The sequence below is a fragment of the Ictidomys tridecemlineatus genome, chromosome 2, assembly GCF_052094955.1.
Source record: "Ictidomys tridecemlineatus isolate mIctTri1 chromosome 2, mIctTri1.hap1, whole genome shotgun sequence".
Lineage (NCBI taxonomy): Eukaryota > Metazoa > Chordata > Mammalia > Rodentia > Sciuridae > Ictidomys > Ictidomys tridecemlineatus.
The window spans coordinates 87,008,089-87,150,830 of NC_135478.1; the positions used below are offsets into that span (position 1 = coordinate 87,008,089).

Below are 142,742 nucleotides of genomic sequence, written 5' to 3' on the forward strand. Positions count from 1 at the left end.
TATGAAGTCCATGAATAAAAAAATGCTTTTTGTGTATTAAAGTCTTTTTTTTTCAAACACTTATTGAACATTTACTGTGTTGAATAACTTCCTGGGCATTTTCACAGATGTTATCTCACTTTAATTCACAATAGCCCTTTGAATCAGGTAGAATACCTCCTCTTAATAAAGGAGGAAGTCAAGTCTTGCATAAATTTAGGTTCCAAGCTGAGCTCTGCTGTGTGATCTGCGGAAGACTCCTAACCTCTCTGAACTCAAGAATATCAACAATCTGGCTTAGAAAGTTCCTCTCTGTTTCATAATTTTAAGTCTTACACTCAAGTGGACCAAGAAGCTAGAACGGATGCTATAATATTTCTAGCTTCAAAGAAGCCTAACATTTCATAACCAGAATCTGTCCTTGGCAGCTCTGGGGACTAACTAGAAAAGAACCTAACACAATTAACAGATCCTCGAAAAGGCAGAGTCTCTACCATACATGACAGGACCTTAATATATATTTGTTGAACAAATGAGCCAATGTGGACTTGGTGATTTCTACCCACATATTAACCTACATTTCCGTTTTCCACCACAATTTCTGCCTCAGGGCCTTTGCATAAATGATTTCCTCTGCCTGAAATGCTTCTCCTCCCAAATTCTTACCTGGATCATTGCTACTCCTCACTAGGGCTCAGCACAGAAGTCACCTCACCCAGACTGTGTTAGGGCCCTCGTCTTCCCTTGGATGGCCCTGGGCATACAGCACCCAGCAGTTCATTCAGACACTACAATTCATTGATAGTAGAGACCACTGCTCAAGGGCAGTTTGTCTCACTAAACCACAAGCCCCGGAGGACAGGGCCCCTATCACCCTGTTCATCTTTATGTTCCCAGTACCCACTACGTGCCCAGGCTAGAGCGAGCACCCCCTAAATATATTAAAGGAACATAATGATATCTGTGTGCCTCTTGACATCAACACAAGGATGAAACTTCACGGATCTGGGGGCACTCCACCCTCAATCCTACCCACACAGTGAGAAGATCCACTAGAACTACGGTGTGGAATCCAGAGAGGTCAACCAGCGAAGGTCGTGGATACGGTGTTCCTTGTGTGATCTATGAAACCTGCTGTGGACGTGTTTTTAATGATTTTTTTTTGACAGTGGCAAGACTCTGAGGAGTGTGGTGGGTGGTTCTCTTCTGCGCAGATGGAGCATCCTTCGTCCAAAAGTCTGAAATCCGAAAGCTCCCGAATCGGAATCTTTCTGAATACAGACCTACCACTACAAATGGAAAATTCTACACTAACCCCACCGACGACATGCAAGTGCCCTAAAACTACTGTGTACAATTAGTTGCGGATAAGTCATAAATAAAGCATAAATGAATGCCATGCTTAGGCTGGACTTGCTTCCCCCGAGGTAGCTCATTGTATATGGGCAGATACTTCAAAATTGAAAACTGAAAATAAAAGTTCCCAAATCTGGTCCCAAGCACTCTGAATAAGAAATAATCATCCTCTGTCTTCAGATGATTTTCTTCAGAAATCAAATAAGATTGACTGATTGTAGAGTTGGTAAAACTAGTTTGGAGGGACATTTCTTCCAAGGCAAACTTTTTTTAAAAAATTAAACCCATCAGAATTAAATACCTATTTAGAGTCGGGTCAGAACCTACCCAGTACAACTGTACTCATTCTGTCCCTTGGGGACAGAAAAGCCATTGACCTAGTTCTCCCTTGCATGTGAGAGAAGCTTGATTGTCATTTCTTTATAATTAATTCACTCTTCTCAGTAGTTCCTGGCCTAGGAAAGGTGACATTCTTATTGTCCCCTCTACCCAGTAGCAGAAAGAAGAGGGTGCTCCAAGTCCCTTGTACTTCCTTAAGCACATAGCATTTATTAGGCTTAATTGGCACACAAATATAAGGAACAAGTACTTATTCTCCCCTCCCTCCCTCAGCCACATAGAAAGATGAAATCGCGGAGACACTCACGTACAAACATACCCAAGCTCTCACGACCTGGGACATACTCAGTCTCACATATTACCCTGTTCTCTTTATTAGGGTCAGTTAAAAAAAAAAAAAAGTTTTTTTTTCTTCTTTTTTTCAAAATCGAGAAAGCAAAGATCATTCAGAAGAAAAAAAGGGGGAAAAATAAAAAAAACACAAACTTGATTTTTGAGTATCAATAAAATTAAAAGCTCTTGGTCAGCTCCCATGCTGGATTTCCTGTTATTACTTAATTAGAATTCCTATTTATAAATAAATAGTACCAGTAAAATATTACATCTGGGGACCCCTACAATAACGTCTTACTTACACACACATTTTTTTTTTAATACTGTTTTCTGCTGTCGATACACACAATTAATTGAGTGTCGGCCTTTGGTGCTGGTGCGGATTCTTTGGAGCTGAACGGTGAGCAGATGTGGCCTCTTGAGGACCTGAAGATTCTGCTTTGCATCCCATGGGTGGGCAGGATGCCTGGGGCTGGCTTTGTTTGTTTTAATCGCAAAGAATATTTATGTGGTTTTTTTTTTTTTTTCTTGTCGGCACAGAGCTTGCTCTCTGCTTATCAGAGTCCTGCCCGCAGGTCAACCAGGGCTTTTTTAAGTTTTTTTTTTTTTTTTCAAAGCAAGATTTCCGGACGGGGAAACCATAGGCCACTTTTTTAGCGACAGATGGCGGGAGAGACCCGGAGCTGGGGGTCGGTGGGGCGGAGATCGGCCTGATCCCAAGTCCATCTGTGCAAGTCAAAGGCAAAATTGGGCACCAGAGAGCTGGCAGAGGCAGAGACCAGCCGGGGACGTGGGGACCTTCTGGGAGACATCACGCGGCAGAGGTAGGTGCTTCTCTCAGACAGAAGAGGAAGGCCAAGGTTAAGTTTTAGGGCTGGTTTTTGCCCAGGGAATCCCGCAAGTGTCTATTTGGAATCTCCCTCCAATAAGGGACTGGGTCCCATTAAGAAAATCAGAAGAAAAAAAAATATATTATTATTTATTATATAACAAAGTCGACATTAACACCGAGACAGCGCGAGGTTCCCAAGATCCACCAGGATGAGACACTCACTGAGCAGGATGTTCTGGAACCTAAAAGAAGGCATCGGGAGACACGAGGGGGCCGAGGCGGCTGGTGAGGAGTGGGGAGTCCTTCGGGCAGTCGACGCCGTCTTCTCTTGGTTTTTGAAGTTTGGAATCAAAACGACAGAGTCAGATTTTTTTTTTTTTTGGATGGTGGTTGGTTTGCAAGCTATTGATCGGATCAGCGCCCGGGGGCCTCGAGTGTGCAGATGCAGAGTGGAAAACTCGTGGGAGGGTCCTCCTTGCGCCCATCTCTCTCCCTCGCCCCTCTCCTCTCTCTCAGCAAATGCCTGCGGCAGGGCCACCCGGCTTCAGCTGTTCTCGCTCCACTCTGGCACCATGCCGACCCCGTGCACGGAGTGGTAGTGCTGGGGGGACAGGGTCCTGGGCACCCCGTGAGAGTACAGGAACTCGGGGGGCTGCAGGCTGCCGGGGGACTGGAGGCCAGTCTGAGGCCCACACTGCCTGACCACAGGCTGGTGGGCCACGGAGGTCTGGTGCTGAAACATCCCCTCTCCGAGCTGCGGGGAGCCGTGGTTGGCCATGCCGGCCAGCCTGGGGACCAGGGGCCCCGAGGTGAAGTGAGCCGAGAAATGCTGGTAGGGGATTCTGTCCATGGGCTGCACCGTGGTGACCGTGCAGCTGCTGTAGGAGGGCATGCTGGGCCACGTGTTGCAGCTGATGTCCTCCAGGCTGGGCACGGGCTCGCTGGGCGGCGCGGAGCTGGCGTACATGCAGGCCTGTCGCTGGGCCGACTCTGTCCTGTAGGAGGCGCTCAGGCCCTGCTGCTGCGGGTAGCTGGGGCGGTAGAAGGGGTCCTCTTCGCTGGGGGGTGTCTCCATGTAGGGCTTCTTGTAGGGGTGGTCTGCAGTGGAGCATTCCTCATCTGCGGAGACAGGGGGACAGGGACCTGTGAGACAGGTGCCAGCGGCCCGACAGCCAGGAGCAGAGAGGGCCACTTGGCGACAGGACTGGAGAAGGTCAGCCCCAACCTCCGTTCTGAAGAGAAGAGGGAGCTGGCTGGTCCAGCCCTCGACTGTGATGCTCTAAGTGAGCAGCCTGGCCCTTCTCAGCTCCGTGTCTGCATCTGGAAGATGGAAAGGTACAAGCAGCTCTTCCTACGCAGGGGGTGGAGGGGACCCTTGGGAAAATGTGGGTTAGGCATTGGCGTGAGGAGATGTTCAGTACAGTGTCACTATCCTCTTCTCTGCTCCCCAGCCTGTCAACTCCACAAAGATGGGACATTGTCTGACTTCTCCATCACCATGCACCCAGACCCGCTCAGGAATAATGCCATCGACAGTATCAATGTAACAACAAGAACACATTCAGTGCCTGTTCTGCCTAAGGGTCCTCTAGGAGGTGACCCATTTAATCCTCCCAACAACCCGTGAGGTGCTTGCACTGTTAATCTTACTCTTTAGATGATGGAAAAGAAACAGAGGTTTAAAAACTTGCTCAGCGTCTCATATGGCTGATAAATGGTGCTAGACCCAAAGTAATCTGACTACCAAGTCCCTGGTCCCTGCTCCATGAAGAAGACATGCAGTCAATATTTGTGCAGTGGATGGATGGATGGATGGATGGATGGATGGATGGATGGATGGGTCAATAGACAGGTGGATAGATAGATAGACGGATGAATAGGTAGGTCATGGATAAAAGGATGTATGGACGTATGGATAGACAGAAGGATGAATGGATGGATGGATGGGTAGGTGGGTAGATGGATGGATGGATGGACAGACTGAGGGGTCAGTGGACAGATGGATGGGAGGATGAATAGATGGACATATGGATGGACACATGGATGGATGGATGGATGGATGAATGGATGGATGGATGGATGGATGGGCAGACTGAGGAATCAATGGACAGATGAATGGGTAGATGAATGGATAGACGTATGGATGGACAGATGGATGGATAGATGAGGAATGGATGAATGGATGGATAGGTGGTGGATAAATGGGTAGGTGGATGGATAGGTGGGTGGATGGATGGATGGACGGATGGACAGACTGAGGGATCACTGGACAGATGAATGGGTAGATGGATAGATGGGTAAGTGGGTGGATGGATGAATGGACAGATGGATGGATGGACAGATGGATGCATGTATGGACGGGCAGATGGCCCAATGGATGGTTGGATGAGGGGATGGATGGACTAATGGATAAAAGGATGGATACCTGATGAATTCCCTTTCCAGACACCCTCTGTAAGGAGGTCCCCAGTTAGTATTTGTTGAGTTGGTACAAGTTAAAGTGCTGCTGTGTCTTTACAAAATGGCTCTCTTCCCTTCTCTATGCACCAGTCCGTCCCTGGTATTAGATGGCAGGGATAGTTCTGTCTCTGAAAGAGGGTCTCCCCCAACCACTCCAGGCCATTGGCCCCTTTGGGAACTAACAGAAGCACTGGGCTAGCTGTGCCACTCCTGGGTGTCATCCTAAAGAATAGAAGCCAGCCTACTGTCACCACACAGGCCTGCCAACCACCAAGCAGCACCGTTCACAATGGCAAAGTTGCAGAACCAGCCTGGGTGTCCGCCCACAGATGACTAGATGAGAAACTGTGTTCTCCATACACGATGGAATTTGATTTAGCCACAAAGAAGAACGGCACTTGAGAGCATTACGTCAGACAAGCAAGCAGACCCAGAAAGTTAAGGACCATGTGTTTTCTCTCCTGTGTGGAAGTGAGAGGGAAGAAAAGGTGGTGGGGGGGTGTCTCCTGCAAATAGAGACCACAGGACAGAGGAAGGAGGCGGGAAGGGTCATTGATTATTATTATATATTGTGTGCGTACACAACAAATTCACAACTGTCCCACGGTCATGTGTCATTATAGTGTACCAATTTTAAAATATGCGAGGCCAGGCTGTCGCTGAGAAAAATACACTGAAATATGACAGTGAACGGGACACAGAGTTCTGCACACGACCTCAGGAGGTTCAAGGACCCCTTCCAGCCTCCAGGAGAAGGGGCCTCTGAAGGACTTGCCTCTGACCCTTGTACTTGGTGCCTGCCTGAGCCCAGCAGGGCGGCCACCCTCAGGAATGACACTTGTCATTGCTGAGGGAGCACCAGCAACCCTCACCTCACTGGGTGATCAGGAATGAATAAGAAGGAGCACGGGTTTCCCTGGTGGGCATCATCAAGGGCAGCTCTGGTCACTGGGTGCTGTGCCCATCAACCTCGCGGTAGAGCTATTCTCATATCCCCCCTCAACACATCAGCATCATTCCTGTTCCTCAGAGGCAGACACTGACGCTCAGAGAAGGGACCTGTCCAAGGTCAGCCAGCTGGGAAGGAGCAGAGGTCAGGTCCGACTTCCTCTGCCTGCACACCTTGCCTCCAGGTCACCCAGGCATGCGACAGATGTTTACTGAGCTCCTACCAAGTGCCAGGTCGGCTGCCAGGTTCTGGAGAGGGGAGATGCCATCCTGGTCAGGGGGCACATGCCCGCCTGGCCTCACTCATCCTCCTGGAGGAGCTGAGTGGGGAGGCCTGGCCCTCTGAGACTCCAAATGTCACTCACTGGACAGAAACTCCCTGGGCTTTGGACGGGTACATAAAACAGCCTCCAACCCCAGGTTGAGAAGCTCGGGCCTGGGTTCCACCGTACGCCTCCATTTGCAACGACCCCCCACGTGAGACCCACAGATAGGGTCGTGTGTACCCGCTGAATGACAAGCAGGTTTATTTTTTCAGCTAACGTCTTTCTGGAACACATCTGGGACCCATAGGGTGCCCAACAAATTGCACAAAATGAAAAGAAAAAAAAAAAAGAAAGAAAAATGTGGTCACTCTTCCAGGTGCTCTGGCGGTATGGTGCCAACCACCCAGATGTCTGAAGACATCCAGATGACATCCATCGCCTTTCAACCCGGTGTTCTTTTGGAGTCTCGAAGCCACCGAGGCACCCAGCTTGTTGGGGTCCTTGCTCCCGCCTGCCTTCTCTCCCCCCTTGCCCTCCTTCCTCCTCCACCCACCAGATCCATAAATTCTGCATGTTTTTCCATCGCTGCTGGGCCCGTAACCTTAGGTTTTTCTCACTAAGCCGGGGCGTTCCCCATTTCAATAATAGAAAGTGCAGCTGCAGGGTACCCTTGGCAAGAGAAAAAAAAAAAAAGAAAAAACAAGCCTAACTCACCATCTCGAGTTTCTGATCCTTTTCCAGATTTGTAACAAGTCAAAAGAAAAAAAAAAAAAACGGGGGCGGGGGGTGGGGGATGGGGATCATAAGCAAAAGGCCGGAACACATTTTGGAAAATCGTAAAATCATACATTCCAGTCTTTAATATCCCCGTGATCTGATGCAGGGCCCTAAGGAACACTGGGTTGGCTTCTTGATGAAAGCAGGTCCCGAGCACGCCCCCCATTCCTCTCCATCCTCATCAGAATTTACAGAAATTCCAAAGCCAGGGTCCAAACTTCAGGTCAGTGGTGATAAATGGGCAGAGTCTCTTGTGTTTATTTGGGTTATGATTTGGTGCCTCTCCTTCTATTGGCCAGATCCTGTTGGACTTCCAGGGCTGGGGACTCGGCTGTCACCAAGCCACCGAGTCTTCTGACGAGGTGAAGCTACTGCTGAGCTCCAGAAAATATATATTGTGTGGTCAGTTTTATGACAACTCTCCTGGCCCCAACTGACTCTCTTGGATAACAGGGAAGTTCTTTCTGGTTCTGACCATCCAGTACAGCATTTCATGGTGAAAAACCCAGTTCTTTGGATTTTTCTAGATGGTTTTGGTAGAGTAGCTTCAGTGATGAATCCAGAACACAGATTTTAAGGCACAGAACCATGGCTATGTGGTCATGGTTGAACCACTGGACCATTCCAATTTCAGTTCTTGACTGTAAATGGGATAATACCTGAGCTTCTTGTGAGGTTTAATTGAGATAATACTTGGGCTGTGCTGGGGTTGTGGCTCAGTGGTAGAGCACATGCCTAGCATGTGTGAGGCACTGGGTTCCATCCCCAGCACCACATTAAAATTAATAAACAAAATAAAGATATTGTGTGTCCATCTACAATTAAGAAAAATATTTAAAAAATTAATTGGGCTAATGTAGTTTCTGTTTTCCTTGCACAAGAAGTCAGCAGAGAGCGTTGAAATCTCTTGTGTGTTCAAATAACCAGTTTTGCACTTTTTTCCTCTTTTCCCTCTCAGAAGGCTGGACAGATGGTTCTCTGAAGGGCAGCCATTACCTGGAGGTATCTGGGCAGATTCCAGAGCTGAAGACTCACAAAGCTGCTTTTTAAATCACTAATCCCGTGGAGCGAATCTGGTCGCTGTGTCCAACTAGGGCATTCCCCTTCCTGATCGGGCTCATTCATTTGAAAGACCTTTGTCTGGCCCTCAGGGCACCTATAAGTCAAGACTTCTGGCTCACAAAACAGTGCTCTTCCTGACACGTGGGGGCTTTCTGTCTTCATGCATCTTAGCATGCTCTGCCAACGTGAAGAGCAGCAACCTTGAACCCTGACTGACGGGCAGGCGGTGGGTGAACGGATGGATGGATGGACAGGTGGATGGATGGACAGGTGGATGGATGAGTGGTCAGAGGAATGAATGAATGGATGGATGGATGGATGGACAGGTGGATGGATGAGTGGACAGAGGAATGAATGGATGGACAGGTAGATGGATGGGTGGATAGAGGAATAGATGGATGGATGGATGAATGGATGGATGGATGAATGGATGGATAGACAGGTGAATGGATGGGTAGATGGGTGGATGGATGGATGGACAGGTGGATGGATGGACAGGTAGATGGATGGGTGGTCAGAGGAATGAATGGATGGATGGATGGACAGGTGAATGGATGGGTAGATGGGTGGATGGATGGATGGATGGACAGGTGCATGGATGGATGGAAGAAGGAATTGTGTGTGTGTGTGTGTGTGTGTGTGTGTGTGTGTGTTCCCACGCTCTTAGCATTTGGGTTAAAATCGAAAGGACTAGAATGGAACTACAGGAAAATCCTCACTAATGATCCAAAGACTCAAGTTCAAATGTCACCTGGTCACCATCTGAAATCATTCAATTCATCTGTTGGCTTAGTAACTCTCTCCCCCAGTGAGAATACAAGTTTCCTGAGAGCAGGGGCCCTTTCTCCTGGCCCTTGGCTTATCGCAAGTACCCAGCGCCGTGCCCAGTCCATAGCAAGTGCTCAATAAATATTTGTCTGATGAATTTCTGCCCCAGATCTACCACTCATCAACCACATGACCCTAGAATCTAACCCTGGCTCTCATCCTCTGTTTGGCCCCTCTGGCTCCGAGGGTCCAGTGAAGGATTGGCTGTGGAAATGCTTTCTAAAACACACACCACTGGGAAAAGGGACCCTGCAAAACCTCTCCAATAGCCGGCTCCCCTCCCTCTCTCAATCCCTGGCTACCCTTGGAATACCCTCTTCTGTCATTTGCTGTGCCAAGATCTTCATTAGGGTCCTGTTGGGTTGCTAATGGGAAGGGGCCGAGGATCAGGGTGGGAGGGGGGAAGGACGAGGGCTCTCCCAGGCCCGGGTCCTGGATTTGTCTGAGTGGCATTGATAAAGGACCTTCCCAGCTTTTCTTTTTCTTTCTTTCTTTTTTTTTTTTGACTCAACCCACAGGGAGAGATAGTTTGGAGACAGCAGGGTCCACACACGAGGATGGCCTCTGGCCTGGCGGGCCCTTTGACATCTCCCTGGGCTGGGCTCCTGGGCTGGTTGGAGAGGAGACAGACAATGGGGGGAAGTCAGATAGCGGCCAGCGGGGGGCGGGGAGCCACCCATGGAGCTATCACTTAACGGGAATCCCAAACTGGAAGGAAACCTCGGCTGATTCCTTATCACGGGCCCATGTGGAAGCCGATGATGAATTGCTATTTGTTGTCTCCCGGGCAGGACAGACAGAGTTCATCTGGAATGTTCCCTGTCACCGGGAGCTCCCTCTTCGGGGGAGCGGTAGGTGAGAGGGCAGAGGTTCCTAGAGAGGTGACGGTCCCCTCCAGGGTGCACACCGGGCGCATTCCGAGTCCACAGGCCTAGGTAGGCATCGCAGGCTGGGCCCCTCACGAGCTGGGTGACTGGCGCAAGTTCTCTGAGCTCCAGATTCCAAATCTCCAAATCGGGGCAAAGGCGACAATCCTTCACCGCCTTATCTGCAGCCAGTCACCGAGGCCTGATCCCACCCACACCTCCAGCTTCTCCCACACCCTGCTCCGGGCCACCATCTCACGCCTCTGAGCCCGCCGCAGGTCCCTGGTATCAATTCTTGTCAATGAAAAGTGACTGCTTCCGAACGCCAAGAAAACCCTAGTCACGGCTCTCGAGGGTCACTCACCCGCCCACGGACAAGGGGAGCAGCTGAAGCCCCTGATTCAAATGACCGGTGACACTGGCACAGAGCCGGTCCCTGCCCTTCCTTTTTGACATTTACCACCACTTTCTCCAGAGTCGCAGATTTTTAGTCACTCCCCAGAGAGGGCAGGCTTCCTGCCCAAGGGGAGTACCTGGGGACACCCCCTCACCTGCTCCCAGCCCACTCCCTTTGGGGCTCACTCTCCGATCGCCCTCCCCGCATGACGCTCCAATCTGACATCCATTAGCACCCAGGGCATGTCCTTGAGAGCACCCGACAGCAGTTTTAATTCAACAATGACTTGCATAACGTTTAAGCCACATGTACCGGCGTGAACTCTGGGACAGGGCTCCCGTACAGTGGGTGCCTCCGCGATCCTCATCTTGCACGCAGGCCCAGAAAGGGGAAGCCACTTGCCCTCAGTCACACAGCTTCAAAGGGTCAGCTACTTGGATGATTTCTGCAAGGAACCAACTGGCCACGCGAAGCTTTTATCTGAGGCGCCTGCAAATACCCCAGGAAAATCAAATGCTCCCATAATCAAAGAGGGCTACGGTCCTTGCTTTCAAAGGCTCTCGCTCCACTCCCCGGGATGCCTTCATAAGGACACTGCTGTAAATATTGAATCTAAAATGGGCATTGGTTCTTTTTAACTTCTTCCTCCCCTTCCTCTGGACTGGCATTCATTTAATCGACAGAACTCCCTAATTCAAACCTGGTGAGCTTGAATCCGCACCGTGGGACCCAGTCCCAAAGCAGGCCTCGGGCGGAAGAGGAAATCTGGAGAGTGTCGAGGAGTGGGAAGAGAGACAGGAGGGAGCCGGGGCGAAGCACGCAGGCTCCAGATTTCAGTCCAGATCTGGGTTCGAATTCTGCCTTCAGGAACTGGCCGGCACATCTTCCCACCTTCCCGACCTGAGCCTCCGCTTCCCAGCTAATCCCAGCAAAGGCTTGTGTTCCTAGCGTTCAAAGTCTTGTCCTGGGATCAAGAGAGGACGCCCTTCAGGAAAACACAGACAGGACCTCCGTGCAGGTCCCAAGTTGTGGGGGACATTCCTAAGCCCTGTCCGGGCCTTGAGAGGCAGAGGCGTCTGCAGGCATCTGTTTCCAAGGCATCCAGTGGCCGACGTGCTGGAAGTTGAGCCAGGGGCTGCTGGGATGGTATTGTTCAGGCCTTCAAGATGCAAGGATGTGGGTGGACTCAGGCAAATTGGAAGTCAGGCCTCCCCCAGGTCAGTTCTCCAGACCCCCACTCAAGGATCAATGGCTGTTCTCCCCTCCTTCCAAATGCAAGACGGTGAATGTCAGAGAGCCTGGTGCATTCCTCACAGAAGCCCAGCTGCAGGGACAGACATCTTGCCAAAGCACCCATTTCTATCGGGGCTCATGGGTGAGCTTTTTTTTTTTTCTAAAAGCTCAGGCCCTGGTGGCTAGACTTCCAAAGTTGGCTACTGAGGCTCTTGCTAAGGACGAAGAGCAAAAGGGCTGCTACTCCCTGGGCCGACGGTGAGCCCACCCAAGACACGCAGGATTGTACGATGTCTTCATATGAAGCCGATCCCACAAGGCCTTCCACGGGCTCCAGCAGATGGTCTCTCTTTTTTTTTTTTTTTAAGAGAGATGCAGTTAAGTAGGTCCATATGCACACAAACTTCCAGATACCAAATGTGGGGTTCACCCCGATTGGTTCTGAAGACCACAGGTTGCAAGCCCTAGGGTACACTGTCCCGTGTATCCTTCCCTCACGCCGTCACCTCAGCGGGCCACCATCTCTTGGCTTCCTCCTGGGACTCAGTTTCTGGGGTGATTATCTGCCCTTAGTTCATCACGGTTACCATCTACAGGGTGCTCTGGGAGACTTATTCCTCCTTCACGAAGTGGGAAACTCAGGCTCAGGGAGGTTCAGACACCTTCCTGGAGTCACACAAGAAGCCAGAAGCAGAAGGGAGATTCGAAACCGCCTCTCTCTGGCCTGGCTGCCTGCACCTATCTGTGGCTCACACCGAGCCAATGTGTACGGAAGCCCAATGCAGCCACACTACCTAGGTCGGCCACTTTGATTCTGGCTCCCAAGAGATTTTCTTTGTTGGTGCTCATGGGTGAGCCCTTGTGGTCTCAGCTGACTCAGGGAGAAGCCATTACTTCTCATACGACAAAGAAAAACACAGAGGGCTTTAGACACCAGCTGAAGTCAGTTGTGGCTGTGTGTGTGTGAGAGAGAGAGAGAGAGAGTCCACCTGGGAGACACAGAGGAGACCTCCAGAACTTCTAGAAGGTTCCCCTGGGAGCACAGCTGGGAACCCATCCAAGGAACACCGGAAGCAACCTCTCTGCCCACCAGGGGGGAGGGCCACCCGAACCCCCGCTCGCTCCTGCAGACCACACCTCTTCAGCAGTTAGCAAGAATGGGCGGGTCTGGGGCCGCAAAAGGGTATCTGAAGCACAACCTAGGGTCCAGGACACAGCTTAGTGGCAGAGAAGGTCCTTATCATGCACGAGGCCCTGGATCACACCCCAGCACCAAACACATACACATACACACCCTAAAGGTTTTTGTTTTTTAAAAAAAAAAATGGATGTTGCAAAATACATGTACTCTAATGTCACCTGTGTTGGAAGTGTCCTTTGAAGACTATTTATCTGTGTGTGTGTGTGTGTGTGTGTGTGTGTGTGTGTGTGTGATGCATGTAAGCTTGAGTAAATGGATAAAATAGATCTGGACATTCCAAATATGTCTTCTTCAAGGAAAGGGCTAGAACAGAGAAACTCAGATCCAGGGAGCCTTTAGTTTTACTTGCATGATCTGAATTTCTGATCATCTCCATGTATTTGTGTGTTGCTTGTGCCTTTCTAATCAATCAATGTTAGCGTGCATGCCCCCACCCCCACCCAACCCCCAAAAGGAAGGAAGCGGCGGCAGGGGGCAAAGGTTGGGGAGCTTTGTGCTCACCTTTCCTCTTGGTGCAATGGTAAATTTGGCTGTGCTCCTGGGGCAGCGGGTACGGGTTGGGTGGGGGCAGAAGGTCCTGGGAGGGGCCAGAGATCCCATTCTCACACTGGTACTGGGACCCTAAGTTGGACGAGGTGGAGAGAGCTCGAGGTTCGCTGCTGAAGGGACTGTGGTTGGAGGCCACTTTCTGCCTCACGGTGCTCCTGGGAACCACGGGGTATTCTTTACTGAAAGAGAGAAGACGGGAAATAATGTTTATCAGTGCGTTGATACAGAGTCCCCTGCCAGCTAAGCCACAGAGTAAAGAATCCACCTGAAAAGTCATTGAGAAAATAAGCAAAAAGGGTCTCTCATGAGCAAAGCAGCCGAATTATGTTCGTGTGCATTGTATTCTGAAAAGCCACACCTGGGCACTAATTTTTCATGTCTTATACATTAGGCAAGTAAATTTGGGAGAAGTTCTCTATATATCAAAAAGGCCAATGGGCACCCCCAGGTTAAGAACCCCTTTTCACCATCAATAAGCACACAAAGCTTTTTGAAATATTTTCACCTAGTCTACCATCTCTGAACTCCCTAATTCAAGAGCCAGATGAACTGAGCAGTGGCCTACACTCCACCTCGAGGTGTCCACCTTTAAAATGGGACTGAGGTTTTTCTTTGCCCCGAGTGAGTTAAGAATGGTAGCAGACCACCTAGGATGGCCAGGTGTGACCTTAGGTTACTCTAATCTGGACACAGTCCCACTTGCATCTTAGGATTTCTTTTTGAGCTACTGTCCCTATGTCCCCTCTGGTGTGCCAAAGCTCTCCATGGCATCTGCAAAGTAGGGAAGATAAGCATCCCCGGCTCAAAGGGTGGTTGAAGCAAGAAATGAGCTGAGAGTGAAAAAGATTCAGAAGTGTCCACGGCATACAGGAGGAGCTGAGCAAGTGGTCACCTTTATCACGATCGCCCTTGTTTTAGGTGGAAAGAGGAGAGGGAGAGAGAAGAAAGAGAGAGAGAGTGAGGACGATGAGAAACAGCACGGGGTCCAGGATGAGATGGAGTCAGATCCAGGTGTCTTCTGAGTCACTCATGGACTGGGCACCCTGCGAGTCACAACCCCTCTCAGCAGCAGCGTCCACAGGAAGCTGAGTGTAATAAAAACCTAGTGACATTATATGTACAGTATCCTGCAAGGTACTCAAACCCGGCCCTCCATCTTCCCCCACCTCCAGCCTTCCAATCAGGCATGTCCCTAGGAAACTTCAATAAACATCCCCTCTGGGAAGGAAGAGGGGGTGCTAAGCAACACCAGGAGCCCTGTCGGGAATGAAGCAGATGGGGGATGGACTGGGGGAGGTGGGTTGTAGGAGAGGTGGGAGGAGGGGGCAGACAAAGGAGACACAGATTCTTCCTTCGCTTCTTTTCTAGTTGTTTTGAAATAGATCCTACTGTGTCCTATACCATCATACAAGTGTGTGTCAAATAAGTTTTTAAAAATTAAGTTAAAAGAAAATAGGGAACAAGCCCGTAATCCCAGCAGCTCAGGAGGCTGAGGCAGGAGGATTGTGAGTTCAAAACCAGCCTCAGCAGCTTACTGGGGCCCTAAGCAACTCAGCGAGACCCTGTCTCTAAATAAAATATTTAAAAAAAGGGCTGGGGATGTGGCTCAGTGGTTAAGCACCCCTGGATACAATCCCCAGTACCAAGAGGAAAAAAAAAAAAAGACAATGGAGAGAATCATCCAAGTGTGTAAAAAGAAAACATCCTTACCCCCCACATTCTCACACTCATAGGGACTGAGGTCTACTAGTATCTAGGCAGAGCATTTATAATGTGCATATATTCCTATGTAAACACTCAAAACACTCAAAAATATTTTCATAGCTGTATTTCAACATAATTGGCTTCCTTTGCAACCTGTGTGTTTTATTCTGTGCACTTAACTGCATCATCCTAAGAAGCCATCCCCAAGGCCCATGGCACTGAGCAGGTTAAGAAGTCTGCCCCAGGAATTCACCTCAGGAAATCCCAATCCTCAGTCAATCACCATGTTTGCCACGACCTCAAACCAGACATTATTCAACTAAAACATTTTTTTAAATTAATTTTTTGCTGGGCACAGTGGCACATGCCTGTCATCCCAGTGACTCAAGAGGCTGAGACAGGAGGATCACAAGTTTGAGGCCAGCCTCAGCAACTTGGCAGGACTCTTTCTTAAAATGAAAAATAAAAAGGACTGGGGCATAGCTTAGTGGCAGCCCTGGGTTCCATCTCCAGTACCAAATAATAAAAAAAAAAATCATTAAATCAACTTACATTCAAAGTTTAGACTTACTATAAGCAATTGATATCTGTGAAATTAAATTATGGGCTTATGGTACTTACAGTTCCTCTAATGCAATTATAACAAATGCTTCCTGTAATTGAAATTGAAGAGTACACTTGACATGGCCTTATGTGCAAAGACCTACACGGAAAACATTCCCTAGGGTGGTGTGCAGCCCATTTCATGCTGCAATCCTGTGAAGCTGGTCTCATTTCTGTCCTCGTATCATAGAGTCAAAAACCCAGGCCCAGGAAGATGAGACACTTTGTCCAAGGTCACAGAGCTAATGGCAGACACAACCAGCATTCCAACCCAATCACCCCTAAGAATTTCTCTATGGTCTCCTAATTACTTCTTTCAATATTTAAAGCTTAGCTCAGGGCTCCAGGCTCCCTGCTCCTGCCCCTGGGGGTTGTCACCATGCCCGCCCCGTGCCCGTGCCTTTGTTTGTCATGGGAAAGCTCAGAGCATCCAGGCGGGAACACGGGTGAGCCTTCCAAGTTTCCATGAGACAACAGGCTCCTCACGACGACACCCAGGGGTCTCCCAGCTGAGCTTCCCGGGGGGGCTTGTGCCATCACAGACCCAAAGTTGGAGCCATCCTGAGCGGCCACTCATCAGAATCCAGCCAGGGGGGCCAAGAGGCTAAAGGAATGAAATTAGCTTTCTAGCCCTGGCTTTGTGGTTTCAGTTACGTAATGGAAAAAGAAGAAGAAGAAGAAGAAGAAAAATTACCCTCATAATAAAACACTACAAAAGTTGTCAAATCTCGCGGGCAATTCTATTTGGGTGAGCTGAGGTCAAGCGCTGGGCTGTCAGGGCTCCAGGAGGAAGGAGGGAAATCTCTTTGGGTTTTTTATTTTTAATGAGGATGGTTATTTTTTTTTTAATTAAAGAAAATAACCCCGGGGGTGGGGGGGGGGAAACTATGTTGGCTGAGGGAATTTACAAGAGAATGTATCAATGGATTCCGTGGCATTCTCCAGTCCAATGCTGCCAAATGGCAAATCCCCTCGCTGAACAGCCAAACCCTGCTTTTGATTACGAACACTCCCAGAAGTGAGAGAGGAGGTCGCACAGCAACCACTTGCCCCTAGCAGCTTGCTCCCCTCTAAGGAGCTTGAAACATCATCCCGCCTGTCAATCAAGAGCATCTTTCTCAAATGCCTACAGTGCAGTTGTTCCAAGTTCACCTGGCAGATGTCAAAATGGCAGCCTGGAGTTGATGATAGAAGCAAAGGGAAGGAAATATCCCAAGGGACAGGAGTGAAGGGATTTTGGCCGGGTCCATCGATGGACAAGTCCAAGGGACCACATTAGTACCAGAACAGCGGAAACCTCTCAAGACCTTGGGATGCACCTCTACAGCTTCAGAGCATCGGCGCAGAAGCAAGCACACGGAGAATTAAATGGGGAGTCAAAAAGTCTTGGTGGGTCTGGGGACACAGGCAGCCCCAGGGACAGTTTCACGTCATTGTCACCACTGTCTCCTTCCTCCTCCTTCAGAAGCTTCGACTGCTGGACTTAAGTACTTTCCCTCATCTGATCCCGGAAAGAACCTCATTCCATGCATATGGTTAAGCTTACTTGAGAGAGAAGGAAATGCAAGCTCAGAGAGGTTCAGCAATCACACAGCTGAGGCAAGGGAAAGCAGAACGTCACCCAGATCAGTCTTGTTCCAAAGCTCCTGCCAACTCACTTACACTTGATAATAAAGTAATCCTGCTTGCACACACCAATTGTGTGCCAAACACAACCACCCTGCTGCACGAAGCCCTCCGTGATAAGGGAGCTGGAGACCGGCTACACCCGCTGGTTCCTTCTATGTGAGTGGAAACTTGGGTTCACCCGTGTCAAATCCCAGGCCCTCTGTGTGTCAACCAGCTGCACCCACATCCCACGGACCAGCGCTGATCCGGGTCCCCAGTCCCTTCCCTGGACTCTCCCTGGGTATCGACACTGCAGACCAGCCTCTCGCCCCCGCCCCTTCACATTCTGCTCCACGTGAGCGGGTGCCCTGAATGACGCCATTGTCGCCGGGTCTGGGTTGTAAAACGTTACAAGGGAAGATTGAAATCTTGGGCCAGCAGGCTCCCTCGGCCTGCGCGCTAACGAACACCCCCACCACCACCACCCCCCCAGCGCGGTCCTGCCGCCGCCTGAATGGCCTTTTCACGGGAGCAGGTGGCGGGGTGCTAGTAAGTTGGGGGTTTCTGTTTTGTTTTGCTTTTCCCAAAACTGCTGGCAGCGCGAGCCCGAGGACTGTGCAAGCCCTGTTCTCTGGAGCCTCCTCCACCCTGCGCTCTCCTGGGGGGGCTCCAATTAAAGGGGGCAAAGGGGGGCGGGTCCTGCAGCCCCTGAGAGCCTCCCTGATTTATTAACCGCTTCCTATGGGCTGCGGGGGTCACGAGTCCCATTGCACACGCGTGGACGCCTGGACACGGCAGGGACCCGGGAGAGCGCACCCCGGGGCTGGATTTAACCCCGTGCAATTAAAAATCAGCTCCTTCTTTCGCGCCTGCAAAGCGCCTCCCATTACTTCACCACCCCACGTCCAGCAGGCTGCGCAGAGCAGGGGACCCTCTGGCCGCCCCCTCTCAGAACCAGGCGGCACAGAGAGGGCGGATGGATTTCCCCAGTGTTGATTCCACCAGGCACATATTTTGTGAGGGTTGCCAAGAAACGCCAAGGCACCCCCTCTGCCACCACTTGTGACAACTTTGGGACCCTGTAGTTAGATCTCTAAATAACATCCATCAGGGTGGGAGTTTCAAGGTCACACTGGTCAGATGTGGCCACTGGCTGGATAGATTCTTTTTCTCTAAGCCTTAGTCTTCTGTCTGTAAAATGGGACTGGGGGCAGTGAGCTCGGAGGATTAGCACGGAAGGAAGGACACATTGGCTTTATCCACACCCGCTGGGAAATCCCATTGCACTATGTTCAGGCAGTGAGCGGCTCTTACCATTGGAGGACTTCAAATGTTCTAGAAAGACCCTCAAAGAGCAAACATGGTCAGCTTGTCAGGGGTTCATTTTCGCATCAACTATTCAAAGGGCCGTCTGCAATTTCAAAAATGATTTTTGCAAACACCACAACCGAGGCAGCTCTGAGATCCTGGGCGCGCGCGGGGGGGGGGGGGGGGGGGGGGGGGATGATCCTGGACCAAGCTGTTTGGATGGTCCATGACATCTCCCTTGGTCTCAGCGTCTCCATTCTCCATTTGCAGAATGGAGGAAACAAGCATCATCTCACACAACCAGGCGAGCCCCTGGGTTTAAAGCTGAATGGGAAACTGTAGACAGAAAAGGTCAATTGGAGCTATATATATATATATATTTTTTTTTTTTTAGCTGAATTTTTGATGAGTTGAGAGTAAGAGTTCATCCAATAGCCCTTGCCGGCTCTCTAGCTCCTCACAGAGCCGCTCAGTACTTTATAGAGTCTCTTTTTAACAGTTCTACCAAATTTAACTGTGTCTTCATTTTATTCCTTTTTTGTTATTTGTATAGTTTTGGAAGGATGGTCCGATGGTGGTGGACAGTGGTGGACAGGCACCTCTGGAAGCTAGATGGCTGGAAGAGGCTGGCCTAAGTGACCTTTCCCAAACTCCTTCTTGTATCCAAAAGGATTGTCTGAAGCCTTTCTTTGTTTTGGGGAGGGGGGGATCATGTGGGGGCCCCTTGGTCATGCTGAGAATGTCTGCTTCAAAAGGTGACCTTGGAAACAGCACCCAAACAGCACTTTGGACTGATGTCAAATGTTCTGGGGATTCCTGCAGAAATCCATCACCCCTCAAAAGAAAGGACCCTACAATGGAATGGATCTCTTGAAAAATAAAATGTTACCGTAAGGGTGTTGGCTGAGGGGGCCCGGGGGATGGGGGTCAGGATGCAGAGGGAGAATAGGGAAGGAAAAAGTGGGGAAATCTCTCCAGGAGATTATGTCTCAAATTTGGCTGCACAAGGCATTCACATAAGGAATTAAAAACACGGACACCCAAGTTTGCTCCCCAAAAGGTCTGAGGTCATTGTTCTGGGATGCAGCCTGGACACTACATTTTGAAATTCCCCAGGAGGAAGAAAAGTATGCACTTTGTATGACTCTGTGCATATGAAATTCGGTAACAGACAAAACTACCCCATAGCGAAGAAAGGTCAGAACATGCCCTGGGTGAGGAGGAGCAGCCCGGAGTGAACAGGAAGGGAACATTGTGGGGAGAAGGGAGGGGTCTATATTCTGGTTGCACCTTGGGTTTCACAAGGATGGACATTTGTCACAAAGTGATGAGTGAACTTAAGATTTCTGTGTGTGTCTCTTTGTGTCAACTTAACCTAAAATAATGAATCGTGAATAAAAGCCAGGTCCCACTACACACACACACACACACACACACACACACACACACTGCTAATGAGGCACATGCTGAAGTGTTTAGGGAGGAAATGTAATCATGTTTGCAACTCAGCTTGAAATGCATCAATAAAAATCAAAAGGATGGGCGGACAGATGGACAGAGGGATGAAGGGGTGAATGGATGGAGGGAGACATCCATATGTGACAGATAAATCTGTAGCAAAATGTTAATTGTAGAATCCAAGCAGTGTGTCTAATTTTTCCACGTTTGCTAGGTGTCTTAAATGTTTCAGAATAAAACATCAGAAAGCACTTGTTGAAAGGCAGCTTCCAACCTGTCCCCAGAGCCACTGACACGGCACCTCTAAGGGGAGATTGCAGAAATCTGCTTTCTAAAGAGCTCCCCAGGTAAGCGTGATGTCACCAAAAGTTTGAGAAATGTTTAGCATGCTCGAGGCCCTGGGATCAATCCCCAGCACTGCAAATAATAATAATAATAGAAAGTTAAAATGGGCAAGGACCTTCTCCAAAGAAGACATGCAAATAGTCAACATATATGAAAAAAAAAAAACTCAGCTTCACTGTTCATCAGGGAAATGCAGATCAAACCCTCAAGGAGATGTCACCTCACACCTGTTCAGATAGCTACTGTCAAAACAACGGAAGATAACGAGTGTTGGCAAGGATATGGGAAAAGGGAACCCTTGTGCACTGCTGGTGGGAATGTGAGCTTGGCATGGCCCTTATAAAAAACATCATGGAGATTCCTCAAAAATCTAAAAATAGAGCAACCATGTGACCAGTAATCTCTATGCTGGGTCTACATCCAGAGGAAATGAAATCAGCATGTTAAAGTGACTTCTCCACCTCCCACATTCATTGCAACACTGTTCACAATAGCCAAGAAGGGGAAACAACCTCGATGCCTATCATCAGATGAGTAGAGAAGGAAATCGAGGTATGCAGACAGGGTGGAATACTATATAGCCTTAAAAAAGAAAGAAATCCCCTCACTAAGACAGCATGAGCAAACAAACCAGAAAGATCCACATTGTAGGATCTCAGTCCCATGTGGAAATATAAAATAGCCCAACTCCAAGTCGAAGAGAGAAGGATGTTGGTTTCCAGGGGCTGGGGGGAAGAGGGAAATGGGGAGAAGGTGGTCTAGAGACACCAAGTTCCGACTGTGCAGAAGGAATACATTCCCGAGGTCTCCAGGACAGTGTGTGAATATAGTTAACCACACTGCCATATGCTTGAAATTTACTAGAGGGGTAGGGCCTAAGTGTTCCCACTACACACACACACACACACACACACACACACAAACTGCTAACTAGGTGAGTGATGAGGAGATAATTAGCTTGACTGTGGTGACTTTTTTCACAATGTGTCTGTTTATCAAAATATTAAGTCCTATACCTTAAATAAATACCATTTTGTTAATGATATCTCAATAAAGGTGGAAGATGTGGCTATGGGAGTGAGCGAGCCGTTCACAGCAGGGTCCCTGGGCAGGGGTGGGTGGGGAGGCGGTGGGGGGACCCTATTGCAGGTGGTGGCTATTCTGAGCATCCTTTCCCTGGACCCTCAACATGGTGGAATCCCTCGGACAAACCCCAGCTGTCCAAAGTCCCTTGCTTGGGGCTCGGCTTCTCTTGCCTTGCATAACCGCACACCTCCCTGAGCCGGGCGGCTCAGCACAATCGCAGCCACCGAGGGTGTAAATGGAGTCTCCAGAACTCAGCCCTGGAGATGGCTTTGCATGGGGGGGGCGGGCATCTGGGACTGCTCGTCAGCACAAGACTGACAACACTAGAGTGCAAAGCCCTGGATTGGAAAACTGATCGTTTGTGGTCAGAACCTGAAGATTTAGATGAAGAAGAAAAGGATCAAGGAGGGAGGGTCCTAGGGAAGGGCTTTTACCTTTGAGGGGGTCTCGGGCCCATGAATCCCTGGAAATTGTTTGAATTTTTTTTTCTATTTATATCTTGTGAACTTTTTAGAGGGTCTCTTGCTTTAACTGGATTTTCAAAAGGGGTCTCATATCCAGACCAGGAAGCCTCCCTAGAGGAACCAGAGGCGGGTGACAGGGCCCCACAGCGGTGAGAAAGGTCTGTTTCCAAGGTGGCCTTGTCTAGAGGCTGGACTGAGCAACAGGACACTGGTTTAGCTGAGAGGTTCTGGATGCCAGACTCCCCCATGACTCTCTGATTGGCTGGCTCAAAATCCAACAAGATAAGGGGGAGTCCTCAGGTACCCCGCTTTGAGAACTGCTCCCCCCAATGCATTGGCAGCTCAGGAAAATAATAAGGAGGTTCAGGTAGCTTTGTTCCTTCCATGAAAATCTGAGGCCATCCAAGTTCCCCAAAGGTGACATCACCTCAATCTCATTCCCCACTTCCTGGAATGCTCCAAAAATACAGGATGAGCATTCTAATCCCAAACCCCGCAAATGCTCCAAAATCTAGAATTTTTTTTTGGTCCTGGGGGTTGAACTCAGGGGTGCTCTATCACTGAGCTACATCCCCAGCTCAGCCCTTTTTCTTTTTTATTTTTTTAAATTTTGAGACAGGGTCTCACTCTGTGGCTCAAGCTGGCCTTAACATGCGATCCTCCTACCTCAGCCTCTCAAGTCCTCAGGATTATAGGCATGCACTACTTACTACCCCCACCTCTGCCTCAAAATCCAACATGCTGGCATGATTCCACAAATGGAAAATTCCACACCTGACCTCCTGTGACAGGCTGCAGTCAAAACAAGGTGCAGGGGCAGGGGGTGTGGCCCAGTGGCCTTGCATGTGCAAGGGCCCGGGGTTTCATCCCCAGCCCTGACACAATAAAGCTACCGGTGCACCCAAATACTGCCCAAACTCAGCACCAGGCTCTGTGGATGAGACGTGCATGGAACACAAATGAAAATCACATTGAGACTTGGCCTCATCCCCAAGATGGCTCATTATGCATAATCGGATATTCCAAAATCCATCAAAACCCCAAACCTGGAGCCCTGCTGGCCCTTGGCACTTCGGATAAGGGACGCTAAGCCGTGCTGCTTGGACTCCGTGTGAAGGCAGCGAGAAGGACCAAAGGGCAGCACTCTGGGTTTGGTTTGTCATTGTGAGGATCTAAGTGGCCCCTGGCATCATGAAAAGGGGACCCTGTCCACCCTGAAGAAGCCAAGCTCGCGTCCAGGCCCTGCATCTCCACCAGTTGTATGGCCTGCTTCAGGTTCTCAACACCTGACAGCAATTGGGAGTCCCTCTGGGCCACCTCGGCCCTGTGCTGCTGGCCCGGCTCATTCTTGGACAGTCCCCTCTAGACAGAGGAAGAATCCTCGTCCCTTGTCCCTCCTCCTTGAATACGGGTCACCTGAGTGAGCCATCCTCCATTAACAGAATGTACCTGGAGTGACGCAAAGTGGCTTTGGAAGTGAGGCCAGCAAAGGACATTCGGCTTCCGCCATCATGGAAGAAGCCTGCGCACCCTGGGTCCACGTGCTGGAGAAGCCACGTGCACCGGCTCTAGTTGCCAGCCGGCTGAGGTTCCCACAGAGGGCCAGCAGGGAATGTGAGCCCCAACAGGAGACCACGCGGGCTGGCCTTGGCCTTGTCCCCTCTCCAGCTCTGTGTCCACCAACGCCCAGCCCGCGAGCCCTGCCCAGCTGATCCACAGATCTGGAGCCCCTGGTCTCCTGGGGCTGCTGGCCCCTCACATGGCCGTGCTCAGCGCATATGTAAGGGGCACCATGGGGCCCACAGACTGCCACTTTAAGGTACCTGGGCAGCATCAGCCTGAACCTCTGTCCCTTTAGTAGGCTGCAGATGCACTGGAGGAAGCTGGGGGACCCCGAGGCCCTGCTTTGTCTGGCCTTGATCTGGCGTCACGCATGGAGAGCAGGACAGGATAGGCTTGAGGCCAGGGCCTCACAGTGGCCTGCTGGGTCTGGGTGCATTTGTCACTCAATGATTTGGATAAGAGTCCCTCAAAGACCCATATTATTAAAGGCTTGGTCCCCAGCCTGAGGCCCTATTAAGAGGAGGTGGGACCTTTAAAAGGAGGGGCCTAACAGGCAGAAGTTTGGTCGCTGGAAGGGTGTCCTTGAAGGGAACATGGGCCCCCCAGCCCTTTCCTCTCTCTGGGCTTCCCATGGGCCATGAGGTGAGCGGCCCCACCTTCTGCAGGCCCCAAGCATGGGTGTCGATGGATCATGGGCTGAAATCTCTAAAACCATGAGCCAAAATAAACTTTCTTCTTTTTAAGAGAGAATACCTCAGGTATTTGCTTACAGTAACGAGAAGCCGGGCTGCCCTGTCACAGTCTCCCCAGCTGGTTTCCGGAGGTCTCTGGAATCTGGGTCCTACTCGAGATCCCTAGACTCTTCTAGACCCCTGCCCATGCCTCCATGCCTCAGCCCCCTCTCAAAGCCTGGTCTCTCCATGAGGCTGGGCCTCCCCAGAGGCCTCCCATGGCCTCAACCCCGCCTCTTGGACTCCTCAGACTCATCCTAAGCAGCACATCTATGAAATCGCAATGCCACGTGCCCGAGCTCTGAGCACCATCTACCACCTCTTCTCTCGCCCATCTGGGGGCTGCAATCTGGGAAACACTGGTTTTCGGGTACAGAGGAGCCTTTCTGAAGAACCCTGGCGTGCATTTTATCATCGGTAGCCGGAGACGGGACGCTCAAATGGTTTTATTTTCTTCTCTGTGCCCGTCCACGGCCCTCCCGTTTTTATAATAAGCGGGGACCGGGCCTCTGTAACCAGAAACTGTAAATGAATGTTGGAAAATAACTAAGACATCATCTGCGTTTTCCAAACACAGAGAGTCGGGTGAGGAGAGAGAATGGGGCGGGTGCCCAGAGGCTGGCGAGCAAGGCCAAGAGCGAGTTCTGTGGAATAAGCGCGCTCGGCCTCCCAGACCCCACCTCTCGCCCGGCTTCCAATTGTTGGAAGAGAGGAAACTTCATCCCTCCTGCTTCTCTGCCCGAGCCAGCTGTCACCGGGTGTGTGGGGGACGGGAAACAGGATTACAAGATTAACAGTGCGCCTGCGGAGCCTGCCTGGCTGTTATCAGGGCTGACTCCAGAGAGCCACAGTGCCCACTTGTCACTACCTACGGCAACCTGGGGGTTGGGACTCGCGCCCAAAATAAATCCTGAACAAGGACAAAACCGACTGGGAGCTTCCCCCACAATCAGGTCGGTTTTCCTGAGTGTGTCCATCGCGCTTTCCAGAGACTTTCCCACGAGGGTCCCGTGAGAACCCTGGGAAGTGGAAGCTCCATCTATTCAGACCCATTTCACAGAAGAGGGCTCTGGGGCTCTGCCAGGTGACATCCGGCGTCACCTGCTGATAATCACGACCAGGTTGGACCCATGTCCGTCGGACTTTGAAGGCTTCCATTGGAGTCAATCTGCTTCCCTCCCTCGACTGCCCCAAGAATGTCACCAAAGAACTGAGTAGGAGATGACCTGATGGACTGGTCAGGGGTCAGCACAGCCCTTGGGTTCTGCCACGCTGCTCCTAACAAGGCCACAGAGACACAATGGGGCTCTTGGAGAGACTAAATCCAACATGTCACCCCTTCCCTCTGGTCCATGTGCATAGTCCCCACCCAGGGAGAAGGCCTGGTCCATCTGGGGAGTAGCCAGGACAGCCAAGCAGACCAACCTAGAGTCCCTGCCTGAATAGCCAAACAGCTGTGGTTCAAAGCCTGCTGCTCCGGATCTCGAACACTGCACCTGGCCCTCCTTTTGTGTCTGATATCTGTCCCAGCACCTTCCAAACTGCAGGGACCCGATCTGACACAGGGAAGCCACGTGGAGTCGGGAAGAGACACACGCGCCAGGCCGGGTGCCGCTCAGGGGTGCCACGCTTGCCTGGAGTGCACGAGGCCTGGGTTCCGTCCCCGGCCCCGCAGGAAAAAAGAAAAAAATGCTGCCCACACAATCTGCGGCCATAGGAGATTTCCCAGAGAAAGGAAGAGCCACGGGAGACCCAGGGAGAGTTGGGAGGTGGCCAGTGGGAGAGGTCAGAGAGACCTGGAGGCTAAACAGAAAGAAGACTCCAGGGTGGGAGCATTCCCTGCAGTGACCAAGACAGAGGGCAGGAGCCAAAGCCGGGGCCAGGCCTGGGGGGACGAGGGGGGCATCCAGGAGAAGCCTGAGCCTTACGCTGAGGGGCAGTAAGAGGTGGATGTCCCTTTGCGTGACTTGTGCTTTACAGAGATCCATCTGGTGGCTGCTTGGAGAAGCCCCCAGCGGGGACAGGACCACAGGCAGGTCCAAGGCAGCCGGGAGGGTGCCGGCTGGAATGAGTGGCCTGCCAGGAGAGAGGGAGGGATGCCGAGACCCCATAAGAAGGTAGAATCGGGGCCCGGTGGAGTTCGGTGGCACAGTGTGAGCCTAGCATGCACCAGGCCCCGGGGTCCACCCCTTCCCCGGAAAGAAGGAGCATCCGCAGGACATGGTGACTAGTTCTCCTGGAGAGGCGCCCACGACACCTTCAACCTGCTCCCCTGCTCTTGACCTCGTGGGAAGGAGGGAAGTCCCCCCACCACGGCCAGCTTGGTCAGGGCGGTGGGGCAGGGCGGCCCCTACCTGTGCAGCCCGGACCTTCACACGTAGCCCTGGGAGGACCTGGGCAGGACAGAGCTACTTCGGTGTCCCCTGAATTCTGAACACTGGAGGAGCAGCGTGACCCGTGGCGCTCCAAGGCACAGATAATCGGACCTCTCTCCGCTAAGATGGGATTCCTGTCCACACTGTTTCCACTGATCCTGGGACTAAATTAAACACCCATTTCAACATGTAGATGACTCAGGAAGTTGGCTATGGTAGCCACCAAAGGCACCTTAGGAGTCTACCGTGGGGAAGGAAGCCAGCCAGGAAGACAGGGACGTACAGGCGTGTGCTGTCCCCGGGCACCAGCTGAAGGTAATGTCCTTGAGTTTTTAGAAGCCTGCACAATCGGATCTGGTAAGCCTTCTGCCTAAAAATAATTCCCCAGAAGGCAGTTTTAAATCCAAAGCTAAAGCCACGGGCTTCCTCGTTTCTCTTCCCTCAGTCTCTGAAGGCATATGTCTGTCTCCCTGCCTGACTCTTCCTGTCACATCTTCCAAAAAGGAGAAGGAAAAAAATTCCCGAATGACTTCATTTTATTTTGAAACACTAAACCCACCAAAAGGGGGGAAGGAAGAAAAAAACAAGAAAAAAAAAAAGAAAAAAAACCCTCTTGGTCAAAACAGCTCAAGATGTGATTTCTGATTCTCTTGCCATATGGCAAGTTCGTCTGGAAGCCTCTCCCGAGCACAGAGAACATTGACGACATCCACCATGCCTGTTCCGTCTTTTCAAATCAGACCCCATCCCCACTCTGTGCATTCGCTCCAGACTCTTCTATTTGTCATATCAGCGGCTGCGACCACAGGATATGTAAAAATACCAAGCAATTTTTAGCACCAGCTTCCAATCCCCCAGCGCCCTGGACACCACATGGTGTCAAATTTTGTACTTCACCCCCAGGAAATCAAGTCATTAACTTCTCTCTCATTTACCGCGAGCCCATGCCAAAGAGAAAAGCCTTCCTCGGCTGTGACTTATGGGAACAAAAAGGGAAAGGGACTCGCTCGGGAGAGAGATTGCAGAGGGAAGTGATGCACAAAGCTCAGCTCCCCTGGTTCTTCTCCCGCCTGGGAGCATCACCCTCAGGTTGCTGATGGCCTCGGTCGCATGGGACAGTTATCAGAAAGGGGAACGAGTCTTTCCTCCCCATCTCTGGGTACCTGGTGCTCGTGGGCAGGGTGGCCATGGCACAAGAGCTGAGTGGCCCCCCCGGCTCTGCCAGGCACAGGTGGGGCACAGGGATCCGCTTTCCTACCTCTGCATCCTGGACATTCTGTGCAGCTCCATGTCGTCACTCCCCCGGAATCCTTTGGCGAAGGGATTGTTCTCGATCTTTAATTGGGTGATCTGAGGGAAGGAGGGAGAACGGGTGTTTTACACTTTATTGCCACAAGACTACCTCGGGACAGGAGCTCCTAACGGTGCCATGGAAACGTGGCCTCGGGCAACCCAAAGAAGCAAATTAAGCCAGTCCTGTCACCGGGACCCACCACTTCATTGGAGTGGAGGTTTTTGAAACATGTCCTCAGACTGCTTTTTGGGGAGAGAGGGTGTTGGGCTGGATTCAGTTTGCACATTAATTGGAGTCACATTCTGCCATCCTTACAGCCAGAGTCATGAGGGTGAGTGTGTGTGAGTGTGAGTGTGTGTGTGTGCGTGCATGCGTGCATGTGTCTAATCTGGGCACTTTGTATTTCCAGCACAGTGAAGGCCTCAACATTTGGTCCCCCTCCCCTGGCCCCCGAAGCCCCCGCCCTGGGAAGTCTTGCATGTTGGCACGGGGGGTTGTATATCCGGCGGTGTGGCAATCCCCCGTTTGGAGAAAACTTGTCTTGATGGTGAGTTTCCAACAATCAAGTCATTTCATGGTTTCACAGACTTCACTGGCCCAGGTGGGAAACAGTGGCCAATAAAATAAACACAGACACGTGTGCGGATCACATCTATGACAGCGACCACACAGCTCTGGGCCGAGGTGACTTCCCGAGCTCTGTCTGTCCTAATGATCTGCAGGATAGGGAGCTGAGCAACAGAAAGAGGGTCTTTCTGAATGTCTTGGCCTGGAACTTTAAACCATCAACGCGTATTAGGGGAGTGTGAATGTGCAGTAGCCCATCCAGGTGACAGAGTGCGTTTGCTAGAAGTAGTTCCTAAAAGTTACGTGCGAATTGATTTTTCTTTCTTTTTCAATTTTGTTTTTCAGAGCTGGGAATCGAACCCAGGGCCTTGCACATGCTAGGTAAGCGCTAACCAAGAACTACACCCCAGCCCAGAATTCTCATAGACAGTCACAGTATAGGCACCAGGACATCAAGACTCTAGCTTCAGTCCTGGGGTGGGGGACCCCGTCACGATCACTGTCATATCATAGATCACCTGTATACTGGTTTGCTTGATATTTATATTTAAATTGAACCCCTTTTTACTGAAATCTATTTTACCCAGAAATAGGATATCCTGGCGCACACCTGTTATCCCAGCGGCCCAGGAGGCTGAGGCAGGAGGATGGTGAGTTCAAAGCCAGCCTTGGCAACTTACCAAGGCACTAAGCAACTCAGTGAGACCCTGTCTCTGACAAACTAGAATCCCTTGCTATTCAATAAGGAGAAAGCCACTGTATCAAGATCTCTGTACTAGGACTCACAGAAAGTTCTACATCCAAACCCTGCCTTCCCCTGGTGGCAGGAAGAGATTAGGCGCTTCGGAAGACGTTTGGAACACCACACACCAACTTGTACTGAAGGAAGGGCTGTCTGTCTTCCTCCAAGAGAAGTCTAGAAAGATAACTGGGAAGGGAACTTTCTCCCCCTGACTTGGATCCTACTCGATTGCCCCTGCAAAACGCCTCCCCTTACCCCAGCAGTACATGGACTTCAAGAAACTCTGGGCCAGGAATCATTAATGAATGCACACTTCTAAATCGATCCCCTGAGCTGTTCCGATACATCCTGCCTCTAGAAGAAACAGCCTACATAGTTCCCTTCTAGCTCCAAGACTCTATAATGAACCTGAAATCACTGTCTGAGGGCTGCGGTGTAGCTCAGTGGTAGAGCTTTGGTCCAGCATTGCAGAAGCTCTGGGTTGCACCCCCCGCACTGCACACAACCAACCAAACAAACCGACTCACTGACTTGCTCTATGTATGATACCTGAATGCATAACAACAACAAAAAAATCTCACATTTTTAATATCTGACTCCAATAATCTGACATCCAGAAAAAAGAAAACTATGGTAAAAAAAAAATTTCAAAAGGTCAGCAATTGCCAGGGGTTGAGGCGGGGGGATGACGAGGCAGAACGCGGAGAATTTTTAGGGCAGTAAAGGTCCTCTGTGGAACCCGGCCATGGGGGGTACCTGTCACTATATGGTTTGTCCAGACCCATAGCACCCCGTGACAGATAGGAACGCTGAGGTCACAGCAGGTTTGGGGTGATAATGATGTGTCAATGTGGGGTCCTCCACGTAACAGACGGACCACTCTTGTGGGGGTGTTGACCGTGGGGAAGGCCAAGCACATGGGGGCGGGGGAGGTGCGTGGAAAATCTGTACTTTCTGGAACCACAAAGTGCTCTTTTACATCCATTTAAAAATATTTTGGAAGCCGGGAGTGCTGGCGCACACCTGTTATCCCAGCGGCTCAGGAGGCGGAGGCAGGAGGATCATGAGTTCAAAACCAGCCTCAGCAAATTAGCAAGGCGCTAAGCAACTCGGTGAGACCCTGTCTCTGAATAAAATACAAAATATGGCTGGGGATGGGGCTCCGTGGTCGGGTGTCCCTGAGTTCCATTAGAGGTACCCAAAAAGAAAAAAAAATATATTTTTGAAATCCATGTATAGACACACATCCATGTGTTTGCACACATGTGTCTACACATTCCCTTCCACCTTCTTTATTTATTTATTTTTTTTTTTTCTGGGAATTGAATCCCGCTTTGCCACTAAGCTACATTCTGGTCTTTTGATTGATTTTTTAATTTTGACACCGGGTCTCACTAAGATGCCCAGGCTGGTCTTGAACTTGTGATCCTCCTGCTCAGCCTCCTGAGTTTCTGGGATTATAGGCGTGTGCCACTGCACCTGGCTTCATTTTTTTTTTTTAAACTTGGCACATTCCTACAGATTTCTGATTTTGTCTTAACTCTTCACTGTGAGTTAAAAAAAAAAAAAAGAAAAACTCTACAAAAATCCTTTCACAAAAGAATCTTCAACATGTACACTCTTGGACAGCTCATTTTAGGAGTCTAAGATTCCATCACCTATGGGGCTTTCCTTCCCACTCAGATTTCATCACAATGAATTGCAACTCCATGAATAATAAATCATTTTTTAAACACTCGTAAAAATGAAATTAGATCATTTAAACAGGAAGATCTCAGTGGTGTATGAGGCTGAGGTAGGAGGATGGCAAGTTTGAGGCCAGCCTCAGCAAGTTAGCGAGGCCCTGAGTAACTGAGTGAGACCCTGTCTCCAAATCTAAAAGTTACAAGGGCTGGGGATGTAGCTCAGTGGGTACGTGCCCCTGGGTCAATTCCTAGTCCAAAGGAAGAGAGAGAGAGAGAGATGTGGGTGCGTGGGTGGGGAGGGAGAGAAGAGAAGAAAAAGGAGGAGGAGGGAATCCTTTCCCCAGGCCAACCCACCCCAGCCACAGAAGTTGATCCCTGCAAACGTTGAGGACAGGGAGGATGGGGACTCCAGGCTGCATAGTGTGGCCAACCCATAGTTACTGCCCCACCAAGAATTCAGAGCCAAAAGTTGCACAAGGGAAAAAAATGGGGGGGGTTTATTTTATCTGCAAAAGATTTTTGCTCCAATCCATTCCTTACACCCCAAACAAGGTCACTTACTCCCTGATTCTTATGCTTTATCACCACATCTTACGAGAAATAGCACAATTTGCTAAATAGAGACTTTTGGAGATGGAGTATAGGTACCCTTAGGACCTAAGAAATGCCTTTGAGAAACACTGACCGATGAGCTTGTCTGCCAATGAGAATACCTGTCTCCACATGTCCCCATCCACTTGAAGGACAACCGTGTCTGTAAAGTCCCCTTGTCAAGAGGCTGTGTGTGCTGGCTCAGGGGTACCCAAGCCCATCCACCTGGATGCTCCAATTCTGCCAAAAGTCTCCCCTGAAACTCCCTCGCATTTGCCATACAGAGGTGCTCCCTCCAAAATCAGCATAAAACCGGATATCCGGGGGAGGGCTGGCCGTGGGGGGAGGGGGAGGGCAAATATAAATACCAGCTCCAACTGGTGAGACAGAGGTTGTAAAAATTAATGAGAATAATTGTTGTGAATTCTTGCTTTTGAAAAAAAATAGGGGAGGAAAAAAAAAACTCATGAGAGCCAAAAATCTTAATTATGTCTCTCTATTAGGGGTTCATTTCCTGGTCCCAACCAGAAAGCTCGTACCTCATAAATACAGGCTGCGTACACAATGATTTAAGCAGGAGGAAAATGCTTTTTGATGGAAAAGTGAATTAATATTGGGGGATAGAGCCGCTGGCATACACAGCCATGGTCGCAAGAGCAGGGAAATGAAATGCCCACGTGACCTTTTTTTAACACCTAAATATTTCTGGGCATGGCTGCCGAAAACTGCAGTGAAAACCTTACAAAAACATGTTTCACAGGGTGAACGTCGCCGGGGAAGATTCGAGTGTTTAAATATCTTTCTCAAGCTGTCAACCATCTGGGGAAATAATTCCCAAATCCAGCTTGGGATCACAGCTGGGCTGAGGAAATATGTCTCGTCATTAGGAGCCCTTGTGGGCTCAGGCATGTGACTGCAGCCCAAGAAATGAGCTCTTGTCGCATGCTTACCCCCACCTGGTACCTGCGCCCACGTCCAGAAAGACCATCCCCAAAGCAAAGCACGGAGCTCTCAGACCAAACAAAAAGGGACTTGTATTTTCCCAAAGTGTCCTGGCAATTGAATCGAGTGGATTGCTTTTCTTGCCCTGATCCTTTCTCCAAAGCCAAATACAAGATGAAGGGTCCTTGAATTGACGACATGATCAGGGAATGAACCCAGGAAACCACAAAGAGGAACACTGGTAGTTCTTTTTCAACCACGGTAATAAGAACTTATTTAAAATCTCCCGTCTTCACGATTCTAAAATAGCCAGGGAGTGACACTGAGTAGGCTGAGTGTTCCAGAATGTTCGTTTGGAACAGAGTTGCCCCTCCTAACAGATCAGTGAAGTCTTCCACCAATGGCTGGATCACCAGGACGGGCATTTGGAGCTAACTGGATGCCAAGCCCTGCCCTGCACCTCTCCAGGTCTATCTCGGGTCACCGTCCTGATGATCCTACAGGGTTGATGTTCTTATTATCCCCATTTTACAGATAGGAAAAATGGATCAAGTCCATTGTCCAGAGTCGAATGGATGTGAATCCAAACAGTCCGCCGCCCCCAGAGTCTCCCTGGCAACCTACACGGCGTAAGAGCCCAGCTGGATTCCACCCATGGAGTCAGAATTCTCAATACCCGTTCCAGGTGGGACAATAAAGTAATGAGAACAAGTCCACAAATCATATGCAACCCCGGCCGCTTATTTAAATCACACGTCGTATATCCATAGGGGAAATGTTTGCAGGGTCTTGGACTCTACTAGAAATGTGTACAGCCGTGGACTTGCTCCTCACACAGCAAATAGATGCCTTTGAGACTCTAAGAGTTAGAAGGGAGGGAAAACCCAGTGAGCCTGGATGTCTCCTAGGAAATCCTGTATCTGCCTGCCAAAGAATATGTCAGGCTGGCTAGAAAGACCTCTATGTGCAGTTCAGCTGGGCTCTCTGATCCAGATAAACAACAACAACAAAAGAATTCCTGTATGCAAACCCGGATTGTGATCATCAAATGCACACGCATCTCAATGTACAGCTGAAGATGCCCATTTTAGACCTGTGAGCATTTAGACAGAAGAATGCACAAAATCCACACGTATGCACCCCCCTCCTCGGGCATCCATTCACGTGCACAGATCACTAAATATATACAGGGCAGAGAAGAAAATTTTGAAAAGAAACTTGGGAGGTATTGGATATTTTCATGAGTTCCACCGAAAAGTTTTACTGGCATGCAGGTATGTTAAGTGTGAAGTTGTATGTATGCTTCAAGGGGCTGGGGAGTAGCTTAGTGGAAGAATGGGTGCTTAGCTTTGTCTAAGGCCCTGAATTCAATCCCCAGCTCCGCCCCCCCCCCAAATACATAAATAAATGTGTACTTCAAATATTGCAAGTGATGTTATGATATAAATAATGCTGCAAACAGAGAAGAGCAGAGGGAGACCGTGATGGGACCTAAGATCATAACTATATAGAATCCAGAATCTTTCCCCCAAGGGCCCAAGGTCTGATGTGGTTTTTAGAAGATCACTTTCAAGTGTGCACTCCTTCCCCTATGAACCTGGCCTTTCTTCAGAGAGAGAGAGAGAATTGGAAAAAAAAAAAAAAAAAAAGTTCTGACATACTCCTGGACTCTGTGTCAGATCTGGGAGCCCCTGAGCATCTATGCATGTAGGTGAGGCTTCAGCTTCTTGATTGCTATTTCTCCTGTGACCACACTGGTTTGCCACAGCCTTAGAGGAGGCAGTTTTCAAGAAGCCAGATTCTAACTGGTCTGAAATATTTTCTGCTGCTCTCGGGAATTTGGACTTCACTGTTTCTCACCCTTGGCTGGAGGGTCAACAGGAGAGGACTCAGAAAAGTCTTCCTTCTCCTTTAAAAAAGCTGTGGCTTTTTTTTTTTCAAGGGAAGGAGGCTCTCCCCTAAGATCAGGAAGGAGCCATCCATCACAGCTGGGCCTGGTCACTGACAACCTGAATTTGGAGATTACCCAAAGCCTGTTCTAACAGCCCTGGCCTCGGTGGGGGGATTATCTGCCACCCAGCCTGCTCTGGAGTGACCTCGATGGGGTAACTGGAGGCTTTAGAGTGCTAACCCTCCCCTGGCCTCTCTTGCTAGGCTCCACAGCCTTTGCGGTTTCCAGGACAGGGGCTATGGGAGGGGGAGGGTCACAGCCATCCCCACATCCACCCAGGTAAGACGAGTGACCTGCCCTCACTCATCCCACAGGGACTGCCCCCCTCACCGTCCAACCTGGCCACCCTCACTTGAACTGCCTCTAAAGGGAGGACACTGACTCTAACAGAAGAGGTTCTTCCACGGAAAGTAGTGCCAGCCACCTTCCCCTCCATGCTAAAATGATGCCTTCTGGTGGCATTTGAGTGAGTGGCCATCTAAGTCACGACAAGCTCAGTCAAACAGGTGTGTGTGTGTGCATGACAGCTGCATCCAGCAGTAGGAACCACCCCACCCTTAGGCTGCAGTTCTGCCCTGCCCCGCACCTTGGGGTAGAAGTTGTGCAGGTGCACCCCGCACACTGGTAGAGAGCCTGCCTCAGAGCACAAAGTTGCAGCCAGGACCAGACTGCATATTCACGAAGCCAGCAGACAGTCCCAGGTGCTGCCTGCTGGGGGCGGGGCTCACCTTGTGATTCTGATAGGAAGTCACCGCAATAAATGCCGTCTCCGGGAAGACGTGGGTGCAGAACGCTGTATTTTTTGAACCGAATCCATTATTTTCATCTGCTTTCACGATGTGTAATCTGGGCTGGTATTTGTGCATGGAATTTAGGATAATCTAAAAATAATAAAGAGAATGAGATTGTAAGAAAATCAAAACTCCCTTTGTTTCCAGATAAATCCCTGCTCCCTCCCTCCCCCCCCCCCAATTAGCCTCCTTCCCTATAGGCTCTCTTGGAAAAATAGTCATTTTTTTCCCTTCTGTTTTGAAAAGGGGCCAATGATTTCATTAAAAAGAAACATTTCAAAAATGACAATTTCCAACTAAAAAAGCCAAGGTAATATTCCAGGAATCTACCCAAGGCACACACAGCAGTAAATCAGAATTCTTAATAAAGTTTGCTTAATAAATTAACTCTCTGCATAGGGCACTTCCCACACCCCCAACGGGAGCCTAGTGAGTCTGCTTTGGGGAGCAAATGAGTCTGGGGAAGGCTGGGCAGCAATTTGGGAATGACTAGGGTCAACAAACAAACAAACACCCACCCCCCAGGCCAGCCAAACCCTCTAGTCATGTAAAGGAAGACACGAAGCTTTTGCAAAACTGGAATGAAAATGAGACTTTTCCTGAGACTTGGACCTCAAATCTTGGCCCTTTGTGAAACAGGCAAACTAATGTCAATAAAGAGACTTTTAGGGGTGGGAAGTGCAGCCTGGCCTCTCAGGAGAGCCAGATATGGGCAGGAAGCACCCGGCAAACCACCCCATCAAAGCGCTGGGCGGGTTGCCCTGGAGACTCCCCTTCTCCAACTTTATCTCATCATCCACAACCAACGTCATCTCCAGGCTCGGAGCTGGTGCATCTGCTTGGGGGGGGGGGGTATGTGCTTTTTCTCTCTCCCTCCTGCCCACCTCCCCCATCTTAGGGTGCTTCCAGGGGAAGGTCTCCCTGCTTGGAGGACCTCCACTGGATGAACGTTCTTGCTGGAGCCAGGACTATTCACAAGCGATGAGCATCGCTTCTAATAAAACCGGGTTTGTTGTCCTGATGACGCCCGGATTTGGATGCTCCCGGACCATTAACACTAATATTTACCAAAACTATCCTGGTCCATGTCCACTGAATGGGCGAATCGCTGGCCTTTAACGGCCCCCAAATCTGGCCTGCTTTTTTCCCCAGGACCACAATCTGGAGCGACTGGGATTGTCTCAATGTCTTTGATTATTTGCATCGATGACCCTGGGGCAGGATTTTCGGACAAACCCGGGAGGCCCCGCAGCGCGGAGGGGGAGGGGCGGCCGCTCGCGGCCCTGCGCTGGCGACCCGGCCGGGGCTCTAATCTCCGGCCGCCGGGCCCGGCCGCCTCCCTGGCCGATAGCGACGCCGGCCGACCGGGGCAGCGTGGCGACAGAGAGACGCAGCGGCCCCCGCGGGCAGCCACAGCCCCCGGCCCGGCGCGGCCATCCTCCCGGCTTAGCCAAATTGCCTTGACGGCTGGGGACAGTGTGGAAACGTCAACGCCAGAGCGATCTAATGGCTCCTAATTTCATTAGGGAGGCTCTGGATTAAAAGTCCAGAGTTTAGGATAGAGCACCTCTCCCGCTTCCCCTGGGCTGCTCAGAGGGACCTGAACCCCCAAACTTGGGGCAGGGCTGTGCACCTTCCCCAGATGTCCACCCCAGAGCGACCCCAAAGGCACAGCAGAAAATCAGAGGGGAAAGTTAGGAGGTGGCCTGGGGTTGGGGGAGCCCTCACTTCCCAACATGATTCCATCCCCTCCCCCGACCAAACCCCCTGACTACCCAGCCAGGAGATGCACATGGGACCTTTACAAAATGGTCCCCCCTTCCTCAGAATCCCTTGAAATATAAAATGTCTGGAATCAGCAGAGCGACTCCTTACCCTGGGCCATCTCCCCACCCAGGAAAGACAGAGTTGATTTCTGCACTGGGTGCATCAGCAAGCAAGGCTCAACAGAAAGGAGGCTCTGCTGTTTGGCTGGACGCTTTCTGCACCCCTTGGAGCCCTCCCAGGGACATAGAAAGGGCAGGGGACTTTCTCCTCTCTGGCCAGCAGTTCAGCCTCTTCCCACCCCAGGGGCTGTGGCTGCCGCGGGGGGCCGCTGCATCTTTCTGGGGTGGGTTTGTGCTGAGTCCTAAGACCTGGCAGGAGGAGATTCCTCATCTGAACTTTCACTACTGTGCTCCCTCATGGCCAAATCATTCCCACCCCACGCCCTCCTTTCCCTAATCTGGAGACCACGTGTCCCTCAGTTGCTGTACTCTGGAGAGACAACCTGGTGGGACAAAGAGTCTCTATGGAGTTAGAGCTACCCTCAAAATCCCTGATCCCAAATGCAAGCTGTGTGACCTTGGACAAGTCACCTCCGCTCCCCGGTGCCTTTTGTCTTCCTCTCTAGGCTACAGTGAGGATCAAATGCCCCAGGGTGAAGGAGCCCATTATGAAATTGTCAAACAGGGACCTCCTCACTGAATTCCTAGACTGTTCTATCTAATTATTTCTATCATTAGAAATAATACAAAGAGATTTAGGGACATCCCCCCCAAAAAAAGAATGAGTGTTTTGTTCTTTGTTTTCTTTTGAGGAAGAAGGGGTGACACCCTGCTGAAAATCCCCTAAAAGCTACCTGCTGTCTGGGCAGGAGGTGGGAGGGGGTCGGCTGCACACTCAATATCCAGCATATGCTGTCAGGGAATTCACCAGGTCCCCCTCTTGGAACCAACCTAGACTCCTCTGATGGCTTCACTGGCCACCTGTAGAGAAGGGGCAGACCACCTCCCTCTCACCCAGGACATTTAAAAAATGAGGCAGAACCTGGAAGGGGACAGGGAAAATATATGCTCCCCTGTGAGGCCTCTCCTGTACTGGGTCCCTGCTGGGCCTCAGTGTCCATGTTGTTTGCATAACTGAAGGCCCTCACCTCTCGCTGCACCTAAGGCACAGGCTGACCCCGCAGGCCCCACTGTCCAGGCCTGGGATGAGCAGCCCCAAGACTCTGGACCCTCAATAAAGGCAGAAGATCGGGGGGGTTGGCGGCACAGATGCAGCCCCAGGCCAGGAGAACCGGGAGCCCAGGCTCCAGCCAACAGGAAAATACAGACCCAGGACCATCCCCCAGGAAGGACAGCTGAGGGTGGGCCCTCTGAGCAGAAGGGTGGTGGAGACAGAGGAGGAAGTGGTAACGAGGAAAAGAAAGCAAGGGGAAATCTGAATGAGGAGGTGAGAACTACAGGAGAAGTAAAGAGGAGGCGAGAGAGGGAGGAAAAAGAAGAAAATGAAAGACCAAAAGCCAGGTCAAAAAGGGACTTGGGAGGGGGGAAAATGGAGGAAAGAAATGGAGAATCGTGGACACGTGAAGCTGAGAAGAGCAAGCGGGGAGGCCGAGGACGGAGAGGGCCGGGGTACTTACGTGCCCAAAGGGGTCCAGGTGGTTGTTGGTGAGCTTGAGTTTCTGGAACGAGACGAGCTGTCGCATCCAATGCGCCCCTGTGGCTGGCGAGTCAGGGTGCACATAGAGGCGGCCAGGCATGGCAGGCTCTGCTTTGCCGGTCACAGACCTAAACCAAGGAGAGGCGTGACCTGGGGGCTGCGGTAGCAGAGGTACTGCACCAGGCAGGGGCTGACAAGCACTGGCCGGAGACATCTGGGATCATCCTGACCCTCCCGTCTCCTTTAGGCTCCCTGGCGCAGGCATCCAGGCCAATCCCCAGGACCGACTCTTTCTTCATCCACCTCAAAGTTCCCCTCACGCCAGGCGTGCCTGGGACCCTGTGGTGTCTCAGGGCACACAACCAGGCTGGTTCTGGAAGCCTGAATGTGCAAAAGAAATCTTGAAAACTCCTTAAGTGCTTTCAAAGAGGGCCTCCTCCTTTTGAAGCCCCTGCACTCCTGGCAGCCAGGGAGCAATCCACCCAAGGAATGGGCCTCTCCTCTCTTGCCTTTTTAAACTAAAATGCCACGGGCCGATTTTGTAATTTCATAAAAAAGCCATGTTCAAAGCAGGTAACTCATAAAAAATAACTGTAAATGGTTTATGCCCCCCAGAAATACATCCAGGGCTTGGTAACAATACTCTTTTTTAAAAAATCCAGAGCCCATGTGTGCAGCAATAGAGGGCCCTGTTTCCTCTGAGCCTCAGTTTTCTGGTCTATCAAATGGGAACTAATGGCTGCGGGGTGGGGGTGGGGGGTCTGCCGGCTGCAATAGAATAGTCATGTGCAAGCCTAGGAGCTAAAAAGTGGGAGCTAAAAAATGTTTATTCGTTCAAGGTGGGGGATTCCAATTCCCTCCCTGCCCTCCTCCTGTCCGGTGCCTACCATTTATTATCTGCAAACTTATATCTGTGGTCATCCGCAGGAACAATGTCCATGAGGAGGATATACTTCGTTTTGGGATTAAGCCCAGTCACCTTGACTTTATAACTGGGAAACATCCGCCTAGGAGAGAGAGGGGGAGGTGGGGAGAGGGAATTGATGTCAACATTCTGAGAAGCATGTCTGCAGATTTTAATGGAAAATGCAATTCCTTAAAACAAGTAAAACGGAGGAAAAACTGGCTCCACTCCACTCTCCCTGAGATCCATCCCGGGTTTCCCTTGAAGTTCTGGTGTGGGGAGGAGGAAAGCAAAGGGATGGGAAAGGAGGAGGCACCTGGGTACCTGTGGGGACCTGGGAGAAACAGCAACCAGAGGCTGCTTAGAGAGAAATGGTTTTAAAGAAAGCTTGAAAGGGACCCCTTTCAAATCCAACTAAATGCTCCTCTCAGAGCCAGCCACCTACTCTGGAGGAAAGGACTGGGGTCAAACCTAGCCCCCTTCTATCTGCCCAGGTGCTCTGGTCCATCTCTGCATGACTGCAGCGTCAATACACACGGAGGTGTGCGCCCTAGGGTCGCGCAGCCTGTGGGTGTGCATCTGCCCGGGGTCCTGGCTTTTGTTGTCCGCCCTCAGGGGCGGGGATTAGCGGTGGTTCCCAGTTTAACTCGGTGGGTGACCCCCACGGGGTCTTCAGCGGGAGTTCATTCTTAAACGCCACACTTCCCAAGGCGCCTGGGGCAGTCTACGTTCCTTGGCCCTCGGCAAAGAAATTCCAAATCTATCCAGATTTGGTTGCAGCAAGAGCTGGGGCCTGACCTGGGGTCGGTGGGCAGAAAGCCGATGCGCGCAGCAGCCTGGTGCCGGCTACTTCTGGGCGAGGGGCGCACTCCACGCTCCCATCCCGCCTCGTGAGTTGTACGCCCCGGGAAGCAAGGCTCCTCCCGGCTGAACTGGGGCGAAAGGACCAGATGCTGGACCTGGGCTGGCTCCGCGCTGGCGGGCAGGGTGAGCCGAGGCCTCTCCCTAAGCCTCGGTGTTTATCTGGCCGAGCAGCGCGCCTGGCTGGAGGCGGAGGCGCAGGAGACTTCGCAGGCCTTTTATAGTTACATCCTCGGCTCGGGCGAGGGGGGAAAGGATCCCAGCCCGGGCTTTCCTTCCCCGGCGGACTGGGAAGAGGACCTCAGTGCCCTGGTATAAACAGATCGCGCGCCTCCCAGTTCACTCCGGCCTTGGGCCGAGCGGAGGAGCCGACATTGTTTAATTTCAAATAATAATAAATGTCACGGTTGTCAGTTTATTGTGGGAGGCTTGGAGCAGGAGAACCGCGGCGTCTGCAGAATCGGCTGCACCCTCCGCCTTCGCACACCCCGGCGGCGTGGGCCTGCCGGCCTCCCTCGCTCCACGCGCGCGCTCTGCACAGACCCGAGGCCTTCTGCCCTTCCCGGCGTGGAGGACCCATCCAGCCGGGGGATGCTTGTGGCGGGGATGTCCTCAGGCCTGGGCAGGAGCCCTCTCACACAGGGAGGCACAGAGCTAGCGGGACGACTCTGCCGTCCCCTCCCCCATGAGTCTGGCTCTTCCAGCTCCAACTCCGCGAGCTTTGAAGGGGAACTCTGGGGCCAGTCTTGGCCAAGAGGCCGTGTTTATCGGTGTCTGCGTATAGAGCTCCACCGAGCCCCGATTCAGTTTCAAAGGCTTCGCCTGCGTTCTATAAACAATGGAAGAGGTAGCGAAGACATCCAACAATTCAGAGTTTGGCCATCGGGTGGGACGCTGGAACCACTCCAAGGTCAGGGAGGGTGGGGATGCGGGTGGGGGCGAGGGATCCAGTCCGAAACCTAGGAAACCCAAAGCCCTGCTCTGTTTTCCCTTTCTCTCTTCGTTCCATTCTTCCTCTTCTTTCTCTCACTACAAATCCGTCCAGAGAGCATGGCTTCCATGCTTTTTATTCTTCCTAAATATGAGCTGGAAGAAACACCCAGCTTCCAGAGTTGAGGGTTTGGGGTGTATCCCCATCCTTCTGAGGGCCAGTGGAAGGATTCTCAATGTGCCTCTTTAACCAGAATCGAGTCAAATATTTTATCCCCCCTCCCCCAGCTAATTCTTTCTCTAGACCCCAATCCTCTCTCCCTCTCCATTCTCTCCTGCTCCCCGGCCACATTTTTTCTTCTTCTTCTTTCCTCCCTCTGTGCCCCTGTGCTCCCTCCAGACCCTCAGCCAACTCACCTTCCAGCCTTCGTTATGATCATTTCTGTGCCCACTTCGTGAAATTTCAGCCACAGTTCTCTTTCGTGGAGAAACACCTTGATTCCTTCCATGCCCTGCAGGCATGAGAGAAAGATGGCAAGTGAGAAGCTTGGGTGGCAGTGGACATTTCTTCCCAAACTGCAAGAAGGCTTCTCCCACCGCCTTGGTGCCTGTGGACTCAGAGGGTGAAAAGTGCCTCAGTCAGCTGCAGAGTTGTCTGGGCTCTGGAGCACCCTACAGCCTCCGCCCAGGAATCCCTGTGCCGGTTCAGCTGTGAGGGGGCAACCAACGACTACTTGATTTTCCAGTGTCATACAGCCCCCCTAATGCCCTCAAAACAAAGTTTGAGAGTCATCGCCAATATTAGGGGGCTCCAGGACTGTGGGGAGGACCCACGGGCCAATTTCAATTCACTTCTAGCTGGGAAAACAGGGGGCCTCAATCTAGAAAACAATAAAACACCGAGGACATTCTTTGTAGACACCCATATGTCCACTCGCAAAACTTATGAATATGCAACTCATGTGCCTGTAAATGTTTACCCTCTATCATGGTAGAACATGAGGAATTTTAAGGAATTTTAAATATAAAAAATTTATTATGATTATATGATATGTTGCTACAGTCGAGAACATAAATTCTATCTACCTTCCCGGGCCCTCTGTTCACTTTCAGCAATTTGGAATATGGGGAACAGCTGAAACCGATGTTTTCACTTTCGACGAAAAGCTATTTTACAAAATCAACGCAAAAAAAATAGATATGAAGTCTTTCTTTAGAAATAATGGATAATTGTCTGAAAAGTGGATTTGCTTTTCTGGAAAAGAAAAAATTCTGAGCCCCGAGCCCTGGGTATACTTCCATCATCCCAGCAACTCAGGGTGGTGAGTTCCAGATCAACCTGGGCGATTTAGCAAGACCCTGTCCCAAAGTTTAAAAATAATAATAAATTAATTTAAAAGCCTGTGTAAGGCCCTGGGTTCAATCCCCAGTACCAAAATACTAAGGATGATGATGAGTCCAAGTTTCCTTAACGGTGCTTGCAGGCTGTGTAAATATTACGCCTGTTTTCCTGAAATAGGAAGACAAAAGAGAAAGTCTGGAAGGGCATCGAAATTTAACGAAGGCTGAAGCTATGTGTACGAATCTCTTCTGGTCAAGTCAACCGCTTTGCGGTCTGTGACATCTATTTTAAAACCGTCATCGGTCTTGTGGCCGCCTGGTGCACCCAGTGAGCCGAGGGTTAGGGCGCGGAGCGAAAGGCAGGGCTCCTCCCTCTGCTGGGGCCCAGCTTCAAGCCAGGCGAGCCCGAGACTTCCTGTGCCCTCTCGGGCCGGCCTCCTGCGCTCCCCTCGGCCTGCGAGGGCGCGCTAGCCCGCCAGGCCCCGACCGCAAGACAAATGGTGCGATGCGCGGGTCTAGGCAGCGGGGAAGGCTACGGGAGATCTAAAGAAGGGTCAAGCCATCGCTCATGCCGGCCTGAAGCAGCCGCTGACCCGGCTCTTAATAAGGCTCTCAGGGCCAATTCTACACCTAATGCAGCAGGCCAGGAATTCTCTGGGCTATTGTTTGCTGACCTCAAATAGCCGGATAATTGAGATTTCTCTAACAATTTAACTAGCTTTCAAAAATCCTCAGGCCATAAAGATAATCTCATCATAAAATGCATTGGAATAGACTGGTATTTGGGGAGACTGGGCAGAGAGCGGTGGGACTGAGTGGGAATAACAAGGAAAAGGGACCGTAATAAGTCTTAGGCTCCGCACCCCTCCCCTGCGCCGGCAGAAGGAATCCAGCAAACCAGCCGGACTCCAGTCGGCTTTGGTGTCTGCAAAGGGCCTTCAGGTGCAGGGTCTGCTTACCTGCTGGGTGAAGGCGGCCTGCGGAGACGACGGGGACTTGCTGGGAACCCCTAGTGTAGTCTCCGGTTTTGAATCGCAGGACAGGTCTTTGGAGTCAGGCTCCAAAGGCGTGTGCGCCAGGCCAAAGCCCTCGTCTGCGTCCGCCATGGTGTGCCCAGGGCCCTGTGCCCGTTCGAGGTTCTGCTCTGAGAGAGAGAGAGAGTTGGGGAGTGGAGAATACAGCTTCAGCGACAGGAGGGAGCAGTTTGACCCCGTTTCCAGCTACCAGCCCCTCGGTTCCCAGCTGAAGGAAACGGCAGAAAGTCCTATTATTATTATTACTATTACTTTCTGACCACGCACAATCTCTTGCGAAAGACCCGCGTCAGACCCGGAGGAGGAGAGGCCCCCATCTCCCCTGCGCAGGCTCTCCACGATAAGCGAGCTGCCCGTCAAATTTGTCTGAACTCCTGAAAGAGCCAATAAAGATAAGGGTCGGTATTTTTGGAAGCCATTGGGTACCAACCAAACACAAAACAAAACAAAAACTCAGTCTCCTTTTGAGAATTTCTTTTCTTTGTCAAACTGCAGGAGGCCATCGGATTTTTTTATTATTATTAAACCTCAAGAGAGGAATAGTTATCTTCAGCAAGCAGAATGCTTGCAATAACCCGCCTCTAGCAAAACCCCCAAACCGAGGAAGGATGTCCAAACTGAGAGACCAGGTTCAAAAGAGAATTCGTGTGCATCTTTATCAGCTACAGGCCCTAGGATGAAAAGTTCTCTAAGAAAAGGAAAAAAGTCATCCCTTAGCTCCAACCCTAAGCAAGACTTATTTTAAAAACTAAAACGTAGCCATACGGAAGGCTCCCGAAGGAAAGCGGCGGCTCTGCAGGTCGGAGAGAGAGGAGCACCCGGTGCCGGCGGCCAGCGCTCCGCGGCCGGCGTGGGGTGCGTGTTCTCCCGGCTTGCTCAGCTCTCCGCGCTGGAAATTTTTTCAAGCGTCCAGGCCGAGAGGAGCGTCTCCAAGCTGCAGCCTGGCCTGGCTCGCTGAAACGGCAGGCAGGACTGGCTCGGGGTTGGAGGGGACAAAATCGGTCCCGCATAAATCCTGGGCTCCAAGCGTTGAATGGGTCTCGCGTTCTGCCGCAGTGGGGAGAGCGGCCGGGGGTCGCAGGCGTAAGAGGATGGAACCCGCAAAATCGCAGCCACAAGGCCGTTGGAGCCGGGATGGGTCTGTCTGCTTCCAATCTCCTCCACATTTCCAAGGAGGGATTCCCACCACCGTCACCACCACCCTGCCTCGAAGCACAGCAAGATTTTGGGAAAGGAGTGCAAACGACGGTCCCCCGCAGCATAAGCTTAGGCAAGCGGTTGAATTTCCCTGGTCTGTAATGGCTCAGACCTAAACAAGGGACCGAGAAGGACAGCTTCTGAGGCCAGACCTCCAAGCAGCTTCCTTCCCCTCGGCCTTGGGGATTTGGGGGAAGCAGTCCTAGGAGCTCCGGCAGCCTGCTTACAACAAAAGAACGCAGGGCCGGCGCCCCCCACCCCCACGCTCCCATTCACTGCGGATCCCGGAGAGAATCCACCGCGCGCCCTTGCCAGGGTCCGGGGGAGCTCGGGGCTGGCGGAGACGAACAAGATGCGGTTTGACAGAACCAGGCCGCGCGTCCTGCAAGCCTCAACGCCTCTCCCCCAGCCGCGGCCGCCTCCCGGGCTGCACTCGCCCGGCATCTCCGGCCGCGCAAACCCTCTACGAGCCGGGCGCTGCAAGACGCAGGGAAGGCTGCAGTCCGCCATTCGCGTCTCTGCAAGCGGATTCCGCGCCAGCAGGCTCCCTCCCGAGTCTCCCGGGCCATCTGCGGGGACCATTACCTCGCTCGGCAGAGCCGGTGCGTTCACCACATTCCCTCCTGGCTCCTAGCAGGCAAGCCGGCGGCGAGGTGGGGGTGCAGGCATGGTGACTCCGAGGTTTACGCTGGGGACTGCTTGCCCAGCCTAGCGTCTACTGCTGCCTACAAAGGAGCACCCACCGCTGGAGTCTCGGCGGCGCCTGCCCACCTCCAACACACACCTCCTCGGTGTGCTATTGCTCTCCTAAACGGCTCCGACTTGTCAGGCGCCACAAGGGCTCCGAAAAATACAAAACAGCAGCTCTGGAGTGCCAGCAACCTTAGAACCTCAGCGCCGAGTCCTCCCTTGCACCCCCAGGGAGGGAAAGTTGGGAGACAAGAGAAAGCCGCGGGGAATTGTCCAAGTCCTTCTCTGAGCACCGCTTTCAGGGTTAAAGTTCCGGAATTTGAGGTAAGAGTCTCAGAGAGTCAGAGTCAGTCTCTCTCTCTCTCTCTCTCTCTCTCTCTCTCTCTCTCTCTCTCTCTCTCTCTCTCTCTCTCTCTCTCTCTCTCTCTCTCTCTCTCTCAGAAATACAAGCCAACTTTGCTGAGTTCAGTGACGTTGAATTGCCTTGATGCTAACAAAGTATTGAAATTGCCTATCCAACTAGCTCCCACCGCACACTGCCTGCCCCTTCTCTCTCTCTCTCTCTCTCTCTCCCTCGCCCCCCACCCTCCACCCTCCTCCACCACCTTTTCCACTTTTCCACTAGATTTCCCGAACATTCAAATCACAACAGGACTCTCAACCTCAGACCTGGCAATGGTCCCCTCCTCTTTGCCCCCTCCCCAACCTTCATCCATCTCGGTTGCTCTGGACCAGCAGTGGCTGCACAAGAAAAGAAAGAAAAGAAAAAAGCCTTCACAAATCCTGGTAAACCCAGCCCCGCTTCTATCCGGGAAGTACAGTAATTTCAGCGACTGGCCGTGCACAGGACTGAGTCTGAACACACCAGGAGTGTGCGCACATGCACACACACACACACACACACACACACACACACACACCATGGATGGGCCTCTGAAGCCTGCATCCTGTCTCCAGAGTTGGTCTCAGAGGGAGAACTGTGTGACCCCCACCTAGCTGGACAGGGCCAGGGTGGCTGCCCTGACATCTCTCCCCCTACCCCCACTCCTCACCTCCACTCTAAATGACTGTGGGTGAGGCAGAGTGAAGGTGCACTGGGATGGGGGCCAAGATCACAGATGCCAAGAAATCGCCATCAGTCCCCAGCCTCCATTCCCCGCCCCCCCCACTTCTGCCAGGGTCAGCAGGCTGCCCTGGCTGGACATGTACACAAGGCAGTGCCCGGTTTTATTAACATAATCAAGCCGTCATTGGAAACTGGCTGGGTCTGCATCTCCGTGCGCTCCTCTCCCTGCCCCTATCTGAAATGTAGTATTTTGAGGTTCATTTGAAGAGGCCAATAGAAGCGTAAACACAAGAGGTCTCCGTGTGAGCAGACCCAGATTGGGGCACCAAGTCTGGGTGCTTGGAAGAAATGTCAGCAGTTCCTCTGTTTTCCCATAGTGTGCCTTGTTCTTGTTTGGGGCTCTAATTAGGGGCTCAGGTCCAGAAAATCCAGATCTGGAGAGAAGGATGTAGGGAGCAGAAATGACTCAGAGACCAGCAGTAGTATGGCCCTCTGTGACTGCTCTGCCAATTTCCCAGGTCAGGTCACCACTGCAAAATTCCAAAGTGGACTGTCCAACCCTAGATGTGGGGCAACTTGGGAGTAAAGCAACTCTCCCCCTTCGGGGTTTGTTTTCAAATAGACCTTGGCTAAGGCAATTTGTTTATTTGTGCAAACACCTTCGCTCTCCCAGAATGTCAGCTCAGAGGCTAAGGAGGCAACCTCGGGCCAAGGGTGGACACCAGCGATGCTATCAGAATGAGCCTGAATTTCCACATCTCTGCTGGAAGGAAGGGGAAATCCAGAAAGATCTCTCCAATCCCTTTAAATTCGTAGAGATTTGCGGATGAAATTAATTCCCATAAATAATCTGTAGGCCCTTCCCAAGAGGGAAAAAAATCTGGACTCCCCCAAGTAATAGCCCAGCCAGATTCACTCCGTTCCTGGAGCTTAGCTATATGCTTGCTGCCCGCCACTGGGCAAAATCGGATTTTTAAACCTGGTGGTGGTGGGGGGGGGAATCCATTCTTGCCAGGTGACACACCGAGGCAAAATGCAAGAGGGTGCCTTCCTATCTTGCTCGGGAACAGCAGCAGAGCTGGGTGGGGGCACCCAACAAGACAGAAATGGGTTGGGAAGCAGAGATCCGCCAGCAGAGGAAATTAGGAGAGAAATCTATCCCCCCATCCCAAGTCGCCAGGTCCACACTCACCTCCAAAAATCCCACCTCTTCTTTCCAGAAAGCAGCAGGGACGCCTCCCTGAGGCAGGGGCTCAGGTGAAGAACTTTGAAAGCACCGGGAAAAAAGAAATCTTTTAAGGTCAGGCCTTCTTCTAGGTTCTGTCAAGAGGAACACGGCACCTCCTAGCTCGTAGTTGGTTTGTGGTCTCCGACAAATTAAATATTACTGTTTATTACCAGGCATACCCCAATAAAATAAAGAGGCAACCAGGCGATACGGACTATCTCACCAGCCGCTGCACCTATAGGACTCAGAGACGTCATGAGTCACGCAACCGGCCCGCGCACTGTCACGGTTGACTGGGGGGCAGCGGCGGGAGGTTAATTTCTCTCCATCTTCGTCTCTCAGTCCTGGATCTTTGCGGCCACCAGTCCCCGGACGCCTCGGGCCCCGGGGAATAAATAAAGAAATAAACAAATCCCGTGCTCTCTGGGGCAATGGGGGTGGTGACCATAAGACACGAATAGAGCCAAGATCGATTTTCTCAGAGACGGGGAGAGGAGGGGATAACAAAGTGGGCCGGGAGTCCGCCTCGGCACCCACTGGACAGAAATCGAGTTGTTTCGGGGAGAACTGAGGACTCTTGCAGGAGACAAGGGATTCTTAGTATTTAAAATGTACTTTTTTTTTTTTCCTTCCCAGAGGAAGAGCAGTTGTCAAATGAATGTCCAGGCGCCCCTCTAGCTGGTCGTGTTTGGTACCCGAGACCTGAGCGCCCAATTGCCGACCTGCAGGGCAGTCAGGACTGGGCTCTCACCAAGGGGGAACCAGACAGAGAAGTTCCCAGGCAGAAAGGGGTTCGCCCGCAATGTGGCGGGGAAAGGCCATTCTGCGAAAGCTCCTTTAACCAGGTCTGGGGATGCAATTTGTCCCGGCGTGGCCCGGCGGGGGCGGGGTGCGAGTGGGTGGTGGGGTGGGGGTGGGGTGGACAGGGGTGATTTCTGCAGAGAAAAAATAATCGAGGCCAGGTCCCGCGGAGGGACGAGACACCCTGTTTTGTTGTGTAATAACAATTATTTCTAATGTGAGCAATGGACCTCATGGCTAAGACGCGTGGATGTCCGCAAGCTTTTGCACGCAATTGGAAACTCTCTGCGTTGGGTTGCGAAACGCACCGCGTAGACGCCCCTGGCGGCGCCCAGCGAGGAGCTTAGGCCTGCCCGGCCGAGCCAGCGATCGCCAGGCCTTCCGCAAGGGTAAGTTCCCGCCCAGGGGCCCCGAGGGAGCCGGACGTCTGAATTTCGACTCGTCCTTAGCTTTGGGGCTCGATCCTGGGTTTTGTGCTCCCCCAACCCCTGGGGTTTTCGGAAGCGTGAGCTGGCTGCAGGCCCGGTCTACTCAGAATGGCAGCGGCTGCGAAATATGGAGGTCGCAGTCGGCAGAGCAGTGGCCCGGGCCAAGGTCAGGCCCTCGGGGAGAGTGGGCAGTGGCTTCTGCGGGCGCCAGGGCCGACCGGGCCGCAGACCTGGGCTGCTTCCAGCGAGCCCGATCCGCGGCCCTCCTCGCGGCCAGGCTGCAGTGGCTTCGCGGAGCTTCGCTTTCGTTTCCCAAATTAGTAACTTTCCCCCAATCCGAGGTCTGGTGTGTGTAACGTTTTCTCCCGGATCCCAAGAAGGGGACCCGAAAGCCTCAGCCCAAGCCCCATTCTGATGAGCTCCCAGTCGACCTCTGGGAAGAGATGGGCCAGAAGCTGAGGCCTAGGCCCCGCAGGGCCGGGAAGGGGAAGGCCACCTCCGGCGGGGAGCGAGCTTCCCTTTTATTTCGGACACAAACACCTGGATCAGTACGAAAAGGTCTCTCTCTCTACAATGCCAGCATCACAGCCCCGGAGCCCCCACCGCAGCGAGACCCAAGGAAAGGCTTCAAGGAGATTTTCGTCTCCTTCTTTCCTCCGCCACTTGAGCAGTGCACTCTCCCTCCATCCCGCCGCAACACACCGCCCTCCCCAGACCTGCCCCATCTTCCTTTCAGAAGTGTACTGTCTGCCCTCCTTTTTGCAAAAGTCCTGCCCTGATTTTAATACTGCATGGATGGGAAAGCCTATGATCCTATTTTTAAATTAAAAAAAAAAACACAGAGCGATTGCTATAGATCTTTTCCATTTTTTCCCTCCATTTTTAAGAAAGTCGCATTCAAAACTACCACATTGTTTTTCTTCCCCAAAGAAAATACGCTAAAGCATACAGTCCCTTCCCTTTCTGTCCCCATGGTGTCCCTGTCTCGGCCTCACAGGGGTCTCTAAAGTAGAAAGAAGTGCGTCGGGGACTGGGAAAATTATAACAATAGAAACGAGAACAAAACTCAACTTTGACCAACTCATTTTGCAAGGAAAGGGTCAGACTGAGGATGGGAAATTCTCTTTCCTCCGAAGGTCATTTCCCTCTCCCCTACTGAAATCTGGCTCTATTCTGTTTTTTCCAGGACCACAATCTCTTCCTTTCCAATATTTCATTCAGCTTTTACTTTCCTCCGTTTTGACCTGAAATTGGTGGGAAGAGTACCACTGACAGTTATTATTATATATTAACATGCAATATCCCCGTCCAATATTGCCACCAAGAAATATTGTTGCCGCTCTCCATATTTGTGTGCTTAAGAAATATTCCTCCCTGCTCCCCAAGTTGGGAGGGTTTCTCCTCCCTGCTAAGGTGTAACAAAATAAAAAATGGAAGCAGGAATTCATTGTAGAGACCCAGCTGAGAGAACACAAATGCTGGGGATTTGCACACTCTCCAAGAGCCAAGAATGCAGCGGTAAGTGGTGCTTGATAGTGATGGATCCCCTTGTTCTTGCCCCATTCAATTTGGGGGATCACCAGGGGAGAAGACTTAGGATCTAAGCTGAGAGAATCCAGAACATCTGTGGGCTGCAATGAGCCCCAAAACTCCCAACCATCTCTGCAGCCAGAACCCGCTAAAAGTCCTCTGGGTGGAGGTATCTTGTCTTCACCATGAGCAACCCCAAAAGTGTGGGAGAAAACACACTGAATTCCAAGGCTCTGAGTTTGTAAGATGGAGACTGAGGCTAATGCATCGTGTTCTGGGGTGCCGGCAGGGGGGCGGGGGTCTGTCTGGATACCTTCTCCCTCATCTGAAGGGTGGGATGGAAACTTGGGAGCCCACTGTTCTCTGGGGCTCTGGAAAGACAAATTTTCTTTGGCAAACGGAACAGTGTCGCGCTGTCGACACGGCAGACTATTTTTCTTGTTCCCTTACAGGGTGGGAGGAGGGGGGGAAAAGAAAGAAAGCAAGAAAGAAAGGGAAATTAAATCCACACGTGTTAAGCTTGCTCAAAGGGCTGGATTCAAAACCCGAGACGAAGCTTGATGCTCCAATGCTGGCCACCTACGGGCCTCTTCCCAGCCAGCCTGGCCCCAAAGAGCACAATGTCCCCACTGGAGAGAATTCGATCCCAAGTTTTCATAAAACACTGTATTTAAGGGGTGAAGGGGTGTGGATCCCTCTCTGAGTCCGTCCTGAAGAGATCCACAACTTATAGGGGACAAAGAAAACAAAGGAGACAGCAATCATGGAATAATCACCCCTTTAGGAAAGCTCAGCCTCATATCTCCCAACTCCACTCAGGGATTCGAAGGCACAGGCGTTGATTTCGAACATTCCCGAAAAGTCTGATTAGGTTTTAGGATTTGAGCCTACTCCGGTCAAGAGAACCCCAAACACTGCCTCATTGGCCCTGGCCTAGCCCGCCCAATCTGCACGGCTCATCTTGGTGGCCCTTGATGCTCTTTCTCTGGGAGAAATGTGCCAAACAGGAGGGTTCTGGCCGCGCTGCCAGAGGGGCAGAGGGGCGCTGACGCGCTAGAGAGGTGGAGACGGCCACCCTGGCTGGAGCTGCGAGTGAAAACTCTAGTAATGACCTCGAGGAGGTGAAGGGAGGTGGGTGGGGGTGCGGGTGACGAGGGCGGCCAAACCCCAAAGTGGAAGGATCCGTCACCGAAGGAATTGATCGGTCGAGACCTCTAATTTTTCTTCCCCATCAGCCCCTGCCTCCAGCGCCCCAGCTGGTCCTCTCTGGCTTCCTGGTGCCGGGTTTCTGGCCTTTGAGAGCATCCCGGATAGAAGGATCTGGAAGCGGGAACCCGAGAGGCCTCATTTCTCCCAAGTCCCACCCGGGAAACACTGGGGTGAAGCCCACAGGCTCGCCGCGGGGTGCAAGTGACCAAGGTTCCCGGTGGACAAGTTCCTGGTGATTGTTTCCGCAAGGGCACTGGGTTTCCTGGTCACCATGGCAACCCCGGAGTCACAACAATGGGACTGCGGAGCACAATCGCGCACTTCGCAGCGCGACCTGGGGCCTGAAGGCGCTTCCGCCGGCTGCTCTTGCCTTTCCGGAGCTGCAGCTTTGGTGGGTGCCACAAAACCGGCTTAAACTCATCTTTTTTTTCAGGAGGAGAGAAAATCCAAGCTTAGCGCCCCTGAGGTTCAGATCTTGAGCAAAAGCCGCCCTTGAGTTAAGAGTGATGACCTGGGGGACCGGCGCTGGGAGCTGGGATACCTTATTGGGAACCCGAGGCGGGGACCCTCAGCCAGGGACCTAGGACTTCAGGAGTCGCGGCGAGACTCTCTGCACCACCACCACCCTCTTGCTATGGACTCCCCATATCCTCCCAAGTCACTCTTAACGCTCCTTGGAGAAATTTAACTAGGAATGGTGTCAGCACGGCTTGCAGGATCTCAGGGAAATAGTAAATGCCACTCCTTTTCCTTTTGGAGAGAAGACTTTCCATTGTGGATGTAATAGAAATACATTAAAATAATATATTTGGTTGCATTCCTTCTCGAATCTACCAGGGAGGGAGGGGAAAGTGGCTTGCTTTCTTTTGTGAGGGGACAGAAGACAATACAGGCCAAATCTGCTGTGTCCCCTTTGGAGGCTGCGAGAACCAGGGTGCTGCCCAGCTCTGACTGGCCTGACTTGGCAGGGATTAAGGAAAAGGAAAAGCCGGGCAGAAGGGAGAAGGGACCCAGGGCCCAGGGCCCCCAGGCCATGGTGCCGGCAAAGTCCTTTGGCCAAGGAATGGGAGCATCGCCCCTGCCGGGTACCCCCAGCCTCATTCCATTCTGCTGTGGCCCCCTGCCTCTCAGAACTGATTGGAAAAGACATCTAATGTCACCCAAGCCCCCAGCTGGCTTGGTAGTGCCCCCAGCCCACTCTGTTCCATCCTGGAGGCAGCCTGCACAGGTCCTTGTCCCTAACCCAGGACCCCAGTCTTCTTTCTTCCCCAGCATTTCCCATTCGTGTTTCCAGAAGAATCCTGCTTTGTTTGCCCAAGGACATGGGATTCTGTAGGCTCCTGAATCTGTTAGACCTGGAGGGGCCATTGGAGTTCAGGTTTATAGCAGGCCAGCAAGAGCTGTTGGAGCACTGACCCCACTTGGTCATTTAGTTCTAAATAGCTCTGTGAGGAGGGGCTTCCACCCCCGCCCCCCAACTTCACTGGAGAGACTTCTGGGGCTCTTGCCACCCCTAGTCTGGTGGGATTTGAACCCAGGCCATCCGACTCTGGAGCTGGGGGCCCCTCCACAAGACAGGGCTCCTCTACTAGCCAAGAAAGGGAGCAGGGAGAGAGGTCTGTGGGTTGAGCGAGGGCAAAGGACACTTTTTTTCTCTTTGGTCCAAAGTGGAAGACAGTTGCTCCTTGTGTCCTGGGTGAAAGGTTCTGATCCCCTCGGTCTGAACCACTTCAATCCATGGCCACTGAGGCAGCAGAAGAACCCAGAAGAGGGCCGGGGGTGGGGGAGAGAGCCCAGGCTGGTGGCCATTTAACAGGATGAGATTTTAAAAATGGAAGATGTTCTCCTTTCCAAACCTTGGCATTCTGTCCCCAAGTCCTGGCCTAATATTCCTCCCAGCCTCTAAGCCAGTACACAGTGTCCCCAGGAAGGAGGGAGGGAGACAGGATGGGTGGCTGAGATGGAGAGCAGAGAGGAGAAAATGTACTTGACTTCATTTTTTTTTTTTTAAAGTAAATAATTAGGCTAAGGGAGGAAGACTTGCCCAAGGTCACACAGCCCCTACTGGAAATGCACCAGTTCTTCATGTTCTCCTGGGGTTCTTTTTGGAGCCTTTTTGCAGAGTCTGGAAGGCAACCAGAGATGCTTCCTAAGCACTTGCAGGAGCTGAGCTTTAGCCTGCTGCAGCCTGCTCGGGTGGCCCTGGGAGGCATGGAACTCTGTGGGGTGGGCCGCCTGGCCAAGCTGGTGCCCTTGGGGTGGAAAGGCTGCTCCTGGCTGGCCCTTCTCTCTGTGCTCTGCTGGCTTTCTGGAGCTGAGCTGCCTCAAGGCCCCAGTAGGGGGTCCCGGGAGAACCCCAGGCCTCCCTAGAGGGACCCATTACTGCTCATGCCAGTTCTAGAGCCTCCCTAGCCACGCCCTTGATTTCCCGGTTTTGCACCTACTTCCTGCTGAGGTTGTCCTGGCCAGAGGCTGCTCTGGCCGCAGAGCTGCTGAGTCAGGTTTGGAAGACCTTCTTTAGAAGACGGGGGGCTCTGAGTCCAATCCGGGGAGCAGCACCTCAGAGGGAGGTGCAGAGGTGCCCTGGCTCTCTGTGTCTCATCCTCCTTTGGTTCCTCCATTGGTGTCCTTTCCTGACCTGGGAGTGCTTCTTCCAGGGACAGTTGTTCCTCTGGGGCTGCCGCATCCCCCAAATCCGAGGCCACTCCCCAGGCCAGAAGGCAGATGCCAGGCTCAGTGTTTAGGGGGTGTCTCCTGGTTTCTCTCACTGTCCATCTCCTCACCACCAACAGCCCCCTCCCCCCAGGCCCAATATACCTGGCCCCTGGTTCCGAGTCCTTTGAACGCCCAGGACACAGGAGCCAGCACCCTGGGAGCAAGGCCCACCCTGCCTCACTCCTGCCCTTCCCGGGCTCTACCTGCAGCCTGGCCCCAGGTTCCATGCGCCCCTCGAGAGGGGTCCCTCCTGTAGGCATTCCATGTCGCTGAGTCTGACATGGTTCTTTGCCTATGACTGTGAGTCATTGGGGAAGGTCTTGATGTGCCCCTGTCCCTTGTGATGGCGTGTGTTGTGGGGCACCTTCTTCCACGAGAGGGGGCATTTCCATATGTATCTCCATGACTTTTTCCTGTGAACCTCCTTTTGTGAAAGTCCTGGTGAGCTCCCAGCATAAGGGCCCCGGGGGTGAGTCTGCGAGGGTCTGTGTCTTGGCGGCAGAGGCTGGGTGTGTGTGCAGAGGGCATTGTCCCAGAGGAGCACCTTCCACCCCACACGGGCCCTGGGCCCCTAACCTGGCACTAGGCTCCCCTCCAGGTTCATTAGCCCCTGGGTGCTTATTATTTCCTCCAGCAGCTCCATGCAGAGCCCTGGTGGCCAGGGCCTCTGGGCTGCCCCGCGGCTCTGGAGGCCAAGAGGCTGTCGGCAGGAGCCGGGCCACCAGAGTCTATATTTGGACACAGATTCCACAGCCACCTCCTGGGAACTGGGCGAAAGGTGCCTGGGAGTGGAGGGGACAGTGTTGTCAATGCAGCCCTGTTCTTGTCCCCTGGGGCTTGGGGAAAGCCCTCACTGCTGGCAGGTTGTAAGTATGGGGTGCAGGATCTAAAGAGCATTCCCACAGGCAGACACACAAGCTGGGGGTGTGGGTGGCACGAACAGGGTCACGGCCTCCTGCCTCAAACCAACACCGATACCCTGTTCGCACACACCTGCCCGCAACCCCTAGGCCGCCCCTTCACTCTGAAGCCTGGCCACATGCCCCTCCTGGGAGTTGGTTCCAAGAAATCGGATGCATCAGCCTGGTTGCCCCCAAGTGCTCACCCCAGGCAGCCTTTGACCTGGTCCCACAGGTGTGCGGACCTGGGAGCTCTGCAGAAGGTGTCTTCTCTGCTGCTCTCTGGATGCCAGGGCAAGAGTCACCTAGAGGAGCCTTTCCCAAGGCTGAGGAGTCCTTCCCCCGATGCTCCTCCCATCCCCAACCTGTCCTGGGTTGGAAGTGGCTGCAGCACTTCTGTCCTTGACCACCTCTTCCTGGGAGACAGACAGCAGTTTTACTGTTCAAAACAAGCACCGTGCCCTTCAGAGCATGGCACACACACACACCCAGGAAATGTTCAAATACGTTCACATGAGTGTGCTCATACATGCTACACATGTGAGTCACATGCACGTTCTTGTAACAAAGTCGCACACGGCCATACATACACGCCGTGGCCCGATCACAAATATGTGGCCACTGCTGTCATCATGAACGCCATAGAAAAATACTTCTTTTTTTTTTTTTTTTTAAAGAGAGAGTGAGAGAGAGGGGGGCACACACAGAGAGACAGAATTTTAACATTTATTTATTTTTTGTTAGTTCTCGGCGGACACAACATCTTTGTTGGTATGTGGTGCTGCTGAGGATCGAACCCGGGCCGCACGCATGCTAGGCGAGCGCGCTACCGCTTGAGCCACATCCCCAGCCCCCATAGAAAAATACTTCTTTAGCCACACGTGTGTGTGCACACACACACATGCACACTCCCAGGCCCCTCAGTACCCACACACACCCGCCAGTCCCATGCTCACAGACTCAGTCACCCATGGAGACACACAGTGATGACCATGCACAGCTACCCACATGCTCAGACCTGTGAGTATGCACATATCACTTGCCCACCCTCACACACTATCAGCCACACCGTGGGACACACTCTTCGCCGTCAGACACACACAGCACAACCAAGTCACACGCACACTCACGCATCGTGGTGTGTGCGACTGCTTGTGTGTGCTGTCCCAACAGCCACAGGGCCTCAGCCACGTACATGGATGTGTGCACAGGGTCACAATCCTGCTCACGACACGCTCCGCAGCCACGTGCCTGGCCTTTGGCATCACAGCCTGGAGCCCGCCTCTCTCACATGGCTCCACAGGGCTCCACGGGGCATTCCTGGCCCTTTCCCAGCCTGGCAGGAGTAACTGGGTGGGCAAATCGTGGGTCATTCCTGAGAGCATGGCGGGATCCCCTTCACTTGGCAGGCCCCACCTGGAGGAGCCTCCCAGCAGGAGGAGGCAGGAAGGAGGGGTGTGGGTCAGGCCAGGAAAAGCCCATCTCCAGCTGCTCCCTTAAGCCTCAGGCCAGCCCCTCCCAAGCCACCTGTCAATCCCCACAGAGGCCGGGAGCTTTGAGAGACTCCCGCCCCAGAGACTGGGAGCCACGCAGGCCCCTGATGATCACCCGTCCGCCCTTCACCCGTCCGCCCTTTATTTTAGAGATGAAAGATCTCACAATCTGAGGGAGTTGCTAAAGTTCTCCAGGCACCTCACCTTCTGTCCTCAGTGCCACAAACATTGCAGAGACTCTAATGGAGGACAGGAGCCCCAGCCTCACCACCAACACTGGCATCTCACCCTCTCACCCAGGCTCCAAGGACACCCGAGCCACCTCGCCACCTCGTATGGAGCACAAAAGGCACAGATAAGGTCCTATTCCTACTCACCACCCTGCAAAGTGCATCTGAAAAGTCAAAATAAAATCCCAACCCCCCAAGTCATTAAGGCCCTGCAGGTGCTGGCTCCTGCCAGTCCCACCCGCCTCCAACCCTGACCACTGCCTGCCTCTCCATTCCACCCACCTACTCCTTTGACCCTCATTTACACCAGCATTTATTCTGACCTCAGGGCCTTTGCATGTACCATTCCTTCTGTTCCCAGCTCTCCTCCAGGAGGCCAGCTTCACTCTCTACTCTCAAACACTGCCGGCCCCATCTCCCTACTTTATTTTCCTCATAGCACTGGTAGCCACTAGTAGAAATTCTTTTGCTCTGTTATTTGTTTGTTTCCTCATCCATAAAAGGGATCTAACAGTAATTGTCCCAAAGGGCTTTTGTGAGGATTAAGTGAATCACTCCATCCAGCAAAGGCCTGGAGCACCCAGCATCTGCTAAGCCAGATGCATTAGCTGTCGTTTTTTGTTACAGGGTTGTTTATTTATTTACTGTGCCTTTTACATAATCGACACTAGATAAATCGTGTTAAATCAAACATATGGTGGAGTCACAGGAGGACCCAAGGATGGGGGGGATGTACAAAACAGAGAGGAGGTATCAATAAAACGCACAGGACTGTAGGATCCTCCCCACTCCCTGCAATAAAAGCAAGAATGCAAGTCTGAATGGTGATAAGTTTAGAGGGGAAAATAAACCCCTGGTAGTGGAGCTGGGGTTTCCTGGCCCTTGTTCTAGAGCTGCCTCCCCTCTCCCTGCCCTAAGTGCCCGGGGTCCCTGTGCATCTCTCCCTGGTCCTCGGCCTCTGTTTTTGTGCACCCTTCTCTATCTTCCCAGGAGCCCGCAAAAGAAACCAGCAGATAAGTGAAAGTGGTATTTTTATAGGCTGATAACCCGCTGCTTATCTAGAAAGCACTGTCCCATCTCCCCAAGTGTCCCTAATTGGTCATTTGCCCAGTGCCCTCTCCACAAGGGTTACGGACATCCTGGGAAAGGTGACTCCCGCCGTCCCCCCTGGCCTCTTAGCTCTGCTCGGCTCCCCCTCTGCCCTTTCCCCTGGGGAGGGCTGCCCCGGGACTCTCCACCAGGAGTCGTGGAGTCGGGAGGGAGGTGAGAGGGGACGGGAGAGGAGTGGTGGCAAGCTGTGGCACTATTTAATGATGCCAACTGTATTAAATTCTATACTCTAGCAGCCTCTTAAATCCGTTTATGGCCCATACTGGACCCTGAGCTATAATAATAATAAAAGTAAAATAAAGGATTTATGCATCCAGGGTGCGCACCCGTCGCAGGCAAAAAAAGAAAGAACCCTTTCTAGCTGATGGTCCTGGCTCGTGTCCCACGCCCTGACCTCCTGGTTTCCCTGGGTGGACAGGAAGAAGAACCGGGTTCTTGCTGGGAGGGGAGATTTTAAAAACCAAGAGGGTCATTTTCTGGGCTGTACCGAAACACATTTCTTTTCTAAACTCGTCTCTCTACTACCAACTTCCTAATATCTGCAAGGAGTAGCTGGCCAAGGTTTCTGGGAAAAGAGAGGTAGTGGGAGAACAGAGGAGGAGGCCAGAAACACTCATGGCCTGGTCCAAAGGGCCCAGGCGGCCCTGGCCCCGGTGTTGGGGTGGGAGGAGAGGAGGGGAGCAGCTGCTCCTTCACAAGCTTGTTATCATGGGGCAGGGCCCTGCCTGGGCCCCTGCAGCTCTGTGGCCCTATCTCTGCTCAGCACTTAACAACCCAAGTTGTAACCACTGCCTCCCAGGCCGAGGTCCACCGGGAGACACCCCTTTCTGGGCAAGACTGTGTGATGGTGGTCTCCCAGCCCCAGACCAGCAAGAAATGCTCATCAAGTGAATGGCTGAAAGGCTGAGGGGGACGGAAGCTGGAAGTGGCCTTGGTGACTTGCTTTGCTAATAGGATGGTAACAAACTGGACACCTTGTGTCTCTGCCTGCCATCCCTCCGCCTTGCCCCGGTGGGCTGGCCTGTGAAGGAGGAGGAGGAGGAGGAGGAGGAGGAAGCCTGTGGCTGAGTCTACCCAGTCCAACCAAATCAACAAAGCCCCTTGGTCCACTGCAGCTGAGCCACAGCTGACCATAAACACCCCAACCCCGGCTGGCTCACCCATCCTGCTACCCACAGACTCTTAAGCATAAATAAATGCTTATTGCTGTAAGGCTGCGGGTGTTTGTCTCGGGGCATGATTGCAGCCATAGATGACCCATAGAGGGCCCTAAGCTGGGGACGAGCTCCACATTCTGGTTTTTGCTAAGGAAAGGAGTTTCAAGGTTTCGGTTGCAAAATTCCAGGCCCTGGATTTAATTTCAAGGGCTAATTATTAAAACGTCGGAAATAGGTTGGTGCTTCTGATTTCCACCTCTGGCTGCAGCTCCCTCTCATTATTCAGCGGGTATCCAATTAGCATATTCCATCCCCCAGCTACCATGATTGGTCCAACGGTAGGCATGTGTCCAAATTCTGTCCAATCAGAGGTTGCTGTAGGACTTTGGCCAAAAATACTGGGAAAAGAAGGTCTCTGTCTCTCTCTCTATTGGGTTTAGAATGTTAAGGATGAAAAACATTTTTTTTTTTGATACCAGCAGCTGAACTCAGGGCCACTTGACCACTGAGCCACCTCCCCAGTCCTATTCTAGATTTTATTTGGAGACAGAGTCTCACTGAATTGCTTGGGGCCTCGCTTTTGCCATGCCTGGCTTTGAACTCGTTATCCTCCTGCCTCAGCCTCCCGAGCCACTGGGATTAGAGGCGTGTGCCACTGTGCCCAGCAAGGATGGAAATCTTAGCACTACTGGTCATTATCTTGTTACCTCTGGTGACCAGGTGGCCTGACAGCCTTTGCTTTTTCATCTGCCAAAGGAAGGTAATAATTGTATCTCCTTATGGTTGTGAAGGTTCAAATGAGAAAATAAATGAAAAAGTATCAGGCAAGGGAGGTATAAATGTTGGCTATTGTAATAAACTTGGTACAACCATTGATCTAGATCAGTATCTGATATTGAACTTGCAACTACGTGTGTGTGTGCGTGTGTGTGTGTGTGTGTGTGTGTGTGTGTGAGAGAGAGAGAGAGAGAGAGAGAGATGCTTTCTGTTTTCCCCTGGGTGCTGGAAAACATGGCACATGCTTCCAGATGCACAGATAAAAGTCAAGTGGTCCTCTGAGCAGAGAGAGCTCTGACCCTAATCAGGTTTGCTCTCTGACTTCCTGAATAGGGGCAAGCTTGAAACAGGCCACCCCCAAGTCTCCTTGGACACCTGGTCACCAAAGCCGCCGACATCGCCACTGTAGGAGTGATTGCCTACAATGAGGGGCACCCTCAGGACCCTCGGGGCACCCCCTTGCCCTGCCAAGAGATATATCCCAGGGCTACATAATAGAGTGGTTTAAACAAGAGAAATGTATTGTCTCACACTTATGGGGGCCAAAGTCCAGAGTCTGGGCGTTGTCGGGGTTGGTTCCTACTGAGAGTTAGGACGAGCACCTGCTCCTCCTCTCCCCTCTCCCGGCGGGTGCTGGACTCCTTGGCATTCCTTGGTGCCTGGCTCCAGTCTCTGCCTCCATCTGGACAGGGCCTTCTCCCTGGGTGCCTGTCTGTGTCCACATTTTCCCTTTTTATAGGGGTACAAGTCATATTGGATTAGAGCCTATCCTAATGACTTCATTTCAGCTTAATTACCTCTATAAAGTCCTTATTTCCAAATGAGGTCACATTCTGAAATCCTCGGGGGAGTCGGGACTGCAGCAGATGAATTTGGGAGGAGACAAGATTCATCCCGTAACAAGGGGGTCCTTGCCGTCTGGGCTGGCCCCCGGAGCGTGTCCAGACACGTGGCACTTTGCCAGCATCCTGATCACTGAAATCCACAGCCACGGACCAGAGGGGCCTCACGGTGGCCATGCCTGGTTGTCAGGGCTTTTGAAACAGATGGTGGAAGAAAACCACCAGGGGTGGACGCTCCCACCTGGATCTTTCCCTCACGATGGACCCTACTCTTTCTGAGCGTGAGCCTCCTCCACTGTAATGCAGGCTGGATGGGAGAAGAAATGTGCTTAAAGTCCTGTGGCGGAAACGAGGGTCCCTAGCACGAAGTCACAAACAGTAGGGTGGCTTGCAGGGTCCAGAGATCTGGGTTCAAGTCCTGGCTGTGACAGCTAGCAGGTTCATCAGCTCTCTGAGCCTGGGTTTCCTTATATCTAAAATGAAGATAATTATAGGACTCTCATCTGTCAGGGAGATAGCTAAAGAACAGGAAGGCCTGCTTTGTGTCTGCCATCCTGAGTTTAAAGAGTAGAAAAACAGGGACACACTGTGGTGTGGTCCCCAGAGCTGAGGCTGGTTGAACTGGACCAGAGGTTCCTGCTGCAGAGAACTCGGGTCTCTGGGAAATTCAGCAGGGCAACCTGTCACCCCACGGCTCCTAAAGCAGTCACGTTGCCATGTGTTCGAAGAAACAAGGGACAAACACGATTTGACCCACATCCTAGGAGCGCTCGGCCATTTACCTGGAACAGCCTACATTCTGCTCAAAGAAGCCGTGGACTCAGCCCACACCAACCCCAGGACAACATCCTCTTCCCCCCGCCCCCCCCCCCCGGTTTATGCCAGAGCCTCATTTTCCACTCTCGCACCTCTAAAAAGAGAACCCAACAGCCCAAGATGCAGTGTGCCCTCGGGAGGTCAGTCCTGCTCAGAGCTGACCTACAGCTCCTCCTCCTCTGGATTAGGAAGGGAATTCAAAAACTGGCTTGAGCCCAAGAGGTGGGAATCTGAACACAGGCCTTTCACCTTGGTGTTGACCTTCGAGCTCCAAGTCATCATCATCTGTGTGGACCTGGGCCCAGCTGGGCCATCCCTGTCCCCAGTGCAGCTCAGCCTGTGCATCTCAGAAGTCGGGAGAGTTAGTTGCTGGGAGGGCGCGTGGTCCACTGGTGCCTCCGGGTCCCTTCCCGAGCCTCGTCTACATCTGACTGTAGCCACAGCACCGAAACAGCAGCAGCCTGATGGCTCTTGGTCTTCTGGGGGCTTGGGGAAGGAGTGGTGGCAAAGGGGGTCCCCAACACGAGAGTGCATGTAGAATGGAGTTTTGTGCAGACCTTGATTAGGCCATGGCTCAGCACAGAGCCAAGACAATCACCAAATTGTGGGTAAATTATGAAACCTCTCTGGTCCTGGTTTCCTCTTCTGCACAACAGTCATAACAGTACCTGCCTCCTAGGATTACTGAGAGGATTAAATAAGATGCTCACGGCTAACACTTAATGTATCCCGGACAGAAGGTCACCAGATGTGGTGAAATTGCTCTTCTTCTTTTATGTGGTCCATGTGTAGAATAAGAAAATTATACACACACACACACATACACACACACACACACCACAGAGTCTTCAGGACGTTTAAGGGGGAGAGAAGCCAATCCCAAATGGGTTGTGTCTCTGTCACTGCCAATTTATCAGAAAAGGCAAAATTGTGATTTTTCAGAAAACCTGCGCCCCCTGCCCCCCGTCCCCTGCCCCCTGTCCCCTGCCCTGGAGGAGAAGTCCAACTACTGAGCACCATGTAGAACCACATCAGGACTGGGGACTCACACCAAGGAGCCCATGGGACAGAACATGCCCAGCTTCAGTGCCCTGAGATCCTTTGACGTCCTCCTTTGGCTCTTGGCACTGACTCGATGCCCCACTGGTCCATGGTGAGAGCATCTTTTCCACACGTTTTGGGGACCAGCTGAAAGACATTCAGCAGATAGAGATCTGACCTATACCTGGAATTCATTTAAAATCAACCAAAATCAACCTCCAGGGCTACCAAGCAGTGGCTCATAATTTGGATAAATATTGACTGTCTACTGTATGCCGGACTTTTTTTTTTTTTCTAATGCTCAGAACTAAAGAGAAAGTCTGGGGCATGCTGGGCCCCGGCTCCCCACTGAGCCCCATCCCCAGTTCTCTGGAACTATTCTTGGTGCTGAAGTTACAGCATTGACCCAAGCAAACAAACACCTGGGCCCTCAAGAAGCTCATATTCTAGGGGCGAGGGGAGCAGCTCAGTGGTAGAGCCCTTGACTGGCAGGTCCTAGACGCTGCGTTCAACCCTCAGCATCACCCACGTGAAAATAGGAACCTCGTGCTGACCAACCACCAGCCAATGAGGCCTGCACAACTCTGCAACAACTGCACCATGCTCAGTTTTTCTCTGCAGATCTTTGTTTGCAAAGCAAAGACCCCAATCTGCCCTTATTGAGAACTGGAGACGCATGTCTACAAACACAGCTCAAGAGACAGAGCTGAACATAGACACTGTATCAGGCATTCAACTAGATGCTGAGCTTAACTCAAATCTAAACCTCACCACAGGCCTAGGAGATAGGTACTATAGTTACCGTCTGTTTACCAATAGGAACACTCAAAGCTCAGAGAATAAAAGAGATTTGCAAGATGCCATGGCACACGCCTATCATCCCAGTGGCTCGGGATGCTGAGGCAGGAGGATAGCAAGTTCGAAGCCAGCCTCAGCCAAGCAAGGCCCTAAGCAACTCAGTGAGATCCTGTCTCTAAATAAAGAACAAAATTGGGCTGGGGATGGGGCTCAGTGGTTGAGTGTCCCTGAGTTCAATCCTTGGTCCCCCCACGCCCCACTGGGGAAAAAAAAAACAGAATAAAAGAGACTCGATTCTTATTATATTTTTAAAAAACTCTACCACATTTGGAGTGGATAAATGTACCTCATGAATAAAACCTTGATTACCAGAATGATTAGAGGGCATGAAGCACCCCCAGGTAAGCTGGTATGGGGAGGTCTAGGAATGGTTACAGTGTAAACAGTCAGGTGACGGACAGCTGGTTTTGCTGCAGGAAGGCTGGGCGACAGAAATCCTTAAGCAGATCTATGGAATCACATCTTGCTAAAGATGACCTGAATGGGCCACGGTCTTGAGGTCACTCCAAAAGTGACATGACCTTGAAAACCCAGCAATCCTCAAGACTCGGCCAGCGAAGCCCAGAAACCATGGGCCTGAGAGCCCTGGAAACTGGGGAAGCCTCCTCCAAGGACCCATGGGACGCAGGGAGACCCGGGGCTGCAAGCCGTCCCATCTCAGGTGTCTGGTGACAAAGCTGTCACCTTTAAGGATTCTATATCTCCTCCACAAAAATGCACGTGGAAACATCACACGGACTCCAATAAGGGAACATTTTCCAAAACAACTGGTCTGGACTCTTCAAAAAAAATACCAAGGTCCAGAAACAGAAAAGAAGGGCTTCCAGATTAGAGGAGAAGAACACGTCAACGCAGCACAGCGCGTGATTCCGGATGGCCCGGTGGAGGCGGCCCGAGGCCAGCGAGCCTGTGGCTGGGCAGTGGATGGCCATGGGCTGTGAGCTGCATCCACAGGTCATTGATGTTCTGATTCGGGTCATTGAGCTGCGGTGACCTAAGGTAACATCTTTGGTCTTTGTAAATGCTTCCTGAGGTGTTTAGAGAAAATTTTAAAAGGAGTAACATCTTTACCTTTGACGGTTTGTAAAAAAAAATTATTTTTATATATGGAGAGGAGGGGGAGGGGCTCGGGTCTGATGATGGATCCAGCAGAGATGGTAATGGCCAAAGGATGAGGCGGCCTCCTCGGAGTCCTTTGATCCCAACACGCCTGAAACCAACATCCCCTTCCACTTCTCGGTTTCATGAGCCTATAAAATGCTCTCCTTCAATTTTTTTTTTCTCCTTTATGCTGGTTAGAGCTGTGTCTCTGTCGACGGAGTCAGTTGAGAGCCTCGAGAGCGTCGCCAGGTGCTGTCGTGTCCTGGTGAGTGACCCCTGGACAGCAGGCACTGTGTCAGGCAACAGGTGTGCAGAGGCCAGCAAGGCCCAGTCCCCTCGATCGTGTCTCCAGAGTCGAAGGAGGAGACGGACAGGCCAGCCAACCGCATCCATAGCTTTGGGGAAATAAAGTGCACAGAGAATGGAGGCGATATTATAGGATTCACCAAGCCTTATAAATAACCCAGTTGGTTTCTGGGTGGAAGGTGTGGGTGGGCACGGGGCAGCCGGATGGAGAGGTTAACGACATGTTCCAAGAAAGAGAGCAGCTGAGGACAGATTCCTAGATGCGTGTTCATTTCTCAGGCCTGATCAGCCCTTGGAAACACCTGTTAACGTTAATGGGCATCTTGCACCATGCACTCGGGCCCAGAGCTCTTTGGAACATTTTTAGTCACATTAAAATATGACGGCAGAGCTGGGGAGTTAGCTCAGTGGTAGAGCACTTACCTGAGGCCCTGGGTTCAATCCCTAGTCCCACGAGGAAGGAAGGAAGGAAGGGAGGGAGGGAGGGAGGGAGGTGAAGGGAAGGAGGGAAGGAAAGAAAGGAGGGGGGAGAGAGAGGAAGGGAGGCAGGAAAGGTTGGCATTATCACCCCCATTCACTGATGCTCAAAGCAGGTCAATAACTTGATACAATTAAACTGCAGCTAACTGTGAGCAGGGAGGCTCGAGAAAGTCTGATGAATACCTAACCCTACGTCCTTAGCCATAACGCTACCCATACTCAAGATGGTTTGATTTGGAACCAGACAAATTCCAGGAGACAGTGTTAGCCCTCACATATTCCTTAACGTGCATATAGACAGGTATATAAAGACTAACGAGCAAACTCACAGGCTTCCGACGAAGGCCAAGGGATGCTTAGGTTTGGAAAAGTGAACAATAAAGAAAACAGCATGACCAATGGTGCCTGGCTGTGGCCAAAATCACGGAGCAAGGTCACCGCAGACAGAGTTTCGAGAACCCATGACTTCTGCAATATGCTGACCCAGGCCAATGCAGTATGAAGCCACCACGGTCCATTCTTGGTCACCCCGACACCCACATGCAACTCCTCAAACTATTTTAACCACCAACTGAAGACAGTAACACGGTCATGGTTCTGCCCGGCGTGACACATACCACCACCAACAGTGACAGACACACGTCAACCTCTCCCCGCACCAGATGGCCGGCTCTTTGAATCGTGCCGGTTCTTGTAGCTGATTTATACAAATAGAAAACACCTATTTTGTCATCCACCTCCCCTTCAGTCCCCACCCCACCCACTACCACCTTTCCAGCCCCATTATTCCTGCACCACCGGCTTGGGGGACATGAACCACCCATGACACCATTAGGACTTGGCTTTGGGAGCAGGTTTGAACTGCGACTTGGGTTTCATTCTCCTCCCACCCCCCACCCGCATGTGTTCCATTGTCTCCCCGCCACCAACGGGAGCCAGCATCTTTCATCAGGCCCTCACCACGGATTCTGGGGCTTTATTAGCAAATGAAAATGGCCCAGGTCCAGCTGACATCAATGGGGTCTCTGCGAGGAGCAGGACCCCAGCGCTTCCTGTGGAGCCCAGCCTCAGACGATCTGGCTTGAAGAGAAGCCAGTTGGCTGAGCTCGAGCTACCAGAGAGCTATTTTTGACTTAAAAAGAAGCTGAATTTAGCTGATAACTGATTAAAGAAGTTTTAGACACAGCTCTCGTTGGGGTTTGAATATCTTGGCTGTGGAGGAGCCTAGACAAAGGAAAGACACCGAACTTGGTCAGGCACTAAGTGATTTTTGGAAAACAACTCATCGGACCCCAGCAAGCCACCAACTGTTTGCAAAACAAATGTCTGACTGCGTGGCCTCTGTTTTCCTCTTACCCCACCCTAGATCCGTTCATGTAGGGACAAAGCCTTCCTCTATTCCAAAGTAGGCAGAGCAAGGGATAAAATCCCATCAACACACTGATAGAGTCCGTTCCCTTCCTCTCCTAAAGTAAAACTAATTTCCAAAGTCAAGATGAAATTCTCTGAAATGTTTTGGGTACATGTGCAACACAGAAATCGTTACTGATGTCCAGCCAAATTTAAGGTATAAACAATAGCATCTTTATATCTACTTTAGGTCTTTTGTTTGTTAATTTCATTTGATTAATTTGTGTACTGATTGGTTTTTGGTGCCAGGGGGTAGAACTCAGGGACTTGTGCCGGCTAACAATGGACTCTACCCACTGAGCAACACCCCCAGCTCCTGGTCTTATCTTGTTTTTTTCCCCTGAAGTGCTGGGGATTGAACCCTGAGTGTCACACATGCTAAACAAAGTGCTGTTCCACTGAGCTACACCCCCCAGTGCTTTTTATTTTTATTTTTATTTCAAGATAAGGTCTTGCTAAGTTGTCACGGCTGGCCTCCAACTTCGATCCTCCAGCCTCAGCCTCCCAAGTAGCTGGGATTACAGGTGTGTGCCATGGCACCCAGGTTCATCTTATATTTTCAATAATTTATAAAGAACCAGTCCCCATCTAGGTTTCTTCCAAACAGCCCAATCTCACAAAGCAAAAGATAATTTTGTCTTGAGACCTCCAGCATGAGACATCAGGCAGCCTAAGGGGATCTCCTCAGCTGAGCCACAGGAGCCCAGGTCTATATTTCCAAACTTCACCTGTTTTGCCTCCTCTTTTGATTTGATATAAAAATTTAACTGAAGTTCCTGCTGCTGATTTTCAGGCCTAGGGAATGAGACAACAATGAAGAATTGTTCGATTCAGTCCTAAAGACCATTTTCTCAACTCTGGAGTTATTTTTTTTTTTTATATCCTTGATAAGAGGGTCTGGCTAATATTGCCACAGTAATATTCTCAGGATCACACAGCATGGCTACTAGTTATGGTATGTTTGCCACGTGGGATCTTTTCCTCTCTACCTCAACCCCGATGATCTGGTTCACATATTTCCAGGAGGTAAACTGAGGCTGACTTAAGGTGAAAGGTGTCCGAGATCACACACAAAAACTGAAGATTCTTGGGAAAGGTCAGTCGAGTGCATGCTCCAGGTCTCGGTAATTCTATGTTTGAGTCTCTGCTCAAAAGAGATTCCTGTGCACAGAATAATAACTGGCCTATATGAAGAAATTAGATGTTCTGTGTGTCATTATTAGTAGTGGTTGTTTTAAAAGGTCATAATCTAAGAAGCCATCATCAGAGAAACTTTTGGATTGATTGCTTATGGAGAAAAGGATAGTTTATAAAATATAAAGAAAATCAATTGCAGGTAATTTACCAATATCATGAGTGCTGTTTCCTCTAAAAAGGGATAGAGATAACGGATGGTATCAGAAAGAGGGAAACACACCCCCGTCTTGATCATATTCTGTTTCTGTTATTAAAAAAAGAAAAAAGATCTGAAGTGTGACCACATGTTAATATGTGTTTTTTTTCTGGGTGTGAGTACGTAGGTATTTGACATATTAATCTGTGTACTTTTCCATATTTAAACAATTTTTTTCCAAGTAGAAAGAAAAAAACCCACAAAGTTTGTTTATGTTGCTATGAGGAGCTCACTCACGGCATATTTGTGATCTCGCTGTTCTAAATTTTTTGGCTTCTTTCCTGGTACCAAGGAAGGATAGATTTTATGTGCTAATGGCCAAAAAAATAAAAGCATCATTGACCATCCAACTGTACAATGATTTTTTTTTTTTTTTGCAAGGAGCTATGAAGACATTTTTCTTAAAAACATTTCCAGGCAGGAGCTGAGCATTTGTGGCATGTCTCTAAGGTCCACAGACCTTCCACCACACCCGACTGTTCGCATCAGAGAGTGCACCATCACCCGGGAGGCCGTGAGAGAACACAGGGGAATCTCCTCTTCCTGTGGCCTCACAGATATTTTAAACATGGTAAAGATTTAATTTAAGGAAATCATGCTTGGACACACTTCTAAAATGGAGTGCCTATTTATCCAGAAGAATGCATTTCAAAAGCCAATAGATTATAGTTGGTGCAGAACCTTAAATTTGTAAATGGAATCCAACTTTTTAGCATGACCACAAACTTTTTCAACTTTAATGCAGATTTCCTGAGGTCTACCCACACACCAAGTGGCCAGGTCCTGGGGTCCAGGCATTTGTTCAAGTGCTAACATAACACACCATGCAAACACACACACACACACACACACACACACACACACATACGGTAACAGAAATTCCAGTTCTATGTTATAGAGTTCCACCTCTAATCTATCTGGTAGAAGGTAAGATTAGAGAATTTTAACATCTTTTCCCTTTTTCCAAGTATTTAGAGCTGTCAGATAAACCTGCTGATGGAACTTGGCTCTTCAGTGATTTTTCTAGCAATGGGTCTAAGATACTATCACCTACACAGCATCAGGGAGAATGAACCAGCTGCATAAAAGAGCTAGGGCATGACTCTCCTTTCCAATAATGTCAGCTAAGACTCCTTCAGTGTTTTCTCTGTGCCCGATAGAACCCTAGATGCTTTTGCATGTTTTGACCCATTTAACTGTGGTAGGTCATATCTAAGGCACATACCAGGATCATTCCCATTTGACAGATGAGAACAGCAAGGCAGAGATTTGGGGCACTTGCTCAAGGTCACAGAGTCAAAAGTCATGGACCAGTATGTGCATCCAGGAAGCCGGGCTCTTACCCACTAGGCCGTGGCTATAGATGGAGTCTGAGATCTGGAAAGTCAAAGAAGATGGAATTGACCATGGATAAGAGTCAGATCCAGAAAAATACACCTGAAAGGGGCCACACCTGAAACTGCCTTGGAAGGAGGAAACCGGAGGACTGGGGGAAGGGGTCGGGATGGAGATGGGTTTTCGGTGTACAGCTTCTCGAAAGAGAACTTGAAGCTGATATTTAGGATGCAGATGCGTGTACCAAACGAGTGCATGTTGTGGCCATTTGGACAAGGAGCCGTTCTATGTGTTCACAAGGCATCTGCTGACTTCGCGTGACTTAGTTCCACCGGCCAAAGAGACACGATTCCTGGAGCTTCCTGGGTGGTTGCTCTAGTAGCAGAGGAATGCATTTGAAGTTTGAAGGCTTCACCTGCAGAAGCAAAACCCCCAGATAAGAGGAAATTTGGTACCCGTCCCAGCATCTATGTTTAAGGACTCCCCACAGGAATCTTGGCCCTGCATCCAGATCCTAACCGAGAATTTTTCCAAAGCCAAATCCTCACACCCCATTAGCTTTCAGGGCTCAGTGTTGGCTCCTGGGATGAAGGCCCGCTAGAATTTATGCTGGAAAAGGGGACAGGACTAGGGACCTAATTGCTCCTGAAGTACTGAGGCCCAGTTTGGAATGGAGCCCTAGGCACGTAAAATTTCCTCCCCCAAACCATTCATTTAGTCCTTTCCATGGTGACAGGGTAACAGCATCTCGAATACCCTTTGGAGGTTCTCTACACACACACACACACACACACACACACACACACACACAGTTGCCTGCTATACAAACTGATATGCCCCTTGCTTTTAATTTTACCATCTCTTACATACAGCCTACAAATCCTCCGTATCTGTACGTGCAGAAAGCTCTCAATCTTTTCTACAGCTGCGTAATATTTCACTGCTCCCTTCCCCATCATTAGCGGAACCAGCTTCCCATAAATATCCATCAGGTCGTTTGCAAACTCAGGCTATTACAGCAGGGCTGCATGGAAGGTCCTCAGACACACGTCATTTTGCAAATGAACGGTCACATCTGTAGGATTAACACCTGGGATGAAAAGGTGCCATGTCAAAGGGTTTCACTCTCTGCATTTTGATAGCTATCCCACATTGTCACCCCACCGTAGGGCTGTGACCATTTATTCATTGGAGAATGACTGTTTCCCATGCCCCCCTCAGTGCTGTGTGTTAATGAAATATTTCCATCTGTACCTATTTTTTTTTTAAATCAGGTTCTAAGCTCCAAAAGAACTAGACCATCAATGGCTCAAAAACAGGGCTCAGTAGCTGGCTGGTCCAGAAAGCCAGACTTAAAGAGCGGGTGCTTTTAAAATGAGCTGCTACCAGGATTTCTTTCCTGAAGTCACTCGCCCCTGGGATTGCCCCCCAAGAGTGCCTGCTTCTCTCTGCCTCTGGAAGCACAGGTCCCCTCCACGAGGATGGGGTTCTGACTGATCTTGCCATGGCTCGGGCATGCCAGCATTTTCTCCCTGTCTGGTCTGAATTGCATGTTAGGCTTCGAGCCTGGGAGGAAATGACCTCTGATTAATAGGGAAGCTTGGGAAAGGTGGATAGGGGTGGAGGCTGCTCCTGAGGGCAAGGTGGTCAGATGTTAATATTCTCATCACTCAGGAAAAGGGGGCATGGGGGTGGGCTCCCTACCCTCTTGGTCAAACCAAAGACGCAGGACAGTTGGAAGATGGATGTTGGTGGCTCTGAGCAGCATATTATATTATGGGACATGAGGCTTTTCATTCCTGTGTATTTATGGGTTTATATTTACCTAATAAATATAACAATGGGTGAACAGCCGTTGAGAAGGGAGACCTGGATCCAAGGGGAGGGGAGAAAAGAAAAAGAAATCTGTCTTCCCAGTGAGCTCGGTGGTCGCAGAAGGACTTTAGTCATGGGTGGTTTGTTGGTCTTCTCAAAATTCTTGCTAACTCTTGGCAAGGTTTTCTCAGGAACAAAAATGGAAATCAAACACACAGCTGATACTTGAAGCTGATAATGCAGTGGGTGGGGGTGGAGGTGGGGGGACACTGATAACTGGACATTTCGCCCATTACAAATGGACCAATTCCTTGACCATGGAAAGTTTGGGCTCTTATTCATCTTTGAGCCCCCTCTTTCTCCCCAGTACATCCAGACTGGGGGAGAAAGATGCTAACCCAATACAGGGATGCTTGAAGTGGTTATCAGAGCTCTCTCCCCCCCCTTTCTGATTTTTGCCAGACCCAAACTCTCTCTTTCTTTCTTTCTTTCTTTTCTTGCATTTGCGGTAATCAGGAAAGTTCATGCTCAACTGCAGACCCTTCTCAGCCAAGAAGGGAAGAAATAATAATGGAGTGGAAAAGGGAAGGAGAAAAAAAGGGGGGTGGGTGGGATGTGAAATGGTGTAACTAAGGTAAGAAAAAGACACGGGGAAAGAAGGCAGACTTTTTAATGGTGGCAAATGTGCAGAAATGGGAAAGAAACAAAATTGGTAATAACTTGGGAAAGGAAGAAGCAAGTAGGGAGGGGGAGAAAGAAAAAAGGGAAAGAAGAAAGCAAGAGACCCCCCTCCCCCAAAAAAAGGTTAAATGATAAAAGAGACAGTTGAGAGGTTTCTGAACCATAAAGAAACCGTCTCCAATGTTTTCCAGCATGGCGCTTCTAACTTCTAACATCTTAAACAAGCTTCAGCTCTTGGCTACACACATAAAGGCATTTTCAATTAAACCTAATTAGCAAGTGGCCCGAGGTTGAGGCTTGGAGGTCGCTCAGCCTCCTCGTGAGGGAGGCCTGTAGGCTCAGTCTGCTTCTTTCTCTCTCACCTGGAGAGGCCACCCGGTTTGGAACGGAGCCCTAGGCCTAGTCGGGGGCCCAGCTTCCCAGCGCCCCGGCACCGGCACCGAGGCTGCCTAAGCTGGGGAAGGAGCGGCTAGCGCTCAGGACACTGCACAAGACTCCCCACGATCGACTTGGAAACCACCCCCCACACACACACACACACACAACCCGTCTTTCTCCAAAGGCTGGACTTGGGCCTTTTTATAACACAAATCTTTAATTTATACATTTTGATTCGGCCTGTGATTTTGCGCTCCGAGGTCCGATGCCATAAAATCCATGGGGCCAGGCAAAGGAACCCCCACCTCAGCCCCCTCAGGCCCAGCTCTCCCTGGAGTTCCCAACGCTGCTCCAAATAATCGCGTGGACCACAGCCAAGAATAACTAGAAAATAAACACAGCTCCCGGCCCTCGGGGCTGAGTCAGCCCAGCGCAGGCCGCTGTCCCTCCCAGCCCCACCTGGCTGCGCGTCCCGGGGGCGGCGCGGAGGTTACGCTGCAGCCTGGGCGCTGCCGGTAACCCCAGGATTGTTCCCGGAACGCTACTCAAAACCGGGTGGCCTTCTGGTCTTTGTTCCTCTTGCCTTTTCTAGCCCGAAAATTCTTGAGTTCTCGACCTTTATCAAAAACATCAACAAAAACAACAAAGCAAACACCCCAAACTCCAACAGCAACAACAAACAAACGCAAAGCAAAGAACATTTTCGCCGCTAAATTCGGGAACTTTCCAGGTCTGCGCGTGTGCGTTTGTGTCAAAATCTGTACAGCAGCGCAAAAGCCGCGCAAGTACCCTTAACGTGTGCGTGTGGAAAGAAGTATACACGTGCCAGCGAGCGTGCAAATAAATGTGCGCAAGCAAAGATGATTCTGTCTACAGATAATTATGCATAAGTCATCCGTGGCTCGGAACTTGCACACCACACGTGTAAATAATCATCGATTTGCAAGTAATTCCAGCCCACGTGCCGACGATTTAGGGTTCGCAAGTACTTCTGAGTGCATATAATTCTGTGGGCGAACTGTTGCATACGCAAGTGGTTTGGGGGGCGCGCCCGCGCTGCTACTGCTGCAAGCAATTGCATGAGTGTGTTGATTCGTTTAGAAAAGGCTGAATGAAGAGAGGAGTGCACGAGTCCTTCCGCATGGCTGGTCAGAGCGCGCGTCCGGGGAAGCAGCGCAGAAGCGAGCACACAGTCTTGCTTCCAACCATGCGGTTTCCTGGAGGGCTCGCCAGCTCCTCGCACTAAAGGGAAAGCAGAAGGTGAAGCGGCGGTGGCTTTCAGGCCCTCCCTTTCGCCTTCCCAGGCTTCTGACTCTGTGAGGTCCTCCGCGTTCTGGTTGCTGCGTAGGTTTGTAGGGCGCTGCGCTGAGTCACGAATTTCCCCAGGACGCACGATCTCCAGGGTGCCCTGCGGCCTCTCCGCGGCGGCTACCGAATCAGCCGGACCCTGCCAAAGTCTCCGGGTGCTGGGGAGCTTCCAAGAATTTCCCGATCGTTCAACGGACCTTGAGCAGCGGCACCGGAGAAAGCGAAAGCTCTTGCATTTTTCGGCCGGCGCTCCTCCTCGCTGAGAAACTCTTAATCCGCGACCGCCAGGGAAAAGGTGCGATCGCGAGACCATGTGTCCCCTACGGGCACTAAAATGGCGCAATGTGTCCCGGCCAAGGCAATCGGTCTCTCCCAGCGCGCACACGTGTGCCCAGAATTATAATACAATATAACACATCGTAATAGCGGGTATTATACCGCGTTTACCTTTCATTAGGATGTGGATGTTGGGCTAGGCTGTGCTTATGTGTTTGTTACGACGTGCTGCGATACTGTCTCTCTCCATCTCGCTACCTTGTGCCACGCACCTACTCGTTTCCCAACTACCCTTCAAGGCAGGACTCATTTCTCCCACTGGGCACTCAGGCACGGACACGGGAAGGCACTTGCCCAAGTTGCCCAGCGAGAGAGGGGAAGGGCTTGGATTGGAATCCACAGCCTGGGGACTGTGCTGGAGGGGACAAGCAGACCTCCACCCACACAATTCGGACAGGAAGCTATCCTATACCACACACCGCTGTTTCTGGACTCGCACGATAATATATATTTATTTTATTACATTCTCACCATCTGGCTGAGAGGAGAGGCGGCCAGCCAGCACTCCACAAACCGCTGGCTGAGAATTCAGTGCAGACAGGTCTCCAGCCCTAATGGAGGAGGACTGCCTCAAGCTTGGTTCATCCTTCCCCTGGCCGCTGCCCCCTGGGGTGGCTTCTCCTTATCACTAGATGCGAACTAGGTTCCGAAAGGTTAAACTGCTTGCCTAGTATCACTCAGCAAGTAAGGAAGGGGTTCCTATCTGCATTGACACACCCAAGTCCTTGTTTAGAAAATTATATTCCCAACCCCATCCAGAGTGTCACCCCATTTAATTAGATTTGGAAAGTCCTTGGAGGACCACTGCTGGTAACAGGTAATGGGGGCATCCTTAACCTTCGGAAGTTAGGAACATCCAAGAGATGCAATAAAAGCTCTGAATCTCCTCTCCAAGGGGGAGCAGGTTCATAAACACCGATTACAGTATTCAGACCTGGATCATGGTCCAGGCACCACATGCAACTTGGTGGGAGAGCCAGGCTTCCTCCCTGATAACCAAGCAAATAATGCACCCCTCACACCTCCTGACCTTCCCTTCTCCTTGTGTTCTAGAGGGGGAATAGTGTGGGTATGTGCTTGGACACAGCCACAGGATGCTTGTTTAATCACCTCTCCAATTGAAAAAAAAAAGGAAAAGAAAAGAAAGAAAAAGTCAAGGCTCAATGTGTCCCCAAGAACCGGGGAATAATAACCACCCACAATCCCCAAGGAGCTCCCAGGGAGGGGATTGGGGGTCTCAGACTCTTCCCTCCTTAGAGCAGAGGGCAATCCAGGTAGATGAAGCACAAAGAAAAGCAATTAAGATCCAACCCAGCAGGATTATCCAGATTCCCACCCCGGGTGATCATGAATTTTCCTTTCCAAATATCCAAGCTGTTGGGGAAACTTTGTGAACAAATTCACTGGACTTTGTTTTCATAGAACCAGTCTCTGTCTTTGAGCTCTGTCATAGGTGAAAAGATTTGGGAGAATCCCTCTTCCCTGTCCAGGCCCCTAAGGAACAAAAGGGTTAGAAATTGGTGCCTGTCAATGAAAATGGTATGGGCTGGAGGTGAGATCCAACAGGCTTTCCCTAAACTAAAAAAGTGGGCAAAACCATCCAAAACCCTGCCGACTCTGCGGCTGCCTGGCGACCCTGGCCTGGTTTGAAGAACACAGCTGCTAAGTGCTGGAAGGAAGTTTAAAACAAACATAGATTGTTTCCTTTCTGGCTCTTTGTTTCTTTTTCTTTCTTTCTTTTTTTTTTTTCTTTTCTTGTATTGCCTTTCAAGATAAAACTTGTACGTCTACATCAGAGGATGGAGATGAAAGAAAATGAGAAAATTATGTGAAAATTTTGGCCTAGCTTCCCCTCTTCCTAATACGCCAAACTGCCTGTTCAATTGGGGGAACGTTTAGAAATTCAGAGTCTGAAGACTTGGAGGGATAGCTTTAATTTCTATTTCTGTGTGTATATTGGGGGTGGGGGGCTGTGGGGGCACCTCCATTTGGGAAAACTGGTAGCTCCATTACAGGCCCTGAAAGTGACTTGAAACCCACAGAGCTCTTGGAAGATACCAAAGTGTCCACCATACCCTCATGGACTGGCCAACACCCTGTCCACCGCTCCGTGCCTGTCTCCATCCCAGCCTCAGGGAATTGGGAAATTTGACAACCGGGAAATCCCGAAGTACCTGGAAATTTTAGGAGAGAGTGGATCCTTTGGGGTCCTAGCTGGAGAACGTGCCAATGCAGTCTGAACAGTTGTCTTGTACAAGAGCACATTTGGGCTACATGGCAAGTGCAGAAAATTCTAGACCAGATAATTGGCCATTTCAACCGGGTAATGCAAGAGAGATATATATGAGGAGGCAATCAGCAACGAAGCTGCCAGTTCAAGCCACTGTGGAGGAATTAGTGTAGCTAAGCTTTTGTGTTTTGTTTTAAAATTCAAAATGCGCGGTTTGGGTTGGAATTTCCGCCAGGGCCACAGTCAGGAGGCGCTGAGAACGGCCCAGCGGTGGTCACTTGTCTGGGCCAAGCCCCCAGAGCTAATCCCTGGGAGCTCGGCGGGGCCCCTGCGCAGGGCCGCTCGGAGGGGAGGGTCGGGGAGAGCGCGCAGAGCCAACTTGCCCGCGTGCACCCAGAAATGATGACCTAAGTGACGCTGACGAACGCGGCCCCGCCGAATCGCGACTAAATAAAGGGTCCGCCCGCAGCGTGGGCCGCAGGGATTGCCTCACACTCCGGAATCGGGCCCAGACACGTTTGGAAATGTTTTGCTGGACGCCTGCCCCGCGAGGGCGACAGCGGCAGGCAGCTGCCTGGGCGAAGCTGCGCCGCTGGTCACAGGTGGGCGCTGAGCGGCCGTCGCGGAGGTGTCCCCAGTGGAGGAGACTGTCTCTGCGTTTGCCCGTTTGGGTGTTTCTTTTTTTTTTTTCCTCCCATCACGTTCGTGTACTTGGGGGGATGGGAGGCAGGGGTCTGTCTGCAGCATGCAGCTCCCCAGCTGTGACCAGAGAGGCATTAAGGAAATGGCAGGCAAGAATTTGGCATGGAATGAGGCACTATTGGTTTCAACGCGGGGCTATCCCACTGATTGGTGGGCTCCAGTAGCCAAAGGCCGTCCTGGTCGCAGCTGGAGCTCCAGGGCCCCCGCACAGAGCCGGCCACCGGTGGAATAGGTATCGAATCAATGAATGAATCCAGAAGTCAGGCTTTCGATCCTAACTTTATCATATCTCCCTAAGGGACACTGAATCTCTCCCCGGTCCTTAATTCCTTTGCATGATAATAGAACTGCTTCCCCTCCCTGCCAGGCCGTCATAATATGTAATAACCACAGAAGCATTTGACACCCGTTGACCACCTGTATTTTTCTGGGAGCTTACATTCATTTACTTTCCCAATACCCTTTGGATGCAGCGCGGTTCTTGTATCCCCATTCTACAGATGGCCCTTCGGAATGTCCAATTAAACTTGTTAACTCGGACCGCCTGGTTCATGCGGGGATTTGGTGATAATATGGGAGTGCTCATCATTTGGTGAGTCACGGAGACTCCATGACTTCTGGGCCGAGGTTGCTCCAGGGCACGGTGTCCCTGGCCTCAATTTTGCTAGAGTTAACTCCTACAAACGCCCTCCTAGCAGCAGGGAGAGTGAGCCTTTCCCCTCGTTTCTCCCCTACCCATACATCTGAAGCCAAGCCGTCCAGCTAGATCAAGCCAGGACACTGGGTGGAAGAGTCTGTAACCAGTTCTGACCCAATACATCAAGGCTGGCACCTGAAACCACCTGGGCATCTGTGTTCCCGCGCTTACTTTGGGAGCTAGCAAAAAAAGATTTTGCCTGTGATCTTGCCCAAGGCCACGCACAAAAAGACTGTTTGAAACTCCTAAAATCCCTAACGTGTCCATAGGTCACAGACAGAAGGGTCCAGAGAAAAGTCACACCAAAGGCGGATTTGGTCCCCTGAAGCCGGTGCGCCCTGGCACCCTGCGCTCTACCTGCGTCTTTATGCATGGGCTAATTGCAAGGGTCCCTGTGGCGCAAACTTAGATCTTGCCGGCTGGTTCTAGTCCCGCCAGACTTTGGCCACTGCTCACTAGTCAAGTAATGAATGGAGAGAGAAAAGAGGGGGCGGGGAAGGAGGGGACATTGTGATGAGGGTGAAATATCTTGGAAATAATATACCGAGAGAAGGAAACATGGACAACAGTTTATCAGCACCCCCCCCCGCCCCCATCGCCCGCATGTTTAAAACCCCTAAGTAATTTTAGATTGTGTCTTCAGTTAATATATCTCTCTCCCTTTCCCGCGGGCTGACAGGGAAGCGCCATTGCTTGCAAGATGTCTGCAGAAAAGGGTCTTTAAGAGTTTCCACATTGTTTAGCTACACAAACGTGTTTGTGGTTCCCGAGGCCCTTCCCCTCCCCCACCCGCCTCCGAATCTCATTTCACTTTATGACTCCAATTGTTTGAGGATGCCCGCGCCACATAAATCCTGCTTCGAGATTAATCTCCCTCCTCGCTTGCGCTGGGCGCAGTGATTTTTTTTTTTTTTTTTTTTTGGACTTCTTTAAAAGAGGGCGCCGGGCGGAGATTTATTAACAAGGAAAAATAGTTTATTTTTATAGCTGACCTCGGAAAGGAGGGGGGGATGGAAGTGTGGGGTGGGGGAAGAGGAGCCGTTCACATGGGTAAACAGAGAGGCTGAGAGAGTTGGGGGGGGTGTTAAAGACCACTTAGACCATCGACTTGAACTTTCCTCCTGGCTCGACCCTCCGTCAGGATGTGAGTGTCTAGGGTAGTGTTTGGAGGGACCAAGCCAATGCGGGCAGAGATCCTCTGTGTGCTTCTGTTGGTGGTTTGGGTGCACACCTGGTGTGCACCCAAACCACACTTCTGGGGACAATCCTCTCTAGAAACCTAGAAGCCACGCAGGATCTAGGATCCCCCAATCTGGCTACCCCCCAAGGACTGTGCTCTTTCCATCTAATGGAAGCTCTACTCATGACTTCACTGAGGGCCATCAAAGGTCTTCTTAGGCTTGACTACAATATTCTCAAAATGGTCTTTTGTCATCCCAAAGGCTAAAAAAACAGAGTAATTAAGAGCTAAGCTGGTCCTTTTGGCCTTCCCATGCCTCTGGCCCTCTGCACACCAAAGTTTTGGTTTTTCAAACCAGTTTACATGTGCCATCAAAGAAGAACAATAATCAAGAGCCTTGAGCTTAAGTAGTTTGGAGGCCAATTTGGGCCACATTTTGGACTCAGTATATTCTCAGGATTCGAGGAGCATCAAGAACGAAGGGTTCTGGGCATTACTTTCAGCCTCTAGCTGGCTGTTTGACCTTGAGCCAGTGGCAAGGCCTCTCTGGGCCTGTTTCTCTTCACACTGTTAAAAGGCACATTGGTGTTCCCTGTTCTTTTGCAGTCCTGGGGCTTGGACCCAGGGCCTCCCTCATACTAGGCAAGTATGAGCTACACCCCTAGCCCAGAAGGAGGAGGAACATTTTTTGAACGTGTGCAATTGTGCTTGTGTCTGTGTCCCCCTTCTGCCCACCCCCTAACTGCCTTGGGAGTAGATGTAGAAGAACACAGAGTGGCAATGTCCCACCTTGTCCCAAGGAGGCCCCCTGAGCTTCTGGAGAAGGGTAGATCTTAACTTCGTGGGGAATGTGGACCCCAAGGAAACACTGTAATTTTTAAAATTATGACCTTTTTAGAATCAGAAAAGAAGCAAGCAATTTTGCAATGGCCCAAGGTCCCTGGGCAGATGAAGGGACCTTGCCTATGGCAAACTCATCCCAATGCCTCAGGAAGGGCCCCTGCAAGTCGGAGGATTGGGGGGACCTGTGAGCTGGCTGGTCTCAGCTGGGCTTGGTGCTCCAGGTGACAGAAGTGCCTTCTTCCTTTGATTCGCAGACGGACACCGAGGCGTCTGTCTGTCTGCAGCCTCTGCTCTCGGGGTCGCGGGTCGAGGCTGAGCAGAATGAACTCTAGTGCGCCCAGCGCGGTCCGCACCAGTGCTGGGGCGCGGTGAGTCCGACCCCGCGCTGGAAGGTAGGAGCTGGGGGTGTGCTTTAGCCAAGCTCTCCCAGGGCCTGAATCCCAGATCCCAAGGGCTCATTGGAGTGACGGTATCAAAGGCCTTGCGGAGGCACCTGGTTGATGTCCGCCAAAAAAAAAGAAAAAGAAATCACTGACCCTGGCTGCTGGTCCCCCCCAAATGTCTTGATGCGTCTGAGGACACCTGCTCAGAGCAGAAGCTGGCCTTGGCTCAACCGGTTTGACCCCTCCAGGAACCCCTGCAGGGGGAACACACAGCCCAGTAATCCGATGGTCATCGGCTGACACTTTCTACATGGTGCCAAAATTTTCTAAAAATAGTCGACCACAAAAAATAAGGTTCTTTCTGTTTTATAGCAGTCTTTCAACTCATCATCTAACTAAACTTCAACAACTCACTTAGACTTTCTCTTAGAATTTCTCCCTCTAAGGTGAAGAAGCTGAGCCCAGAGAGGTTAAGCAACCGGACCAGCAGCGCACAGTAGTAAGAAGTGAAAAGCGTGGACTCAAAATCAGGACTTTGGACTCCAAATTCCTGTGATTTCCTACTATGCGACCAGTAGCTCTTTACAACATGTCCACCCACCCCAATGCAAGTCACCCCCGTATGCATGCTGGCGTCGCGGTGGCACGGAGCGCACTACGCACACGATGTTCCCTATCCTGAGCGCAGGCGGCTCTGGCTGAGTTGTGGGAGAGTGACAAGGCACACAGAGAACAGGCGCACGTCGCTAGCATACCCTTGCCGATTACTTGGGGGTGCACACCTGCATGCCGGCATCCTCCCTTCTCTCTCTGCTTTCCTGTCCTCGCACCCTGGGGCCGTCACACCCGCGCGGTGAGGTGGCACGAACCCTTGGCATCACTACTTTTGCGCCTATCTCCACTCCTCGGCTCTCAGCATCCCATCTCCGTAAAATATCAGCCTTTCACCGGCCCACAGCGGACCGAACCGAGGATGGAGGCGCGGCAGACGCTCCCCGCCCACCTGGTGCCTTACCTGGTCGCGGGCGGACGCACCAAGACTGCGCCGGAGCCTAAGCATTGGCCTGCGCGCACCACCGCACCGGCCGCTCCATCAAGCAGCCGCTGGACTCCAGCCGCGTTTCCGGTTGTAGCACTGGGCGCCCCCGGAGTGGGCTCGATAAGCTATCGGCGGGCCCCGGGGAGGGGCGGTCAGTGGCCAGGAGGGGCACCTCGGGGCGACTCCCTCTCCCCGGCCGGCTGCCAGCCAGCGGCCGCCCAGGACAGCAGCGAGATGCCTGCCCAGGCGTTTCTGGTTACAATCACCTCACACAGGGACCTGCATTCCGCCCCCCACCCCCAGTCCTTACCACTAAGTCTGAAGTCACACCTTCTCCCAGGCTGGGAGCTTGTCCCGGCGTGGGGGCGATGAGTGCCGGGCAGGGGTTGTTAATCTAGAGCGCTCCAGCAGGTCGGTAGAAAGGAATATTTTTGGTGGTCAGAAAAAATCAACATGAAGTAGGCAGTATCCATCCCCCTCCCTCTCCACCACGAGTTACATTTTCTACCCAATTAACCACGACTGCTGCGTGTTCCTGATTATTTCCTGGAAGGGCTGAAGCATAGTTCCATACTTTCAAAAGATGTAGCTAAGGGATAGAGAAGGCTGATCTTGGCTCTTTTCGTGGCCCCCCAAAAGTTATCACATGGTAGCTTCCGTTTATTAAGTGCTTAGGTGATTGAATTCTTCAGAAAAGTCTCTGAGGCCGCGAACTATAATTTCCCCATTCTGTAGATGAATGGCAAGAGACCCTAAAGGTGAAAGGATGTCCCCCAGTTACATGGTGGTAGGGGCGTCAGGCCCAAATGGCCCTCTGCTGCCTCACCTAGATGCTGGGTAGGTGTGTGATGAAGGTTTGTGGGAGTCAGACTTTGAGAATAGAAAGACCCCTGCTAGTTTATCTTGGGGAGCTTCTGCCACTAGATCCCAGAAGTCACCATTTCTTTCTACCCTATGAACTGGCACATGCTGAAGAAGAATCTGGAACAGAATGTGACTCCTAAGGGGCCCCAGGGAGTAAGGCTCAGTCAAGGACCTGGGTAAGACAAGTCTGAGACTTTTTCAAGTTTTGGTCATAACTAACTGCAACAAACCATTTGTGTTCCCCTGCAAGCCCAGAGTCCCAGAGGCAAGAGCTTGGGCCCCAGCCCCCTTCCTCCCTCTGATTTGCCTCTTTTGCAAGGCCCAGGAGCCAGCGCTGTGCCTCTGGGGTCAGGGCTGCCTGGTTGGACCTCCCCCCATCTGGAGAACAGGGCCACCCCCCCACCAGTATCCTCAGAGCAATTAACCTCACCCACCCTCTCTCTACCAGTTTCCTTAAAATAAATGTGACAAACAGGGTCCTAATGATCTGCAGGGGAAGATCTATATGCTTCAGGACTCTAACACATGGCTCCCTCCTCCCGGGTCGGCAGGCAGCCCTGACTTCAAAGGACAGCTCGGTTGGTGCTATTCAGGGTTTCCTGACTCCCAGGAAACAAACAAACAATCAACCCAGTTATTTGGGTGAGCACACCAGCCACAGCAATAACACTAACTCTGATGGTGATGGTGATGATGATGATGATGATGGGTGCGTGTTTATTGACCACACAAATTCTGTTCTGAGACCCCTGCACCCATTCACTCATCTCTCCCTTGCCACCTACCCATGAGGCCGATCGCCTCATTTCACAACCAATGGAGACTGAACTGTCACCAGAGCTAGTTGGCTGTAGAGCTAGGTTTGAACCAGGTCCATCAGGCTTCTAAAAATAATCATAATAGGAGCCTAAAAAATAATAAGGGCATGTGATTTTAAAAAATCAAGCAAGAAAAAAGTATACCAGGATCCCTGACCGCTGCCCCCTCCCTTTTTCTCTCACCCACCCTGTTCTCAAAGTTTGTGTTTTGTATCTACTTAGTAGTCCCAATAGGACTGTATAAGTACTGACCCACGCACACAACCCTCCTGCCTCCTTTCCCATGATTGCAAATAAAGCTCCCCATGCAACCTGCCCTGCGCTCTGCATTTTAATTAGTTGCTTCATTGGAGGATGCACTTTGGAAAGTACAATTTCACCTCCCAGGACCCTCCCCTCCGCTCCTCCCTCCCCCACCCCTGTCCTCTCCAGGGTACTGGCTGGGGGAGATCTTGCCACACAAAAAGAAATGGAGCTTGGGGGTGCTGAGGATGGTGCACCATGAAGTTTTATGCTGGGCCATTGCGGCTGCTTAGGGACAAACGTGGGGTTGGGCAGGAGGGAGAGGGAGAGGTGGAGGGAGAGAGGAAAGAGCAAGCAGGAGATTGGAGAGGAGAGGGGATAACAGGAGGCTAGACATCTCTTGCATTCCAGTGGAGATAGGAGATGTCCCAGGAACACAACATGCTCATCCGCTCTTGGCACGGGGGTGTCACTGGACTTGCGTTGCAGAGCAGGAGATTTTCAAAGCCTTAAATGGTCTCTCTCTGGGCGCAGGACGGGGCCATATTCATTTTCCGTTTTGCGCTCACGGAGGGGCAGGCGAGCTTTTGGGTGGAGGATTGAGCAATACCAGATCCTGGGACAACAGGAACTGGGGACACTGGGCTTTGCCTATTTTGGTCCTGACTTTCCATGTGGTCTTTCTGGCCAGGGTGGAGCAGAGTGTTAAGGAACCTTGCTGTTCCCTCCTCACCCCAACCCCACCGCCAATGAATGATTGGGGGAAAAACTCCTTTGCATATTTGGGTTCAAGTCCCACCGACAGCTTTCCCAACAGGCATTCTGTGCTTTCATTCATATGTTTTTAAATTTTTTAAAAATTTTTTTCGCCGCATCGTGATTATACACGGTGGTGGGATTCATTGCACGGGACCCATTCTGGCCAATTTCACCTCCCAGGACTTTCCTGTCTCCTCCTCCCTCCCCCATCCCTGTCCTCAACTCTGCCGGCTTTTAAATCCCTCTTCCTAACAACCTAGGAAGCTCCAGTAAGCTTGCTGGGTGCCACGGGGCCAGGGGCCAGCGGGGCTGTTTGGAGAAGGAGGGGCAGGAGCAGGAGGAGCAGTGGCCAGGGCCACCCAGGCTTGTTTCTTGGGCAGCACGGTGGCCAGTGATGCTCTCTGGCTCTTGCTGACTCTGATCTCCCCAGAATCTAAGTCTCTAGCCAGGGGCCACCATGTCCCTGTCCCCTTGGGCTCTTCCATCCCACATCTCTGTGTTCTCTTTCTCTGCAGGTATGAGAGTCTCCCTCCTCCTCCTCCTTTCTCTCTTTCCTCCCTTGGCTTCTCCCTCCTTCCTCTCTCCCTCTCCTTCTTTCCCACCACCCCTCTCTTCCTTCTGTCTTCTCCTCTCCCCCTTCTCCTTCCCCTCTTTCTCCTTAGAAGGGAAAATTATAATGAGAAATGCATGCCAAGTCTCCGGAGCCTCCCAATTCAAAGGCTTTTTTTGGGGGGAGAAAGGACCTTAACTGAAACAGCAAGTCCCTTTTACAGCCCTGCGGGGGTGGGTGTAAATTGAAGCCATCTTACCAGAGGCTTTTATTTTAAAGGTATATTCATGCCTGTTTCACTTCTTGAAAAGTTTTTAAAGGAATAACGAGAAGTGTGGGCAACTATTTCCTCTGTAAGAATGTCCACAGCAGCGAAATAGATAATAACAAAAGAGTTGAGAACTTCCATGTCCCAAAAAAAAAAAAAATGGGAAGCTGGTAAAATTATGCTTTATCTAGAGGTGGAATACTATGCAGCCATTAAAAGTTCAATCTCACAAGAGAAAAGCAGGTTAAAGGTAATATGCTTTTGCGATCCCATTTTCTTTATGTGTGTGTCGGCATGTTCAGGAGGGCACACATATTAACAAGATGTTACACTGGGAGGTAGGATAATAGCATTTTGGAGGGTTTGCACTTTTCAATACCCTTTGCTCAAATGTCTGCATTTCAAGCTGGGTGATGAAACTATTGGCTTTGTTACATTGTTCTTTCAATTCCTGTGTATGTTCAACACTTTCTGAAATCACATACTTTCAACATTTATGATCAAGCTTTTTTTTTTTGTACTGGGGATTGAACTCAGGGGCACTCAGCCACTGAGACCCATCCCCAGCTGTATTTTGTATTTTATTTAGAGACAGGGTCCCACTGAGTTGCTTAGGGCCTCATTTTTTGCTGAGGCTGGCTTTGAACTTACGATCCTCCTGCCTCAGCCTCCTGAGTTACTGGGATGACAGGCGTGAGCCACCGCGCCAGCTAGGCATGGTTTTCTTTAAGTGGAAAGACATAGTTCAAGTTCCTGTCTGCTCTGGGGCTCTAGTGTTAGACTGTTGTTTGTTTTGCAGGCCAGGGTGCTAGCTTCTTGTTCCTAACCCAGCTCCCATCCTGCTAACCTGAAGGAGGCCCTGGGCAGGGGGCTCTGCCTGCTGAGGCTTCTACTCAGGCCATGGAGCTGCTGGGCAGCCCTGCAACAGACAGCATGGGGGTGGAGCCTGCTGCTGTCAATCAGGCGGGTTTGCAACTTTGAGAGGCCAGGAGCAGGGAGAAGGGTCTTCTCGGCCTGGGGGACATTTGTTTGCTATTATGAATGAACAAACCTAGCAATGCTAAAGCAGGAAAATGGCCAGGCTGGGCATCTCAGTGGGCTGGAGGGAGACCCAGTGACCCTGGGGCTAAGTGATTCCAAATGGCCTTTGAAACCTGCTGGTGAGGCCACGGGGACTTGGGTTGGGGCAAGATCAGGCAGTAGAGGGTTCCAGTACAAAGGACAAAGTTGTAGGCGCTGGGCCACTTTAGAGAAGGTAATTATGTCCCTCTCTTGCCAAAGCTCTTGAAGGAACCCCCAGGAGATGCCTCACCCTCTAAGCTGCAAAAACCTGCAGCCGGCTTTGAGAGGAGGGAGGTGAGGTGGAGACAGTTCCCACCTAGAAAGGGGGCCTGGGACTCAGCCTGCCAGACAGCGGCAGCTGGGAGGCTCCAGGGGAGATCAGTGACCACTTGATGTAGAAACAAAGCCATTTATGAATCAATTAACCTTTTTTTTTTTTTTTACACTTCATGCAAAATGGCCCCACCTTTACTGTGGTACTTACCAAAGGTTGTCCACCAACCTTCGCTGACACTCACCTGTCCCTAGGCCCCAGGCAAACTCAGACCTGAAGCAGCATCTTTTTTTTTTGTTTGTTTGTTTTTTGGTGAGGGGGACTTCTTACCACACATGCTAGGCCAGCGCTCTGCCACAGAGCCACCCTGCGACCAAAATCTTTGCTTCGTGCACCCCAGCAAGAGGCGTGGGAGCTTAGGCTGGTTTTGAGTGACAGCCCAGGACTCTAACTATCCTCTGATGTGGCCTGGGATCCTTAGACCTTAGATCCTGTGTCCAGCCTGGTACAGTACGGAAACGGGCTCCAGTGTCCCTAAGGAGACTAAACTGTGGAACTAAAATGTCAGACTTAGGGGCTGGGGTTGTGGCTCAGTAGCAGAGCACTTGCCTAGTATGTGCGAGGCCCTGGGTTCAATTCCTCAGGAAAGAAAGAAAGAAAGAAAGAGAGAAAGAAAGAAAGGAAGGAAGGAAGGAAGGAAGGAAGGAAGGAAGGAAGGAAGGAAGAAAGGAAGGAAGAAAGAAAGGAAGAAAGGAAGAAAGAAACCATGTGACCATCTACAACTAAAAAATATTTTTTAAAAAGGTCAGACTTAACTATTTATGAGGTCCTCTCTTACTCAGTTTCTCCACCTGTTGAATGGGGAGAAGAGCCCCTGAGTGACCCAGCAGGGGTTACCCAGGAGGAAACTCAGGAATCATGAAATGTCGGACAGTCAAGAGAGTCACATCCTAATCCCAGAGCCAGTTCCCACTCATCCTGTGGGAAGGATACCAGAGGCTGGCTTTGAACTTGTGATTGATCCTCCTGCCTCCGCCTCTGGAGCTGCTGGGATCACAGGAATGCACCACAGGGCCCGTCCCATTCCCAGCTCTATTTGGTATTTTATTTAGAAACAGCGTTTCACTGAGTTGCTTAGCGCCTCACTCCTGCTGAGGCTGGCTTTGAACTCGACATCCTCCTGCCTCAGCCTCCAGAACTTCTGGGACGACAGGCTTGCGTCACCACACCCGGCTCATCCTGGGTCTCTGCGGTTTGGTCTTGGTTGGGCCTCATTTTCCAACACTGCATGACATTCTGAGACCCCGGGTTCCTGAATCCCATTTTCAATGACTTTCCAGGGCGGACCCTCCGGGAGCCCTTCCTGTTAGTTGAGCTCAGTTCTTAGAGAAGGAACACATTAAGATTCGAGAAGCAAATTTTCCAAAGTAAAAGTGGATTTGAAAAGTCCCCCTCCCCCTTCCAGGTCATTAAGAAAGGAAAATCTGCCTCCCTAAGAAAACAAATTCTCCTCTCACTGTAAGTGCGGGTTATCAATCGGAATTCTGATGACTCTGGGGCTGACGATTTTAACAACCCTTAAGTCTCACCCTGGGCCTTTTATCTGAGTGCTACACAAACATTGTTAAACACGCGAGCTGAGGCCGGGGAATGGTATCGTCTGGGAGCGCAGAAGACCCAGGGACTGTGGTGTCCGGGGTCCCCCTCCTCCCTCGCCCCTCACAGAGCTAATCAATGGCCCGGCTGGGCTTACAATTAATAAGTCTGGACTCTTGCACTTTTGACCTAGCTGCTAGATAACAACCCCTTTAGCCAGGCCGTGGGTTATTAGGCATGAAGAGTCCATTTGATAAATAGATGACATTTTATTTATCTAAATTTCTGGAGGAATGGTGTTTATTTTAAAAGAGAGGAATGTAATTTATAAATTATTTATTTGCACAGGATGAGTTAAGACACGGAACCCTTATGGGATGGGGAGGGGGGGGGAGAATAGTTAAAAGAGCGCCCTGGGCCTCATCGATGGCAAACATTTTAAAAAACCCTGACTCTTTCCACTCCAATTTTTCTCATCTTTCCCAGGCTCCTCAATGCCTATGCTGCTGGCCCTTTGATTCACCGCTGTGCTATCTCACCTATCCAGTCCTGTGGTTGAAATGTGAACTATCACATTTGCCCCCTGAACTGTTGTAATTCTGTAGCCACTTGTATGTCTGCAAAGATGGCAAGAGTCTAACCCTTCCCAAATTAGGGATCCGTTAAATAAGGCATTATACCTCGGCAAGAGGGAGTGTTTCTTCTTTTTCTTTTATTGGTACCAGGGATTAAACCCAGGGTGCTTAACCACTGAGCCACATCCCCAGCCTTTTAAAAAGAATTTTTTTTCCCTTAATTTTGAGACAGGGTTCTCACTAAGTTGCTTAGGGACTCACTAAATTTCTGAGGCTGGCTTTGAACTTGTGATCCTCCTGCCTCAGCCTCCGAAGCTGCTGGGATTACAGGTGTGGGCCACCGTGCTTTTGAAATCCTTGATGTCTATCTCTCTTTCTGTCTCTTTCTCTCAACACACACACACACACACACATACACACACACACACAGACTTTTTTTGAAGTTTAAAAGAAGTTAAAAAAATAGTTTTATTGCATTTCTTCAAAATATCCAATGTCCTCTCAAAATAACAAGTGCACTGCCCTTTGCACCCCCCGCCCCCGTTCTGTTTCAGATACACTTGCACATTTGCACAATGGTGCATGCATCTACAAGGGTAGTTGTTGCTGCGGCATTTGGAATAACCTAGGATTCAAAAGCTTTTAAATACCCAGCAGTGGAGTGTTTTAGGGAAGTCATAGTTTAAGCCCTGCCGTGGAATACTATACGACCATTAACCGAGGAAAGAGCTGGCAACTCTGAGACATTCCTAAGCGATGTTGCTCCAGGTTGGGAAATGGAGCGTCAGGGACATTTTTTGGGGGGGGGGAGGGGCTATACTTTTGTAGCTTTTGAAATTTGAACCACGTGAGTACTTTCTATGATCAACCAATGAGATTAGAAACAAAGTGTGTGGACCGTCGTGCAGGAAGACTGTTTTAAGAACAGACAAGATGAATTGGCTTTCTCCGGGGAGCGTGCCCTTTGGATCTTTCCCATCCTCTGTGTGCTTGGGCACATTTTCCATGCTTTCTGAAACGGACATGGAGAAGGTTCTTCTATAGGTTTGGTTTTGTTCTTTTTAAGAAGGATCCATACACTCTGCGGGATGGATTTCCTTATGAGTGTATTCAGTATCTCTGAAGTCGTCGTTGAGATGAAGATGTGGTGCTGGAAGGCGAGGAGAGACCAATAGAAAAGAGGTTTACGGGTCTTGGGTGGAACAAGAACTTTTAGATGCAAAAATGCCAAGATTTGGGAAGAGAGGCAGGGAGGCTCTGCTGCAGGACGGATGGAGATGTGCTTCCTGAGTTTAGGACCCCCCCTCCCCGGGCTTCCCTGCAGGAGCCCCCCACCCCATCGCCCACCGCTCAGGATGAGGATCATTGGGCAAAGGGGGAATGGGAGCAGCATCAAGGTCTCCTTTCAAGGATGAACCAAGTCAGACATTGAATAAGCCCTCTCCAGTTTCCCTTCTTGAAGAGAGTGCTTCCTCTGAGGCAAGAAGAAGGTTTTATTGCAACCAAATGCCTACAAATGCTCTGTGTGCCTTGTCCTGTTTAAGATCTCGTAGGTTTCTATGAGGATTAAACAAGAGAGTTTTCTGTCCCTTGAGCAGTGGACAACCCTTGCAGCAAACCATGGCTGCAGTTTCCTTACAGGCTCATCAGTAGGGGAGACGTAAGGCGTCACTGTGGTCGGCTATGACGGAGGTGCTCTGAGGGCCTGCCCATATCTGTGCATGTTCCCCACACACTAGCCTGACTTCTAGCTGCCCGCACCTGAAATCCATTGCCTGACCTCTTTCTCTAGCCCCTGGAGGCTGTTCCGTTGGCTTACATGCAAGTTGGATTGTCCGAGGGATGTGTGTGCCCCGTCCACCAGCAGGGCAGCCCCGATCAGTGCCCACAGAGCAAGGAGGTGAACACGTCCACGTCCCTCCCACCAGGTGGGTAACTCTGAGGTCCACACTGACTTCCACAATTCACAGTGGCAGGCCAACCTGCTGTATTGCTGACCCCTGTGTGGATAACCCCTCCCCAGCCTCCCTGCCCTCCTCCTGGGCCTCCGGGATCTACCTGCACTTGGAACCTCATCTCAGGAGGATTCGGGGACCCAGCCCACGACACCGACTGCATCCCCCTCCTGAGCCCTCTTTAAAGATCCTGATTAGAATAAGTCACACTCCATGTATGTAAAATAGGTCAAAATACACTCTGCTGTCACATAGCTCCAGAGAGGACAAGTGGCAAAAAAAAAAAAAAAAAAAAAAAGAAAAGAAAAGAAAGCTACACACACAGCGCCGTTGGTGTACATTTGTCATCCCAGCGGCTCGGGAGGCTGAGGCAGGAGGATCGTGATCAAAGCCAGCCTCAGCAACTTAGTGAGGCCCTAAGCAACTCAGTGAGACCTTGTCTCTAAATAAAATCCAAAATAGGCCTGGGAATGGGGCTCAGGGGTCGAGTGCCTCTGAGTTCAATCCCTGGTACCCCCCTCCCAAAAAGAAGAACCTGCACAGCTCAGAAGGTGCAGACCCCAGGCTCCTGGGCCACACGTCTCCCTGTCCATTGAGCTCTCCGACGTTTCTCTCTCTCCTGAGAGAGTGTTCCATTTGTCTACCTCCTTCCCCCTTATTGGGGAGGCACCTCATGCCAACGCCACAAATCCACAAGGACATTATTACCATCACTGTCATTTACAGGTGAAGAGGCTGAGCCGTCCTCTGACCTCTGGTGCGGCCCCTTGGCCCCCTCCTCTGTCCACTCCCCTCTTGAGTCAGTCACCCAGAGGCCCCTGCGCTCCGCCGGGTGTGCGTCCTGGACGCAACTCTGCAGGTGGGCAGCAGCTAAGTGAACAAGTGGGCCAGCCCCTGACGTGAAGCTGGCCCAGGCCAGGCGGGGGACAACCTGAACTTTAATACAACGATGTCTGTGGGCACTGGGCTCTGGCCTTGGTGTCTCTTCTAACCAGAGGTCAGGGGTGGTTTAGGTTTGGAATGGGCTGAGGCTTCAGCTCTTGTCTCTGGTATGTCCTGGGGAGATAAGGACCAGCCACCAGGAATTCAGAGTGGGCAGGGAACAAGGGAGGGTCTGCCCCAGGGACTCTCTCCAGGCCCTGATGCCCAGGGCTAGACCCTAGGATGCCTTGTCCTGCGTCTGTCCCCCTGGGCGTGTTTGCTCCGGGGAGTGAGTTACCCTGGGTGTCCCACTGTGCGGAGCCCCGAGTTAGACACGTGGACAGAGCCCGCCTGGGATGAGAGGCCTGGCCACCGTCCCCAGCTGTTCAGGTCATTCCAGTGAAGGTGCCAGATAAGAAGCCATTTTGGCTCCTGAGTTCAGCTGACATTCAAATGGCTGTGTCCCCAGCTGTCCCCTGACTCCCATCGCATGAGAGACCCCAAGTGTGGGTAGCCCAATGGTCAACCCACAGAGCCATGAGAAGGAAACTCTGGGGAAACTTTATTTGTTCTTGAGAGAGAGAGAAGCAGGCCCAGTGGTGCACGCCTGTCATCCCAGCAGCTCTGGAGGCTGAGGCAGGAGGATCGCGAGTTCAAAGCCAGCCTCAGCAACTTAGTAAGGCGCTAAGCAACTCAGTGAGACCCTGTCTCTAAATCAAATGCAAAATAGGGCTGGGGAGGTGGTCAGTGGTCGAGGACCCCTGAGTTCCATCCCTGGTACCAAAGAAAGAGGGGATTAGGGAGAGGGAGAGAGGGGACGCTCTTCCCACCCCTACACACGCACACACAGTAAAATGTCTTTCCTCTGACACATGAGCTTCAGATGCAATTGCCCTGGACACAAGACATCCCATCGAAAGCCGGGTCCAGTTGAGGACAGCCACTTAAAGGGGACAGAGAGCACGAGGGTCCTCGGCCACAGCAGTCCTGTGGGGCTCAACAGCCCTGGGACCTGCTGACCGGACCAGGACTCTGTGTCCTCTGGGCCAGATCCTTCCTAACTGAGTCATCCCCAGAGGAGAAGGCTGAGTCAGGCCCCTAGAAGTTGGGGGGCTAGGTAGTGTCTGTCCCTTCTGGGCTCCACCGTGGCCCCTGCTGCCGTCCCCCTGCACGGCTGGGGCTCTGGAAAGAGGTGTCAAGTGAATCCCTTCTGAGCCCAGCTTCCGGTCAGCCGGGGTGGGGTGGGGGCACCGTGTGGATTACCTGGGTGCAAGGAGGAATCGGTGACCTGCCAACCCTCACAGACATGTCCTCTAGGGGCCATGACAGCCATCAGGGCACTGTAGTTCCCAAGCCTCAGAGGCCTCTTCAGGAAGAGGAGAGGCCTCACCAGCTCCCCTCCCACATGGCGCTGCCCCTGGAGTCTCTGGCACACTGCAGCGCGTCAGGACCCTGGGAGCCCGTCCTCCACACACCTGGCTCTCCACTGGCTCTGGGCAGCCTTCTCTTTGAAGTCGGTGGCCACACAGCCTGATCCCAATGGGTGTTCTAACCTGGTGGCTGTCCATATAGAGTAGACAAAGAAGGGGAGAAAACTCACGGGTCTCTGGGAACCTTGTTGGGGGAGCAGGAAAATTAATAATCATTTGAAGCCAGAAACCGTGGCCCACGTCGGTCATCCCAGTGGCTCTGGAGGCTGAGGCAGAAGGATTCATGTTGGAGGCCAGCCTCAGCCTTTTAGCAGGATCCTGTCTCAACATCAAAAAAAATAAAAATAAAAAGGGATGGAGCTCAGTGGTGAAGCCCCACTGGGTTCAATCCTTGGTACCAGATCATTATGATTATTATCACCTAGAACTTGCTCAAGACATCATTATGTCTTGAGCAAAGTTCTAGGTGAAACTGGATCCCAGGATTAAAGATCCAGGGCTGGGTGTCCAAAGGATGTGTGCCAACTCTGTTATTATGGCCAAAGTCTGTTTGGATGTGCTGAAGTCCCTGCTGTACCTGTTAATGTTTTGAAAACCATCTAGTGGCATCCCTCTTAAAACTCATCACAGTTTTTCATCTTGAGAAAACACAGACTTGGAGGGAGAGTTGCAAAGATGTTGGCAGATCATTCAGAGCCGCTTCAGCGAGGAGAAAGAAGGGCGTTCCGGGTCTCCGACCAGAGGCCTGGTGGCTGAAGGGCAATGTTCGCGCAGTGTGTTCTCAAACATCGCGGAGGGCGGTAGATTCCACACTTGCTCAACTCAAAAATCAGTGTGCGAGGTGGGGCGTGTTAACGAGCTTGCTTTGGCCGTTCCACCAAGGATCCAGATCTCGAAATTGTTGGGAGTCGCACCGGCTCCAAAGATTAACTTCCCCATCCCCAGAGAAGAGCTGTCTAATGGTGAGCCCTGCTGGCTCACATGATCCTTACCCACCAATCAGACTAGCCCTGCTGGCTCACATGATCCTTACCCACCAATCAGACTAGCCCTGTGGCTCACATGATCCTTACCCACCAATCAGAAAGCACCCCATGCCAACTGTCAAACCCTTCAACTGTTAAACTGTCATAACTGTCAAACCTCCCCGGCTCTATAAATATGCAGAGCAGTTCCTCAATAAACGGGCATTTTCTCCAACACCAGCCTTGATCGTTCTTTCAGAAATAATGTGCTGTACGTGATAAAGGCGCACAATCTTTATGTGTCCGTTAACATCAAGCAGTAAATTTTATTTTTTATTTATTTTTAAAGTTTTTTTTTTAATATTTATTTTTCAGTTCTTGGCGGACACAACATCTTTGTTGGTTTGTGGTGCTGAGGATCGAACCCGGGCCGCACGCATGCCAGGGGAGCACGCGACAGCTTGAGCCACATCCCCAGCCCAAGCGGAAAATTTTTAAAATAGGGGGTGGGGAATGGAGACTTTGGCTTGGCTCTGGGCTTGATCTGGGGCGATCAACCAAAAGGCTGAGAAAAATGCACGTTGCTGAGCCTCTTGGAGCTGGGGTGGCTTAAGCAGGTGAGTTTGTTTCTCGAAGGAGATTAGTCCAGACCTGGCCGTCCTCAGGTCGGTGGGGAGGGGCATCTTTGAGGAGAGAGAGTGGCTAGAGAGCTGTTTGAAAGGATGGGGTGGGATTGTCACGCTGGGATCCGCAGCATGGCTGTGGGGGACCCAGGAATTCACAAGCTGAGGACAGCTCTTCTCCAAATGCCTGCCCGCATGCCACAGGACCTTGGGAAAGAGGAGCAAAGGCTACTCTCCCACTGGCCCCCTTCCTAGGGCCACTGTCATAATGGCAACTTTGGCTCAGGACAGAGGACTTCTACCCAGGGAAAGTAGCTGTGCCCAGGTCTGTGTCTGTAGTCGGCGGGCTGCTTGGTGAGCACCTTCGAATCTCCTCTTTTGGTAATCTCAGCAACACTTAGTGATGTTTGTCTCCAGAAGGACATGCTGTCCTTAATGTGCCCGCACCTTACAACAGAGTCAAGCGTGGTGATGCTCGCCTGTGATCCCAGCAAGTCGGGAGGCTGAGGCAGAAGGATTGCAAATTGGAGGCCAGCCTCACCAACTTAATTGGACCCTGTCTCAAAATAAAATGAAAAGGGCTGGGGATGTGGCTTGGTTGTAGCGTACCCCTGGGTTCAATCCTCAGTACCCAAAAAACAAAACAGAGTCAAAACATACAGGGCAAACTCAGTCTAACTACAGGGAGAAATATACACGCCCATGACTCTTGCTGGACCTTCAACAGGCCCCTGTCAGTAATGCAAAGACCCAGCAGGCAGCAGATTAGTAAAGACCCCGCACCATCGATCCACTGGAGATAAATGACATCTACAGACTGCCTTCCCCAGCGACAACAGAGTCCACATTCTCCTCAACCTCACAGGGGACATTCCCCAAGCTAGACCACATTCGGGGCCACAAAACACACCTTAACACTTCAGAGAAGAGCAAGCACGCGGCCTAACCCCCCAGACCATGGTGGCATTGAAGAGGGAACCAACGGCAGAAAGAGAGAGTGGAAAAATTCCCAAATGCTAGGAGATTAACAACATGCTTCTCAGTGACATATAAGTCAGAGAAGTCTCCGGAGAAATATTAAAATATGTTGATGAATATTAAAATATGTCAATGAATATTAAAATATATCAATGGATATTAAATATGTTAGTAAATATTAAAATATGTCAATAAATATTAAAATATGTCGATAAATAGAAGATGAAAACACAGCTCATCGAGACTCATGGGCTACCGGGAAAACCATACTGAGCATTCACATCCCCGGATGCATCCATCAGGAAGAAAAAGATCTAAAGCCATCGATCTCAGTGAGTGTCCCCCTTTGGAGACTTGAACACGAAGAGCAGAGTATGTGCACAGGAAGAAGCAAGAAAGAACAGCTGGGCCGTGTGGCACATGCCTGTCCTCCCAGCTACTAGGGAGGCTGAGGAAGGAGGATCACAAGTTGGAGGCCAGCCTCAGCCACGTGTCCAGACCTTGTCTCAAAATCAAATAAAAATGGTTAGTGATGCGGTTCAGTAGTAGAGGACCACCCCAGGGTACAACCCCAGTGCAATAAATAGATAAATAAATAAAGCAGAAATCAATGAAATTGAACATGGGGGGGGGGACCCAGAAAATAAATAAAACTAAGTTGACTCAGAACACAGGGACATTTTCTTGGATTTATTTGTGTAGTAAGTGAACAAGCAGGAGGAGGGGCCAATGTTCCAGGTGGAAAGATATCCAAGTGTGACCCTGTGCCCTTCAGACCCCAACCAGAGCAATTCAACCGTGAAAATCGACTCCTTAGGACAATCAGGAAAATCAGATTCGGTGCATCTGTGACTGTGCCAATATCATCAAGGTTCTGCTTAAATTAAAAAAAAAAAAAGTCTGTTATTTAGAGACATTCCCCTAAGAGAGGTGAAATAGCATAGGGCTGGGGGGTCCTTTTAAATTCTTCAGCAAGGATTTTAAACAAAACCCGGGTCTGGCCCTCCCTTGGCATCGCCCAGGGCTCCTGCCTTGACCTTGAACCTAGCTAATCTTGCTTTAATTTAAAATGCAAAATCAAAACAATATTTAAAGTCGCAGGCTCTTGGGCGCTCATTGGGACTTGGTAAGAGTGTCGCATTCACAAGGTGTGGCGCTGGATGGCTGCGTTTTGGGTGTCCCCTTCCCCAAGCCCTGGCGCCGTGTGGAATCCAAGTCGTGTTCCTCCGGCGCTGACCTTGGGGTAACGGGAGCCGGCCACCGTCTTCCAGGCAACAACCCCCAGGAGGCTCCCCCGCCACCCACGCCCACCACACCAACACAGCTCACACCCTCTGCCACCCTGCCAGGAGCCGCAATAGAAACCATAGCCCCAGTTTAGGACACGGTGGCTTGTGGTTAATTAGGAGCTTTGCCAAGAGGACATGCCATTTATGGTCCCTGCCTCGCCCTGACTGGCAGCCCGTGTTCTGAGACTTCCTTCAGTTTCGTTGGTGTTTTAAAGGGAGCTTTGAAACCCCCCTGGCCGCTCACAGCGCTTCTCTCCAGGCCCCTCCAGGTCCTGATGTCCCCCAGAGATCAGAGGCCAGATTGGATCTTCCTCTCTACCAGCAGGTGACCTTCCCTATCTTCTAGATGCAACCGTCCTTGCTGGATGCAGAAAGTTCTATTTCCCGTGCTCCTCAAATAATAAACTGTTACCCTTGGAGGGGCCCCAAAGAATGTTTGAATCTATAGACAACAAAGCTGGGTGGATCTGTTGTGGCATTCTGGCTCTTGCTGTGGGTCTCTAGACAACTGACTCAACCTCTCTGAGACTCTCTCTGTCCCTTATCCATAAAAGAGAGTTTCAGGACAACACAGACCTGGTAGGCTTGTGGGACAAGGAGTGCAGTGGCGTCTGTGGAGTGTGCTGAGTGTATTTGTCAGCACAAAGTAAGCGCTTGATACGCATCAGTTGTAGTGATTGTTATTGGGTCCCCTGTATCTCTTGAGAATCGAAGGAAAGTCAAGAAAAAATTCCTCTGAAAAACTTCACCAGAAGCCTTTGTGTGTCTTTGGCCAGTAAAAGGGAATCAGGTGTGTTTAAAAATTAATCCACAGGGGCATTTTGGATGATGATGGTGAATGTAATTTATGAAGAAGAAAAAGAAATCATAAAAATATCCATTTGCCAGAAGATGGTTTAACACACAACGTAAAAATAAAGGGGAGCGCCCACCTCCTCCCTCCCCAGCGAGAGGGTCCCAAGTCCCAATTCCTCCATCCGGGACCTGCTGCCATCTGGGTCCCACATTCTCAAAAAGCTGAGAATCACTGCGTTGGTTCCGACGATGCTCAAGGTGTAAGATGAAAAATAAAGTCCCCATCCCTGATGCTGGAGAGAAGCGCAGAGGACTTGGTGGAACCTTCCAGAATCAGCTGGGGGTAGAGCACATATACGCCAAGTGCCTTGACATCTTGCAGGACTGAGCATCCTCCAGGTGCCCCAGCCTCACCTTCAGCCTGGCCCCAGCAGGTTCTTCAGAGACCTTGGACATTCCTTTTTTTTTTTTTTTTTTTGGTACCAGGGATTGAACTCAGGGACACTCAACCACTGAGGCACATCCCCAGCCCTATTTTGTATTTTATTTAGAGACAGGGACTCACTGAGTTGCTTAGTGCCTTTTGCATTTTTGCTGAGGCTGGCTTTGAACTGGTGATCCTCCTGTTTCAGCCTCCAGAGCTGCTGGGGGGGAACCCAGCAGGGGCACACGGGGCTGGAGAACTGTAACTGGAGGAGGCAGTCCAGGTGCCTTTGAAGGCCTCAGCAGCACCCCTGACCTCTGTCCACTAGATGCCAGTATTGTCCCCGTCCCCTGCCACAGTCCAAACCACCCAAGTGTCTCCAGACACTGTCATTGAGAACCACGTCCTCGGCTCAAGGCCTGGAGCCTATGTGAGCACTTAATAAACTCCCCTGAATATTAATATCGTCATTATAACAAAGTAGCACATTTGCTGAACATAAAACATCCAATTGCTCAATTAATATAAATCTACTGGCACTTTAACTGTTCGTGGTGGAGTCCAATTTCTTTTTATTCCCGGGCTCTTTGGAGCCAATACTCTGCTTCACCTCAGAGGCAAACTTCTCCCTATAAGAGCTTTTTTATTCGCATAATATTAAAATAGCGCTGAAATTCCACATCGTGATACAATTCTCCATTTTTATGGCCTCTCCTGGCCTCCCCTCTCCCCCCCCCCAGCCCCCCAACAGGTCAGAGACAAGACTGAGCCCACATTGACTAGGTGCCTTTCCCGCCACAGAGACCCGATCGATCTTTACCGCACATTTGCATGGAGGGGTTTGTGCACAGGCCCTGGGAAGACTGGATCAGGGCCATGCGGCAAGTATTCACGGGGCTTTAGGATCGAAACCCCCAAGGACGCAGCTTGGAAAATGACCGAATTAATCACTTAGGCCCTGCATTTGGTGCACATTATCATAATATTGATATAATACACACACTGTTCTTTGCTTCTTTCTGAATTGAATGAGACCCTGCAGCAATTTGGAGGAAATTTGAGACTCAAGCACCTGGCTGAAAGCTCTCTCTCCTCTTTCTCTCTCTCTCTTTCTCTCTCTCTAAATAATCTGAGGGTCTCCTGGTTTTCGAGGATCAGCCTAAAATGAGTTACAGTTACCGGGACATTTTTAAGTAGAGAAATAAATTAGAGCAGTAATGATCATAACAATTATTTAATAAATGTTAAGGACCCTCAGGTCCCCAGCATCCCTGATCACCTGATTTTGGTGGCGGGATATGGAAATCCCAGAGTCTGCACCTGCTGACATCATCAAGCTGGACCGAGAGGACCGGTTTCTGAATTCCAAATGTCACCAAGGTGCCGAATGAGGTGGCACTGGGGGCTTGGATTATTATTATTAAAGTCCTCATTTGCGAAATCCATTTAGGACTCTGTGAACATTTCTGGGTGGACCACGTACTTCTGCCACCTCCTCTCCCTCTCGGCCTTCCCCACCCCCTCAACCCGAGGCAGCCCCAGCTGGCCGGCTCGTCTAGTCTCCCCACTCCCAATAATTCCTCCACCTCCAGCTGCAAATCTAAGAAGATGAGGACAGTTTGCGCCCGAGCAAGAGATCCTTCCAGGAAGCCCTGGTGACCAGAAAGCACGTCAAGTTCCCAAACCCGTATGCAGGGATGTTGGCTTCCATCTGGAACCTTCCACGCTCAGTCCACAGGGACGCCAGCCCGGAGGTAGGTAACCTGCTGGGCACTGAGCTAAATGCTTCACTTGCATGATCTCACTTTTCCTGCAGTTGGGACTATTATTCTACCCATTTAACAGATGTGGAAAGAGAGGCTCAGAGGACATAAACCCCTTGCCCGGATCCAGGTGACTCCAGCTTCTGTGTTCCCAACCACCGTGTTCTGCTGCTACGATAAACTGTACCACTGCAAGATGAAAAGATTTGCAAGTAGAGGGTGCAGCGGTGCACCCTGTAACCCCAGCTCCTCGAGAGGCTGAGGCGGGAGGATTGCACGTTGAGGCCAGCCTCAGCAACTTAGCAAGACCCTATCTCAACATAAAAAGTAAAAAGGGCTGGGGGTGTGGTCCGATGGTAGAGCTCTGCCTGCATGCGCCAGGCCCTGGGTTCCATCAATTCTGCAGCCACCATGTTCAATGGCAGCCAACTGCAGCACAGAATGTGGTGGTCACGGGATTTGGCCCAAACTCACATCAAGGGTTTTCTTCGTGACAATGTAGAAGAGCCCTGAACCCTGAAGCTGCCCGTGATCGGGCATAGAATCAAAGCAGCTTCACTCTGTGCATGGGCCTCTGCTCCTCTCCAAACCACAACTTGGGCATCACATGCCCAGAGCTCCGTCCCCATCCTTCCCCAAGTCCCAGGACAGTGGCCGGGAGCCCAGACCCAGCTGGGCAGTGGGAAGGTCAAAAGCTGGCTTGGCTTCTAGGGCCCCCACTGTTCCCAGCCTCAGAGTGTCCATTTGTCAAAGAGAAGTCCCATCGAGCCAGGGCCAGAGGCAGCTCACACTGAAACCTTGTGCAATTACAAAAAGACACACCTTCCTCAAACCACCTAACTATCACGGCAGAAATGTGTCATAATATACTGATTTCATTAAACAAGACACTTTACTGCCATCTTCTGGAAAACTGTTGTAGTGTGGGTGTGGGAGTAGGTGTGGATGTGGGTCACATAGCAAGAGGCACACACACACAAGAGCAAAGGAGGAAGAATGTGAGTAGCATATGTTTTTTGCAGTGCATGACATATACAACAGTACATGGTCACCCTGACAATTCCTCACTGGATTGTTGGGAAGAGAAAAAATTTATATTGTCTGCTAAGTGTTTACTTTGCACTTTGGTAGACACAGCACACAGATCATTAACAAATATTGGCTTCTCTAAATTCTGGCTGATCGGATGGCATTGTTTCTGGTAGCCAAGTGACGAGTCACACAAAAATCTCACATGACATTAAATCTTGGTGCTACTGAGATCTCAGTTGATCTCAGTCTATCTGTCCCTGGCCCTCCATACTTCTAAGCACTCTGGCTGTCCCAGATAATAATTCCCAGCCCCCAAAGGTGACCTCTTTCTTGTCACCTGGCCAGGAGAAGGAACTGGAAGGGAATTTTCTATACTGGTTCCAAAAAACCCTGTCAGACATTTTTTTTGTGTGTGCTATTTCGAATCTCTGAGGCACCCTGGACAGCCTTGCAAAATGTTTAGTATGTTTGATAAGCCTTTGTCCCTAGCCAGAAGTTTCCTGGAACAACTTAAGACGTCGTCAGGTCACTTGTCATATGAACATATGAATCTTAACCTTTTCCGTATTCTAGCTGTGTGGCCTTGAGAGAGCATCTTAACCTTGCTGTGCTTCGTTTCTTTACGGATATAAAAATGAATGAGCTCTTAAGCTATTACACACAGATGTCAAAACAGAAGGAGAAAGTGTGTTTAAAGCATTTCAGGTTAAGCAATCTCTGAAGCAACAATATAAATTTTATCCTTAGCAGCAGGGAAAGATAGTTCCTATTTTTATAGGTCATTCACTTCTAGCCATCCATCTGATCTTGGATGCTCTATCTGGCTTTTGAATCCAAAATCAGAACCTCCAAATCTGATAGACCTTAAAAAAAAAAAAAAAAAAAAAACAATGCCTTCCCCGGGCTTTATGGGAAAAGCTCAAAGTCCAATCCCCCTTAGTTCTGCCTTGAAGGCGTCACACAAAATCGGATGCATCTCAGCTTCTGTGGGACACAGAATTGCTTCACTCAGGAAATGTTTTTGGCCCCACAGCTGTTTCTCCTCCAAAAACAAATACCTTAGAGATATCAAAGGCCACTCACGGGGGACCGAGGGGCTGGCTTTCCTCCCTACGGTCCTCTTTAAGCTTGTACCCCTTTCTCCAAACGATGTGCCCTTGCTTCCTGGAATTTTAGGCGAAATCAGGACATCCCCGGCTTCTCTGGTCTGGATCCACGCCCCTCCACCCCTCATCCCTGGCTCTGGACCTCCAGGGCTTTCTGTCTCGGGAGAATCTGTGGCCCATTGAGAGGGCTCCGTACACAGAGTCCAGGCCTGGGTTGTGGCTGGCTAGAAAACCAGCTGTTTTTGGATGACAGTGTGGTTTAGTTCAGGCTGGGGACCGGCACAGGGTAAGGGAGAGAGCTCTGAAAGTCGCCTTGAGATGCAGCCAGGACAGGGGCACCCGGAGGCGCTCTGCAGCCCCCGATGGACCTGAGACTTGCAGCACGTGCCCTCCGCCCTCGGAACCCATCCCTGCTCCCCCTGTCCTGAAACAGCCTTGGATGCGAATGTCGCCAGACTGACCATGAACGTGCCCTGTGGAAATGAGGGTCTCTGGGAGGGAGAATCCCGCTTGACCTCTGAAGGCCGCGCCTGGGCCCTCCGTGCACATGACCTCACCTCTCTGTGCCTCGGTGTCTTCACTTGTAAAACACCAATGAGTGACAGATCTTCTCCTCTGAGCTTTGGCCAGGATTAAAATAGGTGATGCTTTGGGGGCGTTTGGCAAAGGGTCTGACCCGGGGACGTGCACTCGGTAAATCTCAGCCACGAGTGCGGACTTCTAATCACCTAGAGGTTTGGGGTGGGGGCAGGGGGCCGCTCAGAAGCCGAGAGGCATCTTGGGAAGCCACAGGCTGCTGGGGCTCAGCCTGCTTCAGGCCACACAGTGAGTTCGACTCAGGCTCCCAGGAACAAAATCCAGGCCCCTGACCCTGCGTCAGATGGTGGAGCCCCTCTGCTCTCCATCAAGCCAGCGATGTCACAGGGAACCCTGGCGATCTGAGCCAAGGGAAAGAGGCTTCTCCCCTGCCTGCGTCTGACCTGGCCCTCCAGCTTCAGCGCCCTTCAAATGTCCACTCTCTGTCCTCTAGTTCCCCAGGACCTGTTCCTCTCAGCAACGGAGACCCCCAAAGGTCTCCCAGGAGAGACTCGGCCTCCAGGGCTCCTTCAGCTGCCCTGGCTAGGAGGGTGGGGACCAGAAGGAACCTTTGGGTGCCATGGTTAAAATCCTGCCACAACATCTCAGCGATCAAGATAAATAATATTTTAGCTGGGAACGGTAGGTGGTGCACGCCTGTCATCTCAGCAGCTCGGGAGGCTGAGGCTGGAGGATCTCGAGTTCAAAGCCAGCCTCCACCATTTATCAAGGCCCTAAGCAACTCAGGGAGATTCTGTCTCTAAATAAAATACAAAAAAAGGGGGGGGGCACTGGGGATGTGGCTCAGTGGTTAAGTGCCCTTGAACTCAATCCTCAGTACCCCAAAAAAAAAGGTAAATAATATTTTAATGCAATACAATCAACAAATAAAAATAATACAAAAGACAGGGGAGTCCAAGAGGAATAAAAAGTGACATTTTAATTCAGGAAAGCTCTGTATCCAGGACAGCAGCCTCCTCTCCCTGCAGCCCCCATGTGACCAGGCAGCCTGAGACCCCATTCTGCCGGATTCCTTTGGCCTCAAGTCACTGAATCCCGCGCCGCTGATGTGCCCATCCCATCCTGCCCCATCCACACCTCCCAGAAGAGGTGAGCCCGGGTGAAGCTGGGAAGGCGGAGGCCAGCCCAGGAGGACTTGGGGGGACCTTCCAACTTTCCATCTCCTCTCTGTAAACTCCATCTCCCCTCCCCTCCTTAATCAATAAAACAGGAATTAGGTCCCCGGTCCAAGAGTTCTCTTGTGTCTTCAACTTTATGACCTTGGCCACCTCTCAGCCATTTCAAGCTGCCAGACCGGCTTCCTCAAATACCTGAGGTCGCCAAATCAGGTAGCAAACAGCTCTGCGCCGCCCGCCCGGCGGGAGGAGCTCTTTCAAAAGCCCGCTCTCCCCATCCGAGGCCTTCTGGGGGCGTCGTGCTCGTTCTCTAATAAACTCCCAGCCCCTTTCTTTGATCCCCTTCTTTTTTGGGGGGGAGGGGGGTGATGGTGGAAGGAGCAGGAAAATGAGGTGCCGAAGCAACGTTTTTATGCCCTTGGCTCCAGCCCGGGAGGACTTTGAATTCCAGACCCGGAATCCAACTCCCCACCCCACCCCCACCCCGCCCACCTTTTTTCCTCTTCTTTTCTGAAATTGATCGATTTTATCTGGGAGCTTCAAATGGAAACCAGGAGAAGGGCTTTGAAATGTCAAAGAAAAGTTGCAAAAGAAAAAAAAGGGAGGGGCGAGGAGGAAGGAGAGGAGGGAGATTTAAAAAAAAAAAATCCGGGGGTGGGCGCCGGCCACCTTTGCGCGGTCGGTAACCTTTTCACCCTGGACCGCGGTGGGGTGGGCGCCCTGGCAGCTCTTTGAAAATCTGACCAGAGCTATGGACTGTCTCCCGGGGAAAAGGCCCTTTGGGGACAGGCAAGAGTTTGCCGCTCAGTTTACTCAAGAGGCTCCGAAGGGCTTTTTGGAGCAACTTGGGAAACTTTGGTTGTTGTTTTTGCAAATTTTTCGGCTGGACCCTTTGCATTGGAATCAAACTGTTCCCCGTTTAAAGTCTGGATGAAGTCGTGTTTGCCTCGAGTCATCTTGACCTAATTTTTTTTTAAGTAATAATAATGATAATAAAAAAACAGGTTCCTGCCGGCTCAGCAGCAGGGTGCTGGGGCAGAGGCGGGGGCGGGGATGGAGGGGTCACTTCCATACTCCCACCCCCTCCCCTTCTCTGTAGGTAACGCATTCAGTTGGGAAGACCCCCTGGGGATGACGGCATCCTGGAAACCCCAGATCTGGTTGGATTGTAGAGAATTTCCAGCCCCCCACCCCCTGCTGAGGCTCAGAGGACCCCAATCCATTTTAGGAAACATGGAAACAGAGTTCAAATTGTATCAAGAGGCTGTTGGAAGATCCCCCTATGGTAAGAGGTCCTAGGGCCCTGGAGAGAGAGAGAGAGAGAGAGAGAGAGAGAGAGAGAGAGAGATGGCGGGTGGGTGGCAGGTCCCTCCACAGCGGGCTGATCTCCTTCTGCCCCTCTCCTCCAGATGGCCCAGGATGGTACTGCTTGGGGAGGAAGGGTATCTCTGAGGGCAGCTGCCCCAAGTGGCCACTTTGAGGGGAAAAGGCACTGAGAGTCTAGTCCGCCCCGGAATGGTGGAAAGTCACAGTGAGAGGACCTTCCAGGCCCGGGGAGCAATAGACAGACAAGTGGAGAGATGCGGAGTCACCAGAGGGTATCACAGCACCCGGATGAGAGTGTGCACCCCCCAGAGCCCTGCCATCCTGGGCAGACACGCTGCCATACAATGGCCCTGGGACTCTGGGTCAGCTGCCCAGCTCCTATTCCCCGTGTTCTCTGACCTCCGTCCTGACTCCCCATCTCCATTCCTTTCTAGGCGTGACAATACAACAATCAGCACCCTTGCCGGATGGATGTAAAACTGTATCCAAAGTTGGCCCTGTTAGATGTTGTGTTTTTTTCTTAAATATTTATTTTTTAGTTATAGGTGGACACAATATCTTTATCTTATTTGTAAGCAGTGCCGAGGATCGAACTGAGGGCCTTGTGCGTGCTAGGCGGGTGCTCTGCCACTGAGCCCCAGCCCCAGCCCCCGGTTAGATATTTTTGTCCCCACTTCACAGTGGGGACAAAAACTGAGGTTCAAGGAAGTCAGGAATTTTTCCAAAGGTCACTGGCTCATAAAGATGGGAAGCTGAGATCTGATTATGGATTTATCCCCAACCCCCAACCCCAAATCAGTCATGCAAGGAGAGGAGCCAGACCCCACAGCCTTCCCAGAGTGAGTTCCAGGGGACAAAAAGAAATGGTCCTCAGAGCCAGGCACAGAAGAGGAACCTCTTTCCTCAACAACTATTTATTGAGCCCTTGATTTTCCCTGGGCGCTTCCCAGCCGAGGTCTCTGCTTTTCTGAAACTCAAGTGGGGTCGGGGGAGCTGTCCTGTAAGCCATCCCCAAGTTGCAAACTGGAGGGGCCATGAGGAGCCCTTGGGAGGCTAGGAGAGGCTGGAGAGGGGTCAGCCTCATTTGGAGGCCAGGAGTGAGGACTCAGCAGACTTGTTGCCCAAGAGCCCTTAGGGATTTCACGGTGGGGACAAGTGCTGTTGGGGTGCCCCCTCCCCTCACTGGGTCAGATCACCCCCCTCCTGCCCCGGGAACAGCAGGAGGTCTCAACCAGCAGTGGTCATTGCGTGGCTGCCCCTTCTCCAGATCGATCCTGGGCTCACGGAGCTTCCTCACCGGCCCAGGAAACGACCCACCTCCCTGCTGACAGCCTCCCCAGAGGACTACCCCTGGCCCAGGCCGGACACTCTGGGATGTGCTTCATGCTGTGGAGTCCGGGCAGGTCTCTGCCCCTACCTGCCCCCTGCAGATCCGCTTAGCCATGTTTCCTCTCCGCCTCACCATCCGGTGCAGTTTCTCCTGAGCTCAGCCTTCAGCAGACACGCACACACCCCCCTGGGGGGTTCCACTTCTCAGAACCTCGAAACCACCCGACCGGAGAGGGTGTAGATCCTTGGGCACTCCCAGCTCCCTCCCAGGTCTTTGGGGAGGGGAAAGCTGAGTCCCGGGGGATTTTAGGAAGCAAGTTTGATAGGACGGGATCAGGAGGGTCTTCTAAGGGTGGGCATTGGCCTTCAAGCTCCTGACCCCAAACTGCTGCCTCGAGCTCTGAGCTGAACTTCCCAGGCAGAGAAAAAAGAGCCTTCTAGGTTGTGCTGGACCTGTCCCCAACATTGGGGCCGGTGGACAGGAACACATGTGGAAGTCTCATACGGGGCCTGAGTCCTCCTGAGTTATACGTCAAACTGCAAAGCCTCTGACACAAGGGGTTCCAGCCTTCGACATGGACAGGCGGGCCTTCCCAAGACCCCGACAGGTCATGGTGGACTTAGTTCTGCTCCAGAATCTGGGGACATAAGAAAAATGGACACCAGCCTCCAACTGTGCCTTTACCCCCTCGCCAGGCGGCCTTTACCAGGTGAAGCTCACAAGTGTCCAGACCCCAGCCTGCAAGGCCCCCTCCAGCACGTCTCTGGCAAACAGCCACCCTAGGCCTTTCTGGTGGCCTAAGGCTGAGCAGGAGGGCGGGGTCTCCTCTCCAGTGATGGACCCAGGGGAAAAAGATCAAGTGGAGCCTGGACACAGGCTCTGGTCCCTTTGGACAGAAGGCTCAGCTTCTGGGTATCCTGAACACGGGGGGGGGGGGGTACAGATGTCAGACAGACATGGCCTCCACCAACTTCCTGCCTTCATGGGGGACATAGTCAGGAGAGAGTCAGAGTGAGCCCTCCAAAGCCTATAGGTCCCCTCACACAAGACCCAAAGTGGCACTGCCCCTGTGGCTGGACCCACAGTGGATGCCCCCAGAGCCCCTCCCAGCCTGCACACTCTGCGGTGGGTGCCTCTGACACACAGTGTGTCCACTCCCGAGGCTAGCCCCACTCAGCCCTAGCTTTGGCCAAGTTTCCTCTGGGAATGAATTCTTCAGGACGCTGAATATGCTGTGTGCAGAATCATGGCTTATTGTTGGCTGTGGCTTGGCTCTGCCCACCGTGTGAACAGGCGTCGCACACAGCAGAGCATGCACACATGCATATTTTGGGTGAGGGGGTCCAGCTTCCTTCAACTTATCCAAGATGTCTATGGCCCCCAAAGGGCTTTGAACTCCTGCATTAAGAGTTAAGAATATTCAAGGTCAAGGGGTGCCTTATTCACTGGGCCAAGGTCAAGGGGCGCCTGTATTCACCAGGCCAAGGTCAAGGGGTACCTGTATTCACCAGGCCAAGGTCAAGGGGTGCCTGTATTCACCAGGAGGTGTTTAAGAACCTCCATCTCCAATCGAAGGGAAACTATCCAAATATCCATCCGGCAAGGAAACAGGCAAATACATTGTATCCAGCTCATCACTAAAGACCACTAGGGAGAAAATGGATGAACCTCAGCTGCCTGAAAGAGAACCAATTTCACCAGCGTAAAATTGAGTGAAGAAACCAAGACAGAAAGGGAGTTCTGATTCCTGTGGAACCTCCTTCTCCACCCGAGGGTTGGGCAGAGCCAGGACCCCAATTGGTCCTTTCCAACAACTGAAGGCTAGACTGGGTGAGCCGCTCGGCTAGCAATGGTCTTAGGACGGTCCCCAGGAGTTTATAAGGAGGGACCTGCCCGTTTCACAGCGCCGAGGTGGGCAAGGGCAGAGAACAGAATCAAACAGGGCAATCTGCCCTGCGTGCCTGGGGACTTAACCAGGCTGGGGACAGTGTGGGGGGAGGGGGGCAGGAGCCCAGTTGCTTGGAAAATAATTATTTCCCAGCCTGTATTATTGTCCCTTGGAGCACATTAAGGTCTGAAACTCAATTCCAACCATTCCAAGAAGGATATTTATAAGTTGGGCTTGACGTCACTGTAGTCGTCCCTTTAAAATCGATGTTAAAACAAAAACAAAAACAGAAACCTTACAATCCCCCGCCGACCTGCAGAACCTTTAAGGAGCCCAGGGTGCGATGATCCAGGCACCGTTTAGGGAACACAGCTCGCCCGCCCGCCCGGAGAGGCTCCCCAGCCAGCCCTTTGAAGTCACCGTTTTCTCTGGACCTTTCCAAATGCGCCACAGAGCCCCGAGTACGGTTCCCTCTGTTTTCTGTCTTGTTAAAGCCCTCAGATGCGGGGACCAAAGGAAACTTCATGCAGAACCAAATTATCTGCGTTCCACATGTTGGGTTTTTAATAATAAAATACAATGAAATAAAACCCAAAGGGCACAAGCCTCTTGAAGGGGCTTTTACTACCTGGCAGGGGGAACACATGTCACAGCCTCGCCTGTGGGGACAGAGCCGCGCTCCAGCCAGCCTGTTCTCCCTGACCCCAGCCTGTCCACAGACTAGCTCTTATCTTGTCCCCAGCCCTGGGTCACCGCGGGATCCTCATCCTCTGCATTTGTCCTTCCTGAAAGAGCTGGGGACTCTGGCAGAGGGAGGCTCTGGCTAAGGAGGCGCTTAGTCCAGATCCAGCTCCGCTCTGGAATCTTCTGGGATAGGCGGCTGTGAGTGCTGGCTCAAGCATTGGGATTTCCTATCAATTAATCCAATTTTGAGGATCTATGGCATGGCCTTCGGTGAGCACCAGAACTTTAGGATGGAGCGGCCAGCAAGAGATCTTATGCGGGACTCAGGAGTCACCGGTCTAGAGGACAAGGCACACAAGCAAGCTTAGGGCTGGGGTGGAGTTCCGTGGTAGAGCACTTTCCTAGCACGTATGAGGCCCTGGGTTCAATCCCCAGCACTGCAATAAATAAAATAAAAAAATATATATGCATAGATATATATTTACATATGTGTGTACATATTTATATGCAAATAAATACGTGCATATTGTAATGTTAGAAATGTAGAGACTTTTATAAAGATAGGCTTATTGCTATATAATTTACACACATCATTGTACGACTGGGTATGCATTGTATGCCTTTATCACATCATCATACTATGCCCCACAATGGGTAGAAACATTAGATGTCAGTCAAAAATTGTAAACATGGAGCACCTTGCTCTTTGACAACTGAACCCAGCGGCACATCTACCATGTCCATCAATGCAGAGAGCATCTCCTTCACCCCCAAAAGTTTCTGTGAGCCTTTTGCATTTAAGTCTCTCTCCTCTAACCCCTGGCACTGACGGATCTGGTTCTGGCCTGTGCATTGGCTTTTTCTGGAATGGCGTGTAAATGGCATCACCCGCCCTGGAGCCAGGGTGGTGGCTGTTTTCACTTGGCCCTGTGTACTTGGGACTTACCCACGTGGCCCCAGGCATCACCATCTGCTCCTCTTTGCCACTGAGCAGTGTCCCAGGGTGAGGATGGACCACAGATCGGTTTGTTCCTCCCCCGGTGGATAAGTACTTGAATTGGTTCCAGTTGGGGGTCTCGTACATGAAGCTGCTGTGAATATTTAGGCCCAATGTCTTATTTTCACTTCTCCTGGGTGCACACTCAGGAAGGGACTTGATGGCTCACTAGGTGACTCTTTGAAGGACACTATAAGAAATTGGCACACTGGTTCCAAAGCAGCCCTGCCATTGCACACGCCCTCCAGCCACACAGGGGGCTTTCGGTTTCTCCACATCCTTCTCCACATTGTGTTGCCAGCCGTTTTCATTACAGCCAATTTTGTGTATGTATAATGCATTTCCCTGATTACCAGTGGGATTGAACACCTTTTCACGAGTTTATTGGCCATGATCTATAATACGTCTGATTTTTATATTATATGTTCAAACGTAATAATTATTCATTATTGGTATGTTTACATTTTCTAATATATTTATGTGAAACATATGGGAATTAAGAGTCACTGACCACAGGGAGGCACCTTAGGAGAAGGAGGCAGATCACCTATACTCGACCTCCTCATGGAGCTTGACTTCCTCACAATATGGCAGACTTTGGAATGTAGGACTTTTTCCCTGGAGACTTATGGCTGCAAGCACCAGGGCTCAGCCAAGCAAAGCTGAAGTAGCCTTCACTTTGACAGCCCAGTCTTGGAAGTCATACGTCATCCTTTCTTCCCCATTCCATTGGCAGAAGCCATCATGAACCCACGCGGATTCAGAAGGAGGGAAACCAGATTCTCGGGATCACGCTGTAGAGGGAGATGGCAGATGGAAGATATGGTTGTGGGGGTCTCTGGAACATAGGATCTCACAGAGTAAAACCCGGGAGCGGTCCAACTTGTTCTGCTCTACAAATGCTTCTGAGGGGTGATGAATAAGCATGTGGATGAACTTGAACTTGAGGAATTCCCACAGCAAAGAGGGGAGATGGCCATGTAAATAAAAACCATACTGCTCACACTTGGACAGCATGTACCACATGAGGGTAGAAAGTCCCCAGGAAGCTATCCATATTGCCTGGGCAGTGGGCAGGGGCTTGGGGCTCTGGGGGCCTGTGCAGGAAGGTACCCGCTGGACAAGGGCAGGAAGGGTGATGGATAGAAGGGCGTGGCCAGATGGCACTCATGCTGGTGGCAGAGGAGGTTGGAGGCAGGGGGAGGACATGGGGAGGACGTTTAAATGAGAACTGGGGTGTTGGACTAAGTATGTGGGCACTGGGAAGCCATGGTAGGATCAGGGCTGGGCTCAGGTGCATGCTGGGAAGGGACACTTGGGACCGGAATGGTGTCTGGGTTTATGGTGGACAGGGACATGCTCATGGTCCAGAAGCCAGCGGGGAGATCTCTGCAGCAGTCCTGGAGAGAAATGGAAGGAACGCAATTTGGCACAAGGGTGGAGAGAATGGGGGCCGAGTGAGCCTGTCCGCAGTGGCTTGGGCAGGATTCTCTAAGGGTGAGGAGGAGGAGTGTCCCTTCCTGGGTGTGTGGCTCCTCCAGGGCCGCCCTGGCCCAGCGTGGAGATCATCTGGGGAAGTTTTCTTGGCGGAGCTGCTGGACCTCCACGCCCTCCCCAGATCAGCTCAACCCAAACCTCCGGTTTGGGCAGCCGGCACGGGTGGGTTTTGGACCTTTGCCTCCTGTGCCTCTGACACTGGAGGCCACTCGGGTACAGAGTGCATTTCAGAGGACTCCGGAGGGGCAGCTTCAAGGACCGTGGTTTGGGCAGAGTGAAGGAAGAGATGAGCAATGAGGATCTTGGACATGTGGGGCTTCTGAGGGCAGGGATTTGAATTCTTCTCCAAGAGATACACACCGTTCATCAGTTGGCTCATCCAGAGAAAGATTCAATGGGCTCCTCCCCACCAGGGCTGCAAAGGGGATTCGTTGTTCTTGAAATGCCACAGAAAGCGTATCCACCCTAAGGATCCAAACCGGGGCCGTGCTGCAGGCTTTACATCCTTCCCTGCAGCCTCCCGGGAACATGGGTGGGTTTTGTCATGCCCATTTCACAGAGGAGACAACTGAGGCTTAGAAAGACCAAGCATCTAGCACAAGGTTGTTCAGGGAGGAAACAATGGTAGAACCCAGAATTAAACCCAGGCAGTCTGGTCTGAGAGGTGCATTGAGGAGTCCACGGGCCACAACTTGACCTTACCACCTCCTGCATGTTTGCATAAAATGCATTGATATGACTGCTGCTGGGTTATTAGCACTGTTAAAATCAGTGCCTGCGTTAAACTCAGCGCCGCTCTTCCCACGGCCCCCGTTGCAGGGAGTGACCACCCTGGTTCCCTGTCCTCGCGGCGCCCACCACAAACCCTCATAAACCATCCCCGATGCCTTTCATGGACACGGTCCTCCAGGCCCGAAGGCCTCTGCGAATGTAACAGAGCCTCCACTGCCTACCATAAAACAAAACCAAATGCTGGCCTCCCCCCTCCCGTTCGCTGAGTATCTGTCAAAGCCAGCGCAGAAATAAAAACCAGAATCTCCAAACAATACACTTCCCCGCAGATAATAAATAAAATCTCCAAACGAGGGTGGAGAGCAAAGGGTCCCAAAAGGGCTGGGAGGTTTGGGCGCACCCCGCGCACTGCAAGCCAGCCCGGGCAGCTACCAGCAGACCCAGGGTAAGGAACCAATTCAGATAAAAAATCGACGTCCGAATTGCACATGCCGCGGGCCCATGGCTGTGGCCTTGGTGGGGGGCGCGGGCCTCATCAGCTGTCCTTTGCTCTCTGGCACACAAATAAATACACATGTTGCTTTGTGAGAAGTGGGCGCTTAATAAATTCTCCTGCAGCGCATCAAAGTACCAGTGCTCATTTGTGAATTTTCCAAGTACACATGTTTATGGGCAATTGTTTCTCTCCTCTCTCAACTATGAAAGGAGCAGGAATTTGTCGAAACCTTTTGTGCTGATTGGGCGCATGCCATTCAGCTTTTTCTATGTATTGCACATGGAGAAGTGGCTCGAGAGTCAGGATCCAACAGGGCACCCTTCCAGGGGACAGGAAGAGAAAGGGGGCAAGTGTTGAGTTTTAGTTTGTATTTCTTCATTTTTTATACTGATAACACTGATAGGCAGATTTTGACTATTTTCTTTTGGAGAGGGTTCTGGGGATTGAACCCAGTACTACTGAGCCACAGCCTCAGCTCTTTTTATTTTATTTTGAGAGTCTGGTTACGTTGCTGAGGCTGGCCTCCAATTTGTAATCCTCCTGCCTTAGCCTCCGGAGTCGCTGGGATTATAGGTGTGCCCCACTGCATTTAGCTTGATGATTTTCATTTAAACAAATGTGGGTTTCTCCAAACTCTGTACAGCCTTCACGTGGGCCTTTCCTTGATGCAGGTGGATGCAGATAACAGATATATAGTGTTACTCCTAGTCCGTGGCCAAGAAGGTTGAATCCTAGTCTTCGGGGATCCCACTCTGTCCCTCCTCCAGCCCCACCTTTAACCTCGGGCCCAGGGGCCATCCTACCCAGAGACCACTTCACTCTCCTGGACACACAGTCAGCACCTGCTGAATGCTGTGTAGGATCACACACCGTGGCTGTGTGTGACATACTGAGAGATAGACCTCAAGGTGCCGTGAGTTCTTCACAAAGCCAGTCTCTCTGAAAGAGTATCCGAGTCCACTCTCACAAATCTCCTTCTTGGATGAGGCTTGATGGTGTTTTCTGAGAGAAAGCTCTTCTAGTTGGCCAGTCTCTGCACTGGAGTCTTTGTTTTCAATGACATTCCCCAACCTGGCTCAGAGAGGCTTATGGGAGTGCTGGGTTAGCGGCTGGGGAGAAGCTTCTTGCAGTGGTTGTGTGGTCACTGAGGGTAGGAATTGCCGAAGGTCCACGTCCTGAGTCCCAAGACTCCAGACCTGGGTTCCCCGTGTCTCCTTGCTCTCTCCACCTGGTCCATGCTCAGGTACCTCCATGTCAACAGGCGCCAAATGGAATTGATTGTCTTCCTTTCAGAACTGAATCACTCCCGGCCTTCTCCTCTCTGCCAATGGGAGCTCCCTTCACCGAATATTCTAGATCACATGGAAACTTTTTTCTTCATTGTGCTCAAAACACAAACTGCCACCAGCTGAGACCTGCTTTGCCCTGCAGGAAGCTGAAGGCGTTACCTGTATCGCCTGCCCCTCCCCTGGAACAGTGAGGTCAGGTTGCGAGTATCCCCTCGGCACAGAAAAGGAAACTGAGGGTCAGAGAGGCCATGCAGCTTCCCAAGGAAATGCTCCGCAAAACCCGGTTCTCACCTGGGTGGTCGAGTTTTTCCCCCCATCCCCCGTGGTCCTCTCTCCCCAGCAAAACCCCTGCAAAGGCGCCCCGTGAGTGTCCAGAGAGTGGGCATTGGAGTGAACCCAGCTGACCTTCCAGAGGATGCCCTGGGCTGCGTCTCTGCCCCATCTGGTTGGCCACTGCGGCCGGCTGACGTGAGGTCCTCCTTGGAGAGGGAGGAGAGTGGATGGGGAGACTTCAAAGGGACGGAGAGGGTTCTGGGAAGTCTGTTTATAGAGCCAGTGAGTGACGGGAAGGGGGAGGGGAGGGGAGGAGTGGGGAAGGGGGAGGGGGGAGGGGAGGGCCTGTCCACCCATCCATCACCCCTCGGTTCTGCCAGATGCTTTTACCCCTCACCACAACCTCGCCCTAACGACCCCCATCGCCAGGTGAAGAAACCGAGGCACCCGAGAGTGAGCCCTGCTAAGGCCACACGGCTAGGAGGACACAGCCCTGGGAGTTTAAGATGGGAGGTGGCTTTAGAGGTGGCCCTCCACCCCTGCCTCCTGTGTCTCCATGTCACCTGTGTCTCCTGTGTCACCAGCATCTCCCCAGGGCCCGGCTCCAGCCACCCGCTGCCCCTGGGCCTCAGTGGCTGCATCTGTGACGTTGACATCCGAACGGCCCCAGAGGGCCGCTGAAGCCACCCGCACGCAGATAGGGAGACCTCAGTGTCGTTTCTCTGAACACCGGGAGGCCTGTTTCCCACACCCAAAACTGCAGGGGGGGTTGAAAGAACCCGAGCAGGAAAAGGCGCTCCCTGCTTGCCCATGTTTGGTTTGGGGTCTTGTTTGGGTGCTGGGGTCGAACTCGGGGCCCCGGCTTGCTAAGCAAGCACTCTCCCCATGGAGTAGCACTTCTTATCTGCATCCTTAAACATTTCAGACCCACGAAAGGACAGAGAATAACACAATCCCCTCCCTTGAGTCCACAGCCAGTTCCCCAAATAAAGTCTCAGGTGCAATCGGAGGCACCCATGTAGCTCTCCCTGGTTACAGTCCGCCCTTCTCCCTCCAAGGCAGCCACCATGCTGAAGTGCATCACGTGTGTGTGTGAGTGTGTATTTACCTTGACTCTACGCACATACACACATGATGTCACATAAGGCATTATCTCACACATGGAGAAGCTTCCTGTTCCTAATACCACCCGGACCTTTTGTGCAAATTTTGCCTAATGTCATGATTATTGAGCTTGATCGATGTGGACAAGTGACAAGAGTGGCTCTTTGTGACCACTCTGTCTGGGACATGCCACTGTGCCTATGTGCCTCAATTTATTCACTCGCTCTTCCCTCGATGGCCCTGACAGGGGGGACCCAGGTTTTTAGCATCACAAACAATGTGGACACGCGTGTTCCGGATCCCCGGGCTCCGTGAGTTTCTCCAGGACCACGGCAGCTGTTGGACTGTTAGGGTGAAATGTTTGAGCCCCTTAAAACAATTCAACAGTGGCGGGGTGGCCCCTTTGCTCCATGTCCTTGCCATCCCTGAGTTTTGTCAAATGGCATCATTTTTATCAATTGGGGGTATTATTTTTTAAAACGTCATGGGATCCGCTTGATGGCCACGGAGTTCTGTGTGTTGACAACTGAGCAGAAGAGTGATATCCAAACCCCATGATATGAAGCCTTCAAGACCCCCACCCCCAATCTGAACCACCAGCCCTGCTTTGGGTCTCCCACAGGGTGCCATTCCCCCTCTACAGAGACATACAAGTGGCAAAATCGAAATTGCCTTTTCATTTTTTTTTTTCCGGACTCAACCGATCGTCATCAAATTGGAAATTCATTCCCATGTTAGCCCGGCTATCAAATTCAGAACTTGGCGTATAGTAGGTGCTTGATAAACGTTTGTCAATTGAATCACGGAATCAGGGTTCACGGTGGCCATCTGCAGCCTGAGGAAGGACAAGGGTCCCTGCAGTTTGTTGAGTGGGTGGGTGAATGGGCGACATCCATTCAGGAAGTCCCCGGGAAGGGGGACCTGGCCACTCATTCATGGCTGCATTCACTTTTAAATGAGCAGGCACGGCATCTCCTTGTGGCCTAGGTCCGTGGCTCCATCTTTAAGGCCCCAGGTGTGTTCATCGGATTCTATGTCCCACATATGCACAGGTAGGCAACTGACTCCCTGACAGGGCCTGAGGGTCCCCCTCCTCTTCCTAAGCCACCTAGCAGGTCAAGTTCAGAGCCTGGATTCCCGTCCCCTTGCCCTTCAGCTCCCCCCACACCCAAAGCCCAAAGGCCAGAGCCGCTGAGATGGGAGCCAAGCAGGTCTGAGTCCAGTTCCGGGGAGGCCCACAGAGGGGGCTGCTCTTGCCTTTGTCTGTGACATGGGAAAGGACAGACTGAGAGGGGCCCAGGACTTACAGACACCGAGGAGCGAGGCTAGAAGCAGGGGAAAGGGAAAAGCAGGCTCCGGGACGTCCCGGGCTTTGGATCCAGGACCGGCATCCTGGAAACTCACACCTGGGGACCTGCCAGGCAGTCTGCAAACACACGTCGCGGCTCCGGCATGACTGTAAACCACTCAGCCGGCACTCGCTGGCCTCGCCGGGACGGGCTCTTGATGTATGAACCCGAGGAGAAATGACAGGTAGCCGGGCCCAGAGCCGTAAATACATCACGGTGCGCAGGTGACATCACCCGGGCTCCCTGCACCGTGCTCATGGCGCATGAAATCACAACACCGGGGACGGGGCCTGGCGGACCCGCGGGGTGGGCAGCCCCCCAGTGCTGAGGACGGTTCTCTCCTTCACTGCTGGGGGAACCGGGAGGTCACAGTGGCTTCTTGCTGCTTGAAGAGTTTAGCGGCCTCCTCGACTCGCTTTCTTCTGGAGCCTCCGAGAGGAGAACAATGGGATCTTGAAAATATCAGACAGAGGATCAGCTCGGAATAAAGTGGCTGCACCTTGGTTTCATTGGAAGGGATCCACTTGAGTGCAGGTCCTGCTCAAAAAGTAGCTACTTTTGCTGGAGGCGGTGGCGCAGGCCTGTGATTCCAGCAGCCGGGAGGCTGAGGCAGGAGGATTGAGAGTTCAAAGCCAGCCTCAGCAATAGGGAGGCACCTAGGTTGTCCTCAACCCTTCGATCCTCCTGCCTCAGCCTCCTGTGCTGGAATGACAGGCAAGCACCACCACTCCCGCCCAGAGCAAAGATTTTCATCTGCTCTTCTCACTGCGGGATCCCCAATGCCTGGTGTGTAGTAGGTGTTCAATAAATGGTTCTTAAATGATTGATTCAGTGTTGGACCCGGGATGGAAGAGCTGGGTGAATTTTGTGGCTAACTGAGATTATCAGCTAACCCTGAGGTTCTTTGGGCACATAAAACCTAAATAGTGATTCTTAAATACCGAATAGCGTACAGAAGGATAGACTTTTCTGGAGGGAACTTAAAAAGATGTTTTGAAAAGATTTGAAATCAAGTCAGTCTGTTAGAAATTTATGATAAAAAAAAAAAGAAAGAAATTGGAACTCTGCACCCATGTTTAGGTAAAGATGTTCGCAGCAGTGTTGTTTATAATAGAAGAAAACTGGAAATAATGGGGGTGTCAATCTACAAGAAAGTGGTTTATGGCATGTTTCATGTTTTAGGAAAGGATTGTTAAGACTGAGAATTGAACCCGGGGCCTCTCACATGCTAAGCAGTACTCTACCCCAGAGCCACCCCCCATACCCTGTGTGATCTTTTTCTTTTTCTTTTAAAAGAGAGAGAGAGAGAGAGAGAGAGAGAGAGAGAGAGAGAGAGAGAGAGAGAGAGAATTTTAATATTTATTTTTAGTTTTCAGCAGACACAACATCTTTCTTTGTATGTGGTGATGAGGATGGAACCCAGGCCACGCGTGCCAGGCGAGTGCGCTACCGCTTGAGCCACACCCCAGCCCTCTGCGTGATCTTTTTCTAAGAGCAGCTGGGTTCTCGAACACCATGCTTGGGACGATCCCAATTTTGTTAAAAGCTTCTGTGTATAAAAGGCTGTAAAGAATAAGCTTCCAGAGGGCCTCTCTGGGTGGTGGCATTGAGTTATTGAAATTTTTTGTTATTGTCTTATTTTCCAGTTTTCTGTAACAAACACAATTCCACTCAACAATAAATGTCACCAAGAAGTCTTAGGACAGAGCCATAATGTTCACGTACGTGTCCTGCATAGAAGGGACCCCACAAAACAAGCCGCTTTGTTTTAAAGATCCAGTCCCCAATCCAAAGCTCACCCCGTTCTCCTCACAGGGTGGCTGTTGGTGACCTCCCACCTGCATTCTCATCGGATCTACTGACACCTCTGTACCCGAGTTCCCCCAGTTATCCCGGGCATCGGGATATTCTAGTAGCTCTCGAGTTTTACTACGAGAGCTGCAAATTCTGAGCACGTGCTCTGTGCTGGTGACTGTCACAAGTGTCCCCTTTATTCCCCCCGGCTGCCTGCACATCAGATGTTACCGTCATCCATTTTTTAAATGAGGAAATGGAGGCCCAGAGATGCTAAGTGAGTCACCATGTCACGGGATCCTGTGGCTGACCACTTAGTCTTGACCACTAGGTTACGGAAGACAGAGTACCTGGCTGGGGGGAGGGGGGGCGGGGGTCTGCACATCATGTGGGGCGAGGGCTGAAATCATCGATTATACAGCATGGAGACAGTTCCTGTGTGTACTGCCCTCCTCTGCGTGGTCCACATTGGTCCCAATGATTTGGTCCTCTGGGGTTGTATTACACATCCACCAATTTTGAAAATTATTATGATTATTAACATACAGTAATTGTGCCACGAATGGACTCTACTGTGACATTTTCAAATCATGTTCACTTTCCCATTTGATCTCTCTTCTCCCCCTTTTCCCTCCCCCTCCTCCTGACCCCCTTCCCCTTCCCTGAAAGTCCCTCTTCTGGTTTGGGGTTGTTTTTTTCTTCTATCTCAGGTTTGTTTCTGTGTCTAGCTTCTTCACTTACACAATGTGGCTACAGTTTGGTCCATTTCTGTGCAAATGGCCTGATTCTGTTCTTCTTTAGGGCTGAATAATACTCCTCCTGAATGTAAATAGACCATTTTTGTTTAATTCTTTCTTCTTTGGACAGACATCCAGGCTGACTCCACAGCTTAGCTCTTGTGAACGGTGCTGCAACAAACACAGCAATAGCCATGTCTCTGGCATATGCCGACTTCATTCAGATACACACCCAGGAGCGTGTGGTGGGATCTTGACAGGACTTCCACCTTTAGTGTTCTGAGGACGGCCACGCCCTCCACCCACAGCATCTAAGTGTTCCTTTTTCCTCCCTATCCTCAGAGCAGCATGGACTTCTGTTTCTTTTTGGATTATTGACACTAGCCATTCTGATGGGGTGAGATGGACCTCGGTGTGGCTTTGATTTGCATTTCCCCCAGCGGCTGAGCATACTGAGCAGTTCTTCATATGTTTATCCGCCATCTGGACTTCTTCTATTGCAAAGTGTCTGTTTGGATCGTTGGCCCATTTTTCGACGGGATTGCTTGTTCTTTGGTTGTTATGGTTTTGGGATTCTTCGTGCCTCTGGATATCAATCATCTTTCCCATGAGCGGCTGGCCAACCTCTTCCCCGACCCTGCGGGCGGGCTCTCCCCTTTGAGATCACCCCCTCGCTCCTGCAGAGGCTTTTCTTCCCTTGTCTTCCTGAACTAGGAGGTTCCTATTCAGAACGCTGTTGCCTGAACGGTTTTCCCCAAGTTTTCTTTGAGTCGTTTCTGAGTCTCGGGTCTCCCATTAGCATGTGTGATCTGTTTTAAATTGTTTTTTTTTTTTTTTCGATAGACGGGGGTCTAGTTTCCATCTTCTACATGTGAAAGTTCACGTACATGCCCATTTTTAGGTGGGTACCTTGCTGTTTCTGTCACCATGGATCTGTAATATGTTCTGAAATGTATTTTGAGGCCCCAGGGTCTGAAATGGCTGAATTTGCTCATTTTTTGCTCAGGACAGCTTTTAGCTAATTCTAGATCTTTTATGTGCTTCCATATAAACTTCAGGATTGTTTTTTCTGGTTCTGTGAAGAATGTCATTGGCACCTTGATGGAGATTGCATTGACTATTGATTGCTTGGGGTACGATGGCCGTTTTGACTGTATTAATTCTCCCCAAGATCACAGATGGGCCTTTCCACCTTCTAATGTCTTCTGCAATTTCTTTCTTTAGCATTTTGGATTTTTCATTACCCAGCGCTTTCACCTCCTTGGTTAGGTTTATTTCTAGATTTTTTTTTTTTTTAGGCTACTGTGAATAGAACTGCTTTCCGATTTTGTTCTCAGCGAGTTCACTGTTGGTCCGTGGAAAGCTACTGATTTCTGTACGTTGATTCTGGGTCCTGCTATCTTGCTGAATTTGCTCATTGGTTCTAACAGACCAGTGGCGTCTTCAGATGGAGCCATCAGCTCTTTTCCTATCTGTATCTCTTCGTCTCCTTCTCTTGCCCAATTGCTCTCCTAAAGCAAAAGAGAGTGGGGAGCCTGGACACCGTGTCTTGACCCTGTTCTGAGAGGACAACTCCGCTTCTCCCCATTCAGTTCCAGCTCAGCTGCGGGTTTGCCATATATAATCTGTGATGCCATGATCTGGTCTCTCTACCCCTGATTTATTCAGGACTTCCATCACAAAGTGGTGTTGAGTTTTCTCAAAGTCTTTGTCTATATCTATTGAGATGATCATGCGATTTTTATTCTTAATTCTAATCTTTTCTTTTTTTTAAAAAAAATTATTTTTAGTTGTCGATGGGCCTTTATTTATTTTTATTTATTTCTAAGTGGTGCTGAGAATGGAACCCAGCGCCTCACACATGCTAGGCAAGCGCTCTGCCTCTGAGTCCCAGGCCCAGCCCCCCATTGCTATTCTTGATGCACCGATTTTTTTCAATCATTAGGAGTTATTTAGTATAATCTTTTATTACTTATGTCTAAAATGCTTATGTCCATATAAGTAACTGATTCATTTACCTTCTGATGTCCTATAGTTTGTGACTTTTTAAAGTTTTTTTTTTTTTAAATCAGTGCTCCATGTTGACCTTAAAATTCGGGCTTTGGAGTCCTGCTGCGTGGTGGGAGCTGCGGCCTTAGATAGGCACCTGGGTCTCTCCAAGCCTCAGTCATCTCCTCTGTGAAATGGGAATAAGTAAAGCCATCGCGTTGAAGGGGACCAACCCCGAGCATAAAAAGCATTGGCCGGTGTAACTGGTGCAGCGCTTGCAAGGCGCTTTAATGCACCACCCAGGTCCCCGAGGTGCCCACGGGCTGCCAACATGCGCTCCTCGTGTGCCCTCTTAGCTTTACCCACTTGCATGCCATGGCCTGACATTGTGACATAGTGTCCTGGAGGCAAGAGCAGCCTCTGGAAGGGAGCAGGGACAGCCTGGCTGGACGTGAGCACATGGACCCCCAGGTGCACAGCCGCCTGCTCCCCGCCCCTCCCCTCCCCCTCCTCCCCCTCCCCCTCCCCTCCCCCTCCCCCTCCCCCCAGCATTCCTGGCCGCAGAGGCTGACCCTGTCTCTCCTGATGATTTAGGTTTTGGAGAAGGACTGGAGAAGGATTTGTTTTGACGTTTAAAGGCAATCCAGGTAATGGATGGCAGGGGCGGCGTCCACCTCCCGTCCATATATCTGCGCAACAGTATCTATTTTTGACGTAGCTGACACGCCATTTCCTTTGGCTGCGCGAGGGGGGCTCGTCTTTAAATTAAACCCGTCTCCAGCCCCGCGGATCTGCAGCCCCGTTGGGGGCAGATACTGGCGAGGGAAGCAAGAGAGCCGGGCAGGCCTGTTGGCGGTCAGTCATGTAGGTGGACAGAGCCCAGACCCTGAGCTGGGGCTGCACCCTCTCTACAGCATTAACTAATGACAGAGAATGTCCCCAAGTCTCCTAACCACCTTTACTATGCAATCCAGAAGTGAAAGCAGGCGAGATAAGCAGGTCAACAGGCAAAGAGAAGAAAAGCAAAGCATATCCATCCACTTGGGTTTTGGATGGGAAAGGGGAGATGCACTTGATTAAGAATTAACTTGCCAGCACCCTGAGGTGACACCGGCCTGTCATCCCAGCTACTCGGGAGGCTGAGGCAGGAGGATCGCACAGTTGAGGCCAGCCTCAGCAACTCAGCAAAGCCAACCAAAAACAAAAAGAATTCACTATTGGGGCTGGGGATGTGGCTCAAGCGGTAGCGCGCTCGCCTGGCATGCGTGCGGCCCAGGTTCGATTCTCAGCACCACATACAAAGATGTTGTGTCCGCCAATAACTAAAAAATAAATATTAAAAAATCTCTCTCTCTCCCTCTCTCACTCTCTCTTAAAAAAAAAAAAAAAAGAATTCACTATGGCAAAGAAACTTTCAGGCTTCTCCAAGTGCCTTTATTTTAATAACTAGCTGATCTCCCTTCTCCCCAGCAACCCGATGCCCAAGGGGTTCAGAAGTCTCTTCCTAAGAGTTAAACAGGCAGAGAGGTGAGACACCCTCCGGGTAGGGAATCAGCAAAAAATGCCCGACTTTTCCTTTCTCTTTCTTCCCAGGGCTTGGTTTGTTCATCTGTGAAAAGTCTCTTGTGTGGTTTGGAGGGTTATTGTGAGGATCTAAATGCAGAGAAGGAAATAGAGAGAGAGAGAAAAAAAAAAAAAGAATTCGGAGGAAGAAAAAGAAAAGGGGGAGATGGGAAGGGGAGGAGACTAGATGTGGGGGAGCGATTTATATACTGTTATAACTGCTTTCCAAATGTTGCAATTGTTAGATAACAAGGAGGAGACATTTGAGGTCTACATGAGAAAAAAATAATAACAATAAAAGAATGCATTGACCCAGCCCGCCCCTGAGCCACCGAGACTCTCCCCAGGCTTGGCCATCACTTTCCCCTCCAGCCCCTTTTACCCCTGCAGGCCTCAATCTTTGATCTTTTATTAAATATATATATATATATATATATATATATATATATATATATATATATATTTTTTTTTTTTTTTTTTTTTTAAAGACAGCCAGTGGGTCTTGGAGCCTGCGCAGCCCATCTGATTTAAACCCTAAATAAAACAGAGACTCCCTGGAAAACAGCATGGCCGGGCTGGCCTCTTGGGTGACTTTTCTTTCTGACAAAGCAAACAAGAGCGGGGTGGGAATGTGGTACGGGGGGCTCAGAAGATTCCAGGCTCCTGCGTGGGCTTGCTCACCCTCGGTCTCCAAGCTGGGGAGTCTTCAAACATGGAATTGGGGTGATGAGACAATTGCAGTTTCTCACCAGGCAAAAGGCACCGTGGGTCCTGGTACTAGTCCCTGTGGGGTGATAGAAGATAGAGCCCAAGAACCAGAGCAGGGGCGAGGGGAGTCAGGAACCTCTTTCTAGAATGTGCTGTGGGCTCAAGGCTTTCTGCACAGGGGCAGCTGCTTGACCTGTGTCCGGGGGGAGGCAGATGGGAGAGCAGACCTCAAACCCAGTACCTGCTGCCCGCCTGTTACTGCTCCCCCATCGCCTAGGCTGCAGGATCCCGGGGCCTCAGAGCCCAGCACTACCTGGTCACTGGACTAAGGACCCCCCAAGGCCCATGGCTCCCTTTTCCATGATGTCCATCACTGTCTCATGGGATTAGCTAGCCCGAAAGTTTACTCTGGGAAAACTGTCTCGGTGTCAGGTTTTGTCCTTGGACAACCATCTGTCTGACTTCTTCCAAAACAACCACCCTGTGGGCAGCCCTGTTTAGAGACGACATCTAAGGGAAAAGAGGACCTCAACTTTGAATGCATCAAAAAGACCTTAAAATGTGGAATATTACGAAGTAAACTGTTAAGTGATGAACTGAAACCTCACTTTCACTTACTAATCTGATACGGAAACACAAGATGCAGAAGAGGTTTCACCTCTCCTGATGTGACGATGACTTGGGGTTTGGGTTACTGAAGCTGCCCATAATAAGTGGTGTCAGAATAACCAGGCTCCAGTCCAAATGCTTATCCATTGATGAATGAATACACAAAATGTGGTCTACCCACAGAAGGGAATGTTATTCAGCCATGAAAAGGAAATAAGGACCAATCTGCATTGTGGGTTAACCTAGAAAACATACTAAGTGAAAGAATCCAGACACCCAAGGCTACATAGCATATGATTCATTAATATAAAATGTCTAGAAAAGGGAAATTTATAGAGACAGAAAATAGATGCATGGCTGAACAGACCTGGGTGGGGGATAATAAATAAGGGTCCATAGTTTCTTTTAAGTGAAGAAAATGTTCAAAAATTGACTGGGCTGGTTGCATATATCTGTGAATATTGTGGAAATCGTTGAATTGTGTGCTTTAAATGAATGGATTGTCTGTTATGTGATTTATATCTAGATAAAAGCAGTTTGAAAATTACTTCATGGACTATAATGCACCAATAAAAAATATGGAAAAAAATTTACTCCATGGTGTGTAGGGCTGCACTCAGAGAGGAGACCTGAGCCAAGGCTGATTAGTGGAAACAGCTCTGGGATTTCTGTGTGGGGCCCACTATCTCTGAAGGACAAGAAATATCAAGAGGAAGGGATTCCAGAAGTCAGAATGGTCAGTGAAGTAGCTGTTAATCCTGAGGATGGAGGACTGCTATCCACAAATATCTAGACAGTTGTGTTGTTGAAAAAGAACGTATAATTGATGGAGTTTACACAATGTGTTTGTCAGCTTTCTGTTACTGTAACCAATACCTCAGACAATCAACTTATAAAGCAAAAAGGGTTATTTTGGCTCATGGTTTTGGAGGTTCTAATCCATCGTTGGTTGTCCCTGTTGCTTTGGGGCCTGCAGTGAAATAGCTCGTCACAGCAGGCAGCACAGGAGAGAGCCAAGCTATTCACCTCATAGTGGGGAACAAAATGGGGGGGGGGAGAAGAAGAGACTGGGGTCTCATAATCCCCTCCAGTGAGGAAACACCCTCAGTGACCCCACACTTCCCACTAAGCTCCAGCTCTTGAAGGTTTCACTACTGACTCAAAGTGCCAAGCTGGAGTCCTCTAGATCCAAACTATAGCAGGTGGAAAGTCACCGGGGGCTCCACATTAGTAGAAATCTCAAGAGCTGAAATAAATGCATCATAGGGTCATTAAAGCATTAAAATGAGGGCTTTTACTGACCTCCTAAAGTCTTTTTTTCTTGTTTGTAAAAATAAAATGTCGTGGTAAAACCTTTGTACGAAACATGTATATTAAAAACCAGAAACAGGCATATCCCAAAGCCGCACCGCCCAGAGGAATGGCTACTTCTCCTCTGTACTTTCAAATATTTTCTACATTTGCTTTGGTAAGTCCTTATTATTATCATCAGGAAAAATACCATAAACTTGACACGTTAAACATTAAAACTTGACACCATCCTTATAACATTCTGCAAGTCAGCTTTTACTGGTTTTTTTTTTCTTTCTTTCTTTTTTTTGGTACCAGGGATTGAACCCAGGGGCGCTTAACCACTGAGCCACATCCGCAGTCCTTTTTAATATTTTTAAATTTTGAGACAGGGTCTGGATAAGTTGCGGAGGCTAGCTTTGAACTTGCAATCCTCTTGCCTCGGCCTCCCAGGTTGCGGGGGTGACAGGCGTGGGCCACCATGCCCGGTCCAGCTTTGACTTCTAATGTCCTTTGTAGCAGGTTGCAGTATTAGGAGTTAGGTATTGGGAAACCTGGGATTTGGGATCTACGTCACCATTACCACCACCATCACCATCTCAGGAACTTTTTCTAAAGTCAGTTTTGACCCTCGGTGGCTGGTCTGGCAGATCAGTGATCTGGCAAAATTCAATCACCAAAATGCTCGAAAAAAAGAGTCCGAGTGGACAGAGCTGACCTCTGCAGCCGGGTGGCCGGGAAGTCCAGTCTGGAGCGCAGGGGATCTGGGCAGCCTTCCATCGCCTCTGGACTCCGTCCTTGACCCGTCACCTCGTAGCAGAGCGTATTTCTGAGCGAGGCGATGGAGACATTCCACTGAGTCCACTACATCCAAATATCAGAGGGTGCCTTTGAACACCCCCGCCCCCCAACCACCAACTCGGGACCCAACGTTGACATAACACTCAGTGGATTCAAAACACCGAGTGGGGGCAGGGCCAGCGGCGCAGCCTCTTTGATTCAACGTGTTCCTTCCTCTTTGTGCTCCTAATGGGGTCCGTGGCACGGGCTGGCCACAAAGCCCCTGTCACTCACTGTCCCCCGCCCAGCCAAGTGCCATATTAGAGATCTGAGATGGGTTTAAGTAACCAAGCGTCACGATGGGTAAACATTCAGGCAGGAAAGAGACGCAGGACAGACGTGGCTCTCCAGAGAGGGACAGAAAGAGGAATCAGAGTGGGAGCCCTCAAAACGTCTCATTTCCCAAGGAATCGCCTTATCTCGGCACAGACTTCCCCCTGAGGAGTGACTGTCTAACCTGCGAGCCACACATTTTTTAATCCCTTGAAACTGGTTTTGGCTAAGATGGATGCCAGGTCTCCATGAAAACCAGAGTCATTTATCTCGGCCCCCAAACATTTTCTTCTTGTGCCACGGCGGAAAGTTATGAAGATAGGTTCCTTCTCATCGAGAGGCACCCCCTCCCAGAGTTATCAGGCTCCTGGAGTTGGCTGATAACCAAAAAGTCTCAGCCTCAGAGGTGCAGGAACTGAGGATCAATGAAGAGGTCACTGGAAAACAGACACATGGCCGTGCAGGGGCGGAGCAGGGGGAGCAAACAAAGAGCTTTCTGGATGGGGTGCTGTGTCTCTTGCCAATCAAAGCAGTTCTTAAAAGGAGGTGCACCTACATTTTTTTTTTTCCTAGTTGGGACTCAAACTCGGTTCCTCTTTAGAAATCCACTCGGGGAAAACATGAGAATTCCAGGCACCTTTTCAATTAAGAATAAAAGCTAGAGGGCAATTGAAAGGAATGACGGATTTCTTCCTCTCCCCTCTGCTCCCAGGGAAACGAATTCTCTTTGAAGCCAGAGTCGGAAGCCGAGAGTCTGATCTAGGAGAAAACCTAGAGGAGCTCAGACCGTGCTTGGAGGTGAGGGATGAATGGGTAAAGGCATCTCCATCCCCGAAGTGAAGCCAAGTGCCCACGCTGTCCAGAGACAGACGTCCAGGGTCTTAGGGAGGAGGCAATCCAGGGATGGGATGATGCAGGATCGTCCTTGCCCATCCGTGGGTACCATTTTTATGCTTTTATGTATCCTTTAAAAGGCTAAGTTAAATGTTCATTTAATTTTTTTAAAAAAATGACTTAAATGTTTAAAAAGTGGGAAAGGTCATCCACAACCATTAAAAAAAAGTGTCATAAATTATTTGGAGTCATATCAAACTTTCCCCCCTGGATGGTAAGTAGATTTTCTTCCATGGTTAAAACTACAAGATTTCAGGCTGGGGATGTGGCTCAAGCGGTAGCGCGCTCGCCTGGCGTGCCTGCTGCCCGGGTTTGATCCTCAGCACCACATACAAACAAAGATGTTGTGTCCGCCAATAACTGAAAAATATATATTAAAATTCTCTCTCTCTTCTCTCTCCCTCTCTCTTAAAAAAAAAAAAAAACTACAAGATTTTTTCGCAGGATATTATAAAGTTTTCAGAATTTGGAGGGTAGGAGACCCATCCCAGCTCGGCCTCTGCCCTATTAATTGGAAGATTCCCACCAGGTTGGGACAGATCCCGGGTGTCCTTTCTTTGTGTTTCTGGGAGACAGGATGAAAAGTAGTGGATCCCCCAATCTCCAGGGGCGTTGTTTCTGGCTGGAAATATGTATTGTCGGCGCCCTCTAGTGGCCATAACTGGGCGGGTGTTTCCTTATCATTTTCCTGATTTATTATTATTTTTTTTTAGCCTTTTTCTCTCCCCTATCTTTTCTTGAATATTTGAAGTTGGTTTATTGTAGGCAGTGTATGGTGGTTCTAGGTCTTTTACCCAGTGTGATAATCTCTGCCTCTTAATTGATGTGTATAGCCTACCTAATTTGTGTAACTATCGATATGGGGGATTTAAATGACTTTTGCTAATTGTTCGCGTGTTCCAATAATTTCATTATTTCCTTCCCTTTACTTGCATTTGGTTTATTTTGCTCTTCTTTTTTTGTTTCCTTGAGGAAGAAGCTCTTGTCTATTTGAGATCTCTACTTAATCTAAGCTAAGAACGTAACACTATAAGCTTCTTTTCCAGTATTGCTTTAGCAACATGCCACACATTTTTAAATTTCCATTGTGATTCTTTTCCTTTGATCCTTGTTGATCCATCAAACATCTGGGAATTTTCCAAGTTATCTTTCTGTGATTAATTTTCATTTTAATTTCCTCGTTTGCCAGGGGCAAACACTATGTGATTTCAATTTCTATGATTGTAGAAATTTTAAGGCTTTGAAAATTCTTTAATTTTTGTACAACTCTTCATGTTGAAATCGAGGTAATTCATTTTTATAATGGAAACCATTAAGATCTGAGATGTAATCCCGCTAATTGGAAACAAGGAAGATTTGGAGCCCGAAGGCAAATCTTCCATATCTTTATTCAGAACACGGGGTCCTTCCCTGGTGGCTTCTTCTGCCTGCATGAGCCCCACTTAAAGCCATTTCTTCACACTGATAAATACCTTCTAGTGCCAAGTTCATTTGGAAAATCGTTTTTTCCTTCATCATGCTACTTGTAAAAGTTAGAAGTATTCTCTTTGACCTGGAAACTCCACTTTTTAAAATTTATTTATGTATTTATGTTTTGTGGTACTGGGGACTGAACTCATGGTTTGCTAAATGCTACACAAACACCCTGCTGCTGAGGTATGTCCCCAGCCCTGTGGTTGCTCATTTTGTAATAAGTTATCAACCTATAGGTTCTCCCTAAATATATGTACCCAGGACTTTTAAAGTTTTTTTTAATATAGTTTAAAAAGAAATGAGATAATCTAAGCCTTAATTCAGTTCTCTTTTTCCATATTCTTCTTCTGCTAGGGAGAAGAGGGGTACCAATAGGAGAAAAGATAGAATCATGGTACCTGATAACTGGATCTAAAAATTGCACTGAGAACTCTGCATGGGTGAGACCCAGAATTGTTTTCAAACGACTTTGTCACTGGTGAGTTGGAAACAGTGAAGTCCACTCAGCTGAAGTTGCAGGTTTAGAAAACAATACAGTGAACCAGGTCCTGTGGCATGCACCTGTAATCCCAGCAACTCCGGAGGCTGAGGCAGGAGGATCTCAGGTTTGAGACCAGCCTGGGCATCTTTGCTAGACCCTGTCTCAAAAACAACAACAACAACAACAAAAACAATACTGAAAGAAAGAAAGAAAGAAAGAAAGAAAGAAAGAAAGAAAGAAAGAAAGAAAGAAAGAAAATTCTTGCCCCCTCAGAGACCAGAGACTATGAATGAATTTCACTAATGCACATTTCCTGATTTCCATAACAATGGCAAATGCCTACATTTTTGCCATTGCTTTTAAAAACCCATAGAATATTTAGAGGAAAATTCTCTAAGTAGGCAACATAGTTTACAACTTATCTCTTCTTTCTTTCAGTGCCAGAAAGAAAGAAACAATTTGTTCATTCCGAGTTACATTTAATGAAGACTAGTTTTGTGTCAGTCACTATGAAACAATATTGGAAAACAGCTGAGCCCCAGATCCCAGAATGGCTAAGAAGGAGTTTGACATACATAGAAAAGAAAACTAGAGATCAAGCAAGTGAACACGTAATGTACAATACAAGCAGATTAATGTCATGTTGGAAAAAAAAATCAAACATCAAGATACACGGTTTATTGCCTAGACATTTTGAATTGGACTGAGAAGGATCGATGTCTATGCGGGCAAGCAAGCTTAAATCTCTGAACTTCTGCTCTCCCATTTGTAAAAACGGGGGACAATATCAGCACAACTACTATATAAAGATTGATAAGCATGCTTGTTCACTTCTGTGTCCTTACATAGGATGGGCATTGTTAGAATATTACATGCTGAAATACGCGATATAATATTAAATTACCAGCAAATACCTTTGAGCCTAGATGACTGCGGAGCCCCAGGGCGATCCGGGTGTTTGCAGAGCGTGGAGAGAGCCCACCTTTAGGAAACCACTTCCCGCCCTGGCAAATTAACCAAGATCCCAGAGACAAGGCCATTTCCACAGCACTTGCTAGTTTCTCTCAGTAGATGGCGCCCTTGAGACCTCGGTCCTCAGGGATTTGCCTATTCATTTATTCATCCATTTATTTATTTTCCATCTCAGAGAAAAAGAGCAAGTTTCTTTCCCAAGGGCAACTTTAAATGGACAAGAGCTCAAACTGGGGTGATCTGAAACTAAAGACCGTAATCTTGATGCCATGTCAGCATGGAGTATGTGGCTTAATAAACACAAACCCTTTAAACAGTAAAAATTAAAACTCTGTTTGTTAAATACGCGTGCAGGTCTAAGCCCTTTGTATTAGCATGTTTGATTCTCACACAACCCCACAAGAGGGGTGTTGCCCAGGCTGACCTTGAACAGTGTGGTTAGTACTCCTCGTTCACAGAGGAGGAAACTGAGGCATGGTATGGTTACTGACCCAGGATCCCCCCTCTCAGCAAGTGACAGAGCCTCCCCCACTTTTTATTAAGTATGTGGCTTAATAAATGTAATAAACTTAATAAACAGGCCCGGATCTGCCACCCACGCTTGTTTACTTCTGTGTCCTCACATAGGATGGGTGCCTGGTGCATAGTAGATCAGGGAGAATGAATAAACACAAATGTTCATTATTTGAGACTGTGAGAAAATTAGCTTCTCATTTAATGGATAGCAGATCTCGTGGAACATGGGGACTAGCCGGGGTGGTGGTGCATGCCTGTAATCCCAGCTACTCAGGAGACTCGGGCAGGGGGGCTGCCCAAGGTCAGCCTGGCCAACTTAGCCAGATCCTGTCTCAAAATAAAATAAAAAGGGCTGTGGTTGTAGCTCAGTGGTAGAACACTTGCCTAGTGTACATGAGGCCCAGAGTTTCATCCTTGGGGGAAAATATATATATATATATAGGCTAGTTGAATCTTTAGTAATCACTTAGCTTATCTAGGTCCCTTCAAAGGGAGGTATGGATGTCCTATGGAAATCTCTTTTTATAGAGCCATCAATTCTTTGACACTTCTCCCTTAAAGAAATGGGGTCTAGGCTGGGTGTAGTGGCCCATGCCTGTAATCCCAGAAGCTCAGGAGGCTGAGGCAGGAGGATCATGGGTTCAAAGCCAGCCTCAGCAATAGCAAGGCACTTAGCAACTCAGTGAGACCCTGTCTCTAAATAATACAAAATAGGGCTGGGATGTGGCTCAGTGGTTGAGTGCCCCTGAGTTCAATCCCCAGTACCAAAAAAGAAAGGGGGGGGGAGGGTTCTATGTCTCCTTTCCTGGAATTTGAACTGAGTTCAGTGAGTCTATAAAAATCAGTAGGAGAGCTGGGGATGTGGCTCAGGCGGTAGCGTGCTTGCCTGGCATGCGTGCGGCCCGGGTTCAATTCTCAGTACCACATATAAACAAAGATGTTGTGCCCGCGGATAACTAAAAAATAAATATTAAAAAATTTCCTCTCTCTCTCACACTCTCTCTTTAAAAAAAAAAAAAAATCAGTAGGAAGCCGGGCATGGTGGCGGACACCTGTAATCCCAGTGGCTTGGGAGGCTAAGGCAGGAGGATTGAGAGTTCAAATCTAGTCTCAGCAATTTAGTGAGGCCCTAAGTAACTCAGTGAGACCCTGTCTCTAAATAAAACACAAAAGAGGTCTTGAGGATGTGTCTCAGTGGTTAAGAGCCCCTACATTCAATCCCTGGTACCAAAAAAAAAAAAAAAAAAAAAAAAAAAGAAGAAGAAGAAGAAGAAAAAGAAAAAGAAAGAAAATCAGTAGGCAATGCTGTGAACAGGCTGGGTATTTCTTGAGGCTACATCTTAAAAGGTGAAGCAGTTTCCACCTCGTTTGCTGCAGATTTATTGCTCGATCCCTGAGTCACCCTATATGACAACAATCTTCCCTGGGACCTCAGGTTAGATAGCATAGAGATGCTCTGGTCAACAGCCCCGATGAGCAGCTTACAGTCAGTATCACCTGCCCACCATCTGAATAAGCCATTGGATGTCCAGCCCATGGCACCATCGAATGCCTGCAGTGTCCACCAGCATCCGACTGCAATTGCCTGAGAGACCCCAAGCAAGTGCTGCCCACCCAGAATTCCTGGCCCACAAGATACAATGGTTGTTTTGAGGCACTGAGTGTGGGGCTAATTTGTTACTCATGAGTAGTAACTTGAAGATGTCCAAAGAGGGGAAGCCATTGACCCAGGACCTGGCAAACAGGACCCCAGGCAGGGGATTGAGTTGTAATGATAAAAATGTTTCTTTCCTCCCACCACCAGGCTCATGGGTGAAGTGCCTACCACCAAAGACAGATTAACCAGAGAAAAAGTGGCCAATTGACTTGCGTAACATCTCTTCATAAATGAAGGATCAGAGAAACGGACCTGAGTATTTTTATGCTTAAGATTTGACAGTTGTGGGGAAGTTTGGCCGGAGGTGAAAAGGGTCCAATCCAATGGAGGAAGGTTTGTTGTTGAAATTCTTCTTTTTATGTCTGTCTATCTTTGAGGACAAGGACATCCTTTTCCTCTGGGTATGTGGAAGGTGCCTGTCAAATGAGGGTCTTGTGACCTGTTTGAAAAGAGAAGGGCTGGGCACAAGATCAAAGATCACCCTCCTAGTTTTACCACCTGCTTCTGCTGCTCACATGCCAAGATGCTGTATGTGGGGGGAGCAGATCCTGAGCCTCAGCAAAATAAATCATTAATGGTAACAAGTCATATCTGTGCCCTTGATAGGATACAATGAAAAGAGAGCCTTACCCCTGTGATGGTCTCCCCGAGATCCCATGAGCCTGGTATCATCATGAAAAAGGAAAAACCCAAATGAAGGATATTCTATAAAATATATGACCAGAACTTCTCAAAGCTGCCAAGGACGGCAAAATAAGGCCAGTCTGAGAAATGACCACAGCTGGGAGGAGCCGACACAGACTCAATGCTACTAAATGCAGTCCAATCGTTCATCTTGGGGGTCAAATTGGCTGGATTGAGAGACGCCTAGAAAATGGGCAAAAACATGCTTCTGGGTGTGTCTGCAAGGGTGTTTCCAGAGATGACTGGCATGTAAGTCAGCGCATCGAGGGGGTAAGACCTGCTCTGAACCTGGGTGTGCCATCCAATGAGCTGGGGACACAGATGGACTAGGAAGGGGAAGAAGGGGGTAGCTTACGTATGTGTCCCTGCTGGACTCTGCTTGGACATGTGCCTTTTTGACTGTGGGCATCTCCCATGGACATTAGATTCCAACCTTTGAACATGGACTTGGACCAGTGACTACAGGGGCTTCCAGGCCTTTGGCCTCCCACTGGGGTGGCTTTATTGTACCCCTTATTCTGAGGCTCCAGCTTCTTAGACTGAGTAGCTACCAGTTTTCCCAGTTCTCCACCCACAGACGGCCATTGGGGGATCATTCTGTCCCTGTTCCGTAAGGTGATCTCACAAATCCCCTCCTGTCCCTATATATATTCATTACACTGGCTCTGTTTCTCTGGAGAACCCTACAGTTGTGTTCTGTGTAGGATCCTAGGGCAGAAAAGGACAGTAGGGATGAGCTAAGGAAATCTGTCTGAGCTGAGCCTATATTTAACAATGACATATCAATATTGTTTCTTTCATTTTGACAAATCTGCCCTAGAAACTTCACATGTCAGCAACAAGGAAACTAGGGGTGGGCTCTATAGGATCTCTCTATCATATCTTTGCAGCTTTCCTATGAAGCTAAATACATTCAAAAATTAAAAATTATGAAAGATAGCAAGTACCTGGTGAGGATGTAGAGAAGAGGGACCCCTGGCGTGCTCTCTGTGGGAACGTAACAAGTACAGCCATTATGGAGAACAGTACAAAGTTTCCTCAGGAAAACTGAAAATAGAACTACCATCAGATGCAGTAATCCCATTACCAGGTCTATATCCTAAGGAATTAAAACCAATGTGTCAAAGAGACATTTGAGTTCATCAGGCACTATTCACACTGGCCAAGATAGGCATCAATACAAATGTTCCTCGATGGGTGAATAAAGAAAATGTGGTGTATACAGATGGTGGGATACTATTCCCAGTACTGTGCAAATAAATAAAATAAATGAGATAGGGTTGTGGCTCAGTGGTAGACTGCTTGCCTCACCTATGTGAGGCACTGGGTTTGATTCTCAGCCCTGCATATAAATAAATGATTAAAATAAAGGTCCATCAACAACTAAAAAAAATTTAAAAAAATAAAATAAAAAGGACTGGGACGTAGCCCAGTGGTAGAGCATTTGCCTAATATGTATCTATGTATGAGACTATAATGGTTATTTGAATTGTGGACTTGATTGGATTAAGAGATGGCAAAGATGAAGAGGCTTCTGGGTGGAGGAGGAAGGTGTGTCTAGGAATGATTGGCATGTGGGATAGCAAACTGGAGGGGAGACCTTCCCTAAACATGGATAGTGCCAACCAATAGGATGGAGGCTCCGATGGAATAAGAGTTGGAAGAACAAGGAAGCAGCAGCAGATGCAAGCTTGAGTCTTCTTAAACGGGTTCTTGGTTGCTGCTGGGGTCGGCTGAGGATATTAGACTCTCACTTCTCCAGTCTTCCAAAGCGGACTCTGCCCATGATTCTCTAGAAGCCTTCCACCTGGGTCTGGGGTAGCACCATTGATCCTTCTTGTTCTGGGGCCTCAGCCTCTTAGATGGTACAACTACTGGTTCTTCCAGCTCTCCAGCCTGCAGACGCCACTGTGGACTATCCAGCTTCTGGTCGCCTAAGCCAATCTAATAAGTGCCCTTTTTATAATTATACTTCCTGTTGATTCTGTTCCTCTAGAGTATCCTGACTAATACAGAAGCCATGAGTTCAATCCCTAGTACTGAAAACAATAAATAAATAAATAAATAACCATGTATATAACACACACACACACACACACACACACACTGTAAAGAAATTCAAGAATTTCTTTAAATCCCATGTTCATAAACCCACTTCCTGAAATAACGACAGTCAGCAATTTGTGGTATGTTTTAGAAAAAGTGTTCAGGAAAGCACATTTTCAAGGGATCATGGTAGATGGAGGATGGAAAAGATCTGGATGGGATGGACACTAGTGAGATAAAATAATGAGGCTGAATATCAGGTTTTCCTGTCCAAACCCACCAAGTCAAATGGGGTGGGAGGAATGTCACTGGGTACCTGGGGGGTGGAGGCCGGAGACATGAGGGATCCAGTTGAGCTTCAGTTTAGTAATAGCGAAGGTTGAATGGTGATTCCACCCCAAGCACTTCAGAAAAAAAAAAAGAAAATCAGTCCCTACCAACATGGTCCTTATATTCAAATAAGAGAAATGACCACTAAGCAAAGGATCCTATAAATATATAAAATTTTCAGTTGTTATAAATGCTCTGAAGCAGTAGATCTCAGTCCAGGGTGGTCTTGCTTCCCTACCAGGGAACATTTGACAATATCTAGTGACATTTTTACAGTTTTCTTAAGGAGAGAATAAGGAAGTGGCACTCAGAACTAGTCGGTAGGGGCTAAGAATGCTGATTCACATCCTAAAATACGCAGGACAGCCCTCATGACACAGAATGATCCCATCCAAAATGTGTACAGCTCTGGTTACACAGAGCTATGAATCTACCTCCCAGAAAGTTGTGTTATAAAATACAGAGCTCCTGAGTCCCCAAGGTTGACTCAGCAGAAGCTATTTCTTGATCACACAAAATGCAATAATTCATAAGTCAATTAGTGCCCTGGTGGAAAAAAAAATCATCTAGAGCAGACCTCGAAGAACAAGGACCAGGACTGCTCAGCTCTACCCCTACCCTGACAATAGGCCATGGTATAAATAGCCAGTCATTAGGTTTGAGAACAAAACAATAAAACCAAAACAGATCTGCTTCTGTCAGGGCAATTTCTTTTTCTTGGGGGATTGAACCCAGGCACTTGCTTATGCTGGGCATGGATTCTGCCACTCAATTACACTCCCAACCCTTTTAATTTTGAGACAAGTTCTAAGTTGTTTAGGACCCTACTGAGTTGCTGAGGCTGGCCTTGAACTTGCAATCCTTCTGCCTCAGCCTGCTGAGTAGCTAGGATTACAGGTAATGTGTCCCCATACTTGGTGATTTATATACATATTTTAATATCCTAATTTCAGATTCACTTTCCATAAACAACCACTTCCTTCTATCCACCTGCACAAAGCTAAATAATGTACTCATGCTGGTTTTTTAAAAATTTATTTATCAATTTTGGTCATTATCTACTAATGAGTATTTAGCTCCCTTTTATCTTCCTCCTCCTTCTACTCCCTCCCTGTCCTGCCAATTTTGAGTAAATCAAAATTTAATGTTTATATTATGTTACTCTGTTAATATTTCTCTCAGCTGAGCTAAACAGTATTTCCCAACCATATTTTCTTGGTTGACTTTTTATTTTTCCTGGAGTTAACTGTTGCTTCTTTTTTTCCCTATTTGTTAAAAAGAAATCTTGATGATTTTTTTTTTAGTTGCTCCACTACACCCATCAAAGGCCTATCAGTATCATTTTGCATGTGCTCAATTAACTTTAAAACACATCAATCAGACCTTGTTACACCCCTTCTTAAAAATCCCTCGGTTACTCTCCTTAGCACTTAGAATAAAATCCCAACTCAATCAGCCTGGTCAACAGAGCCCTCACGGCAGCTTCCATCCAGTTTTTCCAAGCCTTCTCAAGTCAACCTTCCTGTTGTTTTAATGCTTTGAATGCTTTCTAGAATATCCCAAGTGCTTTTCCTTTGTCCTGTTCTTTTTTTTTTTTTTTTTTTTTAAGAGAGAGTGAGAGAGGGGGACAGAGAGAGAGAGAGAGAATTTTAACATTTATTTATTTTTTCTTAGTTCTTGGCGGACACAACATCTTTGTTGGTATGTGGTGCTGCTGAGGATCGAACCCGGGCCGCACGCATGCTAGGCGAGCGCGCTACCGCTTGAGCCACATCCCCAGCCCCCTTTGTCCTGTTCTTGATTCATCCTTACCTTTTAGATCTCTTGAAACGTCACCCCTTCCAGAGGCTCCTTGGACCTACCGTTTGTAAGTTAACACCACCTCTTCATCGTCCTTTTCTTTCCCACTGGTTTCAAGGTTTTCTCATTCCCCTTTTTCTCGTCCCCTGATGTCCCCTCTCCCCTCTTTTCTTTCATTTCTGTGCTTGATTTTTCTAATCTTCTGGACTCCCCTCCCCTCATTAGCCTGATAGAACTCACTTGGCAAAAACAAACGCTTGTTTTCTCCTACGCAGTTGGTGGGGAAGCTCACAGCCACGGAAATTAGACTAATTTTGAGTTGTTAACCACAAACCTCAAGAGGACCGTGGAGCAGCCAAACCGCCATTTCCTATTCTCCTCTAGCCTTGTTGCTTCCTGTCTACAAAAATTATTTTGTGGCTCGTCCTTCCTCCACAAAGTCCCAACAGCTCCTTCTCCTCCACTGAGCCCAGGTGACAACCTTACTTTTTACACCTTTGGGGAAATAGCCGCCATCCAGGAGTCCCAGGGGGGTGTGGTGGGGGGGGTCTGCCCACCTCCTCTGAGCCCCCTGTTTCTGCAGAGGACTGTTCCCGGTTTCTGAGGGTCTGGGAGCTTGGACATGGAGATGCCATGCCCCCTCAGCTGCACGTTTCCCCTTCCTCTGGTGGATCCGTGTTTCCCTCCCGTCTGGATCAGTGTCCAAACTGTGCAACCTTCCTGCTCCCATTTTAGAAACCACGGTCCGCCTGCCCTTGAGCCTCCCTATTTCTTTGCTCCATTTTGAAATGAAACACCTTGAGAGATCATCTGTCCTGGGTGCCTCCAACTCCTGTCCCCCCCTCTTTTCTCAGACCCTCCCCTCGCCCTGACCACCCCGCCAGCGCCCGCCTCTTTACCTGGCTCATTCTCGAGTCCCCCTGTTGGGTTGGGTCTTCGGGGCTTTCTTCTTGTCATGCTCCCTCCTCTCTGTTCTTTGGACACTTTAAACGCATTTATTTAAAAGTGATTTTCAGGGTCGGAGACCTCTCTCAGCTGGAGTTCTTTGGGTGTGACTCCATGGACCTGTTTTGGGATGGCTTCTTGGTTCACTGTCCTCCACGCTAGTCCAGAATGTCACTCACACGTGGCAAAGGCACGTGAGCCGAGCTGTTCAAACTTGACCCTGTTCCCCCTCATAGTCCAGACGCTGCACCCGGGCATTTCACAGTCCCCTTCCTGGCTCCTAGTTTGATGCAGAGAGCTCACATCCAGTTCCTGTTGGGCCAATGGCCATGAACTTCATTCCTTCTTGGGCGTGAGGCCCAGCCTGAGCACGATGCTTTTGATTTTTCTTTTCTTCTTCTTCCCTTTCCTCGCCTTACAGGTTAAGCCAATTTGCTTTCTTTATTTTTTAAATAAAAACTGTATTGAGGTGGAAAATATGATGTTTGAATTTACATAGTGCGACGATGACCACTGTTGAGAAAATTAACAGGCCTTCTCACATGATTGCGTGTGCATGAGTATGCGTGCATGTGCATGCGTGCATGCGTGTGCGTGTGTGTGTGTGTGTGTGTGTGTGTGTGTGTGTGGTATGATACTATTTCAGGTCTAATCTCTTAGCAAACTTCAAGCATACAATAGAGTGGTATTAACTAGAGTCACCATAGTGTGCATGAGCTTTCTGGAACTTACTCATTTTCTACTGGAATCTGTACTCTCTGACCAACACGGCCCCATTGATCCCGGTCCCCGAGCCCCAGGTAACGACATTCTACTCTCCAAGTCTTCGACACTTTCAGATGCCACCTGCAAATGAGGTCATGTGGTATTTTTCTTTCTGTATTTGGCTTGTTCCTCTTGGCCTCATGTCCTCTGTGCCCCTCCATTTGCAAAACGTCAGGATCACTGCTTCTCCACGGCTCGATAATGTTTCTCTATGCGTTTGTCCCACCAGCCTGTCCATCCATTCACCTGGCAATGAACACAGGTTGGTCCCACGGCTTGGCTGTTGTAAATAAGGCTGTGGTGATCAAGGGGGTACAGCTGTCTCTTTTTTTTGAGAGGGAGACACAGGGATTGAACCCAGGAGTGCACCACCACTGAGCCACATCCCCAGCTCTATTTTGTATTTTATTTAGAGACAGGGTTTCACGAAGTTGCTTAGTGCCTCGCTTTTGCTGAGACTGGCTTTGAACCCGCGATCCTCCTGCCTCAGCTTCCTGAGCCAGTGGGATGACAAGCCTGTACCCTGCACCTGGTGCAGCTAACTCTCTGAAGTACTGATTTCATTGCTTGCAGGGGTGTATCGGCAGAGGCATGGCTGGGTCACTGAAGAAAATCCACTGTGCTCTCCATAAAGGCCATCCCAATTTACCCTCCCACCAAAAGTGTGCGATGGATGTCACGTGCTGCTTGACATTGAACTCCCACTTCCTATGACGGCTTGGCCAACCCTCTATGTTTTGGCACCTGACGACATCTCCACCTTCATTTTAATCTTTGTCGTGCATTAGATATTTTTGGTTACAGGGTTTCCCAGAATTTCTGTGTTAGAAGAGGAAGGCTCCTCCTCCTCCTCCTTTTTTCTCTGTTATTGAACATTTATTTTCCTGCAATGCAAGATGGGTGGGTCAGTTCTTCTGTTTGTTTCATTTGCATATTTTCTGCAGCCAGGAGAATGTAAGCACCATGAGGGTCGGGGACCGTGTCTGTCTCACCCTCTGTCCTGTCTCTGGCTATGGCACAAGTGCCCTACCTGCATCCCCTGAGCACCACGGTTTTCACAAACACCAGGGGCTTCTTCCCACAGGGACCAGGACCCTGTGCCTGGGGATTCCTTTTCCTGCAGGCCTGTGCCAGCTCCAGGCCCTGGGAAGGCAGGGGGACAGCAGAGCCACCCCAGGAGTGAGGAACGTAGAGAATGAACGGATAGGTGTAGAGAAACCGCATCCAAATCCCCTAAAAGTGCCACAGATGGCAATCCTCTGAAGACCGGAAGCTTTCTCCCTAGGCTTGGTAAGGTGACCGTATTTAGGGAGCCTCACAGAGGGAAGGCGAGAGGCCTCATTTTCCCACTGCCGTGAAATAGAGTTCCATGGGGTGTCACCGTTTCTCCTACCCACGGGACAAAACTGGTGTCAGCTTCCTGTGTCACGATCACGGTCCAAATGACGTCATAGGGGGCACTCTCGTGTTGGCACCTTTGTGCATCTGCAGGAGAACCGTTGCCGGAGGCATTCCTAGAAATGGCGGTGGCACGAGGCAGGAGTCTTCGAGGTTTATCAGATCTGCCAAATCACGCTCCAATCTCACCGTCCCCACTTCCCTGCCAACGTTATCTGTCACCCATGTTCTCCGTCTTTGCCAATTCAATGTACACACACACAAAAAAAAACAACCTCATTGGCATGAGAACCTGCTTGTCCTTACAGGTAAAGGAGGCTCATCTTCATTTCCAGGTTTATTTCTTCTTCACCTTTTGAAACAGGAGACGAAAGAAGCCAAGCAGGAGGGAAGGGGATCTGCAGCATGTCAGATGCCTGAGCTTTTGAACAGTTTCCCCGTGGGTGGGAAAATGAGAACTTTAGGGGAGTTGTTGTGTTTTTTTTTTTTTAATTTTAATTTCTGTTACTATTTTGTTTTTATTTCTGTCTATGCCATAATCGTGTCCTTATGGGTGCAAAGTGGTGTTATGATCTATGGATAGCTGTAGAATGACTGCAATGCTAGTCAACTTCTCCAGCACCTCAAATAATTATTTTTTCTTTTCTTTCTCTTTTTTTAAATTTTTGGTAGCAAAGACATCTGAAAGCTTCTCTTAGTGACCCTGAAGTAGCCCCGCTCTGTGGACAACCTGGGCTCCCGTGCTGCGCCGCGGAGCTTCGGAAACCCAGGCTTTTTCCTCCCGTCTAACTTGTCTCACATGGCTCTGGACCGTCCCCTTCCCCTTCTCCCTGAGATTTTTGTTCTGACATGATTTCAAATGATCCCCGTAAAGGAGAAATCAGCAGCAGTTGATTCTCATCAGCATCCTGCAGGCTGGCAGCGAGCCACCTGCCAAGGGATGGAGCCGGCCCAAGGGGCAGCAGGAACACACAGGTCCCCGGAAGACACAGAGCGGTGCTCGAACTGGGTCCAGATGGCACAGACGGGCGCACCCTCAGGGTGGAGGCCATCCAAGGCCGCTTGGCGTGCCCATAGCAAAGGGCTTGCCAATTTTCTCTCTTCTAGACACACGGAAGGGTGCCCAGCCTCCTAAATGGCACCTATGGTCCCCTGGGGAGTCACCTTGGTGTGTCCTCCACTCATGGACGTGGCTGAACCTAGCACCTGCTTCAAACCAACAGAAGGCAGCACACACGATGGATGAGATGTCACATCTGTCACCAGGCTACAAATGACAGTGCTCTCTGTGTGCCATCAACCTCTCTCTGTTGCCTCTTGAGCTTGCACTTGAGCTGAGCAAGCTCTTGTGTGGAGAAGAGGGACAAAGGGCCTGGAGACGTCCATCAGGGAGAAGCTGAGGCCAGTGTCTGCCCTCTGGGACAGGGATCAGGCCTCCCCCAAGCCCAGCCTTCAGGGGAGATTCTGTGGTGGCCAGCATCCGGCTGGCCCCCCAGAACCGCTCCTAAATAAAAGAACCCCGCTAAGCCGTGTCCACATGCTTGACCGTGGAAACAGTGGGGACAATGGATGTCCGCTGTTTGAAGCTGAGTTTGGGATCATGTTTTAGCAGCAAATCGATAACTAATAGGGAAGGAGTGTTTCACAGTGAGCATCGTGGATCTAATCCGACTCTGGTGGCCCTTCTGTACTCCAGAGGGATTTAGAATGTCTCCCTGCTCCTTGGGAAAGGTGAAGAAGCAAATCCTCTCTTTGTACCATATTTATGTATTTCCCTCCACAAATAAGACGTCTCCTACCCTCTTCTCTTCTCCTGTTTGTGCAGATAACTTTCTCTCTGCACGTCACTTCTTTACATCATCATTATTATTACTATTTTGCAGAATTGAGGACTGAACCCAGGGCGGCCTCTGAGCTCGCTCCCTCCCCAGCCTGTCCCCTCGGCATACCAACCGCACCCGAGACACAAACCCAGGTTCTCCAGTTCCTCCACTATCTTGACCCTCTCATCTCCCACAGCCGGCCAGAGCCCAGCCCTCCCCCTGCAGAGGGCTGAAAGTCGGGGAATGACAGGTGAAGATGCACGTGGATGCTTTCAGGCTGCAGGAAGACCCCACAGATGTGGGCAAATGTGGTCAGCTTGGATGGTCCTCGTGGGAATGAGGGCACGGGGTCACATCTTGTCAATCAATGGTGCACATCGGAGACCCCGTAAGCTCCCCCAAATGCACAGCTTGAGTCCATTTCCAATGCTCCAAGGATGAGGCCCCTGGACGGGCTCCGTCTATGTTTGCGTCTCCAGGAAAGCAGACGCTGGATGAGGAGGTAGCAGCCCTGAAACAAAGGAGGTTTGGCAAGTTATCTCAGGAAGCAAATGAGAAGAAAGACCAAAACCAAACCAAAACAGAAAGCCAGTCACCCCAGTGGGCTCTGAGGACTCACTCCCCAGGAACCTGTGGGGATGGTGGAGCATCTTCCCCCTGGAGGGCAGGGAGCCCAGGGCGGAGCTATCTGCTCTGGTTCTTCCCGGGTGGAGGACTGCCCCGGTGGTGTCCCCCTGCCCCATCAAAGGCTGGCCCT

General features: G+C 50.4%; 1 protein-coding gene and 2 long non-coding RNA genes across 4 annotated transcripts; 2 read left to right on the top strand and 1 right to left on the bottom strand.

The window, feature by feature from the left end:
• Positions 1-2,059: 2,059 nt before the first annotated feature.
• Positions 2,060-45,994, bottom strand: Tbx5 (T-box transcription factor 5). 2 transcript variants are annotated; one of them, XM_078039085.1, is made up of 9 exons: positions 45,510-45,994; positions 43,653-43,837; positions 41,770-41,864; positions 39,545-39,664; positions 38,638-38,785; positions 35,172-35,324; positions 27,930-28,021; positions 13,379-13,605; positions 2,060-3,958 (listed from the first exon to the last, which is right to left on the bottom strand). In XM_078039085.1, the coding sequence occupies exons 2-9, from the start codon at positions 43,797-43,799 to the stop codon at positions 3,384-3,386; spliced, it is 1,557 nt and encodes a 518-aa protein (XP_077895211.1). In that variant the 5' UTR covers positions 43,800-43,837; positions 45,510-45,994; the 3' UTR covers positions 2,060-3,383. The 2 variants fall into 2 exon arrangements, with proteins under 2 accessions (XP_077895211.1, XP_077895212.1); XM_078039086.1 differs by lacking the exons at positions 43,653-43,837; positions 45,510-45,994 and adding an exon at positions 40,360-41,251 and having other exon boundaries at positions 41,770-41,858.
• Positions 45,854-48,535, top strand: LOC144375207 (uncharacterized). Its single transcript, XR_013434704.1, has 2 exons — positions 45,854-45,938; positions 47,901-48,535. It is a non-coding gene; the product is annotated as an uncharacterized LOC144375207 (long non-coding RNA).
• A 293-nt stretch (positions 48,536-48,828) lies between these two features.
• Positions 48,829-52,347, top strand: LOC144375208 (uncharacterized). Its single transcript, XR_013434705.1, has 3 exons — positions 48,829-49,098; positions 49,718-50,655; positions 51,903-52,347. It is a non-coding gene; the product is annotated as an uncharacterized LOC144375208 (long non-coding RNA).
• Positions 52,348-142,742: the final 90,395 nt, after the last annotated feature.

Bases quoted from the DNA above. Each gene is read 5' to 3' on its own strand.
- Tbx5 (XM_078039085.1), bottom strand. From the start codon at position 43,799: ATGGCGGACGCAGACGAGGGCTTTGGCCTGGCGCACACGCCTTTGGAG. The intron at 35,325-38,637 runs GTAAGTACCCCG...TATTATTTTTAG, and splicing joins ACCTGGACCCCTTTGGGCAC to ATTATCCTAAATTCCATGCA. The intron at 13,606-27,929 runs GTAGGAAAGCGG...TCTCTCTTTCAG, and splicing joins AGAATGTCCAGGATGCAGAG to TAAAGAATACCCCGTGGTTC.